The sequence below is a fragment of the Tenebrio molitor genome, chromosome 5 (genome assembly GCF_963966145.1).
Source record: "Tenebrio molitor chromosome 5, icTenMoli1.1, whole genome shotgun sequence".
Classification (NCBI taxonomy): Eukaryota; Metazoa; Arthropoda; class Insecta; order Coleoptera; family Tenebrionidae; genus Tenebrio; species Tenebrio molitor.
Genome location: NC_091050.1, coordinates 17409355 through 17523149, shown reverse-complemented (window position 1 = coordinate 17523149; position 113795 = coordinate 17409355). Strand labels below are relative to the sequence as shown.

General features: G+C 35.8%; 28 protein-coding genes, 2 long non-coding RNA genes and 1 pseudogene across 35 annotated transcripts in view; 2 read left to right on the top strand and 29 right to left on the bottom strand.

The window, feature by feature from the left end:
• Positions 1 to 5203: 5203 nt before the first annotated feature.
• LOC138130812 (brachyurin-like) lies at positions 5204 to 6392 on the bottom strand. Its single transcript, XM_069047486.1, has 6 exons — positions 6246 to 6392; positions 6045 to 6195; positions 5823 to 5989; positions 5681 to 5770; positions 5487 to 5626; positions 5204 to 5438 (listed from the first exon to the last, which is right to left on the bottom strand). Exons 1-6 carry the CDS (start codon positions 6319 to 6321, stop codon positions 5274 to 5276), a joined length of 789 nt encoding a protein of 262 aa, XP_068903587.1. The 5' UTR covers positions 6322 to 6392; the 3' UTR covers positions 5204 to 5273.
• A 1545-nt stretch (positions 6393 to 7937) lies between these two features.
• Positions 7938 to 9132, bottom strand: LOC138131177 (brachyurin-like). The gene is made up of 6 exons (XM_069048013.1): positions 8986 to 9132; positions 8784 to 8934; positions 8559 to 8728; positions 8413 to 8502; positions 8217 to 8356; positions 7938 to 8168 (listed from the first exon to the last, which is right to left on the bottom strand). Exons 1-6 carry the CDS (start codon positions 9062 to 9064, stop codon positions 8004 to 8006), a joined length of 795 nt encoding a protein of 264 aa, XP_068904114.1. The 5' UTR covers positions 9065 to 9132; the 3' UTR covers positions 7938 to 8003.
• Positions 9133 to 11738: 2606 nt separating this feature from the next.
• On the bottom strand, positions 11739 to 12962 carry LOC138130809 (brachyurin-like). The gene is made up of 6 exons (XM_069047483.1): positions 12803 to 12962; positions 12598 to 12748; positions 12376 to 12542; positions 12233 to 12322; positions 12039 to 12178; positions 11739 to 11990 (listed from the first exon to the last, which is right to left on the bottom strand). Exons 1-6 carry the CDS (start codon positions 12927 to 12929, stop codon positions 11826 to 11828), a joined length of 840 nt encoding a protein of 279 aa, XP_068903584.1. The 5' UTR covers positions 12930 to 12962; the 3' UTR covers positions 11739 to 11825.
• Positions 12963 to 14396: 1434 nt separating this feature from the next.
• Positions 14397 to 15575, bottom strand: LOC138130813 (brachyurin-like). The gene is made up of 6 exons (XM_069047487.1): positions 15443 to 15575; positions 15240 to 15390; positions 15019 to 15185; positions 14873 to 14962; positions 14679 to 14818; positions 14397 to 14630 (listed from the first exon to the last, which is right to left on the bottom strand). The coding sequence occupies exons 1-6, from the start codon at positions 15516 to 15518 to the stop codon at positions 14466 to 14468; spliced, it is 789 nt and encodes a 262-aa protein (XP_068903588.1). The 5' UTR covers positions 15519 to 15575; the 3' UTR covers positions 14397 to 14465.
• Positions 15576 to 23564: 7989 nt separating this feature from the next.
• On the bottom strand, positions 23565 to 24781 carry LOC138131578 (uncharacterized). 2 transcript variants are annotated; one of them, XR_011159851.1, is made up of 5 exons: positions 24483 to 24781; positions 24282 to 24422; positions 24080 to 24218; positions 23872 to 24016; positions 23565 to 23811 (listed from the first exon to the last, which is right to left on the bottom strand). It is a non-coding gene; the product is annotated as an uncharacterized lncRNA (long non-coding RNA). The 2 variants fall into 2 exon arrangements; XR_011159850.1 differs by having other exon boundaries at positions 23565 to 24016.
• A 212-nt stretch (positions 24782 to 24993) lies between these two features.
• On the bottom strand, positions 24994 to 26193 carry LOC138131577 (brachyurin-like). The gene is made up of 6 exons (XM_069048651.1): positions 26040 to 26193; positions 25837 to 25987; positions 25616 to 25782; positions 25470 to 25559; positions 25276 to 25415; positions 24994 to 25227 (listed from the first exon to the last, which is right to left on the bottom strand). Exons 1-6 carry the CDS (start codon positions 26113 to 26115, stop codon positions 25063 to 25065), a joined length of 789 nt encoding a protein of 262 aa, XP_068904752.1. The 5' UTR covers positions 26116 to 26193; the 3' UTR covers positions 24994 to 25062.
• A 5422-nt stretch (positions 26194 to 31615) lies between these two features.
• Positions 31616 to 32812, bottom strand: LOC138131071 (brachyurin-like). Its single transcript, XM_069047829.1, has 6 exons — positions 32658 to 32812; positions 32458 to 32608; positions 32236 to 32402; positions 32093 to 32182; positions 31899 to 32038; positions 31616 to 31849 (listed from the first exon to the last, which is right to left on the bottom strand). Exons 1-6 carry the CDS (start codon positions 32731 to 32733, stop codon positions 31685 to 31687), a joined length of 789 nt encoding a protein of 262 aa, XP_068903930.1. The 5' UTR covers positions 32734 to 32812; the 3' UTR covers positions 31616 to 31684.
• A 2426-nt stretch (positions 32813 to 35238) lies between these two features.
• On the bottom strand, positions 35239 to 37914 carry LOC138131070 (brachyurin-like). Of its 2 annotated transcripts, XM_069047828.1 has the most exons (8): positions 37758 to 37914; positions 37555 to 37705; positions 37334 to 37500; positions 37189 to 37278; positions 36995 to 37134; positions 36776 to 36946; positions 35548 to 35581; positions 35239 to 35502 (listed from the first exon to the last, which is right to left on the bottom strand). In XM_069047828.1, the coding sequence occupies exons 1-6, from the start codon at positions 37831 to 37833 to the stop codon at positions 36782 to 36784; spliced, it is 789 nt and encodes a 262-aa protein (XP_068903929.1). In that variant the 5' UTR covers positions 37834 to 37914; the 3' UTR covers positions 35239 to 35502; positions 35548 to 35581; positions 36776 to 36781. The 2 variants fall into 2 exon arrangements, with proteins under 2 accessions (XP_068903929.1, XP_068903928.1); XM_069047827.1 differs by having other exon boundaries at positions 35239 to 35581.
• Positions 37915 to 39269: 1355 nt separating this feature from the next.
• On the bottom strand, positions 39270 to 40480 carry LOC138131060 (brachyurin-like). The gene is made up of 6 exons (XM_069047811.1): positions 40322 to 40480; positions 40114 to 40264; positions 39884 to 40050; positions 39742 to 39831; positions 39552 to 39691; positions 39270 to 39501 (listed from the first exon to the last, which is right to left on the bottom strand). Exons 1-6 carry the CDS (start codon positions 40398 to 40400, stop codon positions 39334 to 39336), a joined length of 795 nt encoding a protein of 264 aa, XP_068903912.1. The 5' UTR covers positions 40401 to 40480; the 3' UTR covers positions 39270 to 39333.
• A 10239-nt stretch (positions 40481 to 50719) lies between these two features.
• On the top strand, positions 50720 to 52454 carry LOC138130392 (uncharacterized). The gene is made up of 3 exons (XM_069046835.1): positions 50720 to 51229; positions 51311 to 51695; positions 52411 to 52454. The coding sequence occupies exons 1-3, from the start codon at positions 50720 to 50722 to the stop codon at positions 52452 to 52454; spliced, it is 939 nt and encodes a 312-aa protein (XP_068902936.1).
• A 2122-nt stretch (positions 52455 to 54576) lies between these two features.
• LOC138130810 (brachyurin-like) lies at positions 54577 to 55902 on the bottom strand. Of its 2 annotated transcripts, none has more exons than XM_069047484.1 (5): positions 55446 to 55902; positions 55199 to 55365; positions 55060 to 55149; positions 54863 to 55002; positions 54577 to 54812 (listed from the first exon to the last, which is right to left on the bottom strand). In XM_069047484.1, exons 1-5 carry the CDS (start codon positions 55757 to 55759, stop codon positions 54648 to 54650), a joined length of 876 nt encoding a protein of 291 aa, XP_068903585.1. In that variant the 5' UTR covers positions 55760 to 55902; the 3' UTR covers positions 54577 to 54647. The 2 variants fall into 2 exon arrangements, with proteins under 2 accessions (XP_068903585.1, XP_068903586.1); XM_069047485.1 differs by having other exon boundaries at positions 54606 to 54823; positions 55446 to 55855.
• Positions 55903 to 56426: 524 nt separating this feature from the next.
• On the bottom strand, positions 56427 to 57619 carry LOC138130814 (brachyurin-like). The gene is made up of 6 exons (XM_069047488.1): positions 57466 to 57619; positions 57264 to 57414; positions 57037 to 57203; positions 56894 to 56983; positions 56695 to 56834; positions 56427 to 56645 (listed from the first exon to the last, which is right to left on the bottom strand). The coding sequence occupies exons 1-6, from the start codon at positions 57536 to 57538 to the stop codon at positions 56481 to 56483; spliced, it is 786 nt and encodes a 261-aa protein (XP_068903589.1). The 5' UTR covers positions 57539 to 57619; the 3' UTR covers positions 56427 to 56480.
• A 1100-nt stretch (positions 57620 to 58719) lies between these two features.
• On the bottom strand, positions 58720 to 60107 carry LOC138130807 (brachyurin-like). The gene is made up of 5 exons (XM_069047480.1): positions 59570 to 60107; positions 59339 to 59505; positions 59196 to 59285; positions 58999 to 59138; positions 58720 to 58944 (listed from the first exon to the last, which is right to left on the bottom strand). The coding sequence occupies exons 1-5, from the start codon at positions 59851 to 59853 to the stop codon at positions 58780 to 58782; spliced, it is 846 nt and encodes a 281-aa protein (XP_068903581.1). The 5' UTR covers positions 59854 to 60107; the 3' UTR covers positions 58720 to 58779.
• Positions 60108 to 60254: 147 nt separating this feature from the next.
• LOC138130808 (brachyurin-like) lies at positions 60255 to 61458 on the bottom strand. The gene is made up of 6 exons (XM_069047482.1): positions 61298 to 61458; positions 61101 to 61251; positions 60884 to 61044; positions 60739 to 60828; positions 60543 to 60682; positions 60255 to 60490 (listed from the first exon to the last, which is right to left on the bottom strand). Exons 1-6 carry the CDS (start codon positions 61374 to 61376, stop codon positions 60326 to 60328), a joined length of 786 nt encoding a protein of 261 aa, XP_068903583.1. The 5' UTR covers positions 61377 to 61458; the 3' UTR covers positions 60255 to 60325.
• Positions 61459 to 62259: 801 nt separating this feature from the next.
• On the bottom strand, positions 62260 to 63526 carry LOC138130806 (brachyurin-like). The gene is made up of 6 exons (XM_069047479.1): positions 63367 to 63526; positions 63166 to 63316; positions 62946 to 63109; positions 62803 to 62892; positions 62606 to 62745; positions 62260 to 62554 (listed from the first exon to the last, which is right to left on the bottom strand). The coding sequence occupies exons 1-6, from the start codon at positions 63443 to 63445 to the stop codon at positions 62384 to 62386; spliced, it is 795 nt and encodes a 264-aa protein (XP_068903580.1). The 5' UTR covers positions 63446 to 63526; the 3' UTR covers positions 62260 to 62383.
• A 1190-nt stretch (positions 63527 to 64716) lies between these two features.
• LOC138131343 (brachyurin-like) lies at positions 64717 to 66086 on the bottom strand. The gene is made up of 6 exons (XM_069048309.1): positions 65927 to 66086; positions 65568 to 65718; positions 65347 to 65513; positions 65207 to 65296; positions 65011 to 65150; positions 64717 to 64963 (listed from the first exon to the last, which is right to left on the bottom strand). The coding sequence occupies exons 1-6, from the start codon at positions 66000 to 66002 to the stop codon at positions 64796 to 64798; spliced, it is 792 nt and encodes a 263-aa protein (XP_068904410.1). The 5' UTR covers positions 66003 to 66086; the 3' UTR covers positions 64717 to 64795.
• A 3762-nt stretch (positions 66087 to 69848) lies between these two features.
• Positions 69849 to 71204, bottom strand: LOC138131255 (brachyurin-like). Its single transcript, XM_069048152.1, has 6 exons — positions 70976 to 71204; positions 70767 to 70927; positions 70548 to 70714; positions 70400 to 70492; positions 70211 to 70350; positions 69849 to 70159 (listed from the first exon to the last, which is right to left on the bottom strand). Exons 1-6 carry the CDS (start codon positions 71030 to 71032, stop codon positions 69992 to 69994), a joined length of 786 nt encoding a protein of 261 aa, XP_068904253.1. The 5' UTR covers positions 71033 to 71204; the 3' UTR covers positions 69849 to 69991.
• A 240-nt stretch (positions 71205 to 71444) lies between these two features.
• LOC138131254 (brachyurin-like) lies at positions 71445 to 72689 on the bottom strand. The gene is made up of 5 exons (XM_069048151.1): positions 72313 to 72689; positions 72099 to 72265; positions 71959 to 72051; positions 71764 to 71903; positions 71445 to 71703 (listed from the first exon to the last, which is right to left on the bottom strand). Exons 1-5 carry the CDS (start codon positions 72549 to 72551, stop codon positions 71536 to 71538), a joined length of 807 nt encoding a protein of 268 aa, XP_068904252.1. The 5' UTR covers positions 72552 to 72689; the 3' UTR covers positions 71445 to 71535.
• On the bottom strand, positions 72687 to 74065 carry LOC138131253 (brachyurin-like). The gene is made up of 7 exons (XM_069048150.1): positions 73936 to 74065; positions 73830 to 73860; positions 73628 to 73778; positions 73412 to 73578; positions 73270 to 73362; positions 73080 to 73219; positions 72687 to 73028 (listed from the first exon to the last, which is right to left on the bottom strand). The coding sequence occupies exons 1-7, from the start codon at positions 73996 to 73998 to the stop codon at positions 72858 to 72860; spliced, it is 816 nt and encodes a 271-aa protein (XP_068904251.1). The 5' UTR covers positions 73999 to 74065; the 3' UTR covers positions 72687 to 72857.
• Positions 74066 to 75060: 995 nt separating this feature from the next.
• LOC138130672 (brachyurin-like) lies at positions 75061 to 76290 on the bottom strand. Its single transcript, XM_069047278.1, has 6 exons — positions 76081 to 76290; positions 75874 to 76031; positions 75660 to 75826; positions 75516 to 75608; positions 75325 to 75464; positions 75061 to 75269 (listed from the first exon to the last, which is right to left on the bottom strand). The coding sequence occupies exons 1-6, from the start codon at positions 76144 to 76146 to the stop codon at positions 75102 to 75104; spliced, it is 792 nt and encodes a 263-aa protein (XP_068903379.1). The 5' UTR covers positions 76147 to 76290; the 3' UTR covers positions 75061 to 75101.
• Positions 76291 to 76304: 14 nt separating this feature from the next.
• LOC138130671 (brachyurin-like) lies at positions 76305 to 78121 on the bottom strand. The gene is made up of 8 exons (XM_069047277.1): positions 77866 to 78121; positions 77381 to 77813; positions 77301 to 77328; positions 77100 to 77250; positions 76884 to 77050; positions 76742 to 76834; positions 76551 to 76690; positions 76305 to 76499 (listed from the first exon to the last, which is right to left on the bottom strand). The coding sequence occupies exons 2-8, from the start codon at positions 77441 to 77443 to the stop codon at positions 76329 to 76331; spliced, it is 813 nt and encodes a 270-aa protein (XP_068903378.1). The 5' UTR covers positions 77444 to 77813; positions 77866 to 78121; the 3' UTR covers positions 76305 to 76328.
• A 548-nt stretch (positions 78122 to 78669) lies between these two features.
• On the bottom strand, positions 78670 to 79006 carry LOC138130676 (uncharacterized). Its single transcript, XR_011159620.1, has 2 exons — positions 78834 to 79006; positions 78670 to 78774 (listed from the first exon to the last, which is right to left on the bottom strand). It is a non-coding gene; the product is annotated as an uncharacterized lncRNA (long non-coding RNA).
• Positions 79007 to 81230: 2224 nt separating this feature from the next.
• On the bottom strand, positions 81231 to 82517 carry LOC138130670 (brachyurin-like). The gene is made up of 6 exons (XM_069047275.1): positions 82334 to 82517; positions 82139 to 82289; positions 81924 to 82090; positions 81782 to 81868; positions 81586 to 81725; positions 81231 to 81533 (listed from the first exon to the last, which is right to left on the bottom strand). The coding sequence occupies exons 1-6, from the start codon at positions 82389 to 82391 to the stop codon at positions 81312 to 81314; spliced, it is 825 nt and encodes a 274-aa protein (XP_068903376.1). The 5' UTR covers positions 82392 to 82517; the 3' UTR covers positions 81231 to 81311.
• Positions 82518 to 84057: 1540 nt separating this feature from the next.
• On the top strand, positions 84058 to 85320 carry LOC138130669 (brachyurin-like). Its single transcript, XM_069047274.1, has 6 exons — positions 84058 to 84238; positions 84288 to 84438; positions 84491 to 84657; positions 84707 to 84796; positions 84846 to 84985; positions 85036 to 85320. Exons 1-6 carry the CDS (start codon positions 84127 to 84129, stop codon positions 85201 to 85203), a joined length of 828 nt encoding a protein of 275 aa, XP_068903375.1. The 5' UTR covers positions 84058 to 84126; the 3' UTR covers positions 85204 to 85320.
• Positions 85321 to 87938: 2618 nt separating this feature from the next.
• Positions 87939 to 89139, bottom strand: LOC138130674 (brachyurin-like). The gene is made up of 6 exons (XM_069047280.1): positions 88982 to 89139; positions 88779 to 88929; positions 88562 to 88728; positions 88417 to 88503; positions 88217 to 88356; positions 87939 to 88163 (listed from the first exon to the last, which is right to left on the bottom strand). Exons 1-6 carry the CDS (start codon positions 89049 to 89051, stop codon positions 87999 to 88001), a joined length of 780 nt encoding a protein of 259 aa, XP_068903381.1. The 5' UTR covers positions 89052 to 89139; the 3' UTR covers positions 87939 to 87998.
• A 1133-nt stretch (positions 89140 to 90272) lies between these two features.
• Positions 90273 to 91224, bottom strand: LOC138130675 (chymotrypsin BI-like). The gene is made up of 5 exons (XM_069047281.1): positions 90973 to 91224; positions 90851 to 90919; positions 90710 to 90799; positions 90521 to 90660; positions 90273 to 90470 (listed from the first exon to the last, which is right to left on the bottom strand). The coding sequence occupies exons 2-5, from the start codon at positions 90867 to 90869 to the stop codon at positions 90294 to 90296; spliced, it is 426 nt and encodes a 141-aa protein (XP_068903382.1). The 5' UTR covers positions 90870 to 90919; positions 90973 to 91224; the 3' UTR covers positions 90273 to 90293.
• Positions 91225 to 93097: 1873 nt separating this feature from the next.
• LOC138130673 (brachyurin-like) lies at positions 93098 to 94288 on the bottom strand. Its single transcript, XM_069047279.1, has 6 exons — positions 94132 to 94288; positions 93929 to 94079; positions 93712 to 93878; positions 93579 to 93665; positions 93376 to 93515; positions 93098 to 93322 (listed from the first exon to the last, which is right to left on the bottom strand). The coding sequence occupies exons 1-6, from the start codon at positions 94199 to 94201 to the stop codon at positions 93158 to 93160; spliced, it is 780 nt and encodes a 259-aa protein (XP_068903380.1). The 5' UTR covers positions 94202 to 94288; the 3' UTR covers positions 93098 to 93157.
• Positions 94289 to 96768: 2480 nt separating this feature from the next.
• On the bottom strand, positions 96769 to 98419 carry LOC138131038 (brachyurin-like). 2 transcript variants are annotated; one of them, XM_069047794.1, is made up of 7 exons: positions 98252 to 98419; positions 98044 to 98194; positions 97828 to 97994; positions 97695 to 97781; positions 97492 to 97631; positions 97241 to 97439; positions 96769 to 97073 (listed from the first exon to the last, which is right to left on the bottom strand). In XM_069047794.1, exons 1-6 carry the CDS (start codon positions 98310 to 98312, stop codon positions 97275 to 97277), a joined length of 771 nt encoding a protein of 256 aa, XP_068903895.1. In that variant the 5' UTR covers positions 98313 to 98419; the 3' UTR covers positions 96769 to 97073; positions 97241 to 97274. The 2 variants fall into 2 exon arrangements, with proteins under 2 accessions (XP_068903895.1, XP_068903894.1); XM_069047793.1 differs by lacking the exon at positions 96769 to 97073 and having other exon boundaries at positions 97237 to 97439.
• Positions 98420 to 99873: 1454 nt separating this feature from the next.
• On the bottom strand, positions 99874 to 101034 carry LOC138131990 (brachyurin-like; annotated as a pseudogene).
• Positions 101035 to 109943: 8909 nt separating this feature from the next.
• On the bottom strand, positions 109944 to 111078 carry LOC138130740 (brachyurin-like). Its single transcript, XM_069047363.1, has 5 exons — positions 110743 to 111078; positions 110527 to 110693; positions 110384 to 110473; positions 110196 to 110335; positions 109944 to 110143 (listed from the first exon to the last, which is right to left on the bottom strand). Exons 1-5 carry the CDS (start codon positions 110958 to 110960, stop codon positions 109970 to 109972), a joined length of 789 nt encoding a protein of 262 aa, XP_068903464.1. The 5' UTR covers positions 110961 to 111078; the 3' UTR covers positions 109944 to 109969.
• A 590-nt stretch (positions 111079 to 111668) lies between these two features.
• The window catches only part of LOC138130734 (brachyurin-like), a 2238-nt gene continuing 111 nt past the window's right edge, over positions 111669 to 113795 (bottom strand). The window contains exons 1-7 of one of the 2 annotated variants that reach the window (XM_069047355.1): positions 113779 to 113795; positions 112776 to 113050; positions 112528 to 112727; positions 112309 to 112475; positions 112166 to 112255; positions 111974 to 112113; positions 111669 to 111923 (exon numbers count right to left, since the gene is read on the bottom strand). The exon at positions 113779 to 113795 is cut by the window's right edge and continues 111 nt beyond it. In XM_069047355.1, coding sequence (XP_068903456.1) covers positions 111750 to 111923; positions 111974 to 112113; positions 112166 to 112255; positions 112309 to 112475; positions 112528 to 112727; positions 112776 to 112838 — 834 coding nt within the window. In that variant the 5' untranslated portion in view covers positions 112839 to 113050; positions 113779 to 113795 and the 3' untranslated portion in view covers positions 111669 to 111749. The remainder of the gene's footprint in view (positions 111924 to 111973; positions 112114 to 112165; positions 112256 to 112308; positions 112476 to 112527; positions 112728 to 112775; positions 113051 to 113778) is intronic. The other variant, XM_069047356.1, reaches the window with a different exon arrangement.

Sequence of the window (113795 nt, the reverse complement as noted above, 5' to 3'; positions counted from 1 at the left end):
TCCCCGTTAATTTTGGATTCGTTACATGTGTGTTTTATTTTGCGGTACTCTTTCAACTGGAACCCCCATTGTTTGCATTCCGAACCTTTTCCGCCAAAAGAAAATCACAACATACTCGTAGGGCCCCTCCGCATCGATGACGATCACGACCACATTTATTTCAGTTTGAGCAGGTTCGAATATTTGGCTTCAAAAACGTTCATTTCGAAAAACGAATTATTTTTTAAACAAACACAGTAACCCTAACAACATCAAAATAGCCAACTTTCTACACAACACTAAAATTTGCATGGACACAACTTTAAGTTGATTTCCTTTAAGGAATACTAAATTAATATTTGTTTGAATCTTTTAGAAATTATAAAATAGAATAAAACGTTGTATATACCAAGGGCATAATTGTCGATTATGGCCCTCGGGAAATTAAAAGCCCTCGTTCCTCGGACTAACATTTCCTCGTGTCATAATCTCCTGATTATGCCCTTAATATATAAATAACTATTATTGTAAAATAGTATATTGTTATATAAGTGAGGAAAGGGATGCATTGCTAAACGAGAATGACAATTGGATCACGAGCGATAGCGAGTTGATCTAATCATTCAAGTTTAGCAATGGACCTTTCCTCACGTATATAACATACTATTTTTTCCAACGTCAAGAGCTTTCGGTTTATCTTGCATAGGTATTATCAATTTATTATTTTATACAAATCAACATAGAAGTAAAATTTGAAAATCACGTTTCCATGCTTACAGTAAACAATAAAATTTAATTAATGAATGTCAAGTCGTGTTTTTACCAAAACTTGAAAATTACTCAGAATTTACTAAACAAATAGTGATGGAAGTAGAAGATAGTGTTGTAAATTTACCAAATACAGAAATTAAAGAAGCAGCGAAGTAGGTATCTTTGGAATTATTACCTATAAAATCTCGAGCACGCTACGGAAAGGAATACAATGCGTTACTGAGATGGAGACAAGTAGTAAGAAGCGCTAGTTTGGCGTCAACGTCAAGCTCTGTACCGACACGTTATTTAGAAAAAAAAAATCAGGAACATTTGGAGTTTTAATTCGTGTAAAAAATTGTACATTTAATTTCTATAATACTGATAAAAAAGTTAAGTATCTTTGTAAGTGCTAATTGTTAATAAAGAATTCTGACAAATGTATATATATGTATATTTGAACGTTATTTTAAAGAAAGTATGTACATACCTAAATGGGGATCAATTTTTTTTTTTTTACTTTCCCCACTAGTGAGGGAAGTGATTTACTTTCCTCACATGTGATGCAAACGCCTACTTTCATCTCTAAATTGAGTGATGGAAATGTCATTTTCAGACTTGACGTTGGAAAAATGTATTTATTTAACTCCTTTCATCATGTTATCTTCACGTTTTTTCTAAACGTTTTAATTTAGTAGATATCCAGTCGAAATACGAATATGTCCTTGTGAATCCTGACGGATCCGAACTTTCACAACCATTTGAACTTAATTATAAAACATGATTTATCAACCATGGGACGTAAATATTCAATCAAAGGACTGCCAAGGTCTCCTTGAAACATCAGCGTTAAAAGTTGAATAGATTCATTCTAAAAACATACTGTACAAGTGCCCTCGTTATAATTTCCTGCGAAACAAAGCATGTCTTCGTTAACTTGACTGCCAAAAGCTACCAAGCATTCTTCATGACTAAGAGGTACTAAATTGGCGTAGCGAAGGTCATCAGATAATCCAGCGACTTCTAAACACAAAACACAAAACACAAATTAAATGTGAAAAATCAAATGTTTTAAATTGTTAACCATCAGATGTTTGTACCCAGCCAACGGTGAGAACGGAGGCACCGTCTTCGATGTGACCATTTTTCAAAACGCTCGTGGGCCCGATGTATTCTGGAATTTTGTTCCATAATTTGTTTTATTTTTAAATGTTCTTATACTACGAGTGTACCGGTGAAATATACTCTCATTCGTAATTTAATAAGACCACTATCATTGCTCAAAATAACCGGATCGTAGTCAGAATGTAAGATTTAAGTTTTCTTGGCCAATAGTAACATATTTGGATCGTCAGTACTCAACTTAGTATTTCCAAGACGAATGGTAAACAACAAAGCTCTGTCGCAGAAAAGACAAATGAAATAAGTATATTCGGTAATTTTGCAGTTATGTCAATCCATTTTTAGCCAGTTTGTGTATGGTACTGTCGTCATCGATAACACAAGCCTGCACTGATTTCGATGTTTGCATAAAATTGACAGTTTTTGAACAATTTCGACCCCCTGATTACGAAAATGATTTTGGTTTTGCGCTATCACGTCTAGTTTTTTCACAAATCGTTTTTTCTTAAAATTGAAATGTCCACCTAGAATGAATGAATTATTTCAAAATTTCGATATTGTAATATCGGACAACAATATGGATATTCGAAATTTCCTTGTTTTATTTGCGAGTGGGACTGCCGGGCACGAGACAAGCATTGGACTCAAAAGAAGTGGCCTTTAACAACTAGACTTGTACCGGGAAGCAATAATAAAAAATAATTTAGTTGTATCCTAAAAAAGTAGTATTAGGTACGACCAATGCATATCAAACTTTGTTGATGAAGCAATTTGTAAAGCCTCTTGATAAAAATGGACAATGTTTCAAATATTAATGTACAAAGTTACCAGATCTCTCCAATGCCAAATGAAAAGAGGTTAGGACCTCAAATAAGATCTTTGTACAAAGGTAATGATTTTCAAAATGCTATGAATGTTGTTGAAAGGAATGCCTGGACGGCATTTAAGAATGTCATAGAAAAATTGCTTGGAAATCACAAAGATGAAGACTACGAAAATATTGTAAGAATCATGGTTAAAAATTTTCACATCTTGGGATGTAATATGAGTTTGAAAGTGAATTTCCTCTTTTCGCACTTGAATCTTTTTCCTAAAAATCTTGGTGCTGTCAGCGAGGAACAAGGGGAACGTCTTGACCAAGATATAAAACAAATGGAGAGGTGATATCAAGGAAGATGGAGCGTATCAATGATGGTAGACTTTTGCTGAATGTTACAGCGCGATGTACCCAAAAAAAAATACAGCAGGCAATCAATTAAAAGAAGTTTCCTCACAAAGCGTTAAAGATGCCATTCTCATAAGGAATAAAAAATTTAGTTAGATTATTAACCAAGAATTATTATAAACATCTTATTTTCCTAAATAAATTGCTTAATTTTTTTTTGTTAATTGTGAAAAAACCTGACGTGATACAAAAAAATGAATTGTATTTTTGTAATCAGGGCTCCAATGTTATACAAAATCAGTTATCAAAATCAAAACATCGATTAAAAAGTTTTGTTTTGCAGGCCTGTGTAATCTGTTGAAGTTATGAAGAATGCGAAATTATCTGATAATAAAAATATATAGTGAGGTGAGATGTATAGAAGAGATAAGGTCCCATTTGTCGTTCAATGTTGTCAATTATTGTGAAGCTCTTGAATAATTAAAGTTCGTATTATACGAGGGCGGGTTGATTAATTCGCGCGATCATGCAGAAAGAAAGGAATAATTTAAATAAACAAACTTTATTTTTCAACTTAATCCCCTTTTAATTAAATACATTTTGTCCATCTGTGTTCAAGCTTCTTTATTCCGTCTCAGAAGTGATTTTCTTCTAACCCAAAATAATCGTCCACTGTTGAAATTAGCTCTTCATTTGTGCAAAATTTTTTGCCACCGAGTAAAATTTTTAATTTAGGAAATACGAGTAGATGGAAGACAGATAGTGCCAAGTCTGGTGAATACGGGGGGTGCGGTAGTAATTCGAACCCCAATTCTTCAATTTTTTTTGCAGGAACAGTACAAGAATTAACTTGGTGAAAGAGTACTTTCCTCTTATTCATTCCTGGATGTTTTTCAGCGATAGCTGTCTTTAAACGTTTTAGAAGATTTGCATAATATTCGTCGTTCATGGTCTTGCCTTTTTGAAGATAGTCTATCAACAATATTCCTTTCGCATCCCAAAAAACGGATACCATTACTTTTCCCGCCGATAAAACTGTCTTGGCCTTCTTTGGAGTTGGTTCTCCACGTTTGGTCCACATCTTCGACTGTTGTTTGGATTCGGGCGTATAGTAATGAACCCAGGTTTCGACAAGTAACAAATCGCAGCAAAAAATATCTTATGTTGCGTTTAAAATTTGTTTAATTTTTCATCGACATTTGACTGCGAACACGTTTTTGCTCCATCGTCAGTAAGCACGGCACCTACCTTGCCGAGAGCTTTCGCATAATATCTAGTTCTTCGTGCAGAATATAAAGCACCCGTTCCTTTGAAATGCCCACTGCCTCTGCTATTTCTGATGCTTTCAATCGTCGGTCGTTTCTGGAGTCGTAGCCGTTTTCGGCCGCCCACTGCGAGGATCATCTTCTAAGCTGGTCCTGCCAAGCTTAAATTAATTTCCCGATTTTCTGATGGTTGTATACGAAGGACAAGCTTCACCCAGTGTATTTAGCATATCATCATAGATTTCCTTAAAAGACATGCCTGTCTTTAAAGGATACTTAATCACTGCACGATGTTCCAAATTAACAATTTCCACTGAATTAGTAGCAAGGGAAAATTCAAATAATTGCCAACGAAATACGCTTTGTCACAACTTTATCAAACTTTCACGGTAAACTGACAAAGCATCGGTTGTCGAGGTGTGATGTGCATTTTTTTTATTTCACTCGTATTATTCAAAATGTAATAAATTACGTATTTTTGCAAACCGCTAAATAATACAACAATAGTTAATTATGCGATATACATGCAAAGCACAACTTTTTGTTAGAAGCGGGAAGTTTAGATGCACGAGCCTAGCTAAGCTAACTCGATTACTCATTTTCTCGTTCACGCGATATATCCCGTAAAGGTTCTTTACTTCTTGAATTAGCACCAAAGAATGTCAGACAAATCCGTCAAATACAAATCAAAAGGTTTTGTAAAAACGTTGAGGTACATAAAAAAAATCTCTGAATAAAATGAATTAACGAATAATCTTTTGTTCTATAATTATAGATTTGTCTCACCTAAGCAAATTAATTTCCTCCTCGATTTAGTGTACATTATGACTATAAAGAGAATTTATTCAAAACGACCATCTAAGGGTTTTAAATCGAATGCATTGAAATTAAGAAGTGGTATTAATGATTTAAAAGTGAGTACTTAATGTTCAAAATCTATGTATTTAGCAGTTTAACTATGTCAAATTTAAGTGTATTGCAATTTCCTTTCTTTAACTGTAACGTGTAGTGTTGATTAACCAATCATAATATGGACGTGTCCTTGTAAATCCTGACGGATCTGAGCTTTCACAACCGTTTGAGCTTATAAAACTCGAAACTCCGACGACGAAAACCATGGGACCTAAATATTCAATCAAAGGACTGCCAAGATCTCCCTGAAATTTTACCATTAAAAGTTGAATAGGTTCAGTCTAGAAACATACTCTACAAGTGCCCTCGTTATAATTTCCCGCGACACAAAGCATTTCTTCGATTATTTGACTGCCATAAGCTGCCAAGCATTCTTCATGAGTAAGAGTGATTACATTGGCGTAGTGAAGGTCATCAGATAATCCAGCGACCTCTAAACACAAAACACAAATTAAATTTGAAAAGTCTAATGTTTTAAATTATTAACCATCAGATGTTTGTCCCCAACCAAAGGTAATAACGCTGGAACCGTCTGGGATGTGACCACCTTTTGAAATGCTCGCGGCATAGATGTATACTAAAATTGTTTTTGATTGTTTGTTATATTTTTAGCTGTTGTAATATTATACCGGTGGATTGTATGCTCATCCGCAATTTGATAAGACCAATATCGTGGCTCAAAGTGACTGGATCGTAGTCAGGATGCAAGAAATAAGTTTCCGTGGCCAATAGTAACATATTTGGATCGTCAGTACTCAACTTATTATTTCCAAGACGAATGGTAAACAACAAAGCTCTGTCGCAGAAAAAACAAATCAAATAAATTAATTCAATCTTTAAGAAATTATTACCCATCAACACACTGACCAGCAGTTAGGACCCATTGCATGTTTATAAGAGTACCTCCACAGAAATATGTGCTATCGGCAGTAACAATGTAAATAGCTGCAGCAAAAGGGAATTGACCCGCGTTTGCTACCTCTCCACCCACGATTCGTCCTCCTGTAATTTTTCTGTCTATTATATGTTTCCAAATTACATTCGCGTTTTACCATTCTTTCTTGATTTGAGTTGAGCAGCTTGGACCCAAATCAAAGAGGCGCACAACACGAGTATAACAGCTTTCATCGTTTTTTGTTACTAACTGGTTTATTCGCAAGATTTTCAGTTATATCCATCATTTGTAAGGCACCTTGAGCTTTTTATTGTCGTTATCATTAATAAGTTAAGTTCTTAGGAATGCGAAATCTTCTGATAAAATTCGGCACTGACATGGTTTACATGGCAAAGATAAGGTAACTTTTTTCAAATATTTTTAAAATTTTATTGGTTTGAATTATGTTTGTTTGAAGATTTTGTTCAAGTCAATGAATATACTCGTATTTGTACGCCGTAATTTTTTGAGTAGAATTTTAATTTTACCTTGATTATGTAGGTAGTTTTTATTTTTTCTTATTTAAATAAATCTTAGTGTTAAGTTGTAGATAGAGTATCAAGAAGCAAGACTTGTTGTACTCCGTAGTGAGTTATTTAACTTCTATTATACAGGATGGACCATCGTATAGTATAATCTCAATAAATCATGTTTCTAATCATCCTAGAAATTTGAATTTTGCGGTCAATAATCCAGATTGAAAGTACTACAATATGAATTTTTATTTTTTCAAACAGATGCTCCAAATGGCGTTAAGACATTAAAAAATGAAAAAATTATAATTACTTAATTTTTTTTATCGACTCCCTGGATTGAAAATACCACAGAGAACTCATTTCTGATATTAAAAGTTATGAAGGAGTCATTGAGTTCAAATTAATTGACATAATAATTTTTAGTAGCAAAATGTAAGTAATTTATGACGACGACTCTCGACGGGTCATAATTCCTGATTGTGATTGATAGTCGCTTACCGCAAACAACCAGGTTTAAATCATAACTGGCGGTACGCTACTGGTTTTGTATGGAATTGGAGACTTTGGCACCGTTTGATGATTTCCGTCATTTTCAAATACTACCATAAATATGCTACTAATTTGTTCGTAGATGTTAAATGTCGATTTATTCAGTTACTATCCTGATTTAAATACTAACTTTTGTATACCCATAATCGACGTTGTCCTGTGGGTGAGATCGTAGGAAAAAAGTCCGGATTACGTCATTACTTTGATAATAAAACACTATCAAAGTCAAATTTCACATATTTTATTTTATAAAAAATGATTCGGCCATTTCGTACATCGGAAATTGAAGATTGTGCCTTCTAAATTTCCATTTTTTTGACAATTAAAAAATGGTTTTATCGCAAATATGCTATACGATGGTCCACCCTGTACAATCAAATATGTATTGTTGTTGCAGTCGTTGAAGATAAAGCATATGTAGGTGCCTTTGTATATTTATTTAGAATATGGTTTTCTTTGAATAACAAACTTAATGCATAAAAATTTTCTTTTTGTGATTTATGTTTTCTTGTATGATAATATTTCTTTTATTATAGCCACTGTAAATTTGTAAACATTCCTTTTATTACATCTGCTTATAAACAAATCTTGTTACCTAGTAATTTTTTTTATAACACTTTGTGTCAGTCAGTCATGCAATCACATTTAACAAATCTATTAGGTGTCCTTTTTAAGAGATTATTTACTGGCCAGATATAGTGAGTATGCATGAAGTTGTCCAACCACTATATTCATCAGCGATTGGTGTGAAACTTTAAAGTTTGTAATAAATAATAAACACTTCTATTCAAAATTTATTTATTTAACAGTTTAAATTCAAATGTCCTTATCATTTTCGTAACCTTCTTTATTTAATTGTTACTTGTAACGTTCATTATCCAATCGAAATATGGAAAGGTCCTGGTAAATCCTGACGGATCCGAGCTTTCACATCCGTTTGAGCTTATAAAACTCGAAACTCCGATGTGATAAACTATTGGACCTAAAAATTCAACTAAGGGGCTGCCAAGGTCACCCTGAAACCTCAGTATTAAATGTTGAGTGCATCCACTCTATAAACGTACCCTACAAGTGCCCTCGTTATTATTCCCAGCAACGCAAAGCATGTTTTCGTTAACTTGATCTCCAAAGGCCAATCTGCACTCTTCATGGCTAAGAGTGACTAAAGTGACGTAGCGGAGATCATCAACTAGTCCGGCAGTCTCTGAGTGCAAAACAAGAACCTCATTTTATAAAAATTAATTGTTTTAAAATGCTTACCGTCAGAGGTTTGTCCCCAACCAAGAGTTAAAACGGAAGCGCCATCGTAAATTGCATTTGTTTTCATAACACTGGCAGCCCAGATGTAGTCTAAAATTTTTGGTTAGGCATTTGTTTTATCTTTACATAATATTGTAATATGATACCCGTGAATGATATTTGCATTCGTAGTTTAATGAGACCGATATCGTTGGTCAAAGTAACCGGATCGTAGTCAGGATGCAAAAAATAAGTCTCCGTGGACAATAGTAACATATTTGGATTATTATTAGAATTCAAATTTGTCGATCCAAGACGAATAGTAAACAACACAGCACTGTCATATAAAATACAAAAAATATAGCAATTCGAATTTACTAAAACATTGTTACCCATCAACACATTGACCAGCTGTTAAAATCCATTGATCGTCTATGAGGGCACCACCACAGAAATATGTGCCTTCGGAAGTACTCTTGTAAATGGCTGCAGCAAAAGGGAATTGACCTGCGTTTGCTAGTTGTCCACCGATGATTCGTCCTCCTACAATTTTTCTATTTACTATTTGTTGTGAAGTTGTAGTTTACTCTTTACCGATTTCTCTTGATTTGATTTGAACTGCTTGAGCCCAAATCAAAAAGGTGTATAACACGAATGTAACAGTTTTAGTCATTTTCTGTCAGCGATTGCTATTAAAAAAAAAACAGTTATATCCACCTATATTAAAGCAGTTTAAGTATGTTATTGTCGTTATCGTTAATCTGATTAAATGCTTAGGAATGCGAAATGTTCTGATAATAAATGTCAACACTGAGAACATTTACATGGCTAACTTAAGATACTTCTTGCCATTCTTTGGTGTAATTAAGTAAATCATTACTATATCTTAATTTTTATACAAAATGTACTGCTATAATTAGAAGCCTTACAATTCTGAAAATTATTTTTTCATCATAATATCCAAGAACAATGTTTAGTTTAATTTCTTTATCAGTAAATTTGTATGTTTCCGTTTTTTAACTAATGTCTAATTTTAGAGGGATTCTTCAGTTTAAAATTGTTCTATTCAGCAAAGAAACCCAAAGATGTGTTTTTGTTGTTCGTTGTCGTTGTTGTTAACGTAAATTGCGTCTAAAGACAATGGGGCGAAGTCAGTAAGTTAATTACACAGAGCATTATTCCCCGCAGAATGAAGGAATTCAAACAATGAATGAATGATAATTGCAATTGCTAAATAGATAAGCCACAAGGGAAGAAAATTTTCCGAACGTAGAAATTGGTTTATAAGCAAGTCTAGGACGTAACTACATGTTACGAATATGCAAAATTATATTACAATAAATGTGCAAAAATAACAATAAAATGGTGGCTCGGTGGCCGCATGGCTGTCCGAGAAAGTACTCCGAGGTCGCGGTCCCGATGCTAGTGGGTTCGAATCCCACCGAAGGGGGAGGATTTTTTCAAAGGAAGGAACCTCCGCCCGGCCATGGATGTGTGTGTATGTCTATCAGGGGCTGACGGTAGGGTGGTGGAAGGAAGAATCAACACTCTTTCGGCCACCACCGCGAGGTCAGCACGGGTTCGAGTCCCGTCGGGAAGGGTGCCCATGGGTGTATAAATGTTGTTGTGTATGTCTGTGAATGTGAGGTGGAATGGGCGTGGGTGGCCGGGGAAAGTGCCCCGGAGCCCCGTCGCATCACCGATAGGCAAAGGAACAAGGAACATGAATTGGAAAAACGGCCGACCGAAAGGTACCGTAAAAGCCGTATGGCAAAAAACGGGAATGGCAATTTAAAAAAAAAAAAAATAAAAAAAAAAAAAATAAAATAAAATAAAATTACAAATACAGTGTAATTAAAAAAAAATTATGAATTATAAATAAACAAATAATTATGATCGTACGATCGTACTACTGACATGCATTGGCGAGATAAAAGTATTACATATGATAAAGCTTTATGATAAGAACGTAGTGTTACACTTAATCACAAATTGGAGGTTAAATTTGACAATAGTGACAGCTCAAGGTCTCATAAAGCTCCATACGTAACAAAGTACTCTTGGCCATATTTTAATTTGCCACCCAGTACTTCCGATCACTTCTGCCTATCTGAAAGTACAGTGTTATTTATTATAAATGATTGTAGTCGAAGCAGGCCATGCCCATAACATGAAATTTTTGCCGCTTTTTGTGACCTGTCAATTTTTATACATCGCTGTCACTGTAATTTTTTTTTAATTAACGATTGAATCCAAAAATATTGAGTTGTTTTGCACCCAATTTAACTCCAGCGTGTGAACGGTGTATATTCACTTATTCATTTAAATGTTTTATATGAAGCGGTAACCATAAATTTTACATTCAGTTTTTACACCTAGGTACTTGGATTACAATAATTTATAATAACCCTGTACTACTGAACCAACTATCAATCACTAGGTTAATAGTTTAGGCCCGGTTGTACCGTGAGATCATTTAAATTTATAATTAAAGTTGGCGATGACTTTAAAATTAAATTGGCAACACCATTGACGTCTTGATTTGTTTTGTCAAAGTGGCGCTTCAAAATTCAATACAGAATATGAAACTGCGAGTTAACAATTGTATCAAACACCTGGCATGGATACAATTGTTAACTCGCCATTTCATATTTTGTATTGAATTTTAAAGCGCCATTTTAACAACTCAAATCCAGGTGTCAGCGGTGTTGCCAATATAATTTTAAAGTCACAGCCTCCTTTAATTATAAATTTAAATGTACTCACGGTACAAAGCTTAGTTAACATCGTTTCAGCTACCCACGCGTTAAATCGGAAATCTGCCCATTTGATTGGCGGATTCAAATCCAATGTCAAATATCCCCCAATCAGATCGCTTGGCATTATGTTAACTTTAATAACGAATTTGACATCGCTTTATATCGTGCGATCCATTGAATTTGTTATTAGAGTTGGCGCTGGAACTGTCAACGCATGTCTAATTTTGAACTATCGTAGCAAACGTCACATTTAATGACAATTGTAAACCAGAATATGGCAATGTTTATTTTATTAAACAATGTTACAACAGATGCTGAAAGTGTTCACCATTTTGTTCTAAGCACAAACGGGCCTTTCGTTTGACTTCACTGATAGCATTTTGTAACATTAATTTATACAAAAATAAGTGTATCGATCCAAAAAGACCTACGGCTTCAAATTCAATGGATCGCTCGATACAACCGGGCCTTATTGTACTCGTAACGTATCATATCAATGTCTTCCAGTCTAGTTTAATCTGATATAAGGATGCCATTCTCTAGTTAATACAATATAGACTGGTGCTAAGATTTTGAAAAGATTGGAAATCGATTTAAATAACTATTTATTGTAAATATGTATTTATTTAACTCCTTTAATCATGTTATCTTGACGTTTTTTCTAAATGTTTTAATTTAATTGTTAGTTGTAGTATTATATATCCAGTCGAAATACGAATATGTCCTTGTGAATCCTGACGGATCTGAACTTTCACAACCATTTGAACTTATAAAACTCGAAACTCCGATGTGATAAACCATGGGACCTAAATATTCAATTAAAGGACTGCCAAGGTCCCCCTGAAACATCAGCATTAAAAGTTGAATAGATTCAGTCTAGAAACATACTCTACAAGTGCCCTCGTTATAATTTCCTGCGACACAAAGCATTTGTTCGTTAACTTGAGTGCCAAAAGCGGCCAAACATTCTTCATGACTAAGAGTTACCAAATTGGCGTAGCGAAGGTCATCAGATAATCCAGCGACTTCTAAACACAAAACACAAATTAAATGTGAAAAATCAAATGTATTAAATTGTTAACCATCGGATGTCTGTCCCCAACCAACGGTAAGAACGGAGGAACCGTCTGGAATGTGACCATTCTTCAAAATGGTCGTGGACCAAATGTATTCTAGAATTGTTTTTGATAATTTTGTTTTATTTTTAGATGTTCGAACATTATACCAGTGAAATTTATTTGCATCCGCAATCTAATGAGACCGATATCGTTACTCAAAGTGACCGGATCGTAGTCAGGATGCAAGAAATAAGTCTCCGTCGACAGTAGTAACATATTGTCATCGTTAGTACTCAACTTATTATTTCCAAGACGAATAGTAAACAGCAAAGCTCTGTCGCAGAAAAAGCAAATAAAACATATAAATTCAATTTTTAAGAAATTATTACCCATTAACACATTGACCAGCAGTTAAGATCCATTGCATGTTTATAAGAGCACCCCCACAGAAATATGTGCTATCGGCAGTAGCAATGTAAATGGCTGCAGCAAAAGGGAATTGACCTGCGTTTGCAACCTCTCCACCCACGATTCGTCCTCCTGAAATTTTTCTGTCTAGTATTATTATGTTTACAAATTACATTCGCGTTTTACCATTTTTCCTTGATTTGATTTGAGTTGCTTGGACCCAAATCAAAGAGGCGCACAACACGAGTACCTGAGCTTTCATCGTTTTTTTGTTACTAACTGGTTTATTCGAAAGTTTTTCAGTTATATCCATTTTTTTAAGGCATCTTGAGTTTTTTATTGTCGTTATCATTAATAAGCTAAGTTCTTAAGAATGAGAAATCTTCTGATAATAACATGATACTGACCTGATGAGGCACCTTGAAGTAGTAGATAGTTTTTAGATTTTTATTATTTCGGCTACTTGAGTTTCTCAATAATTACATGAACATCATGATTTATTTCAGACAATAAATTAAGCTGCTGGTGCGATAAAATTTATTCTGGATTAAGATTGGTGGACCTAGCAAAAATAAGATACCTTTAGGTAGTTGATAGTTTTTTTTTGTTGTTTTATTTCAGCCACTTGACTTTCTCAATATAGCTACTGGTGCGATAAAATTTATTTTGGATTAATTCCCACGTACATCAAACGTACGTATTCAGCCAATCAGAGCGCTTGCTTCCATCCAATCTAAAATGGTTATCGCAATAAAAACGCGCTACTACTCTGTCATCTGTCAAAATTGCTAGTCCTGTCAGATTCTCAAATTGCTTTTATTAAGTGTGCTTTTAATAACTGTATTATAAGTAAATAATTACCTAACGTTAAAGTTTTTATTCTGGAATTAATCTTGCCAAAAATAACACGACCTAATTTTTTATATCTGATAAATTTCCTAAATTTCACTTAAACATTTTTGCTTTAGACAATTCTACTCGTTGATATTTGGGCATTTTTATTCAAAGGTTATATCCTCGAGCAAAAGCTCTCGAGCCTAACCACAACTGGTAAAATTGTCAAAGCAAAAAGTTTTCGTAAAATTTAAAATTTTATCGGATAAAAAAATTAGGTCTTGTTATTTTACCTTTGATTAAATTAGATGGACTTATTGATGGATTGTTTTCTAGCTGAAAGCTGCAAGCATTTCTCTAAATATTTTTCAAAAATTATAACTGCTAATTGTTGCTTGTTTTATTAAATGATTAGTTGTGAATAAAATAGTATACAAACCTCGGCAAAAGTACCATTCCTGTGTCTCGAGAACTATAGATCTCTCGACAGGAATGGAATACTTTCCGCCTCGCTTTGTAATACTCGTATACTATATGGAGGCCAATTTAATGCATTCGGGTCTTCAGAATTCAATTTGTTTGATCTAACACAACAGATCACTGTCGCAGATGCCTCAAAGTAAGACAGATGAATTCAGGCTTTAGGAAGTTTTTACCCATCAACACATTGTAACTACAATTTTGGATTAAGGATGTTATAAAAATCTTTCCAAAACAAATCAAAAGATTATGAAAAGACCTTAGACAAATAAAAATGAATTATGAATAATGCTTTCTCCAATAACAACATACAGAATTGTCTAATCTCAGCAAATTAACACCTTCGTCGACTTAGAACATCGAAATAAAAAAATTAATTCAAAACGACCATCTAAAGCTTAAACTGCATGCATTGAAATTAAGGAGTGGTATTAATGATTTAAAAGCGAGTAATGAAAATAAAAACTTTTGTTCAAAATCCATGTATTTAGCAGTTTAATCACACCAAATGTATGTGTCTTATTATTTCCTTTCTTTAATTGTTACGTGTAGTGTTCATTATCCATTCAAAATATGGACGTGTCCTTGTATATCCTGACGGATCTGTGCTTTCACAACCGTTTGAGCTGATAAAACTCGAAACTCCGACGGCGAAAGTCGCGGGACCCACATATTCAACCAAAGGGCTGCCAAGGTCACCCTGAAATATCAGCATTAAAAGTTGAATAGATTCAGTTTAGAAACATACCCTACACGTGCCCTCGTTATAATTTCCCGCGACACAAACCATGTCTTCGTTAACTTGAGTGCCAAAAGCTGCCAAACATTCTTCATGACTAAGAGTGACTAAATTGGCGTAGCGAAGGTCATCAGATAATCCAGCGACTTCTAAACACAAAACACAAATTAAATGTAAAAAATCAAATGTTTTAAATTGTTAACCATCGGATGTTTGTCCCCAGCCAACCGTAAGAACGGAGGCACCGTCTTCGATGTGACCATTTTTCAAAACGCTCGCGGGCCAGATGTAATCTAGAATTTTTTTGGATAATTTGTTTTACTTTTAGATGTTCTAATATTTAGTATACCGGTGAAAAATACTTGCATCCGCAATTTAATGAGACCAATATCATTCCTCAAAGTAAGCGGATCGTAGTCAGGATGCAAGAAATAAGTTTCCGTGGCCAATAGTAACATGTTTGGATCGTCAGTACTCAACTTGGTATTTCCAAGACGAATGTTAAACAACAAAGCTCTGTCGCAGAAAAGACAAATAAGATAAGTATATAAATTTTTTTTAAATTATTACCCATCAACACACTGACCAGCAGTTAGGATCCATTGCATCATTATAAAAGAACCCGCACAGAAATATGTGCTATCGGCAGTAACAATGTAGATGGCTGCAGCAAAACGGAATTGACCTGGCCTTGCTACCTCTCCACCCACGATTCGTCCTCCTGCAATTTTTCTGTCTATTATATGATGATTTCAAATTACACTCACGTTTACCATTTCTTCTTGATTTGATTTGAGCAGCTTGGACCCAAATCAAAGAAGCGCACAACACGAGTATAACAGCTTTCATCGTTTTTTATTACTAACTGGTTTCTTCCGTAGATTTTCAGTTATATCCATCATTTTGAAGGCACCTTGAGCTTTTTATTGTCGTTATCATTAATAACTTAAGTTCTTAGGAATGCGAAATAAAATGGCACTGACATGGTTTACATGACAAAGATAAAGTACATTCAAGTGATAGGTAGTTTTTATTTCGGCTTTCTTTCTCAATAATACATGAACATCATTATTTATTTCACATTTTAGATTAAGCTACTGGTGCGACAAATTTATTCTGGATTAAGATAACTGGGCCTATTAATAGATTGTTTTCTGGCTGAAAGCTGCAAACATTTTTCTAAATACATATTTTTCAAAAATGATAACTAGTAGCAAGGTTCAATAAAAACCAATTTTTTGAAGTAAAAGACATAATTTACTCGAGTCCAATATGCTACTGAAATTATAAAAAAGAACATATACTTGAATTAAATTCTATTAATATACAAGAGAAATACTTTTAGAATTGATATTGTGAAAATTAGTTGAGTAAGTGTAATAGTCCAGTCCACGACCTTCTAAATAGTCGAGACGCAAACGCTCTCTCCGGCCTGTTCATTTGAGCCACCGCCGTCTTGATGATTGACATATTTCACTATACATCTGCCTGGGCGAAGCTTTAGTGCCTGTGATCTCCACGGCGCCACTTTAGGGGGAATGTCACTAAATAATCATAACCTCACAAACAAATGTAATGAATTCAGTAAAGTTGTCAAAGTGCAATGTCAAGAGTCTAACAGTTTAAAAGTAACTTTAATAACAAAAATTTTATTAATTTAGTTGATGCTACTTCTGTTTGGTGTTCCTGGTTTTTAGTATTTTGCTGTTAGTGTTTATGAACTGGCTTTTTTATCATATTAGAACTGATATTGCGGTAAATGCAGCAACAACAAGTTCCGTTAGTTGTAAAACTATTTCTGGAATAATATTAAAATTGTAATCTCAATCTTGGATTTGCAGTGGGTACATTATTTCCTAAGCGGGTCATTTCAGATGAAGATGGGTCCATAACAAAACAATTATATTTGCTTAATTAATCCGTGCCATTCTTGGTGGAAATGAGTGGAAAGTATACTTTAAGTTTTGTACTTACAGTTTTGAATGTAATTATATAATTTTGGATAATTATTATTCTAGGAATTTGCACTCGCCACTGACCAAGATATTTTCAAAAAACGCGGCCCCGAAACTTTGTCCCTCCGCAAAACCAAACCAGTAGACCAGTGCGCAACATCTTGCTTCTGCCAATTTAGAATATCCAAAATGTAATTACAATTAAAGTAAAGTATCATTTATCACGGGACAACTACGTATGACTGCATGCATCATGCAGATACATGAGTGTGGAGTGTGGACTGCATGTCTAAATTGTCACGATGCACATGACGTTGTCACACACTTGATAGCATGACAGTTAGTTGCTAACAGCAACCCCCGAAAACAACCCCAAATGTCAGAATCATGAGAACAATAGGATTTTTCGCTCTACGCCCAGGCCGCTATAGACACTCTGACTATCTAGCAGGTCGTGATTTGAGCAAAATACCATTATGCACTTGTAAGCCGTTTGGTGCTAGTGAACGGGGGATTTGAGTTCGGAACCACGCGATTTGAAACTTGGCTTTCTGTCATTGTGTTGTCACTTTGTCGGATAAAGACATTTTAATCGAAATTTTCGGTTAGTTAAGCATATTAATTGCATAGATAATCGTTCCTAATATACATATTCTTAAATACAACGAAATTTATGGAGATGTGAGTATGAATTTAATTATTTCACGGAATTCAGTACTTGCTATAATACCCACAACATTGGAAGTAGATGAAGGAAAAGAATATGAAGATTTAAGCAGGCAAAGGAGTGTTTGCGGTGACAGAGAATGTTTCAGTCGGGATCGGTACTTTAGCAGTACTATTGGAAAGGCTTGGCTACAACATTATGTTAGTGAAGAATATTTTTCAAATACATTTTAAATTATTGCAAGTCCATTACTGATTAAAAGATTTTTGAAATCCCTACCTGGGCAAATATTTAAACTTTCTGAAGCCAATTCATTAAATGTTTTTGTCTTTTTATAATCCTTACACGTCTCCAAATAGCATTTTACATGTCATCTTTTTGACATTTAACGTTTCGCGCCAATTTCGGCGCCGGCAAAGTAGCGCCAAACGGCGAACGCCGAAAACTGGCAAATGAACAGGCCGGAGAGAGTCAAGCGTCAAGCATCTCGACTATTTAGAAGGTCGTGGTCCAGTCAATAGAGACATAAAAATGGCTCCACCTTGCAAAAGGTACAGAAAAGTTTATACTTGGCAGGTATTTTCTATTAGGCATATTATTAATATTGCCGAGTTTGCGACCTTGGGGGGTTGCCGCTCGCCCCGTCATACTGGAGAATAGGGATGGAAAATCACATTTCTGCGATTATTTCATTATCCGTGCGAGATATGTCTATCTAAGTTCTTATAGAAAATGTAGAGCGTATAATTCTCTACATTTTTTGTTTTTTATGGTTTTTTGTCAGATCAATAGTTTCGTAGTTACAGCTTGTAAAAATCGAGAATTTCTTTTATTTTTGTACTTTTTATTCTTTTCCACACCACCACAGAGGTCGAGCAATAGGGTGCGTTTTTTTTTACGTAGTGGCCCCGGTAGGCATAGTCCACGATGCAGTAGAAATTTACTGTTTTACTCTTTTTGAACTCTTTGTAACGTAGACGGATGCAAATGATCTGGATCGATCGGTATAGATGAACTGAATTCATCAGAGTTTATGAATTCGGGAATTCCTCTTGAGAATTTTCCTCTTGTTCCTCGGGGACATCATCATCATCATCATCAGGATCATTTGGCGTTTACCTGTTTCATTAGAATACACGTTGGAGTCCGATATGCCCGTAGAGGGACAAACAATAAATGCTCGATTTCGAAAGGCTGTAACTACGAAACTATTGATCACACAAAAAAACGTAAGAACAAAAATTGTAGATAATTGTATGTTCTACATTTTTTGTAATGAGTTAGATATACATATCTCGCACGGATAACGAAATAATCACAGACGTTCCAGAATCTGAAGATCAAGACGAACAAATATCTGAAATCAATGAATTTTTATTTTGACAGACGCCAGATGATCTTGATGATGATGATGATGACCCTGAGGAACAAGAGGAATTCCCGAATTCATAAACTCTGATGAATTCAGCTCATTTATACCGTTCGATCCAGATGATTCGGGTCCGTCTACGTTACAAAGAGATCAAAAAGAGTAAAACAGTAAACTTCTACTGCATCGTGGACTATGCCCACTGGGGACACCACGTCAAAAAAAAACGCACCCTATTGCTCTACCTCTGTGGTGGTGTGGAAAAGAATAAAAACTACAAAAATAAAAGAAATTATCGATTTCTACACGCTGTAACTACGAAACCATTGATCTGACAAAAAAATATAAAGAACAAAAAATGTAGAGAATTGCATGATCTACATTTTCAGATAGAGGTATCTCGCACGGATAATGAAATAATCGCAAAAATGTGATTTTGCACCCCTATTCTCTAATATGGCGGGGCGAGCGGCAACCCCCCAAGGTCGCTAACTCAACAATATTAATAATATGCCTGATAGAAGATAGAAGCCAAGTATAAACTTTTCTGTACCTTTTGCAAGGTAAAACTCCCTATTGATTGGACTATAATGCATTTGTACTAAAACGAATACAAAAGGAATTTCTTTTCTGTTCCCAACATTTGTTTTCAGGTGATCGATGTTTTTATTATAAGTTATAACTGTAAACAATGGTATCATTAGCGAATAGTATCAACTGATTGCAAGGAGCACGTTTCTAAAATCGACTTCCCGCGTCGAACAACAGCTGTAAAAATATGCGAGAAGAAATTATTTGTGGTGTCCTTGTTGTGATATGAATTTTTTGCACAGAAGACAGAGTACGCGAAATCCAGTGGATTTCATTTCCCCTCACACAAATTGTAAAACCTTGGAAATTGAAAGCGCAAGAAACCGCGTATTATAACTGGTCATATGAAGATTAGGCTCTGGTACTCAGTAGAGATCAGTTCAGATGTGACACATAATATGTATAATAATAAACATACCTACTTTAATAGAGAGTAGAAAAAGTGATGGTACTCCTATTTATACATATCTACATATTTTTACTTCATTACTTCATGCATATTGAATAGAGAGCGGATTTTATAGAAAATGCATATCGCTCATTTTCAATAGTTAAGCAGTTTGTATATTTTGCATATTTAATGAAATAATGCATACTTTGATTTTTCATGCATATTTCGCCTTTTTTAGTACATTTCATTTTTTTCCACGGGATCTGTTTTAGTAAAAAGCAAACGTGCGTTTTTCATCTTGTTGCAAATCTGAGTCATAAGTAAAAACCTGTTTAGAACCCCAATATCTGGCGACCGCACGGAAATGACGACACAAACCCTGCAATAAACAATTTATGCATCTGCATTTTTTTATCATCCACTTCCACTTTTAATTTCAGAAAATTTTTTTCGCAATTAATGAATAAATTGTTCTTGCGCAAGATTTAAGCTTTCATTCGAAAAAATCATCTGAACAAGAAGTCTACATTAGAAGTTTTTCTAACGTTAAGCTGCCGAAAGTGAAAAACAATTTGGTTGCGGTGTGGATCAAAGATATAGCTAGTGCGCGGTGGGAGGAGTTTAGCAGAGAGAACGAGAATTATCGGTAAAGATCAGTTCAGCAGCAGTTGAACAATATCGTCCTAAAAACATTGTAGACTACTGTCACAGCGATAAATAGATAAAATATGAAATGTAATTCTTGACAACTGTATAAGCAGTAACGTCATGTACGTTATATTCTTTGAAGAACTAATTAAATTTAACAAAAATACATAAAAACTGGAAAAAATTAGAACGCTTCAACAAACAATACGATGGATGTAAGGAAGGAAAGTGATGATGTTTTTAAGTTCCGTAGTAGGGCGATTTTGTAGAATGGGTGGGAGTCGTTCGTAACCAGTCGTCTGAATTTGGTCTTCTGCGCAACTTTAACTCGCGTGTCAGGAGATAACGCACCAGATCTACATATAAACGAGCTCCCTATGGACGACAAAAGGGTGTTTTGTACAGCATGTGGAAAAATGGTAAGTTACCTACGTTACGTTATTGTTTAAAATTTTAATTTAAATTCCCGGTGCCGCCACCAGAGCGCGCCAAATGTGAAGATACTAGCGGCTAGGTTGGGAACTAAGGGATGGGGTTGGAAATGCTAGGGAGAGCGTAAATAGAGCGAGGGTGAAGCGTAGCTCGCGCGCGTGGGTGAAGAGGGTAGTGGAGTTTTGTTTTGGTTTTTTCTTCGGAAAGAACCTGGAGTGCTGCGAGCGATCATTTTTTTAAACCGTGCTTTGAACAGTTAATTTATCTCACTACCGTTCCGTCTAGACATTTGTGCCCGTATGAGAATCAGACTCCTTAATCGCGACAAAGTAAATTATCCCGCTTTCGTTGCCTTTGTTTTCGTACCAAGACCACGTGGTAGAGGGTACACTATGTTGGTAGATGTTGTTTTGTTGCAGGTGGTTTCTCTCGAGAAGCGTCCAGTGTTTAATTTTAAGTCAGCGCCACTAAGTTTCTCTCAGAAGATGTAATTTTCAGGCGATCAATTAATCCCGCAAATTAGTAGCTCTCATCTGACGCACGTGCGCCCATTTTTGTCACCATTTCCTAGCGGTACTTTACCCGTAATTTTTAGTTCAGTCCAGCTAACGATTATCATATTCGCTTCTTAGGTGGTTACTTATATTTATGATGTTGTAATTTTTGTTTGTTGTGTCAAAAATCGGTTTTCAATGTGTCGTTAGGTTTCGGGGTGCGTGTTAGAATATTGTAGATGCGACACTATGGGAGTTAGGTGACATTCAGGAAGTCGTGGGGTTGTCTAGTAAATTTCTGTGGGGGCCACGGTTAGTTAGGGCCGTTAGCGAAGGCGGACCTAAGTCTTGCTCGATGCGGCTCTGAGATGTTGACGTGAACCTCCATCTCGGTTCTAGGGACCTCGTGGTTTGTTGGTAAACGTTTGGTTGGGGAAGGCGGACCTAAGTCTTGCTCGATGCGGCTCTGGGATGCTCATCGTACAGCTCCGAACGCTTCTATCACTCTTTCTTGGTCGGTAAAATAGTCCGACCCGAGTATCTAAAAACGTCGCTGGTCTCAAGCCGATTCAGATTATTCTACATTTTTATGATAACTTAGATAGACGTATCTCGCACTGATAATGAAATAATCGCGGACGTTCCAGAAATACTCTCTGACTCTGAAGATGAAGACGAGCAAATACTTGAAATCAATGAATTTATATTCTGGCAAATGCAAGATGATCCTGATGATGATGATGACCATCCAGAAGAACAAGAGGAAAATTGTCAAGAGGAATTCATAAACACTGACGAATTCAGCTCATCTATACCGATCGATCCAAATCAATCGGGTCGGTTTAGGCTCACAAAGAGATCGAAAAGATTAAAGAGTAAACTTCCACTGCATCGTGGACTATCCTTACTGGGGACACCACGTTAAAAAAAAAAACGCGCCCTATTGCTCTTCCCCTGTGGTGATGTGCAAAAGAGTAAAAAGTACAAAAATAATAAAAATGCTCGATTTCAACACGCTGTAACTACGAAACTATGAATCTGACAAAAAAAACATAAAGACCAAAAACTATAGACAATTACATGCTCTACATTTTTTATAATAACTTAGATAGACGTATCTCGCACGGATAATGAAATCATCGCCAAAATGTGATTTTCCACTCCTGTTCACCAATATGGTGGGGCAAGCGGCAACCCCCCAAGGTCGCACACTCAGCAATATTAATAATATGCCTAATAGAAGATATCTGCCAAGTATAAACTTTTCTGTACCTTTGGGAAGGTAAAGCCATTTTTATGTCTCTATTGACTGGATTATGTGTGTTTTATTTTGCGGTACTCTTCCAACCAGAACCCTCATCGTTTGCATTCCGAGCCTTTACCGCCAAAAGAAAATCACAACGTAGGGCCCCTCCGCATCGATGACGATCACCACCACTCTTGTATCAGTTTTGCGCAGGTTCGAATATTTTGCGGAAAGAAGTAATGTAGGTAGATCATTACAAGTCATATTATTTCAATTAGTGTTAATTATTATTTTGTGTTTGAATATTTTATTTTAAGCTTTTACAAAATATCATCTGAAAAGTTCTAAATGTAATACATACTCGTTAATTTGATTTAGAATTTTAATTTTTTGAATGTTTAAATTCTTTTAGATCAATTAAGATCATAATACGAGTATGTGAACGAAAATTTCAAATCACGCAGCACATAATGAAAATTAGGATCCTTGAAGAAGACCAAACTTTCTCAAATATTGTTACGAGAATCGTTACTTGGGGAAACCTTTAGTCTAGAAAAAATTAACAAGAAGAATTCAATATTTCATTATGTAATCCTGTTGTCAAAGTCAATATTCCGCTAAAAAAAGTTCAAAATCCTAGTTTTAAGTTATTCGATATACTTGCATATTTTGGATTAATAGTGCATATTGCTGCATATTTCAAAGATCGAGTGCATATTTCAAAGGATTTGACTGCATATTTATGCGCATGTTTTGACATTTTATACTGCATAAAATCCGCTCTCTAAATGAATAAAGATTCATTGAAGGTCCAAAGATAGCACGATGATGGTACAAACTTCATAATTTAAGAGAAGACCCAAAACCACACTTAAAAAGTTAAAAGTATTAGGAAATTTGACTTTTGTTAAATTTCGTGCAGATAAAATCATATTTCCTAAGTTTAGTGGTAAGACATTTGTGGTTCAACAAAATCAATGATGCTTTGGACATCTGTGCTATGTTATATGATATAGGCAGTGTTTTGATTGCAGCTGTAAATTGTACTATCAACAGCAAATAGTACAAGTATAGTCCTCCAAACTAACAAAGAGCTCATAAAATTTTTTGCGCGATTGTACTCTATTTGGTTGTTTACCACGTCTGTTTCCAAGATGGTAAGCTCTGTTTACTCGTTGCTAACGATAAACTCGATGGTAAGTAATTTTTGGTGTTCTAGAACGGTAAGTAAAGTTTATTCAAAATTAATCGATTATTATAATAATTTTTATGTAGACAGAAGTTGAAGACAAGATGTGGGGGCACTTTCTGGAAACTCATAAAGCTCTTGTAGTTGGCTTTCCTTGGCGCTGCAATGAAATAGCATTAGCAAACTTGCCGCGACATTGGCATTGTCAAAATTTTCATACCCCGCATTTTCCTTGTCTTCTTGATTAGGTACACATTGAGGTTGTTGGTTTCAAAAATAATTCTTCATTTATGTAGACAGAAGTTGAAGACAAGATGTTAGCACTTTCTGGAAACTCACACGGCTCTTATAGTCAGCTTTCCTTGCTGCTGCAACGAAATAGCATTAGCAAACTTGCCGCGACATTGGCATTGTCAAAATTTTCATACCCCGCGTTTTCCTTGTCTTCTTGATTACAAATTGAGATCGTTGGTTTCGAAAATTCTTCATTTATGTAGACGGAAGTTGAAGACAAGATGTTAGCACTTTCCGGAAACACACGGCTCTTGTAGTCGGCCTACCTTGCCACTGCAACGAAACAATTTTAGTAACAGACTTGCCGTGACATTAGAATTGTCAAAATGTTCATACTCCGGATTTTCCTTGTCTTCTTGATTACATATTGAGTTCGCTGGTTTCGAAAATTCTTGATTTATGTAGACAGAAGTTGAAGACAAGATATTAGCACTTTCTGGAAACTCACACGGCTCTTGTGGTCGGCATTCCTTGCCGCTGTAATGAAATAATATTAGCGAACTTGCCGCGACATTAGTATTATCAAAATTTTCATACCCCAAATATTCCTTGTCTTCATAATTACACGTTGAGGTCGTTAGTTTCAAAAATTCTTTATTTGTGACGCACCCCACATTCAAAGTTTCTTCTACAACATCCACTTCGTTTTCGGAATCACTAATATCACTCATTTTACTGCTTGTTTTTCAACACAACTGGCGATATTTGCGCACAAAAACTGCAATGGCGGTAGTTGTTTGCAGATTGCCTTAGAAACGCGATACAAAAATCGACATTGTGGCAACACGATGTGAAGGGCGTCGTATCGCATTGCATTCTAGTTAGGAATGTTTTGTAATAATAATAAATATTCAATCGCGCAAAAATCTCATAAGCATGACGAACGTTAATGACAATGTACGGATCTCAGACAATATTGGAGTCGTCGCAAGCTCCTCCTCCAAACAATTGTCTTCGATCCGTACATTGTCATTACCGTTCTTTATACTTAATATACTATTAGGGTTGTAAGGATGAATGATTTTAAAGCGAGTAATAAAAATAACACTTTTGTTCAAAATCCATGTATTTAGCAGTTTAACCACACCAAATGTATGTGTCTTATTATTTCCTTTCTTTAATTGCTACGTGTAGTGTTCATTATCCATTCAAAATATGGACGTGTCCTTGTATATCCTGACGGATCTGGGCTTTCACAACCGTTTGAGCTTATAAAACTCGAAACTCCGACGGCGAAAATCAAGGGACCCACATATTCAACCAAAGGGCTGCCAAGGTCACCCTGAAATATCAGCATTAAAAGTTGAATAGATTCAATCTAGAAACATACCCTACACGTGCCCTCGTTATAATTTCCCGCGACACAAAGCATGTCTTCGTTAACTTGAGTGCCAAAAGCAGCCAAGCATTCTTCATGAGTAAGAGTGACTAAATTGGCGTAGCGAAGGTCATCAGATAATCCAGCGACTTCTAAACACAAAACACAAATTAAATGTGAAAAATCAAATGTTTTAAATTGTTAACCATCGGATGTTTGTCCCCAGCCAACGGTAAGAACGGAGGCACCGTCTTCGATGTGACCATTTTTCAAAACGCTCGTGGGCCCGATGTAATCTAGAATTTTTTTGGATTATTTGTTTTATTTTTAGATGTTCTAATATTTAGTATACCGGTGAAAAATACTTGCATGCGTAATTTAATGAGACCAATATCATTCCTCAAAGTAAGCGGATCGTAGTCAGGATGCAAGAAATAAGTTTCCGTGGCCAATAGTAACATGTTTGGATCGTCAGTACTCAACTTGGTATTTCCAAGACGAATGTTAAACAACAAAGCTCTGTCGCAAAAAAGACAAATAAGATAAGTTTATTAATTTTTTAAAAATTATTACCCATCAACACACTGACCAGCAGTTAGGATCCATTGCAGCATTATAAGAGAACCCGCACAGAAATATGTGCTATCGGCAGTAACAATGTAGATGGCTGCAGCAAAACGGAATTGACCTGGCATTGCAACCTCTCCACCCACGATTCGTCCTCCTGTAATTTTTCTGTCTATTATATGATGTTTTCAAATTACACTCACGTTTACCATTTCTTCTTGATTTGATTTGAGCAGCTTGGACCCAAATCAAAGAGGCGCACAACACGAGTATAACAGCTTTCATCGTTCTTTATTACTAACTGGTTTCTTCCGTAGATTTTCAGTTATATCCATCATTTTTAAGGCACCTTGAGCTTTTTATTGTCGTTATCATTAATAACTTAAGTTCTTAAGAATGCGAAATAAAATGGCACTGACATGGTTTACATGACAAAGATAAAGTACATTCAAGTGATAGGTAGTTTTTATTTCGGCTTTCTTTCTCAATAATACATGAACATAATTATTTATTTCACATTTTAGATTAAGCTACTGGTGCGACAAATTTATTCTGGATTAAGATAACTGGGCCTATTAATAGATTGTTTTCTGGCTGAAAGCTGTAAACATTTTTCTAAATACCTACATATTTTTCAAAAATGATAACTAGTAGCAAGGTTCAATAAAAACCAATTTTTTGAAGTAAAAGACATAATTTACTCGAGTCCAATATTCTACTGAAATTATAAAAAAGAACATATACTTGATTTAAATTCTATTAATATACAAGAAACAAGAGAAATACTTTAGAATTGATATTGTGAAAATTAGTTGAGTAAGTGCATTTGTACTAAAACGAATACAAAAGGAATTCCTTTCCTGTTCCCAACATTTGTTTTCAGGTGATCAATGTTTTCATTATAAGTTATAACTGTAAACAACGGTATCATTAGCGAATAGTATCAATTGATTGCAAGGAGAACGTTTCTAAAATCGACTTCCCGCGTCGAACAACAGCTGTAAAGAGATGCGAGAGGAAATTATTTGTGGTGTCCTTGTTGCGATATGAATTTTTTGCACAGAAGACAGAGTTCGCGAAATCCAGTGGATTTCATTGCCCCTCACACAAATTGTAAAACCTTGGAAATTGAAAGCGCAAGAAACCGCGAATATTATAATTGGTCATATGAAGACTAGGCCCTGGTACTCAGTAGAGATCAGTTCAGATGTGACACATAGTATAATAATAAACGTACTATTCCGGACACGGAATCTTGGGCAACATTTTTTTGACATTCCTAAAAAAAATGATGTAAACCAATCATTAATATCATTAATAAATGAAAATTTAAAAATCACTTTGAAGTTTCTTGTTGTGACATCAAAAAAGCAGGGAAATGGCATTATCGAGTCAAAAGTTCGGTTATATTCAATAAAGGCCAGTTCACACATTTTTGTCAGTTAAATGTCAGTTGTGGCCAAGATTCCATGTCCGGAATAGTACTATGGCGGACAATAAATTTAGGCCGGCCTGTCATTGAGTTGACATCAAAATGTGAAGCTGGCATTATGTTCAACTAACCCCATTTTCGATTTTTGTCATTCTTGTCATCGTGACAGCGATAATCAAAATTAAAATTGGGAAAAGAAGCGTGCACCAGAGAGAAGTGCTACTACAAATCAGTTATGCTAGTGCGTCATGATCTGTAAGTTACGAAAAAGGCGAAGGGAACGCCAAACAGCTTGAAAACCTTCAGTTTGACAAACTGACAAATCAGTCATAATGACAATAAAGGGTCGCTTGCATTGACTTTTTTGAAATGTCAGAAATTTGCCGGCCTAAATATAAATTTAGGCCGGCAATAGTACCTATAATGCATTGATTTTTGTAATGACGAACTAACTGGAACTTTTTTTTTTGTTAGATTTTTTTACAAAATAAATGAAAATTCGACAGTTGGCAATGATTTAAATTGTCATATTGTCTTATTGTCACTGCCAAAATGAATGAATTTCCAAAACGGAGTAAAGCATCAATAAGCAAGCAGACGCACCAGCACATTCTAAAGACTTTCAACAAAATAAAAGAAATTACTCATGGAGATAATGGAAACGTAAATACGTAAAGTGCAAAATTGTAGAAGCAGTGGCGGATGTTTTTTCGGTAAATCCTAATCTAAAATAAAATTCTCCTTAAGTGCTGTACAGGCTTCAGTCCCAGAAAGTATGTACAAAATTTTAAATGAAGAACAAGAACAAGGCTTATGGGAAACTTTAATATCCATGACATATCCCCAATTATTGTTAATTTGGTCGAAGATTCCGATTCGGACTTAGAAAACAGCGACATTGACGAGGATGAGTAGCAAAATGCAAAATTATTTCATTGTTACGTTCAACTGCCTTTTCGTATTTGTTTAGTGCAACTTTGCTTTTGTTTTGACAGAACAAATGACGTGACCCATAACCTAACTTTTTAAAAGCCCTAATTCGCGGTAAAAAGATGTGTTCACAAGACAAAAGTTACTAAATTTAGTAACTCTAGTTAGTCATTACAAAAGTGAATTGATTATACTTTAATAGAGAGTAGAAAAAGTGATGGTACTCCTATTTATACATATCTACATATCATTACTTCATTACTTCATGCATAATGAATAGAGAGCGGATTTTATGCAAAATGCATATCGCTCATTTTCAATAGTTAAGCAGTTTCCTTCATTTTTCACACGAATGGCAATAAAAGTGATCATTTGGAGTTAATTAATTTTTGTATATTTTGCATATTTAATGAATTAATGCTTACTTTGATTTTTCATGCATATTTCGCCTTTTTATGCATATTCTAGCATATTTTAGTACATTTCATTTTTTTTCCACGGGATCTGTTTGCTGTAAGTACATGTAAACGAGCTCCCTATGGACGACGAAAGGCTGTTTTGTACAGCAAGTGGAAAAATGGTAAGTTACCTACTTTACGTTATTATTTAAAATTTTAATTTAAATTCCCGGTGCCGCCACCAGAGCGCGACAAATGTGAAGGTACTAACGGCTAGGCTGGGAACTAAGGGATGGGGTTGGCAATGCTGGGGAGAGCGGAAATAGAGCGGGGGTGAAGCGTAGGTCGCGCGCGTGGGTGAAGAGGGTAGTGGAGTTTTGTTTTGGTGTTTTCTTCTGAAAGAACCTGGAGTGCTGCGAGCGATCATTATTTTTAAACCGTGCTTTGAACAGTTAATTTATCTCACTACCGTTCCGTCTAGATATTTGTGCCCGTTTAAGAATCAGACTCCTTAATCGCGACAAAGTAAATTATCCCGCGTTCGTTGCCTTTGTTTTCGTACCAGGACCACGTGGTAGAGGGTATGTTGGTAGATGTTGTTTGGTTGCAGGTGGTTTCTCTCGAGTAGCGTCCAGTGTTTAATTTTAAGTCTGCGCCACTAAGTTTCTCTCAGAAGATGTAATTTTCAGGCGATCAATTAATCCCGCAAATTAGTAGCTCTGATCTGACGCACGTGCGCCCATTTTTGGCACCATTTCCTAGCGCTACTTTACCCGTAATTTTTAGTTCAGTCCAGCCAACGATTATCGTATTCGCTTCTTAGGTGGTTACTTATATTTATGATGTTGTAATTTTTGTTTGTTGTATCAAAAATCGGTTTTCAATGTGTCGTTAGGTTTCGGGGTGCGTGTTAGAATATTGTAGATGCGACACTATGGGAGTTAAGTGACATTCAGGAAGTCGTGGGGTTGTCTAGTAAATTTCTGTGGAGGCCACGGTTAGTTAGGGCCGTTAGCGAAGGCGGACCTAAGTCTTGCTCGATGCGGCTCTGAGATGTTGACGTGAACCTCCATCTCGGTTCTAGGGACCTCGTGGTTTGTTGGTAAACGGTTGGTTGGGGAAGGCGGACCTAAGTCTTGCTCGATGCGGCTCTGGGATGCTCATCGTACAGCTCCGAACGCTTCTATCACTCTTTCTTGGTCGGTAAAATAGTCCGACCTGAGTATATAAAAACGTCGCTGGTCTCAAGCCGATTCAGATTATTCTACATTTTTATGATAACTTAGATAGACGTATCTCGCACTGATAATGAAATAATCGCGGACGTTCCAGAAATACTCTCTGACTCTGAAGATGAAGACGAGCAAATACTTGAAATCAATGAATTTATATTCTGGCAAATGCAAGATGATCCTAATGATGATGATGATCATCCAGAAGAACAAGAGGAATTCATAAACTCTGACGAATTCAGCTCATCTATACCGATCGATCCAAATCAATTGGGTCCGTTTAGGCTCACAAAGAGATCGAAAAGATTAAACTTCCACTGCATCGTGGACTATCCCTACTGGGGACACCACGTTAAAAAAACGCACCCTATTGCTCTTCCCCTGTGGTGATGTGGAAAAGAGTAAAAGGTACAAAAATAATAAAAATGCTCTATTTCAACACGCTATAACTACGAAACTATGAATATGACAAAAAAACATAAACACCAAAAACTATAGAGAATTGCATGCTCTACATTTTTTATAATAACTTAGATAGATGTATCTCGCACAGATAATGAAATCATCGCCAAAATGTGATTTTCCACTTCTATTCACCAATATGACGGGGCAAGCGGCAACCCCCCAAGGTCGCACACTCAGGAATATTAATAATATGCCTAATAGAAGATATCTGCCAAGTATAAACATTTCTGTACCTTTGGCAAGGTAAAGCCATTTTTATGTCTCTATTGACTGGATTGTGTGTTTTATTTTGCGGTACTCTTCCAACTAGAACCCTCATCGTTTGCATTCCGAGCCTTTACCGCCAAAAGAAAAACACAACGTAGGGCCCCTCCGCTTCGATCAGTTTTGCGCAGGTTCGAATATTTGGCGGAAAGAAGTAATGTAGGTGGATCATTACAAGTCGTATTATTTCAATTAGTGTTAATTATTATTTTGTGTTTGAATATTTTATTTTAAGCTTTTACAAAATATCATCTGAAAAGTTCTAAATGTAATACATACTCGTGTTACGAAATTAATTTGATTTAGAATTTTAATTTTTTGAATGTTTAAATTCTTTTAGATCATAATATGTAAACGAAAATTTCAAATCACGCAGCACATAATGAAAATTAGGATCCTTGAAGAAGACCAAACTTTCTCAAATATTGTTACGAGAATCGTTACTTGGGGAAACCTCTAGTCTAGAAAAAATGAACAAGAAGAATTCAATATTTCATTATGTAATCCTGTTGTCAAAGCCAATATTCCGCTAAAAAAAGTTCAAAATCCTAGTTTTAGGTTATTCGATATACTTGCATATTTTGGATTAATAGTGCATATTGCTGCATATTTGAAAGATCGGGTGCATATTTCAAAGGATTTGACTGCATATTTATGCGCATGTTTTGACATTTTATACTGCATAAAATCCGCTCTCTAAATGAATAAAGATTCATTGAAGGTCCAAAGATAGCACGATGATGGTACAAACTTCATAATTTAAGAGAAGACCCAAAACCACACTTAAAAAGTTAAAAGTATTAGAAAATTAGATTTTTGTTAAATTCCGTGCAGATAAAATCATATTTCCTAAGTTTAGTGGTAAGACATTTGTGGTTCAACAAAATCAATGATGCTTTGGACATCTGTGTTATGTTATATGATATAGGCAGTGTTTTGATTGCAGCTGTAAATTGTACTATCAACAGCAAATAGTACAAGTATAGTCCTCCAAACTAGCAAAGAGCTCATAGAATTTTAGTTGTAAGGATGAATGATTTTAAAGCGAGTAATAAAAATAACACTTTTGTTCAAAATCCATGTATTTAGCAGTTTAAACACACCAAATTTATGTGTGTTGTTATTTCCTTTCTTCAATTGCCACGTGTAGTGTTCAATATCCATTCAAAATATGGACGTGTCCTTGTATATCCTGACGGATCTGAGCTTTCACAACCGTTTGAACTTATAAAACTCGAAACTCCGACGGCGAAAATTCTGGGACCCACATATTCAACCAAAGGGCTGCCAAGGTCACCCTGAAATATCAGCATTAAAAGTTGAAAAAGATTCAGTCTAGAAACATACCCTACACGTGCCCTCGTTATAATTTCCAGCGACACAAAGCATGTCTTCGTTAACTTGAGTGCCAAAAGCAGCCAAGCATTCTTCATGACTAAGAGTGACTAAATTGGCGTAGCGAAGGTCATCAGATAATCCAGCGACCTCTAAACACAAAACACAATTTAAATTTGAAAAATCAAATGTTTTAAATTGTCAACCGTCAGATGTTTGTCCCCAGCCAACGGTAAGAACGGAGGCACCGTCTTCGATGTGACCATTTTTCAAAACGCTCGTGGGCCCGATGTATTCTAGATTTTTTTTTTGATAATTTGTTTTATTTTTAAATGTTCTAATACTATACCGGTGAAATATACTCTCATCCGCAATTTAATAAGACCAATATCATTGCTCAAAGTAACCGGATCATAGTCAGGATGCAAGAAATAAGTTTCCGTGGCCAACAGTAACATATTTGGATCGTCAGTACTCAACTTAGTATTTCCAAGACGAATGGTAAACAACAAAGCTCTGTCGCAGAAGAAGCAAATGAAACATATGAATTCAATTTATAAGAAATTATTACCCATTAACACACTGACCAGCAGTTAGGATCCATTGCAGCATTATAAGAGTACCCGCACAGAAATATGTGTTATCGGCAGTAACAATGTAAATAGCTGCCGCAAAAGGGAATTGACCTGGGGTTGCTACTTCTCCACCAACGATTCGTCCTCCTGTAATTTTTCTGTCTATAATATGTTTTCAAATTACACTCACGTTTACCATTTCTTCTTGATTTAATTTGAGCAGCTTGGACCCAAATCAAAGAGGCGCACAACACGAGTATAACAGCTTTCATCGTTTTTTGTTACTAATTGGTGTATTCGGTACATTTTCACTTGTATCCATCATTTTTAAAGCACCTTGAGCTTTTTATTGTCGTTATCATTAATAATTTAAGTTCTTAAGAATGCGAAATAAAATGGCACTGACATGGCTTACATGACAAAGATAAAGTACTGTAACAGTCCGAACAGGTTCGATAAATTAAGAATTTTAATTTTCAAATAATTTAGAGGAAATATTTTAAATAACGTTCATCTGCGATGGAAATGCTGGTCAGTTGTAAATTTTGTTGATGCCTTTGTCGGCAAGAGTGCTACCACATTCCTTAAGTGAAATCTGCCAAACTTTCTTTGAAAATGCAGGTACGCGTCCTGTCCGGACACAACACAAAGATAACAGTTTTCATGGAAAAAGAAACATTGCAAAATTTACTCGTTCGACAATTTGGGGAGACCAGTTAAAATCAGGGGATAATTGAATTAATGAATTTGATGTTAACAGGTTTCAAATTGAGACAACCACCAAATCAATGTTCATTGGGTTAATTTACTTTTTTTAGCATTCTCAAATTTGTGGCATATTTGTAATTAAAGGGCGAGAATTACAAATTAGAAACAGAGGGCTTTATCGTATAAAATAACTAGAATCGTTTGCACTTTTAGTTCGAAAATTAACAAAGCACAGTAGAAAGGGAGTCGGTAGAAAACAAAGACAACAGGGTAACGGTAAAGCCAGGTAGTCGTAGAAATCTGGGGTGTGAGAGAGAGAGAGAGAGAAAGAAAATTACGAATTAATTATTAATTAGAACAGTTTTGGGGAGTCAAACCAATGTAGAACAATTTTTAGAACCAGCAGATCAACGGAATTTAGTTGCATGGCATGGCACTTGCGTAACAGCGTTTCAAGTCCAATTGAGGTTTCAAAATAATGTTAATTTGTTTCATTTTAATTCTGTTTGTGTCATTTTAATTCTGTTTGTTCCATTTTAATTCTGTTTGTTTCATTTTAATTCTGTTTGTTTCATTTTAATTCTGTTTAATTCTTGGTGCTGATTTTTATTATTGTATAGTCAGTAATTCAGTGTTCCTGTTTAATTCTGTTTGTTCCGTTTTTAATTGTGTTTGTTTCTTGATGTTGAGGTTTATTATTGTATGTAGGTATAGAGTCAGTAATTTAGTGTTCTTTTTCAGAGTTCTAATTCAACAACAAATTATGTACATTCATTCTGGTCCTGACAAAAGTCTAAATTTAAAGATTTAAAATAATGGTGGAAAACGGAAACTGTAATTTAAAAAGTTTTAGAGATATCGAAAAGGTGTCACCATCGACGTAAAGTAGAACCGAGCTGATTGGCCACTTTGGTCAAGTAGGGGTTGCGAAAGTGGAGTGCGCCAGAAATGATAAATCCGAATGCGGAACGGGAAACAAGGCTTTTTTTATTCACTCGGGGTTTGATCTCCAAAGTAGCCGGAGGTACGTTCGGTACCTCCAGCAGCCATTTTTTGGCCACGTGCTTTTCCTTTACAAGGTAACTTATTTCTCTAATTCTTGTACATTATTTGTAGTCGTGATTTAATTAGTCAAACAGCATTTAGTTCTTCATCGTTCTAAAGTAAAGATTATATTATATTCTTTGAGCATTTGGTGACCACGTGATTTTAGAATTTTGAATTAAATTCTTTATCGCGAAGTATGTGATCTTCTTGCATTTACCGATTGGGGAAACGTGTTCTTGCCAAGGCGATCTATTACGAACTTATTATAACATAGCTTCATTAATTATTCATTACTTTGGAGCTTTCTCCGTCGGGGAAGCTACCGCCAGTGTCCGTCGCACTCAATTGGTTGTGGTCTGGCGTATGTGCACAAACAGCCGCGTCACCCGTAAACGGGACAGTGACCAAACTAGGCCAGCTGACACGTGAAGAGAGGTACCCTATAAGTCTGTTAGAACATCTTTCCCTTTTATTTTCAACCACCGGAGTAGACCAGACTTTGACTGAAGGTTTCCAGAGCATCGCGTCGGGTTCAATTTAATTGGGGAAATAATTCAAATCTAAATCAGATCACATAGTTCGCATCTCAAACTCGTATAATGCTGTTCGCGCCAGAAAATTCTGTATTTGCCCAGCTTAGTAATTTATTCATGAGTCATATCTAAATTCACGGGACGAAAGCCAAATCTCATTGAGTCAAATATCCACCAACGTCTTTATTAAATTCACTGATTTATTCACACTCTTTGTTGGGACCAAACACCACCCACTCGATTATTTGTTTAATAAAATTTAAGTGAAGTGTGTTCAATCGTTTTAATTCAATTTTTTGAAAAAACCTTTCGAAGGTGCGGCCTCTCGTTAAAACCTAATTAAACAAAATGAAAAATAAAACACAACGTGGGATCCATAAATATTTCTTTTCTCATTATTTTTTTTCGTATTGTTCCGCAAAAATTTCATCCGAGGGAATGCGGCAACCAAACCATCGAGGAAAAGTCAAGGAAGTCGAAACGGTTCAGTACCTTCAAGTAGTAGGTAGTTTTTATTTCGGGTTTCTTTCTCAATAGTTACATGAACATATGCTGCTGAAATAATTATGAAAACGAACACATACCTACTTGATTTAATTCTATTAATATACAAAAGAAATACTTTAGAATCGACATTGTGAAAATTAGTTGAGTAAGTGTAACGTATTTGTGCTTAAACGAGTACAAAAGGGTTTTCTTTCCTGCTCCCAACATTTGTTATCAGGTGATCGATGTTTTCATTATAACTGTAAACTATGGTATCATTAACGAATAGTGTCAATTGATTGTAAAGAGAACCATTCTAAATTCGACTTCCCGCGTGGAACATCAGCTGTAAAAAGATGCGAGAGGAAATTAATTATTTGTGGTGTCCTTGTTGCGACACGAATTTGTTGCACGGAAGACAGATTTCGCGAAATCCAATGGATTTCGCAAATGATAAAACCTTGGAAATTGAAAGCGCAAGAAACTGTGTATATTGTAACTGGCCACATAAGACTAGGCTCTGGTTCTCCGTTCAGATGTGATACATAATATAATAATTAACGTACCTACTTTAATAGAGAGTAGAAAAAGTGATGGTACTCTTATTTATACATATCTACATATCGTTACTTCATGCATAATGAATATTGAAGGCCCAAAGATACCAGGATGGTTTTACAAACTTCATAATTTAAGAGAACACCCAAAACCACACTTAAAAATTTAAAAGTATTAGGATTTTTCAACTATCCCACCTCCACCCGGTGGCACGGCAATTTTGCCGGAGTACATACACTATTACGGATAATACTATCAAGTAATAGTGCAGTGCTTATCAACATAATTACCGGCGTCTTGCCTCCGCATTTTGACTTTGTTGTGTATTATGTTCTGTGTCAATGTTAAGGAACTTCCTCACGATGTGACATGAGTATAATAATATACCTTTTTGAATTTCAACTACCAATGTGTTATCTAAATCCAGAATTTTTAAATTTTTAAAAAGAGATTGCGGTACTATTCCCGTTGCTGAAATTACAAGTGGTAAAATCGAATTTTTTTCTAAACACCAAAGATTTCTCATAGCAACGGACAGCTCTAAATATTTATTAATTTTTGTGTTATATGTCTGTGTTATATTATGTGAATTTGGAACAGCTATATCTAAAAGATATGCTTGCTTTTGTTGTTTATTTAAAATTATTTTATTTTTGTTAAATCTTGTTACAGATAAAATCATATTGTATGTTGTTACTAAGTTTAGTGGTAAGACATTTTTGTGCTTCACCAAAACGACGATGTATTTTCTGTTTTGGACATCTGTGTTATATTATATGACATGTGTTTTGTTTGCAGCTAAAAATTGTATTATCAACAGCAAATAGTACAAGTATAGCCCTCCAAACTAGCAAAGAGCTCATAAAATTTTAGGGTTGTAAGGATGAATGATTTTAAAGCGAGTAATAAATATAACACTTTTGTTCAAAATCCATGTATTTAGCAGTTTAAACATACCAAATACATGTGCTGTTGTTATTACCTTTCTTTAATTGTTACGTGTAGTGTTCATTAACCATTCAAAATATGGACGTGTTCTTGTATATCCTGACGGATCTGAGCTTTCACAACCGTTTGAGCTTATAAAACTCGAAACTCCGACGGCGAAAATCATGGGACCCACATATTCAACCAAAGGGCTGCCAAGGTCACCCTGAAATATCAGCATTAAAAGTTGAATAGATTCAGTTTAGAAACATACCCTACACGTGCCCTCGTTATAATTTCCAGCGACACAAAGCATGTCTTCGTTAACTTGAGTGCCAAAAGCAGCCAAGCATTCTTCATGACTAAGAGTGACTAAATTGGCGTAGCGAAGATCATCAGATAATCCAGCGACTTCTAAACACAAAACACAAATTAAATGTGAAAAATCAAATATTTTAAATTGTTAACCATCAGATGTTTGTCCCCAGCCAACGGTAAGAACGGAGGCACCGTCTTCGATGTGACCATTTTTCAGAATGCTCGTGGGCCCGATGTATTCTAGAATTATTATTTTTGATAATTTATTTTATTTTTAAATGTTCTAATACTATACCGGTAAAATATACTCTCATCCGCAATTTAATAAGACCAATATCATTGCTCAAAGTAAGCGGATCGTAGTCAGGATGCAAGAAATAAGTTTCCGTGGCCAATAGTAACATGTTTGGATCGTCAGTACTCAACTTGGTATTTCCAAGACGAATGTTAAACAACAAAGCTCTGTCGCACAAAAGACAAATAAGATAAGTATATAAATTTTTAAAAAATTATTACCCATCAACACACTGACCAGCAGTTAGGATCCATTGCAGCATTATAAGAGAACCCGCACAGAAATATGTGCTATCGGCAGTAACAACGTAAATAGCTGCAGCAAAAGGGAATTGACCTGGGTTTGCTACTTCTCCACCCACGATTCGTCCTCCTGTAATTTTTCTGTCTATTATATGATGTTTTCAAATTACACTCACGTTTACCATTTCTTTTTGATTTGATTTGAGCAGCTTGGACCCAAATCAAAGAAACACACAACACGAGTATAACAGCTTTCATCGTTTTTTACTAACTGGTTTATTTGGTAGATTTACTTTTTATTGTCGTTATCATTAATAAGTTAAGTTCTTAAGAATGCGAAATTTTCTGATAATAAAATAACACTGACATGATTTACGTGACAAAGATAAGATACCTTTAGGTAGTAGGTAGATTTTAGATTTTTTTATTTCGGCTACTTGACATTCTCAATAATTACATGAACATCATGATTTATTTCAGATATTAAATGAAGCTGCTGGTGCGATAAAATTTATTCTGGATTACGAAAGGTGGATTGTTTGTTTTTTAGCAGAAAGCTGCAAACATTTTTCAACATTTTTTTCAATACATAATTATAACTAGCACCGATCAAGATTCAATAAAGGCAATTTTTTGAAGTAGAAAACACGACATCATTTACTATAATCTAATATGCTACGGATATTATGAAAAACTACACATACTTTACATTTAAATTTTATTGGAGGAAAAATACTTTAAAATCCACATTATGAGAATTACTTGAAGTTTTTTTCTGCTTCGAACATGTCTTATCAGATGGTGTATAACTTTAGTTGAAATTCTTCAAAAACTCGAGATGTCGAATAAGACCATTCGTCGTTCTCAAGTCTTTCTCCATTTGTGAAATAATACTGCACAATGAAAATGTTTTGCTCTAAAGTGAACATATTGTAATAGCAAATTTTAATAGTCAATAATTAATAATGACACTTACTATTGTAATGATATCTGATTACATTTAAATTAAATTTTTACGTGTTGCCAACTGAAGCTTATTAATCATGGCCCTCTCGATTTTTTTAATTTTCGATCGCACTGTATAACAGTCTTCATCATTATTAGTTACAAACTGGTATATTCGGGAATTTTTCAGTTATATATCAAACTTTTAAGCAGTTTGTTGTTTTGCCTTATCGTTAATCTGTTAAAGTTATAAAGAATTCGCAATTATCTGTTAGTAAAAATCGACACTGAGATTAATCACTAGGGAAAGATTATTATGTAGCTCTTGTCATCGTATGTTGTAACTTATAGCTATAGTTCTTACATATCATATAACATAAGAATTAAGATTACTTAATTTTTTCTTCATAATTTTTTTTTTATTTGTTTTAGTGCAGTCAGTCAAAAATTTATAGGTATTAACTTTAAAACCGAGAACCAAGAATCGAGGCTGGGGTACCCCATTACTAATGGTTGCTACGGCAAACATTTTTCCATTATAGCATAACTTCTATCAACCTGAAAGCACTACGATGACAAACACAAAATACATTCATTGCGTTTATAATCCCGTTGCTTTGTAGCTTTTTTCCTTATTCTAATTGCTGCCGACTACTCATTTAGTAGTTTTTCGATGTGTGGGTTCTTTAAATAATATCACAACAATCTCATTTATTATTGGAGAGTTTGGAGAGTTTAAAAATAAAAAATAAATATTTATCTTTATTTAACACTTTCCCATGTTACAATCATGTATCTTGCACACTTATTCACTTAAGTGTTGTTACTTGTAACGTTATGTATCCAGTCAAAATACGAATATGTCCTTGTGAATCCTGACGGATCCGAGCTTTCACAACCGTTTGAGCTTATAAAGCTCGCAACCCCCACGTTGAAAACCATGGGACCTACGTATTGGATCAAAGGACTGCCAAGATCTCCCTGAAAATTCAGTAGTAAAAGTTGAGTGATTATTGCCGTCTCAAATTTACTCTGCAAGTGCCCTCGTTGTTATTTCCCGCAACACAGACCATGTTGTCGTTAACTTGATTCCCAAAAACCATTCTGCACTCCTCGTTACTAAGGGTGACCAAATTGACATAGCGGAGGTCATCAACTAGTCCGGCAGTCTCTGAACACAAAATTACAGTATCATTTTATAAAATGCTTCAAACTATTTACCGTCAGATGTTTGTCCCCAACCTACAGTAAGGACTTCGGCACCTGCTGGAAGTGGATTAGCTGATAAGAAACTTGCAGCCCAAATGTACTCTAAAATTTTTTATTACTTCTTGAATGTTTTGATGAAGTTTTAATATTATACCGGTGAATGTTATGGGCATCCGGAGTCTAATGAGACCATAATCGTTGCTCAAAGTGAGTGGATCGTAATCAGGGTGCAAGAAATAAGTTTCCGTGGACAAAAGTAAGACATTCGGATCGTCAGCATTCAAATTATTTGATCCAAGACGAATTGTAAACAACAAAGCACTGGAGTGGAAACAAGAAAGTGAAATGTATTTATTGTACTGTCAAGAATTGATTAATGATTACCCGTCAACACATTGACCTGCTGTTATGATCCATTGGGGCTGTGCAACGGCACCACCACAGAAAAATCTTCCATCGGCAGTGCTTTTGTAAATGGCTGCAGCAAAAGGAAATTGACCTGCGTTCGCTTCTTCTCCACCAATGATTCGTCCTCCTGTAATTTTTCTCTTTGTCATATTGTACATATTTTGAAACTACACATTATTTTTACCCAATTTTCTTGACTTGATTTGAGCTGCTTCAATCCAAAACAGAGAGATGCACAACACAAATGTAGTAGCTTTCATCATTATCAGTTACTAACTGTTACATTTGGAAATTTTTCATTTGTATCGACCTATTTTTAGGCAGCTTGTTTGTCGTATTGACGTTATCGTTAATCTGCTTGAGTTCTTAGGAATTACAAATCTTCTGATGATAAAATTCTTTCTGCCTTCATTAATTTTTTTAACAAAAAATAACATAATGAGTTTATTTTGATTTTTTCCTAAGTTTTCCTCACTATCAAATTTGCATGTTGTTTATTTATTTGCTTTTTCCAACGTCAAGTCTGAAAATGACATTTCCATCACTCAATTTAGAGATGAAAGTAGGCGTTTGCATCACATGTGAGGAAAGTAAATCACTTCCCTCACTAGTGGGGAAAGTAAAAAAAAAATTGATCCCCATTTAGGTATGTACATACTTTCTTTAAAATAACGTTCAAATATACATATATATATACATTTGTAAGAATTCTTTATTAACAATTAGCACTTACAAAGATACTTAACTTTTTTATCAGTATTATAGAAATTAAATGTACAATTTTTTACACGAATTAAAACTCCAAATGTTCCTGATTTTTTTTTCTAAATAACGTGTCGGTACAGAGCTTGACGTTGACGCCAAACTAGCGCTTCTTACTACTTGTCTCCATCTCAGTAACGCATTGTATTCCTTTCCGTAGCGTGCTCGAGATTTTATAGGTAATAATTCCAAAGATACCTACAGGTCGACCAGAACAGCTTGGCGAGTGACGCAGTGGACTCAAATCCCTCCCATTAGCGGAGCGCACTTGTCTGTTGGGTCTGGAAGTGTTTAGATCGTGTACTAACGGGCGAAAATCAGCGCTTCAAGCTTCAAAACTGTAGGGGAAAGAGTTAAGAATATTTATTAAGAAAAGCGGGTACGTCTTGTAGCTTCAAGGGAACAGCATGTCCGGGCTGTTTTGAGCAGATTTGCTTCATTGAGTGTACCGTACCTACAACCATAGCCATATCCTTGTCTTACAGAGGCTCGCTCGTTTCCTCTTGTGCGCATCTCATACGCCAAGCTATTCTGGTCAAGCTGTACTTCGCTGCTTCTTTAATTTCTGGATTTGGTAAATTTACAACACTATCTTCTACTTCCATCACTATTTGTTTAGTAAATTCTGAGTAATTTTCAAGTTTTGGTAAAAACACGACTTGACATTCATTAATTAAATTTTATTGTTTACTGTGAGCATGGAAACGTGATTTTCAAATTTTACTTCTATGTTGATTTGTATAAAATAATAAACTGATAATACCTATGCAAGATAAACCGAAAGCTCTTGACGTTGGAAAAAATAGTATGTTATATACGTGAGGAAAGGTCCATTGCTAAACTTGAATGATTAGATCAACTCGCTATCGCTCGTGATCCAATTGTCATTCTCGTTTAGCAATGCATCCCTTTCCTCACTTATATAACAATATACTATTATTCTGGTTCTTCCTTCAACTTTCATGCATCACTTTTTCAATTTGAATTTTATTTTAACATTACATCTATTTTTCGTTACATTCCTTTTCCTTCCCAGCCCTCAACATTTTGTTGTCAAAAATCAAACAAACTGTTTCAAAATAGAAAAATCTACATTTTTTTAACACACTGCAAGTCAGAAGTAGTTTTCTAAAAACAAATAAATCATGATAAAAACCGTAAATCAAATTAAAAATTGTGGGGTTTAAAATGATCGCTGTTTATTTAACAAAGGAACTAAATACAAGTCACAAAAAGTAAGCAGTGTATCTAGGAGAGAGGTTAGAGAAGTTGAGTCCCCACGGAAGCAAAACTTCTTGTAAATTCTGGCTGGGTGTCGATCTTTTGACGTTTTGACGACGGTTGGCGTCGCCTCGATGATGTGGCATCTAAGGTACTAATCGTACTATATCACGAAGGCATCGCCAACGGTGTAGACATATATCTCCCTCTCTTTTAATTGTGAGGCAGCCGCGAAATGTCATTACTCATTAGTGTAAATGTAATGTAAATATTTTGATTTTTGTGGATGTTTTTATTAAAGTTCTTGATTATAAAAGGTAACGACAACGGTTACCACCAATATTTCCATCTTACTTAATTTGGAGTAATGTTAAGTTAATGTGTTTGACACGTAAAATTTTAAGACACAAAAATCCCTAAAAATAGAGATTCCTGTATTACCGACGGAGCGAGCTACACGTGGTAAAAAGCGAGCTAAGAGAGTGAAGGGGAAAAGGAGATAAAGGTATAGAAAAATAAGAGAGAACAACGACAAAGGAGAGGAGAGTTTAGCGAAGCAAGGTAGGAAGAGGCTGAGCGGTGTGGGGAGGAAGAAAACACCCAAAAGAAGAGAAGTGTTAAACAAACGGAAAACAGCGACATCTAGGAAGTAAAGAGCAAGCCTATGAACGAGGGAAGCAGAAACCGTTCTTTTAGCCAAGGAAGAGTGGAGGCGTCCCAGGAAGACAAGAAAAAAAGGAAAAGAACGGGAAAAGGAAAGACAGGAAGACAAGAAGAGGAGGAGGAGGAAGAGGTATTTGGGACAAGTAAAAAAACCGCAAGGTCACCGGAAGTGGAGAAGAAATCAGGTAGGGAAATGGAAAAGATATTGGAAAAGCTGGAGGAAGTGAAATGAAGCAGAAAGGAAAATTGAGAGGAAATAGGGCAACAGAGAAAATATTTATTGACAACGACCTCACAAAGAAGGAAAGGGAAATACAGAAAAAAATACGAGCCATCGCCAGAGAAGAAAAAAGCCAAGGGAAAGATCTAAAAGTTGGGTACATGAAAATAACCATAGAGGGGGTGCAGATGAGATGGAATGAAGAAAAGGGGAGACTGGAGGTTTTTCAGTAGAGGTAGGAAGAGGGGATGGAGGAAAGGGAGACAACGGAAATGGATAAAGGATAAAGAAAAAGGTAGATGGACAAAAAAAAGGGAAAACGGAAGGAAAGCACAAAGGGGAACAAGAGAAACAAGGTACGAAAGGGAGGAAACGAGCAAAAGTATTATATTGGAACGTAGCGGGATTAAGAAAAAGAGGGGATGAATTTTGGGACTATGTACGACAATTCGAGGTAGTGGGACTGGTGGAGACTTGGGTGGAGGAACAGAGCTGGGAAAAAGTAGAAAGGACGCTACCGAAAGAATACAAATCTGAAGGACAATGAGCAAAAAGAGAAAGAAAAAGAGGAAGAGCTGCAGGGGGAATAATAACAGGGGTGAAGTTGGGAATTGAAGAGAAACGAAAAGGAAAGGGGGTAGAAGAAGGATACATGGAAAGAAACGTTCATATAGATAACGAATGGTGGAAAATAGTAACAGTATATAGCAAGGAGATGAGGAAAACAACAAGACGGGTCGAGAACACAATGAAGATGGACAGGAAAGAATGCATGCTGTTAGGGGGTGATTTTAACGGGAGAATTGGAGAGAGAGGAGCCAGAAATTGGGAAGAAGAGAAAGGGGATGGGAAAATAAAAACGAAAGACAAAGTGGAAAATGCAGAGGGAAAGAGGCTGATAGAGTGGATAGTGTTTCCAGGAAGCGGGACGCTAGGCACCAACGATTATTTAAAAAAAAAACAAAAAAATTAATAATATGTAACTGTCAATAAGAAAAACAGCAATTTTTAGGTTTTGTACCACAAGTTAATTTTCTTTTATATAAATAAATGTAAAAAGTTCGTTGTACTTCTTTTTAGTTATTTTTAATTTGTACTTCGGTATATTTGAATTTGGCGCGCGCGACATGTGACGACAAAGATGGCGGCGTGTCGTTGTTAGCCTGTAACAAGAGAGGGGACCAACCTTCGAGATTGTTCGAAACGAAAGAAAGCGAGTAATAGCTTTAATGCCGTTTCTCTTGTTACAAGTGTAAGACTTGCTTTTTGCCCAAGGGCGTTATCCCTCAATATTTGATAATTAATCGATCAGACTCATCGGTACACATTAAATTAGACAATCTCAGCTACAGTCATACGATAATCTACAATCGGACTCACCTCCACCTCATTCAGTCATTCAAAAGGTAAAGCACAGGTCCGGACTCGGGTTTGCTCAATGGGACGGTACAAACATGTAAATGATAAACACCTGACACATCTGTCGCGAATCAAGGTCATACAGTGACTCACCCGGGGGATTCCTCCCCCTAGCTTCTATCATGATGAGGGGCTCGAACCACGGGCGTCGTCTTCAGAGCGCTACGTTCCGGGATTGCGTTGGATGTTCTAGCAGCACCTGTAATAGCCCCGTGTGCAGTTTGGGGTGCACAGCCCGCCCGCAGTCTCCACAGAGGAAGACCGCCACGGCCAGCGTGTGAGCCTACAACCCACTTCCATACGATACTGTGCTCCCTCAGTACAGGAGAGCCGGGGTTACCTCCCAACCGTTAATCAAGCACGTATGATCTGTTACATGTGGTTGTCACCACTGGCCGTCTCGACAAGACGCGCCCAGTCAACGGCCGAGCCGTGTCATGAGCCAAAGATGCCTCACCCAGACATCCGGTGCTCAGGAATTATACCATGGTATCTGCCAGAGGTTTCAGCGCATTGGTGGTACTGACATCATAGCCCAGGTTGCCCAAACCTGCTATCACCCAGTTACCGACACACCTGGTAACTGTATCACCGGCTAGCACAAGCCTAATTCACTGCACCACTCCCGGGTCACAGACTATTCACCTGCCGTCACTCTCGTACTCGTACCTTGGACAGCCCGTCGGTTCCAGCTGCCAAAGCTACACTGTCCCCGTCTCGCCTGTGGGACCGTAAAAATCACCCCCGAGTCAAGGACCTTTCAGAACATAATTTATGAGCCACATGTTTGGGTGGAAGAGGTAGTTTTTCTGTTGCGTTTTTAAAATTCTCTTACACAAGTAAGATTGTTTTATATTGTAAATAAATTTGGTGATGGGTAGATTAAGAAAAATTGTTAGGTATCAATAAAAAACTCTTGTTACAGGAGAAACACAATATAGTTTTTATTCGCACTTCACGAAGACCCAGAAAACATTATATAAATATATATTCCTATCGTGCGTGTGTTCGACTGAATTGGAGAGCAATGGGACGAAGGAAAACCCGGCAAGTCCATTCTGTTACCGTAAGTCGGCGGAAAACTCCTTCAAATACGGAAAGCGTGTGTTCCGGTGACAATTTTGGCGCGGCCCAACGCGGGGCCCGAAGAAAAACTTCAGAAGAAGTAACCCGCCAGCCCGACCCTGAGATGGTTGTCACCAGGAACACTTGTCAAGCTGGAAATTAGCGGGCCGACGGGGAACCATCGGCCCAACCTCAAGTTGAAGCACGCAGTTACCTACAGGTCCGCTCGTCGACATGGAGGCTCTTGTCCAGGTACTGTCCCGTCTGGTGGCCCCAAGATCGATAGAACCTCCAATTTTGCCAGAGTTCTCTGGTCTAGAACACGAGGACCCGGAGCGCTTCTTAGAGAAATGCCGAGAACGCCTCGCCGCGACGCACCCAGAGTCATGGCGAGACCGAGTTGCCACTCGGCTGCGCGGTAACGCCGAATCCTGGTGGTCAATCAACCGGGCCATCCTTCCCACATTCCCAGACCTGGAGCGGGGCCTGATTGAAAAATACGGAGGCCTCGATAAAGTAGTACGCCTCCATGCCGAGTTCTATGGCACTCGCCAAGCGAAGGAGGAGCCGACGGAGACGTTCCTCCAGAAGAAGAAATTCCTGGCCGCAAGAATCCTTCCCACAATGACGGAGAAAGTGCTCGTCGCTACTTGTCGCACTCTTCTGAGGGACGAGTTAGTGATGTACTCGGCCTTCGCATCACCTCAGACGCTGGAAGAACTGTCTCGTGGGGCCGGTACCATCGAGAGGCTCCTTAACCAGAAGAAGGCGGTACCACCTGCGACAACTTCCACAAAGTCGCTACCCAGGTGCCGCTACTGTCCTGGGACTCATTTCCACGCGGACTGTCCAGAACTCCGGAGGAATCCGGGAAACGGCCAGGGGGCCACGACCGCAGCGGGACCCAGCCGTCGCACCGTGGGCCCCGTGGAGAACCAGCAATAAACGCCGTAAACCATGGAGACGCGAATCTTCCACGCGTCTCCATCAACATCGAGGGAAAGGAAGTCGTTGCCCTGATCGATACCGGAGCCACGCACAACATGATTCGTCGGGGAGCCGTGGTCGGACAGGTAAAACTTTTGTACCAGCCGGCCCAACTTCAGACCGCCACCGTTCACAGCCAAGCGCGCATCGAAGGCACTCAGGAACTTAGATGTACCTTAGGTAAGGTTCACTTCCAATCTAAGTTCCTCGTGGTGGAACGCCTCGTTGAAACCGTCGTCCTAGGCTACGAGTTCATGCAGCAGCACCAGGTCTGCATTGATATACGCCGACAATGCATGTATTTCGGTACAGACGATCGGTCCACGGTCTTCTTTAAAACCGGCTCCTCCAGTACCACAGGGGACAACCGACTCCAGTCCCTACGGAAGGGATTGACCTCCATCACTGCGCCCCATGGAGATGGGGACCAACGGAAGAGGAAGCCTTTAGAAGCGTGAGAAAGGTCCTCGCCCAAACGCTGATGCTCCACCGGCCGAATCCCAAACTCCCGTACGTTCTACAAACTGACGCCAGCGGCACCGGCATGGCCGCCGTCTTATATCAAGAAGATGGGGGCAGGCGGAGAATCATTTCGTACAGCAGTGCCAGGTTCAACCCGACGGAGATGAAGTACCACTCAAATGAGCAGGAGTGTTTGGCCGTGGTATGGGCCATCCGGCGGTACCGACCTTACATTGAAGACAAGCCGTTCCTTTTACGGACGGATAATAAGGCTCTCACCTGGCTGCAGACCACCAAGAACGAGCGAGCCAAGCTGCTGAGGTGGGCCCTGGAGCTACAATCCTATCAGTTTACTATTGAACACTGTCCGGGAAAAGAAAATCAGCTACCTGACATGCTCTCAAGGGACCCCAACGCCAGGGAGAGCCATGAGGAAGATGTCGAGGATGTAGAACGGCTGCTGCCCCGGGCCTGTTCGGCCGCCCTGCACACCCTCGCGGAGGAAGTCAGGCGAGCCCAAGTGGAAGACGGTGAAGTCACCGCGAAGGTGGTCGAAGCACTACGGGATCCCGCCAAATCTGCAGAGTCGTGGGTGCAAAGGTTTCGCTACGGGTATTTCGAGGAGGACGGTCAGCTTTTCTACGGCCCCGAGAGGAAGCTGTTTGTGCCTACCGACGTGCGTCAACGAGTTTTATTTTCGTACCACGACGAGGCACTCGCCGGCCACCCGGGAGCCGAAGAGACGGAGCGATCAATCACCCAGCACTTCCACTGGCCGAAGCTGCAAGAAAGCGTTCGGAGGTACGTGCGTCGCTGCCTCCTCTGCGCACAGTACAAGTGTGGGTCCTCCCAACCAGGCGCGCCCCAGAAGCCGCGACAGCCGAAGAGACCATTTGAAGCGATAGCGTGCGACTTGATGGGGCCATACCCGCGAACCCCCAGCGGGAACAGATTCATTCTAGTAGTTACAGATTTATTCTCTAGGTGGGTGGAAGGGTTTGCCATACCCACGAGCACGACGTCTGTGATTGTGCGCCTACTGGAAGAAGAGGTCTTCACCAGGCAGGGTTACCCTGGAGCCATCATCACAGACAACGGCTCCCAATTCACGTCCCGGCGTTGGACGAGGGCCTGTCGACACTGGCAAACACGAACGTGAACGACGGCCCCATATACGCCCCGGGAGAACCCTACGGAGCGCCGCAACCAGGAGCTAAAGAAAGCTCTCCGATTCCGCTTAGTTGGACGGGGACAGAACACGTGGGACAGCGAACTCTCCACGGCTCTGTTCAGTGTGCGCCGCCGTCGCAACGCCGCTACGGGCATGTCCCCTAGCCAGCTGCTTTATGGGCGAGACCTCGCCTATCCTGGAGCATGGGATGCCCCCGGAGACAACGAACCACTGACTCCAGCCTCAAAGCGATTAATAGAAGCCCAACGACACCAGGAGCTCTATATCCAACGACGCTTCCGAGATGAAGACGCTGCCGTCGTGAGCTTCCGTGGTGATGCTCCGAGTCCCGGCAGTGACTCCCTTCCGGCCGTTCAACTGCAAGTGGACGGGACCCCATCAGGTGATACGCCGGATCGGGCAGTCACACGTCTACGTGGTCAAAATAGGCGAAGCTAGGGCGAAACACCACGTCGACCGACTCCGAGCTGCGCCTCCATCTGTTTAAAATTCACCACCCTACTGGGGGAGGGTACAGGACAATAATACCCCCCAGTGGCGCCCAACAGCAATGGTTATAGACAGGGGCTGTAACCAAATACAGAAGTGCGAATTCAGGGAGTCTGGGTTTCCCTCATCGCCGCGACGCGCAACAGACAATTTCCAGAGCGGAGAGTGCGCTACTTTTATGTTAATTCTTTTTCTTATGTGCATTTAAAAAAAATGTATTTGTAATTAATTCATCTTTACAACATTAGGTGTCTAGCGTCCTTGTGGGTAGGGGAGTTTGTTGCCAGGAAGCGGGACGCTAGGCACCGACGATTATTTAAAAAAAAACAAAAAAATTAATAATATGTAACTGTCAATAAGAAAAACAGCAATTTTTTGGTTTTGTACCACAAGTTAATTTTCTTTTATATAAATAAATATATATTCCTATCGTGCGTGTGTTCGACTGAATTGGGGAGCAATGGGACGAAGGTAAACCCGGCAAGTCCATTCTGTTACCGTAAGTCGGCGGCAAACTCCTTCAAATACGGAAAGCGTGTGTTCCGGTGACAATAGAAGAAAATGGATGGAAAGTGCTGAACGGGAATAAACGAGGGGATGAGGAAGGGGAAGTGACATACGTAGGCAGCAGGGGGGAAACAGTCATAGACTACGCAATAGTAAATGAGGCAGGATGGGAGAGAGTGAAAGAGTTCAAAGTGGGAGAAAGAGTGGACTCCGACCATCTCCCTCTAGAAATTACCATAGAGGGAACGAACCAAGAAGAAAAGGAAAAGGGAGGAACGAGAGAGGAGGAGAAGAAGGTGATAGTAAAAGTGTGGAGTGAACATGGAGTGAAAGAGTACAGGAGGAGACTGGAGGAAGCAACATTCAAGGAGCAGGAAATAGAGAAGATGGTGACACAGCTAAAGGAAGTGATCGAGGAAGCGACGAAGAAAAAGGAGGTGATAGTAAGGGGATCAAAAGGGGCAGGAAAGAAAAGTGGATGGTGGGACAGAGAATGTGAGCAATCAAAGAGGGAAGTGGTAAAGGCGTTGAGAGGATGGAGGAGGAGCAAAATTGACAGAAGCAGATTCCTAGAAGCGAAAAGAAGATACAGAGAGAGATGTAGAGAGAAGAAGAAGCAGAAGAGGGAAAGGGAGGAGAAAGAGATAAAAGAAATAAGAACAGAAAGGGAGGTGTGGAAATACACAAACAGAGAGAGGAAGAAAAAGGAACCAGTGAGCGAGAAAATAACAATACAAGAATGGGAAGAGTACTTCATGAAACTGCTGGAAGGGAGGAAAGAAGAAGGAAAGGTGGGAACACAAAGGAAAGAGAAGCAGACGGTGATGGAGGAAACAGAAATCACAGCGGAAGAGGTGGAAAGACACATAAGACACTTGAAAAAGAGAAAGGCACCGGGATGGGACGGGGTGCAAAATGAAGCGTGGATGTATGGGACTGAAAGAGTGGTAGAGAGAATGGTTGAACTGATGAATGGGGTATGGAGAGGAGAGGGATTCCCGGCGGACTGGAGAGAAGGCGTAATCTGCCCAATTTTTAAAAAAGGCGAGAAAAATAGAGCGGAAAACTACCGAGGAATACCTCTCTCCTGAACACGGGGTATAAGTTGTATGCGTCTGTTTTGAGCGAAAGGATGAAGAGGATAATCGAGGAAAAGGGAGTGTAGCCGGATAGTTAGGCAGGGTTCAGAAAGGGAAGGGGTACTGTGGACAATGTGTACATCCTGGACCATTTAGCAAGGAACGAATTGAGGAAGAAAGGGGGGAGGATGTACGCATTGTCCATAGACTTCAAGGCGGCGTTCGACAAGGTTGACAGAGTGAAAATGTTTGAATGTATGAGAGAAAGAGGAATAAGTGAATGGCTGGTGCGGAAGGTCGAGGAGATATATGCGAGAACGAGAAACAAGGTGAAGGTGGGAGAGAAAGAGGGCGAATGGTTTGAGACGACAAAGGGAGTGAGACAGGGCTGCCCGCTCAGTCCCCTGCTGTTCACGATATACGTAGCGGACGTGGACGAAATGTTGAGGAAAGCGCAGGCGGGGAGGGGTCGTAGTGGGTAGGGAGAAAGTTTGGAGCCTGGCGTTTGCGGACGACATGGTGATTGTGGCAAAGAGTGAGAGAGAGATGAAAGAAATGATGAGGAACCTGGAAAAGTATGTGAGGAAGAAAAAGCTGGAAGTGAATGTAGAGAAGACGAAAATGATGGTGTTCAGCAAGAGAAAGAGGAAGAATGAGGAGAGCGAGTGGAAGTGGGAAGAAAGCAAGATAGAAAGAGTGAACGAGTTTAAGTACTTGGGCTACACCTTCAACGAGAGAGCCACAGTCAGGGCGCAAGTGAGAGAGGTAGTGAGGAAGGCGAACAAGGTAGTTGGATGTGTGTGGGGAATAGGAGAGAGAATGTGGGGAGGTGAGTTCGGGAGGAGAATAATGATGTTCGAGAGCATGGTGGAGAGCGTGCTGATGTACGGAGCAGAGATATGGGGATGGAAGGAACAGGAGGAGGTGGAGAGAGTGCAAGAGAAATATTTGAGATGGGTGCTAGGAGTGGACAGAGAAACACCAGGGTACATAGTGAGGGAAGACTGCAAGGGGAGCAAGCTGAGAGTAAAAGCGGGAAAGAGAGCGGCAAAGTTCGAGGACAGAATGGGCGGAAGGGAAGAATGCAGGATACTGACTGAGTGCTAGAGAGAAAAGAAAAAGAACGCGGATGAGAAGGAGAGAGAGAAGTACTGTAGGAGGAACGGGTATGCCAGCGAGGAAGTGGAAAGAGTGAGAGCGGAAGGAAGATGGATGTGTGCGGAGCTGAGCGAGAGGGACAGAGATACGGACAAGCAAGAGAGAAGGGAGAGAATCAGAGAATCGAGGTACAACAGGGAGTGTGAGAGGTGCGTGACAGAGGATGTTCCGGTGTATCTGGGGAGAGAGAGCACGAAAGAAAGGAAAATGATGGCGAGATTTAGATGTGGGAACGAAGAGAGAGAGAACAAGTACTGGATGGAGGAGGAGGAAAGGATGTGCAGGATGTGCCGTGAGGAGAAAGAGACGATCGAGCGCATGTGGAGAGGATGCGGTGAAATGAGAGAGAGGGAGGAAAAGGAACGGGGAGAAATACTGAACGAAGACGGAAGAGAGATAGGATGGATGAAAGAGGTATGGAAGAGGAGGGAAAGGATAGAGAAGGAGAGGGGTGGGGAATAAAAGAAAATGTATGTTAATTTAAAAAAAAAGAATTATTTTTGGAATTGTAAGTTTATTTAGAACTGTGTAAGGTATAGGAATCCTTTAAAGCCCGTAGGGCAAAATAAAGTAAAGTAGTAGTAGTAGTCCCTAAAAATAGTGTGTTCCTATCTTTGTCACACTCACCAGATTTATGGATCATGTCCTCTCTTTTCATTTTGAGGACAAAAATTGTGGAGCGAAATGGCGCTACCTTCTAAAGATATAGTACCTTAGTGGCGTCGGCGGGAACGTTTGACCAATGGGGGCTGTGAGGGATGGTAGTGTCATTGCCATCTAGAACACCAGGTATAAGTCAGACAGCGTGTGACGTCACAAGGAAGGCCAAACTTCAAAATTTGTTTACATTTTCAGAAAGTATCAAATACAGTGTTTTAATCATTCTTATGGAAGATTGAAAATTGTGAGATAAGCAAAAACTTGGTGGCAAGTGTATTTAATAATTTCAGTTGATACCAGGGTATTTACTGTTCATCGAACGTCGCAATAGTTATTTGGATAACTAGTCCAGTAAATGATATTTTGCGAGTGTGCGTGGTATTGCGTAGCCAAGGCGCCTAGCCGCGGCGGGCAACACGAGCTGGACGGGTAATCCACAAAATTTTTCATGCCGACAAATTTAAATCATTTTTAAAAAGTTAAAAAATTATTATTAATTAGTTCAACCAAAGTAACTTCTATGTCAAACTTTGTTGACATTTAAGAATCAATGCTGCCAGCCCATTATCTAGCGAATTTTTAACCAAGGTCACTTTTGTAAGTACTAGGCCGGGAATTTAACGTTCCCGGCGGATTTTGAATCATGCAAAACCGTCGATAACGGCCGGCGGCATGAAAAAGACGTTGAAACCTGGGAAGTATTTTTATACCCTATCAACATTTTCGTATTGTAAGTCGTTCTAAGTACAATTTAGTTGAAAAAATATTTGCTACACATACTCGTATAATTAAGATGTAAGAAGCATTTGTTTCGATTTGGTGTTATTTAAATGATTCACAAAGTAAAAATTACGCAAAAACAATAAATAGACAAACTTAACCTCACTTGTAAATGACAATTTTCGCGACATTAATGAAATGGCATTTTACTCCACGAGGCAGTAATTGTAAAGCCTAAACTACTAAAAAAAAGAGTGCTAACCAAAAATGTACTGTTTTTATTAAATTCTGGAGACCTTTACTCTGATGTCACGATCAAAAACAATTGCTGCCTTAAGGCTTTGTGTTCTAGATGGTAATGGTAGTGTCGCAAGGTACTACTAGCGTCACCACGAGGGTAGTAGCGGAACGCATTTGTACTATCAATTCGGCGTAACGGGTAGTATTTGAATATCCCTACAAAATGTAATTAACATTTAATAGGTCAATAAAATTAATGTTGTCCGTACAGATAGAAAAGGTTTGCAGCCAAATGCTATTCTAAAACATTCTTCGGTGACAAAGGAAAAAACTGATACCATTTTGTAACATTAATTTATACACAAATAAGTGTATCGATTCAAAAAGACCTACGGCTTCAGTTCCAGCGCCCACTTTAATAACAAATTTAATGGATCGCTCGATACATTTGGTCTGGTCCTAACAAAAGTCTAAATTTAAACAGTTAAAAACGGAGTTATTTGAAAAGTTCTAGAGATATCGAAAGGTGTCGTGATTGGCGTAAGTAACAAGTAAAGTAGAACCGAGCTGATTGGTCACTTTGGTCAAGTAGGGGTTGTGAAAGTTGGGTGCGCCAAAAATGATAAAACCGAATGCGGGACGGGAAAAGAGGCTTTTTGATTCACTCGGAGTTTGATCTCCAAAGTAGCCGGAGGTACGTTCAGTACTTCCAGCAGTTATTTCTGTGGCCACGTGTTTCACAATTATAAGGTAAATTATTGTAGTAGCGATCTAATTAGTCAAACGACTTTAGTTCTTTATCGTTTCAAAATAATGGATTAAATTCTTTATCGCGAAGTATGTGATCTTCTCATTTACCGTTGGGGAAAACACGTTCTCGCCAAGGGGATCTATTTTAAATTACTATATTAAAAACATCTTAATTCATTATCCGTCTCTTTGGGACTTTCTCTTCGTCGGGGGAAGCTACCGCCAGTGTCCATCATTCTCAATTAGCTGTTGGTCCAGCGTAGAGCATAAAGAGCCATCGCCAAATTTAGATGGATAGTAACCCTTTACGTACCGCTGACACGTGAAGAGAGGTACCCTTGTAAGTCTGTTAGAACCTTTACCCCTTTTATTTTACTCTTTATTAGACCAGGCTATACTGAGAGGTTCCAGGGGATCGCGTCGGGTTCAATTTAATTGGGGAAACACATAGTTCGCATCTCAAACTCGTCTAATGCTGTTCTGTATTTGCCCAGTTTAGTCATTTATTCAAGTGTCCGATCTCAATTCGCGGGCCGCGAGTCAAATCTGCTTGAGTCAAATGTCCACTAACTTCTGTTATTAAATTCATTTATTTATTTCTACTGTTTGTTGGAACCAAGCACCAGCAGAAACAATTTCTTGTTCAATAAAATGTAAGTGAAGTGTGTTCAATAGTTTTAATTCCATTTTCTGAAAACCTTCCGAAGGTATGGCCTCTCGTTGAACCAAATTAAATTCTTTTCTCATTGTTTTTGTTTCGTTTTTTTTTACGCAAAATATCCTCCGAGGGAAGCGGCAACCAACAATTATATATTAATAATATTAACATTAAAACAAACAATAAATATCTTTGGAAAAGGTATTTGTTCCTAACTTTAATCATGTAATTGTTTATGTTTCTTGTCAACATGGTCATTTAATTGTAATAAGTTGTGTTGATTATCCACATAGCATATGGCCATGTTCTTGTAAATCCAGATGGATCGTTGCTTTCACAACCATTCGAGCTTATGAAAGTTGCAACCCCGACGTGGTACGTCAAAAGATCTACACGTTGAATTAAAGGACTGCCAAGGTCACCCTGAAAAGCCGCTAATGGTAAAAATGAAGTAATTTCAATTTCAAGTTTACTTTGCAAATTCCCTCGTTAGTATCTCCCGCAACACAGACCATGTTCTCATTGACTTGATCACCAAAAGCTAATTTGCATTCTTCGTTACTAAGTGTAACCAAATCGACATAATTAAGGTCATCAACCAGTCCAGTGGCTTCTGAAAACAAAACACAAAATATATTGTATTAAAATTAATTGTTTTTAAAATTCCTACCATCAGATGTTTGTCCCCAACCGTAAGTGAGAACGGAAGTAGAATCGGGAAGTTCGGACCCTGCCAAAAGATCGACAGACCAGACGTGATCTAAAATTTTTGATTATATCTCTTTTTCGATAATATTTGAATTTTATACCGTTGTATGATAGAGGCATCCGCAGTTTAATGAGACCAATATCATTCGCAAAAGTGGCTGGATTGTAGTCAGGATGCAGGAAATAAGTCTGCGTGGTCAATGTTATGGCATTCGGGTCATCAGAATTCAATTTATTGGATCCAACACGAATGGTAAACGACAAAGCACTGTTGCAAAGAAAACAAATTAAGACACATATACCTATGTATACCCATATGTTTGAATTTAGCTGTTAAGACATTATTACCCATCAACACATTGACCAGCAGTTATGATCCATCGAGGGTTGGTGAGAGCACCGGTACAGAAAAGTGTGCTATTATTGGAAGTTGTGTATATTGCTGTAGCGTAAGGAAATTGACCTGGGTCTGCTACTGCTCCACCGATGATTCGTCCTCCGGCAACTTTTCTTTGCATCATATGATTTGATTCCTCAATTCCTTGTATATCATGTTGTCTTGATTTAATTTGGACTGCTTGGACCAGGATTATAAAGATACACAACACGAGTGTAACGGTATTCATCATTGTTAGCAACTGATACATTGAACAATGTTCCATTTATATCTGCACATTTTGTTGTAGTTTGAGTGTTTTATCTACGTTATCATTAATAGTAGTTAATTCAACGAGTTGTAATTTGGGCTTTTTTTGGCACCTTTAAAACTCTCGTTTCACTCGAGTTGTAAACTGGCCCACTCATGCCAAAAAAATCCCAAATTACACAAGAACGAGTTGAATATAACGTTTTTTTCTTCGACGAGCCCCCCAAAGGCTCCAAATCGCTGAAAATCTTTAAAATTACCTTGACGTTTCGTTTTGACAAGTTGTCAAATTTATCAAAATCCGTTCACACAGGAGAAAATTCTCAAATTCTGACAGTGTCGAACAAAAAATCTTTTTAATTTAAAAAAAATTATAGATCATTTTTGGCAAATTGTACATTTTTGGTAATTTGTCTACGATCACTTTCACCTTGAGGAATATGATTCTCCTCAACTCTAATTAGTAATTATATATTTATTTTGAACTTTTCAACTAAATAACAGGTCAAAAATTGACGGAAGGAATGGTAAAGAATAAATGTAAATATTTATTTATAAACGAAGCTTCTTGCTTAGCAGCTTTAGTTTTAAGCACGTTAGTCGAGTGTCGTTTTCAGTGCTTTCGATCGAAATTAACGACTGAACATTTTTAAAACGTACAATAAAAATCTTTTAAAAATTAATTTGTTTCAAGACTTTAATCGTGTCATCTTTATGTTTCTTGTCAACTACATTATTTAATTGTAATAAGTAGTATTGATTATCCATCTGGCATATGGCCATGTTCTTGTAAATCCTGACGGATCCGTGCTTTCACAACCATTCGAGCTTATGAAACTCGCCACTCCGACGTGATACGTCAAATAACCAGAGTATTGAATCAAAGGACTACCAAGGTCACCCTGAAAGAATGGTGGTAAAAACTGCTTAAAATACCGTCTACAAGCTTACTCTACAAATGCCCTGATTATTATTTCCCGCGACACAAACCATATTCTCATTCACTTGATTCCCAAAAGCTAATGTGCATTCTTCGTTACTAAGAGTAACCAAGTCGACGTAGTTAAGGTCATCCACTAGTCCAGCAGTTTCTTAAAACGAAACACAACTTATGGTTTATAAAATTCAATCATTTTTTTTAAATTCCTACCATCAGATGTTTGCCCCCAACCGAAAGTGACAATGGGGGCAGCATCGGGAAGTTCAGAACCTGCCAAAAGACTGACAGAAAAGATGTAATCTAAAATTGTTGATTATTTTTCATTTTTGATGATACCTATATTGTTTTTATACCATTGTATGATAGACGCATCCGCAGTTTAATGAGACCAATATCGTTACTCAAAGTAGTTGGATCGTAGTCAGGATGCAGAAAATAAGTGTCCGTGGCTAATGTTAAGGCATTCGGATCATCAGAATTTAATTTGTTAGATCCAACACGAATGGTAAACAACAAAGCTCTGTTGTTGAAGACTCAAGGTAAGATAAGTATATAAAATCACCTTTTAGGAAATTATTACCCATCGACACACTGACCAGCAGTTATGATCCATTGAGAATAAAGAATTGTACCGGTACAGAAAAATGTACCATCTGAAGTTCTTTTGTAGATGGATGCAGCAAAAGGGAATTGACCTGCGTTTGCTACTTCTCCACCGATGATTCTTCCTTCTGCAATTATTCTTTTTGTCATGTTTTTCAAATCTTCGATTTATACTTTACCGATTTGTTTGATTTGTGCGGCTTGGACACAAGTTAGAAAGATACACAACACGAGAGTAACTGCTTTCATCATTGTTAGTGACTGATATAATTGGAGATTTTTCAATTAAGTCTAGTCATCCTATAAGTTTTTTTATCGTCGTTATCGTTAATCATTTTAAGTTTTGAAAAGTGAGACAGTTTCGGATAATTATCAGAGAAGACTGTAATTCTGAGTAGCAATGGGAATTTTTAAGAATTTGAATGATACGTCGAATCCACTTAAATACATTTACTTTAAAAGCAATGAATGATAATAAAAAAATTAAATAAAACCATATTAAAATCATTTAAATTTAACAGCTGAATTAAATGAGTATTGATTTACTGCCTAGATGGGAAAGTTTTACAGCCGTTATAAATACATTATGACATTAATTAATAGCATGCGATGAATACAGAATTAAATTGTGTAATGACACAGACATAACAAAAATAAAATTTAAACGATTTAAAAGACAAAACAAAATTGAGAACCTGAGTATAATAAATTTAATCAAATTAGAATGAAATTGAAAAAACAAAATTAAATAATAATAGTACCATTGAAATTAAAAAAAAGATTGCAAAAAAAACTGTAAACTTGAATCGATTTCTCTTGCTACATTATGTTAATAACTAAATTCTCGTAGTCTTATTTTTGATTATCTTAATAGCTGTCATTCACTAAATCAGTAAGTTTTAGCAAATCACTCAAATGTTGTTTCCAGGCGCGTTTTAATTGGTTCTGATTTGTCCTTTAAATCATGCAATAATTATAAGATTAATTATTATCTACGACGGTGTGGTACATCCTCTTTATCCTACCCATTTCAGTCCTATAATAATTTAATTTACAGCTACAGTGCAGAAAATAAATGTTTCACCGTATGCCGTAGGATAAAATAAATAATGAATTGCAATAATTGTTGACGCTCCTAGTTACATGCGTGATTACAAATCTTTATTAAAGAATCTCATTGTTTATGGCAAACTTTTCTAAAAACGATTATAATTTGAGATTGTTGAATTATTATTCCAATGAGATAGTGCCGGTTACTAAAATTCGGGCTACAACTTCATTGTCAAACTTCATACATTAGTGTTAATAATGTCTCTATCACACTCGTTACGTAAAGAACTATTATCGACCACAATGTTATAGTTTTAATTATACATAGTTAAAAAAAGAGTATTGAAGTTAATGATTGGTGTTAAGATTTTTAAAACACGTGATAAATTATTGTACAAAAAATTAATTTATTTTACCACTTCAACCATTGTCATCACTATTAATTAATTGTAAAATGTAGTATTGATTATCCACATAGCATATGGCCATGTTCTTGTAAATCCCGACGGATCCGTGCTTTCACAACCATTCGAGCTTATGAAAGTCGCAACCCCGACGTGGTACGTCAAAGACTCTCCATATTGGATCAAAGGACTGCCTAGGTCACCCTGAAAAGCCACGAATGGTAAAAATGAAGTACCTAAATTCAATTCCAAGTTTACTTTGCAAATGCCCTCGTTAGTATCTCCCGCAACACAGACCATGTTCTCATTGACTTGATCACCATAAGCTAATTTGCATTCGTCGTTACTAAGAGTAACCAAATTGACGTAATTAAGCTCATCAACCAGTCCTGTGGCTTCTGAAAACAAAACACAAAATATATTGTATAAAAATTAATTATTTTTAAAATTCCTACCATCAGATGTTTGTCCCCAACCGTAAGTGAGAACGGAAGTAGAATCGGGAAGTTCGGACCCTGCCAAAAGAGTGACAGGCCAGATGTAGTCTAAAATTTTGAATTATTTATTTTTATGTGTAAATAATATTTTAATATTGTACTGTTGTATGATAGAGGCATCCGCAGTTTAATAAGACCAATATCATTGGCTAAAGTGGCTGCATCGTAGTCAGGATGCAGAAAATAAGTCTGCGTGGTCAATGTTATGGCATTCGGATCATCAGAATTCAATTTATTGGATCCAACACGAATGGTAAACGACAAAGCACTGTTGCAGAGAAAACAAATTACGTTATACATATGTGTGAATTAAGCTGTTAAGAAATTATTACCCATCAACACATTGACCAGCAGTTATGATCCATCGAGGGTTGGTGATAGCACCGGTACAGAACAGGGTGCTATTATCGGCAGTTGTTTTGTATATGGCTGTAGCGAAAGGTAATTGACCTGGGTCTGCTACTGCTCCACCGATGATTCGTCCTCCTGGAACTTTTCTTTGCATCATACGATTTGATTCTTCAATTCCTTGTCTATCATTTTGTCTTGATTTAATTTGGACTGCTTGGACCAGGATTATAAAGATACACAACCCGAATGTAACGGTGTTCATCATTGTTAGTGACTGATAGGTATATTGAACAATTTTTCATTCATATCTGCACGTTTTGTTGTAGTTTGAGTGCTTTATCTGCGTTATCATTAATCTTTTTTGTTTTAAAAAATGAGAGATACTCTGATAACAATCAATAAAGTAAAGCAAACTTTTTTTGAAAAACTTTCAGCCCCTTTTTCTCAAAAAATATTAATATTTGTATAAGACATTATTGACTTAATTGTTACCTTTTATGAGGTTCTATCACAGGTTAAAATATCTGCACAACCTTCAAAATCACCTTGTATACATCCTAAGCCTATTATTCTCTCATACAGGATAAACTCTGGCTATTCCAATCATATAAGCAATTCTCATCAGTCCCATCGCAATACTACTGCACATACTGCACTACTGCAATATTTATCTATTTAATTATTTTATTAACTTTTTTATGGTGGCACCAAAAATATATTTAATGTACAATTTTTGCTCACGATAACCAAGTAACATTTTTTATCCAATCAGCATATGGGTATGTCCTTGTAAATCCTGAAGGATCCGAACTTTCACAACCATTTGAGCTGATGAAGGTGGAAACCCCGACGAGGTAACCGAAATAATTATCGTATCGCATCAAGGGACTACCAAGATCACCCTAAAATCTCCTTAATAAAAACTGAATCATTTAATGTAAAGTGATATCTTACTTTACAAGTACCCCCGTTAGAATTTCCTTTGACACAAACCATGTTCTCGTTGACTTGATTTCCAAATGCCAATTTACATTCGTCGTTACTAAGAGTGATCAAATCGACGTAATTGAGGTCATTGACTAGTCCAGTGCCATCTGAAGCCGAAATAAACTTACATTTAATAAAAGCAAATTGTTTTCAAAATGCTCACCGTCAGATGTTTGTCCCCAACCAAGTGTAACAACGGAGGAATTATCAGGAAGCGGAGAGTAAGCCATAAAATCGATAGGCCAGACTTTTTCTAGAATTTGTTTGATTATTTGGATTAATTTTTTGATAATATACTAACATAATACCATTGTATGCTACCGAAGTCGATAGTCTTATGAGACCGACATCGTTGCTCAATGTAGTTGGGTCGTAGTCTGGATGCAAGAAATAAGTGTCCGCAGATACGGTTACGGCATTCGTATCATTCAGAGCATTCGCTCCAAGACGAATGTTAAACAATAAGCCACTGTCGCAGAGAAAACAAAATAAAAAAGATGAAATTAACTATTAAATAATTATTACCCATCAACACATTGACCAGCAGTTACGATCCAGCGAGTGCCCATAAGAGCGCCGCCACAGAAGAAAGTACCATCTGAAGTACTTTTGTAGATGGCAGCAGCAAAACGGAACTGTCCTGTGTATGCTAATTCTCCACCGATAATTCGTCCTTCTGAAATTTTCCTTTATATTCTTTGAATTTACATTGTGTTCTTTACCGTTCTGTCTTGGTCTAATCTGAGCTGCTTGGACCCAAACGAGAGAAATGTACAATACGAGGATAACGCCTTTCATCATTTTCTGCTAGCGAATGTTCTATTTAGCACTTTTAGAATTAAATTCCCCCAATTTTAAGCAGTTTCCGAATTTTATCGTCGTTATCGTTAATCCGTGGAAGTTTTGAAAAATGTGGCACTTTCTGATAACAAAAGACACAGACATGATGAATCCGCAGAAAATGTAAGCTACATTTTGTCATCTTATGTCGTAAATCATTGTAAAACTGTATTATCCCATTGTCAAATTTGGTTGCTTTGTTAGGAATATCATAAATTATGAATTTATTGTAAAGCAAGCATAAAAAATCAATCAGTTGCTTTAGGTATAACGATAACGGTACAAATGTCTCTCTACATCTAGTAAAAAAAATATATTTTTTTTGGTATACATTGGTTGATTGGAATTATTATTAGTAACCTAAGCTGTCGTAATTTCAACAATGCAGGCAACTCTATTTATATCTATTTAGTTTTAACCTTCATACAAAATGAGCGTCTTTTTTGCACTAGACATGACACTCGTGGTCCAACATGTCGTGTGCAAAAAAATAGCCATTTTGCTACGTGTTTCATCCAATTTTTTTTTTAATTTAGTTACGAAAAGTACACATTCTGATTAAAATCCTGTTTAAATCTGCTATTTCAATAGTTTTCCGGAATAATGCTAAGTACTAATATCACTAATGTCACTTTTTAACACTAGTAATAATATAATGTCACTTTTTTTCACTACTTATTAAATGAAGCACGTTTGACAACTAAAATGACATATCACAATGGTTGCTTTTCTGAATTAGAAAATAAATCTTTGTGTAACAAAAAAGGTTGGGAAGAAGGACGCAGAACAACTGCTGTGATTGTCATGAGCGCAAATATGCTATAATGAATCTGCATTTAACCAATCATTCTCAATTATTATTTAATCAATGTGATGGGTACATAAATTACATTGTCATAATTAATCAATATTTATCTATTCTACACCTTTAATTATGCCAATTTCATCTTCGTTCTCGACATCGTTATTTAATTGGTAAGGGTGGTGTTGATTATCCACATAGCATATGGCCATGTTCTTGTAAATCCAGACGGATCTGAGCTTTCACAACCATTTGAGCTTATGAAAGTTGAAATCCCAACATGATATGTCAAGAAACCGTTGTCGCTGTATTGAATCAAAGGACTGCCAAGGTCACCCTAAAATCCCAACAATGGTAAAAGTTGAGTAAATACAATTTACAACCTTACTCTGCAAGTGCCTCCGTTATCATTTCCCGCAAGACAGACCATGTTCTCGTTGACTTGATTACCAAAAGCCAATTTGCATTCGTCGTCGCTAAGAGCAACCAAGTTGATGTAACGGAGGTCATCGACGAGTCCAGTGCCATCTTCACACAGAAAGAATATTATTTTTGATTTGAATCAAATGTTTGTGAAATGATTACCGTCAGATGTTTGGCCCCAACCAGCAGTAAGAACGGAAGCACCTTCAGGAAGCGGATAAGCTGCCAAAAGGGTGATAGGCCAGATGTAGTCTAAAATTAATTATGATTTATTTATATCCGCAGATGATATTCTACGATAATACTTTCATACAACTGTACCGCCGTTTGCAACTTAATGAGACCAACGTCATTGCTCAAAGTGGCTGGATCGTAGTCAGGATGCAAGAAATAAGTATCAGTGGAGACCGTTAGGGCATTACGATCATTTAAATTATTCGCTCCAAGACGAATGCTAAACATCAGACCTCTGTCGCAGAAGAAACAAAGTGAAACGTATTACTTCAACTGTTAAGAATTCATTACCCATCAACACATTGACCTGCAGTTATGATCCATTGAGTGCCCTTAAGAGCACCGCTACAGAAAAACGTACCATCGGCAGTATTTTTGTAAATTGCTGCTACAAAAGGGAGTTGACCTGGGGTTACCAAATCTCCACCGATGATTCGTCCTCCTGCAATTTTTTTTTCATTATGTTTTTTAAATTTATTGTTGATTGTTTACCGATATCTGCTGATTTAAGGTGAGCTGCCTGGGCCCAAATTAAACAGGTGCACCACACGAGTATCACAGCTTTCGTCATTTTCTGTTAAATACTATATTCGGCGCTTATTTTACATTTTACTTTATATCCAACTAATTTTATTGTCGTTATCGTTAATTAAATGGAAAAGATAAGATACCTTTTGCCAGCCAATATTGTAAATAGGACTTTATACCCTGCGAACAGCAATTATTTAGATCAAAGAAGCCTTTGAGATTTTGGACGTACTCGTATGTCCACAGATACTCTGGAATGTATGGAAGTATTTTTGGTTGCATATACCTGCTTCAATTTAAATTTGGAAATTTTTGCCGAATCCGGCCAAACAGGCAACAACGCTGTATGTCCATTCTCCGTTGTTGAAAACACAATTGCGAAAGTAAGATTCAGTGATGAATCTTTTATGTTCTGAAGTAAAAACCAATTTTGCGTTAAAATTTGATTCATTGTGACAGTTGGTTGACATTTGTTAGCTGAGTTAGCAAAGATACGAAAAATCTGACACTGTTAAAGTCATAGCCGCCGGCTTATCTAAGTAATTGTTAATCGCATGGTATTAGGTATTATAAATTATATGGTTTTTATTCTTCTTAAATGGGTAGGTATCAATTAATAAAGTTTTTTGATAATAATAATTACAATACGTCAGACAATGATAATGATATTTTCTGTCTGGAATAATAGTTATTTGTATCACAAGACTAGAAAATGCCATTTTGCAAGTGCAAGCACGGTTTGTGAAGCGTCAGCCGAGGCGCCACAAGTGCGAGCTCTGACAAAACATTTTCCACCCGTGTAATAGGTACACAAAATTTTTCGGTTGACAATTTGTTAACAGCAAAATATAATAATTTTTGTTAAAATATTACCGGATAGGAAATTAATTTTTTTCCATTGGCAACAGAAAGGACTGGCACGACAAAAAACAAAAGTCAACCAATTTCACAAATATTCAAAACAGGCTCGTCACGTGAATAATCCTGTATAGTGCCTCTAAATGATTAAGTTGGCACAACTGAAACCATAGTTTAATATTCAATTTCAAAAATATTGAAATTCCTTATATTGCCAACAAATGTGTTTAAGAAAAAGTAAAAAATCGTCTTAATGTGAAGAAAACACAACCCAACTCTTCATTTTCCCTTAGATAAAAATTCAACAGCGTTGTCACATGTAATTACGGTGTTGCTAGATTTTAGATATGTGAACAGGGCATAATTAACTGAGTAGGCTTTGTCCCAACCTGTCAAAAGTCAATTTGTAAAGGTGCAAATTGTTGCAGGTAAAAAAAGAAATAAAACCACTTTCCGTTTTGGGAAACTTTGTCAAAATATGTTTATTTTACAGTTTCAACCATGTCAACCTCACTTTTCTTATTAATATCGTTATTTAATTGTTGGTAGTAACGTTGTTTAGCCATTCAATGTATGGGGCAGTTCTTGTAAATCCTGATGGATCGGTACTCTCACACCCATTTGAGCTGATGAAACTCGAAACACCGACGTGGTATATCAAGGAACTACCTCCATATTGAATCAGAGGACTGCCGAGGTCACCCTGAAATCTCCTTAGTAAAAATTGAACAGAAACAATTTAATTCTTACTCTGCAAGTGCCCTGGTTATAATTTCCATCAACACAGACCATGTTGTCATTGACTTGATCTCCAAAAGCTAGTCTACATTCCTCATTGCTAAGAGTGACCAAATAGACGTAGTTGAGAGCGTCAACAAGTCCAGCAGTCTCTAAATAATACAAAATACAAATTATATATTTAAAAAAATATTGTTGAAATGCTTGCCATCATCTATTTGTCCCCAACCAATTGTAAGAACTGAAGAAGAATCTGGAAGTGTAGAACCTGCCAGAAGACTAATGGGTCTAATGTAATCTAAAATTGTTGGTTATTTATTTTAATTTTAAGATGATCTGATATTATACCGGTTAATGTTATGGCGATTCTCAGTTTAATAAGACCAATATCGTTAATCAAAGTGAGTGGATCGTACTCAGGATGCACAAAGTAAGTGTCCGTGGACAGTCTCAAGGCATTTGGATCATTAGAATTCAAACTATTCGATCCAAGACGAATGGTGAACAACGTACCTCTATTGCAGAAAGACAAAATAGAACAGATGAATTGAATTTAAGAAATATATTACCCCTCTACACACTGACCAGCAGTTATGATCCATTGTGTGTTCATAAGAGCACCGGTACAGAAATATGTGCCATCAGCAGTACTTTTATAAATGGCTGCAGCAAAAGGGAATTGACCGGCGTTCGCTTCTTCTCCACCGATGATTCGTCCCCCTGCAATTTTCTTGTTATACATAGGGCCAATTTACAGAAGCGAAATTAAGTTGAACGTAATCAAATTAACTGAACACGTGATCAGATTGAACCAATCGAAGTTTCAGATTCACGAGTTAATGGTGCATTAAAATGTAATTTTAATTCAACATTTAATTCTCATTCTATAAACTGGCTGTTAATGTTTAGAATTTTCTTCATTACTTACCGATTTGTCTTGACTTAATTTGGGCAGCTTGAGCCCAGATTAAAGACGCGCACAACACGAGTGTTACAGCTTTCATGATTTTTTTTAATGACTGGTACAATCGATGATTCTTCCGTTATATTAACCTAGTTTTGGCTTGGTTTAAGTGTTTTATCGTCATTATCGTTAATCTTGTTGTTGTGGAGGATGTCGCATTTTCAGATTATAAAAATAGACGTTGAGATGAGTTAGAAGTAAGTCTGATAAGCTTCCTGTTGTCCGTAAACAATTTCAAGACTCTTAAAATATGTATTACACACATCCGCAAAATAGTAGATTATGCACCGAGGGAGTGAAGTGCATGATTTTTACCCGTGAAGTTTGTAGGCCGAGGGTTCTACAAAATACTGAGGTAAAAATCATGCACTCCCGAGGCGCATAATACTATTTTCTGCGCGACCCAACGATTTTAACTGAAAAAAGACCAAGATTTCTAAATTATTTTTAACTGTTAGGTTAAGTTTAAGTGTCATGTTGACAGTTAAAAATAATTTTAAAACTTTCGGTTTTTTTCACTTAAAATCTTTGGGTCGTGCAAAGATTAGTATACGCACCTCTGGAGTGCATGATTGTTACCCTAACAATTCTTTCAAAATATTTCAACAAAAAAATTTGTTTTTCTATTTTTCGTTTGTTCTTATTAATAGATTAAAATGAGAGCTTATAGAATTTAAATAACACAAATAGGAATTAAAACACTTTTTTGTGCAACCGTACGCGAAACGAGCACTTTGCGTACAAAAAACAGGCCGCGAAATGCAATTTCACAGCCGTTCATCTTAACGACGGCCGTTAAAGTAAACGTCACTTTAATATTTGATACAAATCACAGTTTCCATGTAAGACTGGTGTTTAGATTTTTCGGGTATCAAATTAGAAATCGCAGAATTTATAATATAACTTATTCAGAAAACTCCCGTAACATTTGCTGTCATTTGCAATTCTATATGTAATTTTTTTAGTTTATTTTATAAGTACTAGCCACCTAATATTTTAATTGGCTGTACATAAGACCTAATCATCCTATTATCGACCCAAATTTTAAAAGATTATCATCATCATTTTGACTAACCCGAAATGTCAAAAATGACGGGAGTTTGTTAAATAGCTTATACGTACTTGTTAACTCTAGAGGAATACCTGCTGAAACATCACTGCAATTTTCTTCAGACATTTTTAGGATTATTTACAAAATAAATTGTTTTATTTATGTTATTTATATAGCAACATGTAAGCCGAATTTAATATGTATTTATTGACAGTAAAGTAAATTTTACTTTTTTTATTTTATAATAATTATCTACTAATTTTCTTTTGCACAAAAAATGTTGTGTATACCTAGGCCGCGAAGTCCTTTAACATCTTCGACACAATTTTTCTCTCGGTACGTTAAAAAATGATTTCGCGGCCTTGATATACAAATAACTATTACTAATAATTGATCTAATTTCAGCTCCCCTTGAGTAGTAAATAACATATCTTGAATAAATGATTACTACGGTGAATTGGAATAAATTTCCATATGAATTATTAGTTTCTAAATAGATGATGTAAGAATTTATTATTTTTCGTAGATATAGGTCGAGGATTTATTTATTTACAGTGGTTTTACTCAATTGTTTTAGATTAATTGTTTTAGATTATTCTTATCTAAAAGATCCTCAAAATCCACACAATATATCGAAATATCTATTACCATAAAAAAGCATTAAGCTGTAGTTGTGTAAATACTACAATTAAGGTCATAATGTTGTTTTATCGACTGCTGCTTTGGCCATAAATACCTTCTTATGTAGTCCTTATACAGGGTTATTATAAATGATTGTAGTTCAAGTAGGCGTAAAGAATGAATGTAAAATTTATGGTTGCCGCCCCATAAAAAAGCATCAAAAAATGGGAATAAGTGAGTAGACACCGTTTACACACAGAAGTTAAATTGTGTGCAAAACAACTCAATATTTTTGGATTCAACCATTAATCTAAAAAATAAATAAATAAAACTCTCATCACCGCACTTTTCACCTAAAAAATGACAGTGACAGTGACAAAAATTGACAGTTCACATAAAAGAGGCAAAAATTTCATAACATGGGCATGGCCTGCTTCGACTACAATCATTTATAGTAACCCTGTCGTACAATTGTGAATTATAAAATGAGCATGGAATTGAACACACAAGAGTGTAGCTAGTGTTGTAATCCCACTCATTTTCATTCCGTTTAGGATTTTAAAGTGATCTAATTTACTTAAAAGGTCAATTCAAATTTTTCCGGGTGTATAAAATGAAAAATTTTGGTTCATTTTCAAATTTGCAATTCAACAACCAATTATGTAAATTCGGGTCTGCTCTTAACAAAAATTCTTATTTGAAAAATTCTTAATATAAAAAGTTTATAAAAAGTCAATTAAATATTTAATTCGAATTAAATTTTAATGCGCGATTAGCTCATGAATCCGAAACTTTGATTGGTTCAATCTGATCATGTGTTCAGTTAATCTTGCATTTGATTACAATTAAGTTATTTCGCTTCCGTAAATCCTGGTAAAAGTCTTGAACATACAAAGTTCTAGAAACATCAAGAAGCAAACGAGGCTTTAAATTCTATTGGCATTCTTTCTTTCTTCTAAAGAAGAAGATTGCTGATGAGTTTTTATTTAGTTTCATGTTTTAGAAAATGTTAACTTAAGAGATAAGTTTATTGCAGTCTTTATATTTATAAGTATTCAAATCCTTTTACAATTACTACCTGTTTGATTACTTCTTACTTAATTTTTATGACCGTATTTATCGATTATAATCTAAATTACTGAAGGAGGTTAAATGTTATTCATAAATAATAACGAGCTTAACTGATATAAATTGAAATAGACAGCAGGACAACTGTTAAAGGCCTAAAAGCTTTTTTGTTAACAATTGAAATCCCATTAACTACGTAATATTAGGTAACATACATATAGTAGAACACAAAAGGTATAACAAAAACAAATAATACAATTTATATTTCTAAATGGCCATGGTCTGGCATGCAATATACTTTCTCTACTTTGATATCATAAGTGAATCTGTGTGATTCTGAATCTAAAAGTACCTAGTGTCACACAGGAACTTTTTGTGAAACTATTTTTGGGTTTTCTTTTATACGTATACGTTGGTATTGCTGTAATAACACGCTCGTCCGGCATCTCTAGTTAACTTCTATTAACAATTAAAACATTTGACATAAATTTCAGAAATACCACCATAACTCATGCCACACCAGAGTCCCTAGATTATTTCATAATCATAAGATTTTTGAGATTTTATCAAATTAAAGCGACCAAAGTAGAAAAAATAGTATATTACATTCGTTTTATAAGACGCACTGTGACACTCGTGTCACCATCAAACGTCTTATAAAACTCGTATAATAATATACTATTTCGATATTGCCCGGGTTCGATTCCCGGTTAAATCATCAGGTTTTGTCAAATCACTACCATCTTTCGGAGGAGATGTAAAGCTGTCGGTCCCGGCTACTTACTTAGTAGTGGTCGTTAGGTCATGTTAGAGGCGCTTGAGCGACCTGAAAACTTCTAGCACTTGGCCTTAGCCAGAAGGTATAGGATTTTTTTTTCACCCAGTAGTGGCGTAAAAAGAAGTAACTCAAAAAATCCGTAATGACAAATTCTTCCGGTCTGAATGCCGTACCAACGGGTGTTTGGTTGGTGGAGTTAACCAACGTGAGGCAGTATTTGAAAAAATTTTGAATGGGTGGCCTTAGCGTTCCGTTGTAACTAAATCCGGTCTCGATGCCGTGCCCTTTTTTGTATGGTAGTTTACTACTTCATTCACATAAAAGATCCTTACAGTGGTCAATTATAAAGGAGAAAGAAACAGAAAGTATTTAGTTATAGACAATTAATGATTATTTATTTTAGAAACTCTTCAAAACATTTGAAGTACGCATAAATGGATAACAAATATTTGTATGAAGCAGTTATTTTGTATTTACTGTTTCGATAAATGAGTGAAAATTTTCATCGTCATTAGAGTATATCCGTTACATTTCTTATCCAATCGACGTAATGGTAAGTTCTTGTATACCCAGACGGTTCCGGAGTATCGCAACCATTTGCACTGATAAAACTAGCAATTCCCATATGGGTTGTGCGAGGTCCATTAGTATACCGCACCAAAGGACTACCATTGTCACCCTTAAATAACACTCGCTAGAGTAATAAATTAATAAGTTCATACATTCAGACCTGACAAAACCCTTCATTAAAATTTCCACCAACACAAACCATACTGTCCTTGATCTGATTCCCATAGGTCAGTCTACATTCCTCATTAGAAATGGGTATGAGATAAACGAAATTAAGTTCCTCTTCGAGTCCAGCAGTTTCTTGAAAACAAGAGTCAGATGGAAACGTACAGATTGTAATTTTTATTACCATCGCTGGTTTGTCCCCAACCCATCGACATTAGACCACCAGTGTTGGGCAGAAGCTCGTAACTTGGAAGGTTATCGACTGGTTTGATGTAGTCTACAAAAATAATTAAAGCAATTCAGAAAAAAAAAGATTTTATATTTTTCCTTACCGGTAAATGTTATAGGGATGCGAAGCTTAATTAGTCCGATGTCATTTTCCAAAGTGTCTGGATTGAAATCTGGATGCAAAATATAAGTATCAGTGGCTAATTGGATACCAGTAGAATCCAGTTTCTGTATGTTAGTAGTACCTAAATAGATTGTAAATAAAACAGCTCTGAAATCGAAAGAGAGTTGTAAAATAAAAGGATTTCAAATCTTGAACCTACTCGTATACACAATGTCCAGAAGTCAAAATCCACTGGTCATTCATGAGAGCCCCACCACAGAAAAATGTTCCTTCATTTGTTCTTTTGTAAATGGCAGCGATGTAAGGAATTTGACCCGCAAACGCCACATCACCACCAATAATACGTTGTTCTTGACTGTTCTAAAATATGGGAGTAATAATTTTTAAATTTATCAAAGTTGTACTTACCTGTGCAGCTATGGTACACGTTGCCAACGTCAATATGCATAAAATCGAAATCTTCATGTTTTTGCTTATATTTATATTTGTGGTGTTGAGGTGAAACTATTCTAACCAAAAAATTTGACGTTTGAATCGTGATAGATTAAGGCTCTTCACTTTACGACTGATTAGAGAATAATTTAAATTTATTGACGTGATAAAAAATATAGGTCTTTTAATGCAAGGTAGAAGAAGAAGAGGTTCAGTGTGAAGAGCCCAGAAAAATTTCTGGTGAACCCAATGGGCATTTTTACAAGTATCCTATATTGATTGATGTCACATTATATTTTATAACTCATATTTCTTGTACTGGTACAGCAATAGTTGTTAAACAAATAAAAATATAACAGTTTGCCTAAATTATTTTATTTTTCCGTTCCCGTGACATTTATGCAGAATCAGAAAAAGGAGAGAATGTATTAAACATATTTCAAAATATTGCTTTTGTTTGTTTATTTTTCACTGGATCTCGCCAAAATCATTTAATTTCAAAGTCAAATAGATTATGTTAATAAATTGTGACGGACTTAAACTGCAGCTGTAACATTATTAATCCAATCAATATAAGAAAAAGTTCTTGTATATCCAGATGGTTCAGGCGTCTCGCAACCATTATTGCTAATAAAACTTGCAACGCCCACATGAGTGCTGTAACGTCCATTTTTATACCATATCAAGGGAGCACCAGTATCACCCTAGAATAAATCAATAAATCATAAGTAAGCTTACAAAAAAGAAAATTTTGTATAGCAAACCCTGCAAAATCCTTCATTATAATTTCCACCCACGCAAACCATGCTGTCTACAATCTGATTACCAAAAGATAGTCTACATTCTTCATTCGAAAGAGGCACTAGGTTAACATATCGCAGTTCGTCGACAATCCCCGCAGTTTCTAAAAATTATTACTTGGTGGGACCGGAACAACAATATTTTTTTACACTATTTACCGTCATTGATTTGACCCCATCCCATGGTCATTATGCCATCCATATTTGGGGTAACTTCAGTTGATGGTAAAAGATCGACAGGTCTAATGTAAGCTAGAAATCAAGATATCGGTTTAGTACCAAGAGACTTAAGGACTTACTGGTGAATCCAATTGGCATTCGGAGTTGGATTAATCCAATATCATTTTCCAACGTAGTAGGGTTGTAATCTGGATGTGCGACGTAAATATCCGTGGCAAATCTCTGCCTGTTGGGTTCGTTAGCTTTAAGATTTAGGGCCCCCAAGTCGATAGAAAATAAAACGGCTCTAAAGTTTAAAATGAGGAAGGGAAGAAGATAGTTGTGGGGACTTACTCGTCTACGCAATAGGCAGATGTGAGGATCCATTGGTTGTTGATGAGAGCTCCACTACAAAAAAATGTTCCATCGCTGGTACTTTTGTAAATGGCAGCCATATAAGGGAACTGTCCAGCATATGCTTCTTGTCCTCCGATGATACGTTGATTTATGCCATCTTCTTTGGCTTGATAACGTACCTGGATTCCTAGGATTGGCACTATTATTGCAAAAAGAACGACCATATAAACATTCATGGTAAATGATTGATGAAAATATCAAAATTTAAAAATGTTTATCAAATTTATTACACCCACTTCACCCAAAATATTATCTACCTACCTAATTGCTACCAGGATCATCACTTTACAATTAATAACAAGCAATAAAAATTAAGATAACTGGACCAAGTTTAATCAAAGTACAACTGTTGATTGCTACATACTTTCGTTTTATGTTTTTACAAGTATTTCATATTGATTGACGTCATATAACATTTTTATGACTGATATTTCCTGTATTGCTACTGCAGCAAGATACTTTTAATACTTTTGAAAATTGTTTTATTTTTCCATTCCCGTGACGTTGCGTATCCAATCGACAAAATTTAGTGTTCTGGTATACCCTGAAGGATCGCTGTTGTCACAACCCTTTCTACTAATGAAACTCGCCACTCCCACAACTGTAGACGTTGGACCTTGTCTAAGCCGTACCAACGGAGTACCGCTATCACCCTGTAACACAGTACAATTTAATCAACTTCTCTTCCTAGTACTCTCCCAAACCATGCAAAATCCTTCGTTGTAGTTTCCACCGGCACAAACTATCTGGTCTGTTACAATATTTCCGTAAAACAGTTCACACTCTTCATTCGACAGTGGAGTCAAGTAGACGTAATGCAGGTCATTCATAAGATCAGGATTTTCTGAAACGTGAAAATTCAGATTTTGTAGATGTTGATGGTAGTTTTCATACTGTCACTGGTTTGTCCCCATCCCATCGCTACCACTCCAGGTGTGCCAGGCAATAGTTCAAAATCTGGTAAATAATTAACTGGTCTGATATACTCTACAAAATTATGTTATTAATGATATTGATGTGTTTTGGTATTGTTTACGTGTAAAGGTTATGGGCATTCGAAATTTGATAAGTCCTATATCATTATCTAGAGTCATTGGATTGAAACCTGGATGCAACACATATTCATCCGTAGCTAATTTAAGACTGTTGGGAGTTTCTTCTTTCAAAGTGTTTGTACCAAGGGTAATTACCAATGAAATTGCGCTAAAAGTGTCATAGGACTAGATATTTTGGTTAAAGTAGATAGTCTTACCTTTCTACGCAAATGCCAGCTGTTAAAACCCACTCATTATTTAGCAGAGTCCCACCACAGAAGTACGAACCATCACTTGTGACCTTGTGAACTGCAGCTACGTAGGGAAACTGTCCCACAGATGCAACTTGTCCTCCTACTATTCTGCTTGCTAAAATCTCCCTAATTAATTTGTGTGACAATTTTTATTGACTATTTGTACCGATGGATCTCTCAGCTTCCGGAAATGCATCCTATAAAAATAGACTGTTTCATTTTGACGAATCTAGAAATATGCAGCAATAATGTAGTAATTTGCAGTAATTTACCTTGCTGGTTGCAGTGGACGTGAATATAGCCAAAAATAGTAAAAATAAAGTGGAAATCTTCATCCTGATCTTCAACAGTTTTGATTTGATTAAACAAACTTAATTATTTTCTACTTAAGTAGTTATAACGTATCTCCTAAAAGATTTAATTTATTGGTCGTGGATTAGCCTCAATTGGAGTGATAAAATACGAAATGTAAGTTACCTACGTCATTTATTAAAATAATTATTTCATTGTAATTTTTGTAATACTATTAAATACACGAAGAAACAGGTTTCAAATTTTGAGAGAATACAGTTAATATGTACTTAAAAGTACATTAATTAATACAGTTCTTCTAATTATTCTCAAAATTTCTGCTGCAACTTTATCTAATCTAATCTGCATATCGTAGTGTTTTGTGGAAACCATCTTTTTTTTAAATTTGTTTGGTTGATACATGTGTATGCAGCAAAATCCAAGTAGAATGAAAAATTGCAAAAACCTTTAACCTATGAGGTGATGTTAAGTAAACAAGAAAATCGACATTCCAACAAAGTCATCTTTGATTGGATCTAAAGCAGTCAGTACCTGGTCTTTCAAATTTCTGATAGAAACTAAAACAAAAAGAATTTTTGTGGTTGCATTTTTGATTTCTTGTATTTATCACCGATTCCAAAAATACTACCTACAACTAAAAAAAATGTTTCGCATTGTTTTCTTTTTGCTCAGGTACTACATTCTAGATTTAGCTTTGCAATCTAATAATTAATGAGCGGTAGTCTTTCAGAGATATATTGGATCTTGAAACACTACTATTGTACTGTTTCCTCAATTTTATTGTAGGTCGTAAAATTTTATGGTATTTTATGTTAAATATCTTGCCGGGCTTATAAATCCTAGTTTACCATTAGCAGCTAATATTTTAAGAAGGGTTGTATTGTACATTTTATATATTTGAATTGCACCGCAAATGGCACGCGCCGCTTCCCAACTTTTTCAAACCCAGCCATTGTGTAATAACCATAAGCTCATAATAGGGAATACAATTTTACGATCTACAATGAAATTGAGAAAACAGTAGATATATTGCAAAAAAATGTCTATTCCAGTTGCTGTTTCTGTGATATAAAAGTGCTTGCAAGAATATTTAATAAAATTTATTGTGAACAAGTCTATGTTTATATTATGCTATATCTGTCACATTTCTTATCCAGTCCACATAAGGGTAAGTTCTTGTGTACCCCGAAGGTTCTGGAGTGTCGCATCCATTCTTGCTGATAAAACTAGCAATACCCATATGAGTGGTAACGGGGCCATTTGAAAATCGTACCAATGGAGTACCAGTGTCACCCTAAATACAATTTCTAGTAATCAAAGTCATTACAATTGGTATTTTAACAACAAACCCTACAAAATCCCTCGTTGAAATTTCCTCCAGCGCACACCATGGTGTCTACAATCTGACTACCAAAAGAAAGTTTGCATTCTTCATTTGAAATAGGAATCAAATGTACGTAATGGAGTTCATCGACAATTCCAGGAGTATCTAAAAAATGTCTTATAAATGATAATGTACTATTGGTACTTCTGTCGGTACCGTCACTGGTTTGGCCCCAACCCATTGTCATAATACCCGCGGTATTAGGTTCAAGATGATAATAGGGCAAGTAATTGATCGGTTTAATGTAAGCTGCAACGCGATTGTAAATTATCTTGTGCAGTTCTTGATGTGAGAACTTACTTGTGAACGTTACTGGCATTCTTAGTTGAATTAAACCAATGTCATTCTCTAGAGTGAGCGGGTTATATTCTGGGTGCAAGATGTAGAAATCGGTGGCCAATCTCACTCTGCTGGGTTCATCTTCGTTCAGGTAATGCGCCCCCAAATAAATTGTAAACAAGACTGCCCTACATTGAAAGATGAATCAAGTGGTACATATCTTGTTGGTACTTACCCATCGACGCAATAACCAGATGTTAGTATCCATTGGTCGTTCATAAGTGCGCCTCCACAAAAGAAAATTCCATCGTTGGTGTTCTTGTAAATAGCTGCGATAAAAGGGAATTGACCGGCAAATGCTTTGTCTCCTCCAATGATACGCTCTCCGATACTCTGTTCTTATAGTTATCACGAAAATTTAACAATTCTTTAACTTACTTACCTCATGACTTGTGACAGCTAAAGCTGGCAGTATCATGGACAAGAATAATACAAGAACAAGACTCATTTTATCTATCTGCTTGTTCACTGGTTCTGAATGTACTACAATTCTTTTGAGTTAATGATCCCGATATCGATGATTGTCAGACTAAGACAAGTCATAAAACAATAAATCTTTATGGTTTTGTGGGGACATCTAAACCGGGAGAAATTCAAATTTGCGAATTATATTAAGAAGTAAAAAGTATTTTATTTTTCCAGACCCGTTACATTTCTTATCCATTCAACATAATCTAGAGTTCTGGTATATCCAGAGGGATCAGTACTCTCGCACCCATTTTGACTAATGAAGCTTGCGACTCCCATATGGGTGTACGTTGGGCCATTTCTTACTCGCACAAGAGGCGTACCGCTATCACCCTGTAACATGACCAAAAATAAAATATGTTTTATTCTTTTTTATCTTCCAACCAGACAAAATCCTTCGTTGTAATTTCCGCTGGCACAAACCATATGTTCTGATAACTGAGATCCATAAAGGAATTTGCAGTCTTCATTAGACCAAGGAGTCAGATACACAAACTGGAGCTCATCGGAAAGATCAGCCGTCTCTACAATGTCGATATAGTATGAAGAGAAAAATTAAGTGACAAGATTTTTACCATCACTGGTTTGTCCCCATCCCATTGCTATGACACCGGGAGTACCTGGGAGGAGCTCGAAATTTGGTAAATAGTTAATTGGTCTGATGTAATCTACAATTTGGTGATTTATAATTAAATGTAATTCTAATTTTGTAAGTACCTGTGAATGTTATAGGCATTCGAAACTTGATGAGACCGATGTCATTTTCTAAAGTATTTGGGTTAAATTCCGGATGTAAAAAGTACTCGTCTGTAGCTAGTGTGAGAGTACTAGGTTCATTAGCCTTCAAGTTGCTTAATCCTAACTGAATAGTAAATAAAGTGGCACTAGAATTAGAAAGAAAGTAGAAATGTGAGGTGTATTGTGTAAGAGTACCTATCGACACATGTACCAGCTGTCAAGACCCACTGACTATCCAAAAGAGTACCTCCACAGAAGTAGTTCCCTTCGTTTGTACTTTTGTGAATGGCGGCAATAAACGGGTACTGCCCAGCATACGCCACTTGTCCTCCTATAATGCGACCTCCTAAAAAAATTCTCTTTATCAGATGGTTGGAGTGTTGTACTAGATCAAACCTTCAGCCTTCCTGGGTGTCAGAACAAGCTGTAAAAACAGTGTTAACTTAGCTTTGTTCTTGTTGTGTTGTTAAATGTACCTGATTTGCCGGTAGTGACCAAACCAAGGACAAGTACAGCGAAATAAAAACAAAAATCTTCATTTTGACCAATCAGCACCGAAGGTGAAGAAGCGTTAATTTTTAGTCGCTCATTCTATCTATTTTTCTTTGAAAGTCATTTTATGATCATAAGATTAGATTGATAATATCTGCTGATAATTTTGTTCAGTTGATAAAGAGATAAGAAGCTAATTTTTGGAGGACTTCAAGCTTGCGTTATTTGAGAAGATCCGAATAACAAAACTCTAGTTTTTTATCTTTATTTTAAACCTGATTGAATGTAGGGATATGTTCTTGTGTACCCAGATGGATCTGTAGTTTCGCACCCGTTTGAACTAACAAAACTCGAAATACCACCATGGATAGTGTAGTATCGTCGAACGTACTGTATCAATGGACTTCCACTGTCACCCTTTAGCAGAACAAAATCAAATTTAATTTTTCCTTCAAAGAAACAGACTTACTGTGCAACCCCCTTCATTGAAGCGTCCGATAGCGTAAACCATTTTTTCGTTAATCTGATTCCCATAGAATATTCTAGATTCTTCGTTTGATAACGTGGTAAGCTCCGCCCATTGGAGTTCATCAACAAGTCCAGGTGTTTCTAAAAAAAAAGTAAACTACATTTTGTGCCGTTACTTTTATTTGCCATCCGTAATTTTTCCACATCCAATTGATTTAAGTGATCCAGAGTTTGATGAAAGATTACTTGATGCTAAACCATAGATGGCTGCAGTATACCGGGACATTTTTTTAACATTGAACATAGCCCATACTTATTCCCTATGTTCAGTTTTAAAAAACACAGGTCAATGCATGTATGTAATCACGTAACCAAGGTAACGAAAATAAGTACTTGACAGTTTAACAAAATGGTCAAGTTGTTCGAAGAAGAAATACACATAATGCAGTTATTCTGTGCCAATCAGAGCATTAGAAATGTGCGTGACATTTCCAATGCAACACATGATAGACCAATTCCATCAATCGGAACAATTTTTAACATTATTTCAAAATCTCTGGTGTTCGGTATAGTTGGTTCCATAGCAACTCACAACGCATTGATCTGTGTTTTTTAAAATTGAACATAGGGAATAAGTATGGACTATGTTCAGAGTTAAAAAAATGTCCCGGTATATTCATCTGTTGCCAGTCTAAGACCTGTTGGGTCATTTGTCTTCAAATTATTTGTTCCTAGGTAAATGGTAAATAAGAGTGCTCTGAAATAATTAAATTGAAGAGTAGTAAAAATCTAACTAGGTGGGTGCCCATTAACACATTGTCCAGCACTTATAATCCATTGGTGTTGAGGTAAATAGCGGCGGAGAAAGGAAACTGACCAGCTGTTGCTGTTTGACCACCAATAATGCCCTCTAAATTGATTAAAATTAAATAGAACTTTGTAAAAAAATTCAAGAAATATTAAACTTACCCAAACAATTAGCAAGTGAGAATGTTGAGAGAATGTACCTGACCAGATACAAGAAATATTTCATTGTAAACGAAAAATATGTTTTCAATTGTGTTATGTATCTTTTTTGATATTTAATGAGTAGAAAGAATGTGTGCCATCATCAATTTTTAATGATACTGATAGCGGTTCAATATCACAAGAAGGTATGCCATAAACTAAAGCAATAAATGTTTGAGCTTTAGGGGACATCTGAGCTGAGAGACATTTTAATTTGGTAGAGGTGTTGGATTTTCTCATGGGCTATAATTCATATCTGCGCCAACGACGAATATTGATCTCAAGTAGGTGCTACAAACCACCGGAAAACATCGTCATGCGTTGCGGTAGTGTCGTCTCTCTCTCGTTTATTTGCATGTAAAGTAGTCGACGTTTTCAGTTTTAATTTACAGATTTTTCACTGGGTTATTGCTTCGCCTTCGTGCAGATATTTCCAAGGTCGCAACCCATGAGAGAATCCAACACCTCTAAGTATATTTTTCTCAATTCGGCCCTACCATAGTTTCGAAATAAGGAATAAAATAAAATATTTGTACAGAAACTGGTTTTTATTATTTTTGTAACACTTACAACTTACAAAATATATATTTTAAATTTTTATTAGAAACTTGTGATTTTAAAATTATATCTATTTTCATGTCTCGTTTAACACTATAGTGATACATATAATTATATTTTTGATATAAAAATATTTTTTTAAATTTGAGAGATATGTAACTGACAATTTTCCTGAAATGACGGAAAACGCCCAGATGGGATGACTTTAGTACCGTGGATTAAAGGTCAACCTTTGGTTTGGGACGTTACTGTTGTAGATACACTTGCAGACAGTTACGTATTGAAATCATCTGAAGTCTCAGGTTTTGCCGCTGAAATGGCTTGCAAACGCAAACATAGCAAATATCGTTCAATCATTTCGTCAAACTACGTGTTTAAAGGTTTAGCATTTGAAACCTTAGGCCCTTGGTGCAAAGAAGCCATCGATTTCATTAATGTCATTGGAAACCGACTTATCGCGGAATCAGGCGATTCAAAATCAAAGAAATTCCTTTTCGAGAGGATTTCCCTTGCCATTCAACGTGGAAACGCTGCATGCATTCGGGGCACTTTTCCAGATTCCGCAATATTATCGGAAATTTTTGTATTATAAAACAAAAATGTTTATGTAATTATGTTATTATTTTCCTGAACATTTCATTTCTGTGTAATATTAATTTGTATAATTTTATTTACCATTTTCATATTTATTTGTTATCTTTGGTCGTCTTATAAAATGCAAATTACAACAATTTAGACTGATGGCGCGGTTTAAATTTTAAATGTAGAAAAAATAGGCTAATTAAATTTCTTTAGAATGATATCATTTTGATTAAAAAAATGCTCATAAAATCCAATATCATTTTAGCGTTTGATTCAACAATGATTGTTGTAATAAAAAATAATTTCCAATGAACTGTTTTACTTGTTTTTCTTTATAATCGCAGTTTCAACAGTTAGGTGTTGAATTATTTGATTGTTGTAGTAAAATATTAATAGTACATTCTTCAACGAGCGTATAATGATGGCTATTAATGCTATTATTCAAGAGGATGAAAATTCCAACACGAGTCGTAGGCGAGTGGTGAAATCGTCCGAGTGAATTATAGCCATCATACGCGCCTTGAAGACTATACTTTCTCCACGACTATACCAAGAAAAAACAATCTAACAACTGGCTCGTATTATTGAGCAATTTCTTCAGTTCCATCTACAGGCAAGTTAGGGTAACTAAAATACAGGGTGTTTGGGGTATAAGGTAACAAACTTCTCTCGTGTAAAGAAATAGACAAAATAAGACTTTTATTCCAATAACATTTTTTAATATGTGTTATACTTTTCTAGTAATCATTTTTTCAATTTGAGGAACCACTGTTTGAGGTTCACCGAAATTCTAAATTATAAAGGCGGCAGTTAAGGCATTTTCCTTTATTACCTGTATTAGCTTGGTATTAATAATTACGTGTTTACAGACACGAACAGTGGCTCTCAAACAGTGGAAACAGAGTTTAGTTCAGCGTAATAAAAAAAAGCAAATTGAAAAAAATGTCACTAAGAAAAGTTGTTCATTTAACCTAGCTGTGCATCTCAGAAAAGTTTGTTACCTTAAACACCAAACACCCTGTACAGTACGACCCTGTATGCTACTTTCTCCAAAAAATTCTTACTTGGTCATGTTAAAAGAACCGATAATTCTTTCGACAAAACCTTTTCTACAATTCCTTCTAAAATTTTTGTATTTCTAAGATTGCAATTTCCTGCTTTATTTTAAGACAAAAATTGCATTGATTGTTTGCTATCACGAAAAAATAATTAAACAAATTTAAAAAACATTATAATTTATTCCTAGCAAAATTCTTTACGGACTGAAGTCGATGTTTACATCACTTCTTTGATACGTTTTTAAATGAAAAAATTCGTGCAGGTAATAATCAATATAGGTAAGAACAATTGTACAATTGATGCTGCAGATGCTTCCTTGATCCAAGCGGAATATTCGTACGTTCTTGTGAATCCTGAAGGATCATTCGTGTCGCAACCATATCCACTAAAGAAGCTCGCTACACCAACAAGGATGTCCTTGCCTTCGCTATTTTTCTGTACTAGCGGTCCACCACTGTCACCCTTCAATAGATTTTGTTTTATTGTAGACCTACTAAATAATTCAGCAACTCACACGACAGATTCCTTCACTGCCGTAGCCATTGGCGCAGACCATCGTGTCTTTGATTTGAGTTCCATAAACCCGTTGACAGGCCGCATTGGACAACGTTACTAACGAGACGTGATACAGGACATCAGACGGCAAAGTGTCCTCTGGTGGTACATTTTTCATTAAAAATTAATCTTAACAGAGATAATTTGAAACGTACCGTTTCTGGTAGTACCCCATCCCACAGCGATGGTTTCTTCATAGGTAGCAAGTGTTTCTGTAGCTAGTTCTATCGACTTGATATTATCTAGATCAAAAAAACCGAAATGATTTGTTGTCAATTCTAATTTGAAATGTCAAACCATTAAATGTAATCGGAGAGGATAATAATATGATTCCAATATCATTTTCCAAATTCTGGGAATTATACTGGGGATGTGCCACATAAGTGGTACTATTTACAATTACGGCATTTGAATTTTCTTGTCCTATATTGTTCGTACCCAAATAAATCACAAAACCTGTAGAACTAGAAATACAAATAAAAATATGCTTTGGATTAATATCTTTGACATACTCTTTTAAACAATGTGCTGCTGTCAAAATGGCTTTCTCCCCCACAATGGTCCCTCCACAGAAACGTATTTCGTCATTTACATTATAGTAGAAAGCGACAGCATAGGGGTATTGGCCATTACTCGCAACAACTCCACCAATTATACGGTGGTCTGCAAAAAAGAGACAATTTTAGAAGAAACTATCAATTTCGTACCTTTCGAAGCCCAAATTTGAGAAACACACAGCAACAGAACAATCAGAACGGAATTCATGATGAATACTTTTTAAATTTTATTACATCCTTCATTTATAGTTCTTTATTGTTTAGTCTATCTATTAAATTTTATTATTGCGATTAACAATTACTTTGTTGCTCTGATGGGATTACTTGAAAAGTCGTAATATTGAGAAAATATTTTTGAATATTGATTTACTGCCACACGCTGCCTTATAGAAAGTCAGAAGTTATAAGAGAAATTACGGAGAAAACCGAGGGTTAAATTATTAATTATTTAATTCCAATGATTTATGATCCATAATTGTTAATCCTTTTAATTGTCATAATTATTTGGCTTTAGGAAATTGATGCATCTCTGTCGAGATTAAGTCTGTAGCTTAACTGGTATTGTGTGGAATTGTAACAAAAATACAATTAAAGAAATTCAGTGTCTATTATAATAATAAATCAAATTTATAGTTCAATAAAATGGCGGATATAGTGGAGTAGGAAACTTTAAGCCGTTTTGTAGTAAATAGATTTTCTGGAAATTATAAGTTTTTAAATTGCTTTTCATTTTATGGTTTTAGATAATGTGTCCTCTAAACAGGTAGGCAGAGTAGATATACGTCAAGAGGATTTGCGTATAATTGCAGAAAAAATTATCGAACTCGTTAAGCCTAATGGAAGTAATTCCTTGTGGAACTTAACGTAAGAATAATTCTTTACTATTAAATTATTTAAATTATTAGACGTTCTAATTTGGTTTTTAGTGTTTTAATCTTAGTTGGCTTTTTGTTTAAATAAATGAGTGGTTGGTTGGTTCATATATTTCAAAAAAATATCCTATACCTGTCAATTTATGTTAAGGTAACTGGGATTTACTGACGGATGCTGTAAATATCTGGAGGAGTGCGGTAGCAGGCACAGTTAATTTAGTGTAAAAAAATACATTTACATGCATTATTTTTCCGATAAAATAAATTTTATTAAATAATATTTTTAATTTACAATGCGATAATAATGCGGAATCTGGAAAAGTGCCCCGAATGCTTGCAGCGTTTCCACGTTGAATGGTAAGGGAAATCCTCTCAAAAAGGAATTTCTTAGATTTTGATTTTTTTCCGAAAAATGTTTTTTTTATTTTTTTATTTACTAATAAATTGCTAATAATTGTAATGTATGTCAAAAAGTTTTACATTTGTTATTTCTTAAAAATCGGCAAAAGCGCAAAATAAAACCTTTGGTCAGCCGAAAAATCTAATACAAAAGTCTTGCGGTAGGTATTTTACATCGTTGCAAATAATCATTTGAAACCTAGTTGCCGCGCTGTAAAATACACCTACCGCACTCTAATGTAAATAACTATTTTAATTGATTAATGATAATTATAGATAAGAACATACCTAACAAAAGACTTTTGTTGTTTACTTAAAACTCTCGTGAATGATGTGCTTATCCCTATTTTATATTTTCACATTCTCATTCGCAAATCTCTTCAGAGAGACTTTGTTAAGTACTTGGAATAATTACGCGATTAAGGCAATTAAGATCTCAAATTCCCATTTATTGTTTCAATTTATATTGTTTCATCATTGTATTTCCTCCTTCATTATCACGATCAGATAGTGTCCACCTGTCGTAAAACAAGTGTTTATCTGTTTTTGAATAATTAATTTCTTCAATTTAATACAATAAAAATTTGTCTAATAAAGATAAACGATAAGATTAGAAATATCGTTGTCAATAAACATTCGAGAACACATCGACACATCTAAGAACCGGGTAAAATGATAAAACATTATTTTACCACAATGAAATTATTTATTCTAATTTTGAGTGTGGTTTCGGTTTTGGCTCTTCCTGGTGCTAAACAACCAATTCATCTGAAGAACAGCATTGGTAAATTTTCAACCAATTTTAAATTGTTCTATAGTTTTTATTCTTGCAGGTGGACGAATAATCGGGGGAGACATTGCAAGAAGCGGACAATTTCCCTTTGCAGCGGCCATCTATACAACCACCGTTGATGGAAATTTTTTCTGTGGTGGGACTCTCGTTACCGACCAATGGATTTTGACAGCCGGACAATGTGTTGATGGGTATACTTTATACAAACATTTTGATATGCTTTTAATATCCAATGAATTGTAGCGTTCGCATATTTACCATCCATCTGGGTTCGAATAGTCTGCAGGGAAGTGACCCTTATGCTGTTAAGGTCTCTGCAGATACTTACGTCTTACATCCAGACTATAATATTGCGACCCTGGACAATGATATCGGTCTTATATGGCTTCGCGAACCTGTCCCATTTTCCGGTAAAATTGCAAACACCAGATTTACAAAGCTGTTAATGATCCCTTACAGATTATCTGAAACCTGTAGACTTCTTGCCATTTGCTGAAATTTCTCCGTCTTCTTCCGCCATGGCCATTGGATGGGGTCAAGTCGGAGATGGTGAGTGAGATCAAAAGCAAAACTAGTTAGACTAAATGTTATGTTGTAGAGGATCCGGGCATAGTAGATGAACTTCAATGGGTTTATGTGACATCCTTGTCCAATCCTGAGTGTCGGATCGTTTATGGTAGTCAAATTACCGACAGTATGGTTTGTGTTGATGGTAACTACAATGAAGGAACTTGTAAAGTGCGTACTAAACGAAGAACAACAATTTTTTTAAAGATGTTTTTGTTTAGGGAGATAGTGGTAGTCCCTTGGTACAGATAATAAGTCGAGGACACACTGTGGTGGTTGGTGTGTCAAGCTTTATAAGTCAAAATGGATGCGAGAGCACCGACCCATCTGGGTTTACGAGAGTTTACCCCTATAACGACTGGATTAAGAATGTTACAGGGAAAACATAAAATGTCGACACTGGATGCAGTGGTGAAGAATAATTCTTCAAAATTCATTGAAAAAATTCTGTAAAAGATCCAAATCCGTTTGTCAAATTTGCAAAATAAATTCTTTGAGCACGTCAAGCCAGTAATTAATTGACAATAACCGCTAATAAATGTACCCAAATGTTGAGAAAACTTAGAAAAATTTACATTAAAAACAAATTCAAAATAAAGCAACAGGAAACAAATACATAAATTACATAAAGATTCGCACAACGGCATAACATTCTTTTATTTAACACTTTTAGATTACATATTAAGTCAGATTAAATCTAATTAATGATTATCGATACACCCATATAAAATTGCAATCGGCTTAAATATAGCTTAACTCCACCTGACAATGAGATAAAACGTAAAACATTAACGCAAATGTAAATGAGGGGATTAATTTAAAAACAGTAATTTTTACATTTCAGTTACAAACAAATTCGTCTCAATGGAAATATGGACTAGTTTTTCTAATTCTATAATTAATTCCTAAGTTCGATTAAATTAATTAAATTACTTAGGGGTAGATTCACGAAACACAGATAATTTGCAAATTGTTAACGAAACAGCAAAAACAATGCTTCATCAATATCAGTTGTCATGGTTTTGAATTTGCAATGTCTTATCAAGCCTTACCGGATTTCGTGAATGACCCCCTTAGATTTTATTGGTGCTGGTTCCCACATTTCCAAAATGGTGTTTAGATTTAAGTGATATTTTAAGATAAAAACCTGAAAACTATCATGGATGATTTAATTAGTTTATTATGGTATATTGTATACAGTAAAGTTATCGTTAAGAATTTAAGATTAAACGTACCTACTACACTTTGATCTTAGCCATAAGGCCGGAAAGCGATAGATTAAGCGTACTGCGTATCAGGTGATTATATTGTTTATTTATTTACTTATCTATAGTCTGTTTTTTCCTGCAAGGCCCAAGCCAATCCAATAGGATTAGTAAAAATCGGTAATTTTTCAATAAATTAGTCCTGCTAGCAGGGGATGTATCTGTCAAATACATATAGTAAAACTGACAACAATGCACTAGATTAGACACTGACGCTATTTATAACCTTAATTTATAAACTTAGTAAAATATAACCTAATTCAACAAACAGCTTTTCTACCAAATTGAAATAAAAATTTCCTGGTCTCCCATTATGTCAAATAAACGTGAATGCATTTTGAGTTACTATTTTTTATCTGACACTTTTCTGCTTCAACAAAAGATTGCCTAAAAATTTGACGGTAAAAACTGTCAGGTTGACAATTTTTCATTACAAACTTTTACGAGATAGCAGTGCTTGAACTTCTACGAGTACCATTCTATTCTATCTGGAATAAATTATGTTCGACATAATTTTGTGTCAGGATTAAAAATACAAAACAAATTCATTTGAATAGAGGAAATTCAATACAATTCTCTTCAAGATTTGCACACATTATTCAACATTGCCATAACAACACTCTCATGATATTTGAATGATATGATATTTTGAAAAACATTGTTCTACTGTTACAATTATTTCCTTGTTTGTACAAAATTTGCTTAGAGTTGGATCTTTCCACTATAGTGTATAAAGAAATTGGATCACATAAGAGAAATGGATTGTGACTGTATAGGTTTTTTGGTACTTATAAGGATGAAGGTGTGGTTACTGATTTTATTACACAAACTCCTCCGTGGCCTCGTTGTGTACACTTCACATGCACCTATACAGGGTGTCCCAGAACTCGGTGATCAAACTTAGAGTGCGTTTTCCTTGATGATAATGAAGGTAAAAAACGTTTAAAAAAATGTTCAGGGTGCAACAGCTTTTTAGTTATGAATTAATCAAATTGACCAATAGAGCTCGATCTAATTTTCCCTTTACGAGAAAGTTGAGTACTTTTCCTCAATTGCCAAGCAACGTGTAAGTCGTATAAATAATAAAATTATTTTCAATATTTATCTGGTCGGAATAGACGTCAAAAGTGACAGTTACTTTTGACATAACCAAAACTGGGATAATTTTGCCAAAGGCAGTGCTAATCAACATAATTACCGGCGTCTCGCCTCCACATTTTGACTTTGTTGTGTTTTATTATGTTCTGTGTCAATGTTAAGCAACTTCCTTACGATGTGACATGAGTATAATAATATACCTTTTTGAATTTCAACTACCAATGTGTCATCTAAATCCAGAATTTTTAAATTTTTAAAAAGAGATTGCGGTACTATTCCCGTTGCTGAAATTATAAGTGGTAAAATCGAATTTTTTTCTAAACACCAAAGATTTCTCATAGCAACGGAGAGCTCTAAATATGTATTAACTTTTGTGTTATATGTTTGTGTTATATTATGTGAATTTGGAACAGCTATATCTAAAAGATATGCTTGCTTTTGTTGTTTATTTAAAATAACAATGTCTGGTCTGTTATGCTTAATATGAATATCAGTTAAAACTGTTCGATTAAAATATAATTTGTACCTAATTATCATTTTCCAAACAACTTTCTGGTGTATAACTATATTGTGGTTGTGTATTCTTTAATAAATTGAATTTAACAGCTAAATTCATGCGTATAATTTTAGGGAATATATCATGACGTTTCTTATATTCGCATTGAGCCAAAACGGTGCAAGAAGAAATGATGTGTTCAATTGTTTCCCCTTCAGTTCCGCAAATCCTACAGCTAATAATATTACTATTATTGCAACAGTAATTAATATAAACATTTATTTAAATTTCATTTAAATCTTTTGTTGTCATTAGTGCCTAACGACTAACTTTTAGTGACATTATTAATCCAGTCTTTGTAGGGAAACACTTTGGTGTATCCCGATGGATCGGTACTTTCACATCCATTGGCACTAAAGAAACTTGCTATAGCAAGCACTACAGTATATCCCCGCATGGGAGGCATAATGATAGGACTACCACCATCACCCTAAAGAAAAACCACTTTTACAATTACAAATTCTAAGAAGCAACAGAACTTACAAAACAGGTACCCTCATTGTAATTTCCTTCGAAACAAACCATGTTCGGACGTATTTGACTTCCATAAGTTAGTTTGCATTCAGCATCCGCCACTGTGCTTAGAGTTACATAATTCAAAGTATCAGCAAGCTCTGAATCACCTGTTAAATAAAAGAATTTGACATAATTAATTTTCATTTTGTAGGAGCTCAATAACTTACTGTCACTAGTTTGGCCCCATCCATAAGCTATTCCCTTAGCGATATCCGCCAAATCACCGTACGGCAAGTGCAGTGGCTTGATGTATGCTACCAAAAAAAAAAAAAAAAAATGTACAAATGCAAATTATAATTATTATTAACTTACTTGTAAGTATCACTGGCATGCGAAGCTTGATGAGGCCTATGTCATTTTCATACGTGTCTGGGTTATAGTCTGGATGCAAGACGTAAATGTCAGTTGCCAGTTTTTCAACAGTGGATTGATCACCATCTAACTTGTGTGTTCCCAAAAGAATCGTGAATGAAGTGGCCCTGAAAAAGTTATAAATGAAATGGATGGCCTAATGGAATTGCAATTATACCCGTCGACACATTGTCCAGCTGTTATGATCCACTCTGAAGTCAGAAGAGATCCAGTGCAGAAGTAGTTACCATTTGCGGTAGCTTTGTAAATGGCGGCAGCGTAAGGGAATTCTCCTGCATAGGACACTTGACCTCCGATTATACGAGCACCTAAAAGTGATTAAATAGTTTTGGAAAATTTTCTAATGATTTGGATAAGAACCAGCAGGTTTTCGTGGGTTAGCCATGGCCCAGATTTGTGATGCACACAAAATTAGCACAAATACTTTCATGGTGACGACATAAGAATGGTATTCCCTTGTTGTTCTTGTATTCTGTTTTGATACTTAATTATCTTCGATTGTAATTGTCAGTTTAGGGTTAGTGTTATCTAAATTGGACTCCCTAGAATAAAAGATCATAAATTACACATGCTAATGATAAGTAATTCAATCTAATAATTAGTAACAATAATAAATTAATAAAGCTGTAAATATACAGTGTGAGTCAGGAGGAACGGCCGAAAACTCCATGACTGAAAATAATGTTAAAGAAACTCGTATGTTCTTATCCGATTTTCATTTGTTTTCAAGTTACAAGTAAACAAAATTGCAAACATTAGAATTGTCTTAATAAGCGCGTTCTTTTATTAAATCTTCAAAAATACCGCCGTTGACCTCTAAACATTTTCTGCTTCGTCTACAAAGGACGCTTATTGCTCTTTTAATTGCTTCATGCCTTTCTTGGCTGCAGCATTTCTAATCCCTCGAATTAGTGCTTCCAGAGTGTTCACTTCTACTTTGTACACTTCATTTTTCAACCAGCCAAATATTTTTTAACCTCCATCATGGCATGCTCTGATTACAAAATGCTTTGAAAGTGAAAACAAGCGAAATTTTGGATATAAGTAGAACGCTAAATAAAAATTTTAGTTACGCTATTTTCTTGTATAAAATATACAGGGTGTTTTGCGTAACTTTACGACCCTGACGAACTTTAAATACAACCAGTAATACTTTCATTTATAACTATAACTTTCATTAACGATAATAATTAATTAATAATTTATGATTTTTAAATTGTATATTTTGGTAACTAACATTTTGTGACTACTGACTATTGAGTTGCATAAAGTCGGCGAAAATCTCGGAAAGCTACGTAAAACACCTTGTATATTTTGAAATCAGCACATACTTATAATCCAAAATATAAATGTTTTTAAAATTTGTTAGTCTATTAATTTTGTCATATTTATTCAAGAAATAAACAAAACCTTGTTCCATTGATATTAAAAATATTTAATTTATTTTTTCCTGTGGTGATATTTATAACCTGCGAGAATGGCACAGATAGTACCACTTTTTCTGGTTGATCTAGAAGCAGCAATCTTAAATTCTTTCTTGTCAAGGTCATTTCACAATTTGTATGAAATTTTGACCTGACCTGAAATTAAAGTTTAGGTACCATTTTGCATACGTTCTTATAGGGATAGAGACTAAATAAATTACAAAATATAGGTTTTGAGAAGAATTTATTTAACTGTAAGGAGGCATCCCAGTCACATTGAAAATCCAGTCAACATAAGGAAATATTTTCGTGTACCCAGAAGGATCGGTACTTTCACACCCATTGGAGCTTATGAATGATGCTATACCAACTTGCATCACATACCCTTTACCTAAATCTTGTACCAGCGGTCCTCCACTATCCCCCTACAATACAATTTAACTTGTGGCTATAATTCACAACATTAGTGTAGTACCTTGCAAGTTCCCTCATTGTAATTCCCATCGACACAAACCATATTCTCCAAGATTTGCTGCCCGTATATCATCTGACACTCTTCATTAGGGATAACAGTCAATTTAACCCATCGCAAAGAGTCCACGAGTCCAGGCGTCGCTAAACAAATTATCCTAAATGATACTATTTAAAAAAAAGATTTACTTACAATCATCAACTTGACCCCAACCTATACCTGTGGTACCCGTGTAGGGTGCCAAATCTCCAACTGGTAAGTAGTGAATGGGACGAATGTAGGCTACAAGAATAAACAAGTACTGATCCAGTAGAAATTTGTAATGGTACTCACATGTGAATTCAATGGGCATGCGAAGTTTAATCAGACCAACGTCATTTTCAAGAGTGAGTGTGTTAAAGTCTGGATGCAAGACGTAATATCGAGGAGAAGGATGGAAATAATTTATAACTTACCCGTCGACGCACTGGCCAGCTGTTACAATCCATTCATTGTTTAATAAGCAACCTCCACAGAAGAAAGTTGCGTCGGTGGTACTTTTATAAATACTATACGATTTGTTACTGTGGACTGCGTACTGCGGGCGGAACATATTGGTACTAACACCAAGAGAAAAATGGAAAAGAAAATCATTATTGTGAAAGCTTGAAATGAGGTGTTTAGACGTTTGTACTATGTAAAAATGATTTTATTGATAAAAGTTGTTTATCATTTAGAATTATAAAAATTTTATAGGTTCTTCGGCAGCTTAAAATCCAGCTTAAGTGTAAACTCAAATTCTTATCGATAAATAACATAAATTTAATTATACCTACTGACAAGTAAAATTCCTAACATGAAAAATTTACACGCTTTTACAGAGATAATATTTCGACAATGCCACTTCTGATCGGATCATCAGTAAAAGACAATATTCTCGTGTCAAAAATGGATTACTCCCTAGAATTCGAACTTTTAGGGAAATAACGTTTTTCATGTTGTGTGTAACTAGAATTTTCAAAAGATATTTTGAATGCCTAAGGTTGGTTACTTTGAATTGAGAGATTAAATCCAAATAAATATGCCGCCAGTAACCAAAATTTATCGTGAAATGAAAAATCATCTATCACTTAGCGAGAAATTAGTCATTTGCAACTGTTACAATTAATTTGCTGTCTTACATTTTTGGGATGTATTTTGTTTGTCACCAGAAACCACATAGCCTCCAACCTAACCAAATTTATAGCAACCTAGTAACGAATATCCCTAAATCCTAGGGAGTAATCCATTTTTGACACGAGAATAGCATTCAATTAACCATAGAAACGTGTAGGTATCTTTCATTTACAATCTTTTGAACAACTATGTTCATAAAATAATTCTCACTTGAAATTTTTTAATGAAGTTGATTCTTCATGTAAAATTCTCCATACCATTGACTGTGATCAATGCTGTTGAATGGCGCGCCTCCTCGTGCTTATTCCTGAAATTTGTGCTACAGCATCTAACACATCTTCCTCTGCTGAAGCAGGCTAGATAGCCTATGATCACTTTGTGTTGGCCCCATATCCGCCGTGTACACATTAAAAAAGCCATAATCTTGAAGATATTAAAACACGGCGGGAAACATTCCCGCGTCAGGAACCTGCCGATCTGGAAACCGCTACCGATGAAGAGCTACCGCCTGGGTTACGTTACCGGCAGGTGCACCATAGATGTACATCATGTCCGCTTTGTCAATAAATGAATAATTTGGCAATTTTCCCAAATACTCGCTGCCGCATACGAATACAAACTAAATATTAATTACATTTAAAAAGTTAGAGAAGTTGCCTTAAAAAATTAAATGTGCCGAAATTTTACCTACGAGGTTGTTTGACAACGTAGAAGACTAAAAGCAATTAAAAAAATTGTAGCTCAAAAAATAAATGTCATTTTATTTTTTGACATAGAATTTTTTTGATATTTTTTCCGAGTTCTACATGAACCCAGTAGCTCGTGGTTAAAATATTTGCACAACTTTCAATAACACCCTGTATAGTGTATTATTGCAGTAGTGTAAAAAAATAGACTATGACTGTATAGGTTTTTGGAATTACGATGAAGGTGTGATTACTGATTATACAGGGTGTATCTGAAATACGTGTGTTAATTTTAGCCAGAGAAAGAACTCGCTAATTCATTAAACTTTTTTACGAAAAAGCACTACAAATTGATTTAAAATTCGAAACAAATTAGTCATCAAAGTGTATACCCACTTCTGTGAATAAGGGCGAAAATTTTCTGTTGTGATAGAAACGGAGCTTTGTCAAAAAGTTACGTTGTTATAGAAAAAAATAAATAATTAAAATTAGAATCATGGTTACAAAAAATTGAGCCTAGTTAATCACACAAAACGACTCGTTTGGTAAAAATTGGGAGGTAAAACATTTTGGAATACTTTTGCGAATTTTACAAAATGTTATAGAGAAAAGATTAATAAATTGGAGAGTTCTTTCGCTGGTTGAAATTAACACACGTATTTCAGATACACCCTGTATATCTCAGTAGATTCATAAATATCTAGTAGTTAATGATTACTATTATTGCAATAGCAATTAATATATGTAAACGTTTATTTAAATTTTATTTAAATTTTTTATTGTTATTAGTGCCTAACGCCTAACTTTTAGTGACATTATTAATCCAGTCATTGTAGGGAAACACTTTGATGTATCCCGATGGATCGGTACTTTCACATCCATTGGCACTAAAGAAACTTGCTATAGCAAGCACTACAGTATATCCTCGACTGGCATGCATAATGACAGGACTACCAGCATCTCCCTAAGGAAAAACCACTTTTGAAACTACAAATTCTAAAATGCTCCAGAACTTACAAAACAGGTACCCTCATTGTAGTTTCCTTCGAAACAAACCATGTTTGGACGTATTTGACTTCCATAAGTTAGTCTGCATTCAGCATCCGACACTGCGCTTAGAGTTACATAATTCAAAGTATCAGCTAGCTCTGAATCACCTGTTAAATAAAAGAATTGTTTGACATAATTCATTTTCATTTTGTACGAGCTTAATAACTTACTGTCACTAGTTTGGCCCCATCCATAAGCTATCCCCTTAGCGGTATCCGCCAGTTCAGCGTACGGTAAGTGCAGTCGTTTGATATAAGCTACAAAAAAAAATGTACAAGTGTAAAATTATAATTATTAACTTACTTGTAAGTGTCACTGGCATGCGAAGCTTGATGAGGCCAATGTCATTTTCATACGTGTCTGGATTGTACTCTGGATGCAAGACGTAAGTGTCAGTTGCTAGTTTTTCAACAGTGGATTGATCACCATCCAACTTGTGTGTTCCCAAAAGAATCGTGAATAAAGTGGCCCTGAAAAAGTTAAAAATAAAATGGATGGCCGAGTAGAAATGCAATTATACCCGTCGACACATTGTCCAGCTGTTATGATCCACTCTGAATTCAGAAGCGATCCAGTGCAGAAGAAGTTACCATTTGCGGTAGTTTTGTAAATGGCGGCTGCGTAAGGGAATTCTCCTGCGTAGGACAACTGACCTCCGATTATACGAGCACCTGAAAATGATTAAATAATTTTGGAGAATTTTCAAGTGATTGGGATAAAAACCAGTAGGTTTTCGTGGGTTAGGTATGGCCCAGATTTGTGATGCACACAAAAGTAGCAGAAATACTTTCATGGTGGCGAAATAAGAATTGTATTACTTTGTTGTTTTTATATTCTACTTTGATACTTTGATCTTCGATTTCAATTATCATTTTAGGGTCAGTGTTATCTAAATTGGACTCCCTAGAATGAAAGATCATAAATTACAGATGCTGCTGATAAGGAATTGAATCTAACAATTAGTAATAATAATAAATTAATAAAGCTGTGAACATATAGCAGTAGCTCATCAATTATGTTAAATGTTTTTTAGAAGCGCAATTTTCCTCCAAATTTTTAAAAATTTATTATTCTATGTGGGACTAGGTAGGTACATATTTAAAATCAGAAGATACTACAGTAAAATGTTACTTTAAATATATTTAAGAGAAGGATTGTGACTATAAGCCTTAATTAGCTGTGATTCCACGAGTTTCGGTTGTTTTCTCTGTTCTATTATTCTCTCATACCAGGTGTAGAATTGGTTTACGAGACATAGGATTTTACATGTAAAAATAAAGAGTTTCAATTATTGGCTCCCCTAACAATTTTATGGCAAAATAGTTAAAATGAAAGTTAGAGAGAATTAAAAGTACTGTCTAGTTCCACTCTTTGTTTTTTCATCTTGTGGAACTGAAAGAAAGGCAAGAAAAAAGTTAACACAAAAATACTAAAAAATACTACTAGGTATGAAATTTTATTTCTTTCTTTAAATGGTATTATGGAGGATCTTCTTTAAGAAACTTCCAAGCAACATTTGCTTCAGATTTCCCAGACCGACCAATTTCAGCCATAGAAACAATTCGAAGAATTGGAACATTTAATGGAAGATACCTTTTCATTCGTCAACTAGTACTGTACGAGTTCATTTGAAGGGCAGATCAAAAGAAAATTAAATAATAGTGAAACCACCCGACAAATAGTTTTAGAAGTCAAATTTCACTGCTAGTATGTACTGCTTTTTAGTATTTTTGTCTTAACTCCTTTCTTGCTTTTCTTTCAGTACCACAAGATGTTAGAAAAAAACAAAGAGTGGAATTAGACAGTACTTTTAATTCTCTCTAACTTTCATTTTAACCATTTTGCCATAAAATTATTAGGGGAGCCAATAATTGGATCTCCTTATTTTTACATGTAAAATCCTATGTCTCGTAAACCAATTCTACACCCGTTATATTCTTTTATAAAATATACATACTTACATCCTAAAATCAGCACACATAATCCAAGGTATAAAAGTTTTTAAAATTTGTTAGGCCCGGTTTATTCACCTTCAAGTAAATTTATCTGGCCAGTAGTTGCTATGATTTAGAATTATGTTTGTCATCTTTATTCAAGCAATAAACGAAACCTTGTTCAATTGATATTAAAAATATTTAATTTATTATTTTCTGCGGTGATATTTATAACCTGCGCGACTGGCACAAATAGTACCACTTTTTCTGGTTGGTTTAGAAGCAGCAAACTAAAATTATTAAAGTTCATGTACCACCCTGCATACGTTCTTAGAGGGATAGTGACTAAATAAATTACAAAATATAAGTTATGAAAAGAATGTATTTAACATAAGGAAATATTTTCGTGTACCCAGAAGGATCGGTACTTTCACACCCATTGGAGCTTATGAATGATACTATACCAACTTGCATCACGTATCCTTTACCTAAATCTTGTACCAGCGGCCCTCCTCTATCACCCTACAATACAATTTAACTTGTAGCTAGAATTCACAACATTCGTGTAGTACCTTGGAAGTTCCCTCATTGTAATTCCCATCGACACAAACCATATTCTCCAAGAGAAAATTGAAAAGAAAATCATTATTGTAAAAGCTTGAAATAAGGTGTTTAGACGTTTGTATTATGTAAAAATGCTTTTATCTTTAATGGTTGTTTATAATTTATGATTATAAAATTTTTATAGGTTCTTCAGCAGCTTAAAATCCAACTTAAGAGTAAATTCAAATTCTTATCGATATAAATATAAATTTAATTACACTGACAAATAAAATTCCTCACTTGAAAAATGTACGTGCTCTTACAGAAATAATATTTCGACAATGCCACTTGTGATAAACCACTCGGATCATTAGTAAATGACAATAGCGTTCAATTAACCATAGAAACATGTATCTTTCATTTACAATCTTTTGTACAACTATGCTCATAAAATAATCTAATCAAATACTATTCGCACTTGAAATTTTTTAATGATTATTTTACTCAAATGTCTCGCATAACGACTTTAAAACATTTAACAATGCAGTTGATGTAGGCCTTCTTCATGTAAAATTCTCCATACCACTGACTTTGATAAACCCTGTGAAATGGCGACGCTTCTGGTGCTTATTCCTGGAATTTGTGCGACAGGAAACTGACGATCTGGAAACCGTTCCCGATAAAGAGCTACCGCCTGGGATGTGTTACCGCCAGGTGCACCATAGATCTACATCATGTCCGCTGTTTCAACAAACGAATAATCTGGCACTTTTACCAAGTGCTCGGTGCCGTGTACGAATGTAAACTATTAATTTTGTAAAGAGTTAGTGAAACTGCATGAAATAATACGAGTAGAAGCAGAAAAACCTTCTTCTTTGACGAGTGCTCATGATAAGGTTTATTTCCAATTCAGTTTCTATTACAGCAGTTATTAAACCGTTTTGAAGGAATTTTGAAAATAAAAATAATTACGTCAATTTTCCATTTAGACTCGTGATTTTTTTTTACGTAATCTGTGCATGCGGACACATCGCCAATTGAAATTTCTACAAAATTTCATGCATCAATCAAACATATTTTTTTCAATGATACATTTCTTGCACGCTGTAGTAGATCGTTTGTCCCTGCAAGAAGTGCCATGTCACTTTTTTATCGTGGTATAACTCCTCATTTCACTTGTAGTAACTTCTGTAATAAGTCATTTCAAAATATTTTACATTTGTTGTTAATTGCTTTGAAGTGGAATATTTTTTGATAGGTTGTAACTATTTATGACAATTTGAAATTTTATACAGCTGATTATAATTTTAAAAAGGAAAGAGTAATATAAATCAAATATTAACAAATATAATTACTTCTTTAAACTATATTTAAAACGCCTCCTCATAACTAACTTGCAGTAACATTTCTAATCCAATCATTGTAAGGAAACACTTTTGTAAATCCCGATGGATCGGTACTTTCACATCCATTTGAACTAAAGAAACTTGCTATAGCAATCGCCACATCATAACCTCGACTGACGCGGACAACGACAGGACTACCACTATCACCCTGTATAAAAATCGCTTTTAGGAACAAAATTGCAACAAACTCTACAACTTACAAAGCATGTACCCTCATTGTAATTTCCCTCAAAACAAACCATATTCTGAGCTAGTTGATTTCCGTAAGTTATTCTACATTCAGCATCTGACACTGCTCTAAGAGTCACATAGTTGAGGGTATCAGCCAGCTCTGAATCACCTGTCAAATAATACAATTAGTTGAGATTATTTACCTTCATTTGTTATTAGCTCGATCACTTACTGTCACTGGTTTGTCCCCATCCAAAAGCTGTACCCACAGACACATCTGTCACATCAACGTATGGCAAGTATAGCTGATTGATGTTACCTACATAAACATGTATTACAATGGAAAATGACAAAGATTCGTTTACCTGTAATTGTCACTGGCATGCGAAGCTTTATGAGGCCAATATCATTTTCCAACGTGTCTGGATTGTAATCCGGATGCAAGAAGTAAGTCTCGGTTGCAAGTTTTTGAACGGTAGAATCATCTCCACTCAGCTTGTGCGTTCCCAAAAGAATTGTGAATAAAGTTGCGCTGAAAAGTTAATATTAACATTGACTGTTGAGTAGAATTATTATTATACCCGTCGACACATTGTCCAGCTGTTAGTATCCATTGGTAATTCATAAACGATCCAGTACAGAAGTAGTTACCACTTGGAGTTGATTTGTAAATGGCGGCTGCATAGGGGAATCTGCTCGCAGTAGCCTCCTGGCCACCAATTATACGCACACCTAAAAATAATCATTAAATAGTTTTGGGAAACCTGCAAGTAATTAGGTAATTAGGACCGTCAGGTTTGGGTAGTGCCCAAGTTTGGGCTGCACATAGAATTACCAAAAGTACTTTCATGGTGACCAACCGGGAGACCTATTCATGCTTCAAGTTTTTTTAATCTACTTTCATTTTCGTGATCAACATCATAATGGAATGTCATAAATTCCTAACATTGCCAAAAAAGTTATTAGAAGTGCTATTTAACTGTATTTACGTCGTCTGATAGGAATAATTGAAAATGTTTATAATAATAGCAGTAAATGAATTAAACCGTAAAAACATATCAGCAGCTGTTATCAATTAAGCGCTTTGTAAAATTTTCCTACGAATTTTAATTTTTTAGAGCGGATGATTTTATCAAGAAGATGAAAGTTTACTATGACTTTCAGGATTTTAGTTGTTTTTTATACATTATTGTTTTACCAATTTGTAGCATAAATCACGGATGTAGTACCAAAGCGCCCCGTACTAACTCTTTCGAAGCGCTACCGTCGCCAGCGAGAATCTAATCGCTGGGCCCCTACCATCATCATCAGCTGTGCGCCGTCGGAGCGTGCCGCATCATCCCCAGCCAGGCTATAAAAGGGATGCACGCATGGACAAATGAATCATTATTCATATGATCATCCGAACTCCCTCAAGAGTCTCACTACAAACCTTTATTAACTTTGTTTACTTTTATGTAAATAAATAATTTACAACACAAACACTGTTAAAATTTTCTTTTGTTTTACAAACAAATAAAAAATAAATCTTGGGAAACAGAATTTAAAAAAATGATATTTCCAAATTTTACCAATTTTTATTTCTAATAAAATTATTCCAATAATAAATAAAGCTTTGTTACATTGATTCCCAAAAGTTTTTACTTTTAGTATTTTCGAAGAGCGACAAAGGAGCAAGTGCCTTTAATTAATGCGCGAATGAGCGGAAGATGTCTTTACGCAAGTGGCTCGTACAATATTTTTTGTATGAACGTAAAATCATGTAGGCCGTGACCTTTGGTTATTAGAAACAATTGCTTCACTTGACATTTAAATTTTTGCAGTAATTTGTGAGTTTTGTTCGAAGATATTTGTGCAATATCCACCTATGAGTGATATTAGTGATATTTCTTGTACTCCTCCCGAGATTAGGGAAGCCGCAAATGTGGCCATACAAAATTTACTGAGGTTGTTACGAGGTCATTTATGAAAAATTTAATAATAATAAAATCTGGTTTACAAAACGTCATTTCTGCAATTTGGATGTTGAAATTTATACTGAAAATTGTTTGTTGGCATATTTTCAAGGATTTTCTAGCAAAAGGTCATTATGAAAATCCAGGGAAGTTGTATTTTATGAACTAAATTTTATTATTATCAAGACCAATTTTTTTTAATGCCTTAAAGGTCCAGTGTTTTTTGCAATTTTTACATTCGAGTCGATCGGGAAAAACTCGTTGCTGATTGAGCGTTGGATGTTGGAAGCGTCACTTCCAAAGCTGTGAGTACAAAAAAGATATTTGATCGCAAAGAGCAATCCTTGTTATTCATATAAATCCATATAAAATCTGGATTTCAGTTCACGTTTATACATAATATTGCTTCTACGTCTTATATCATCATTATTAATTAAATTAATTAAATATTGTGTAAATGTGATATTCAAATTATTTTGTACCACATGGGAAGAACAATTACATAAATAAAATAAAAACAGGTATTAAAAATAGAATTGTTAATGCGCTATTACGAAGTTGAAGTAACATTTCTAATCCAATCGTTGTAAGGCAACAATTTTGTATATCCCGATGGATCGGTACTTTCACATCCGTTTCCACTAAAAAAACTCGCTATAGCAATCGCCACATCATAGCCACGACTGACGTGGATAAAGACAGGGCTACCAGAAGGAAAATCACTTTCAGAAACAAAAATTGCAAAGAATTCCATAACTTACAAAACATGTACCCTCGTTGTAGTTTCCTTCAAAACATATCATATTCTGACCTATTTGGCTTCCATAAGTTAGTCTGCATTCAGCATCCGACACTGCGCTTAGAGTTACATAATTCTAAGTATCAGATAACTCTGGATCACCTGTCAAATAACGTAACTTGTTGTTACGTTTATTTTAATTTCTGTAAACTTAAGAACTCACTGTCACTAGTTTGGCCCCATCCATAAGCTATACCCGAATCAGAATCCGCAATTTCCGCGTATGGCAAGTAGATCTGATTGATGTAACCTACACAGATATATTACACAAGTGATAAATTACGATTATTAACAAACTCACCTGTAAGGGATACCGGCATGCGAAGTTTTATGAGGCCAATATCATTTTCTAACGTGTCTGGATTGTATTCCGGATGCAAGAAGTAAGTCTCGGTTGCAAAGTCTTTGAACGGTAGAATCATCTCCACTCAACTTGTGTGTTCCCAAAAGAATCGTGAATAAAGTGGCACTAAAAAGTTAATATGTAGTAAAGTTGACTGTTGAGTAGAATTATCACTATACCCGTCGACACATTGTCCAGCTGTTAGTATCCATTGGTAGTTCATAAGCGATCCGGTACAGAAGAAGTTACCGCTTGGGGTTGATTTGTAAACGGCAGCAGCGTAGGGGAATTGTCCGGCGTGAGCTTCCTGACCACCTATTATACGTGCCCCTAAAAATACAAAGTAATTTTGGAAAATCTTCGAGTGATTTGATTAAGAACCAGCATTTCTTCGTGGATTGGGTACGGCCCAGATTTGGGTTGCACACAGAATTATCAGAAACACTTTCATGATTCTGTGGAGGAGTTCTGTTCGTTTATTGTTTTTATATTCTACATTAAGTCTTAATTATCGTTTTACAAGTATTAATGATAATGACAATAATAGAGTGCCGTGACAACTGTCTAAATGTCAATAAATTCGCTCTCTAATAAAAACGCGCCAAATGTTGTTGCAAGTGCTTCACTGCAATCCAATGGTGCTACAGAAGTTAGAAAACGCAAAAAATGGACTATGGAAATGAATATTTTCATTATACGGGAATATTTTCGGATCACGAAACTACAGGATGTTGTGAGTACTTACAGGCTTGATTTATTTAAAGCATTCCAAAGTAAGTACCCCCAGTTTCCTGTTACTATTCAAAATTTAGCTGACCAGAGGAGAGCCATTATGAAGAAAAACTATATCCCTTCGGCAATTTTAGAAAAGATCAAAAATGATGTAAAGTTAGAATTGTCAATTAATTATTCTGACAATAATGAAGTTTCTAATAATTTAGTTGAAAATTCTGTTGAACCGCAAAGTTTACAAAGTTTACCAAATCATAATGACTCTTTCTGTTATCAAAGTAATTCAACACCAAACAACACGATACAAAACAACATAAATAATTTAGACTTGAGTTATAATGATATACATGTTATTAATCAAAATTTTTACTACCATCAAAATTTTAAAGAACAAATTGAAGATGAATTTAATAGAACTCTGGACGAATTTGAACATATAGAACCATTTAATAGACCACTATTACCTAAACAACAAAGCTCCAAAAAATTCTTTGCAATGATTGAAATTTTAAATCAATTCATTTTACCTAAATTTGTAAATAACACGACAAGTTTTAGAAAATTACACAGTATCATATATAGTGGAGCTTTAACAATTATCAGATTAAATGGTTCAAAAGAAATTGACCAGACAAATAACATAAAAGCCAAAGAATTACCAAAATGGGAACGAAGACTAAATAAACGCATTAATAATATCAGACGAGATTTAGGTAGAATAACTCAATATTTAAAGGGTATAAATTCTAATCATCTAAATAACTGTATTAAATCGATTTTAAATAAAAACAGAATACATTGTTTAAAATATAACGAATATAATGAAACATTAATAGAAATTAAAGACACTTTATTACAAAAATTGAATATTTATTCTAAACGATTAAAAAGATATAAAAATAATAAACAACGGAAATTTGAAAACAAACTATTTAGAAATAATGAGAAGTTGTTTTACAAAAATTTAGCAGATAATAAAAATCAAAATAATAATGGTCTACCAAATATAAATGAAATTAAAGAATTCTGGTCAAACATATGGTCAAATGCGGTATAGGACGATTGCGCCGGTATTACCTGAGTTGTTTTAAGCCGATGGTATGATTGCGCCGAGGCGACCCAAGTGGTTGTTAATTCCTGGGCACGATTGCGCCGCACCCTTGATCTGTAAGCCTTTCAATAAAATACAGGTACTAGTAGTAGGTAATGGTGGGCCCCAACAATGTTTAAAAGCAATTATGATAACCAAATAATATAAAAGATTCTCAACAAACCATTTATTTACAAAAAAAATATATACAACACCTTTCTCCGTGCTTCCACAATTACGGAATTTAAAATTTTCTAAAATTACAAGAATCTTGCCACGTTCACTAAGCATCTTCTCCATCGTAGCGTTTATTCCAGCGATCTCTTGAATATTGTTGGACGAAACTAATGATTTTAGTAAAACGCTGTCCGAATATTCCCAACTTTACTTGCAGGTACAGGTACCTTCCTAATTAGCCTTCCCGTTAAGGGATTAAATTTAGTACCGGCGCAATCGTACCTGTGGATTACAGGTAGTTTGACAGACCCCGGATTATAGCAGGTCATATCGGCGCAATCGTCCCCTGCCCGTCAAATGAAGTTCAATTTAATAATCAGGCAGAATGGATTCCTAATTTAGAAAATGAGATACCAGATAGTAATAATCCACATCATATTCAAATTAGCCTTGAACTTTTAGTTAAAAATATTAATAGTTCACATAATTGGAAATCCCCTGGAGGTGAACAAATTCATAACTTTTGGTTAAAAAAATTTACTTGTATTCATAAATGCTTACTTGATCACTTTAACGGATTTATTAGGGAACCTAACACATTTCCAGAGTTTTTGGTCCATGGTATAACATATCTGAAACCAAAAGATTCCGATACTAAAAATCCATCAAAATATAGGCCAATCACATGTCTGCCTACAATTTATAAAATTATGACATCTTGCATTAAAGTAATAATTTACGACCATTGTCAAAAATTAAATATACTTAATGAAGAACAAAAAGGTTGTGTTAAGGAGTGTTTTGGTTGTAAAGAACAACTCATAATAGATACGGTAATAATGGAACAAGCTAGAAAAAATAATAGAAATATTTATACCGCATTCATAGACTACAAAAAAGCCTATGATTCAGTACCACATTCATGGTTAATTAAAATTCTTAAAATTTATAAAATTAATTTGGATTTGATTAACTTTTTATCCCATGTTATGACATTTTGGAGAACTACTTTAAATTTATCAATAAACAATACTAAATTAAAATCCGAGCCTATTCAAATTAAACGGGGAATTTATCAAGGAGATTCTTTAAGTCCTTTATGGTTTTGTCTAGCCATTAATCCTTTGACAAATCTATTAAATAGCACTGGATATGGTTTCAATATTAGACTTAATAATACCACACTATCCAAATTAAATCACCTTCTTTATATGGATGACATAAAACTTTATGCATCTAAAAAGAATCACATTTTATCTTTACTAACAATAACTGAAAATTTCTCAAATGATATTGGCATGAGTTTTGGTATTGATAAGTGTAAAACGCAATCAATATGTCGCGGTCATTACGAAAATTTAGAATACCTATATAACGAAAGAAGGAGAAATCATTAAAAATGTAAATAAAGGAGAATTTTATAAATATTTAGGTATTAATCAATCAAATCATATTCAACATTCAATTATAAAAGAAAATTTAGAAAAACAATTTTATTTAAGAATTAAATCTATTTTAAAATCAAAATTAAACGGTAATAATTTAATTAAAGCAGTTAATACATATGCTGTTTCATTGTTGACCTATTCTTTTGGTGTTATAAAATGGTCAAAAACTAATTTACAGAATATAAATATTCAAACTAGATTTCTCTTTACAAAATTTTGTAAACATCACCCCAAATCTGCTATTGAAAGATTTAATTTACCACGCGAAAATGGTGGTAGGGGTTTTTCAAATCTAGAAATTCTACAACACAATCAAATTGCTTCACTAAAAAATTATTTTCTCAATAGAGCTCGTGATAACACTTTTTTTAATGCTTTGGTTTCAGCGGATAAAGGTTACACACCTTTAAATTTAAGTGATAATATAATTTCAGAGATTGTTGAGCCAAATATACCTGACACTATAGCAAATATAAAACAAAAGTCTTTACATAGGAGATATTTTAAAGAGCTAGAACAGCCAGAAATTAATATTCAAGCTTCTCATGCATGGCTTAAAAAATCAAATATTCATCCTGAGACTGAGGGTTTTATATTTGCAATACAAGATCGTGTTATAAATACAAGAAATTATAAAAAACACATATGCGATTTACAATCGAACATTGATAAATGTAGGATTTGCGGAACTGAAGGGGAAACCATTGAACACATCATTTCTTCTTGCACCGTTTTGGCTCAAAGCGAATATAAAAAACGTCATGATATATTCGCAAAAATTATACACATGAATTTAGCAGTTAAATTCAATTTATTAAAGGATACACAACCACATTACATTTATAAACCAGAAAGTTGTTTAGAAAATGACAATTACAAATTATATTTTGATCGCACAGTTTTAACTGACATTCACATTCAGCATAACAGACCAGACATTATTATTTTAAATAAACAACAAAAGCAAGCATATCTTTTAGATATAGCTGTTCCAAATTCACACAATATAACACAGACATAAAGTTGACTCAAGTTGCAAAAAACCATTTTGCATTTGCAACAGCGTTTTTATGGCATTAGTCATTTGAAATTACTTTAAAACTGTACTTATATGGAAAATATTCAATCCAAACTATGATTTTCTGGCCTTTTTGTGCCTTTATTTGGTTTAAAAATATTGAAAAAATGCTGTTACAAATGACAAGTGGTTTTTTGCAACTTGAGTCAACTATACAGGGTGTCCCAGAACTGGCTCCCCAGAGAAAAAAGGGAGCCTTAGGGCGAATATATTAACGTGTATTTTAAAGAAAAAAAGTCTTATCTCAAATGATAACCGAGAAAAGACATTCTGAAGTTGACCAATTAGAGTTGAGCATCATTAAGGTGGAATAATCGCAATTTTGCGTTGCCTAGGTTTCCTTTTTATCCGTAAACCTCTATAATTCTGTCCATTTGATTTGGTCTACTACATTTATTAGAATGATTGTTTACGTCAGTTTGACATTTGTTATAGAATTTCGCTGCGATATTTAATTCAAGTGTATCATTTAACATGTATTCTTCCTCTGAGTACGTAGATATGATTCTTACTTTTGCGCGATGTGGGAACAATGCACGTGAAGCAGTGAGGTTGTACCGTGACAATTTCCACAAAGACAAAATAATCCTGAAATTAATCGCTCGGGGTCGAGAAATGGGTCAGATGCAGCCAGTTCGAAGAAGAAGTTAGGGGTGCTCCAAGAAACGTAAGGACTGTCGAACACGAGGAAGCCGTACTGAATGTCTTTGAGGAAGACGGCACCCGGAGTATTCGAACAGTTTCTCGTGAAATGGTTTTATCCAAGAGTTCGGTGCAGAGAGTTCTAGTTGATAATAGGAGACATCCATACCACTATACACGAGTAGAACATCTTCTGCCAGAGGATTATCCAATTAGGCGAGACTTTTATCTATGGTTAATAAACCAAAACGATGCTTCACACTTCTTGTCACGGATACTGTTTTCTGATGAGTCGCTATTTTGCCGGTAAGGTTGTTCCAATTATCACAACCTTCATATCTGGGCAGAGGAAAATCCAAGAGAATAATTTCTCAGAGGTTTTCAACAAAGGTTTTCTGTTAATTTGTGGACTGGGCTATTGAGCGATCGTTTGGCAAGTATAAGCGTGGTGGATCCTTCCATTTGTTAAAGTTCCGAATCCCCGGCTCTAGATTGAGCCGTCTGAATTCCCCGCAAGATTAACGGGGGCAAGATATGCTCAGTTCATTGGAACGGAGCTACCTGATTTACTTGAAATTGTACCTCTTGCTTATCGCATAAATGACTGGTTCCAACATTTTAGCAGAATCGTTCGGGAAATTTTTGATAACCAATATCCACAGCGCTGGATCGGTCGAGGAGGACCGCATCATTGGCCTGCCAGGTCTCCAGATCTGAATCATTTATCGGCGGCCCATAAATTCAGAGGATGATCTGAGAGTTTGAATTCAGGAGGCTTTGTTTCAGTTACTGGAGAAATGATAACTAACGCTACTACAAGAAGTTTGTTACGTAGAGCACAATTGTGCATATAAATGAATGGTGGCCATTTCGAACATCTGCTTTAACATTGTTACCTATTTAAATAAATGGTTCTTTTTAGAATCGCCATTTTTATTGTTTTATTTCGAATTTTGCAATTGTCAAGTCTTGATGTTGATGACAGATAAACGTCAACGAATTTTTATATCGGAAAACGTCAAAATTCCAGTTGCCCAAACATTTTATTGATTTGTGCGATATCAGAGATTTTTTGTTGTTGTTTAGCAACCGATCGGATTTTTTAGTAATACCTGAGGACGAGCTTCCGGGATTGGTGAAATTAAAAACTTTGTAACTCGGTAATTTGAGCTAGCAGAAAATTTATTTTAGTCAATTTAGAGTCTTTTTTGTTGTCGGCACATGCCTGTTTTCTCTGGGGAGCCACTTCTGGGACACCCTGTATAATACAAAAATTAATAAATATTTAGAACTCTCCGTTGCTATGAGAAATCTTTGGTGTTTAGAAAAAATTTCGATTTTACCATTTATAATTTCAGCAACAGGAATAGTACCGCAATCTCTTTTTAAAAATTTAAAAATTTTAGACTTAGAGAACACATTGGTGGTTGAAATTCAAAAAGGTATATTATTATACTCATGTCACATCGTGAGGAAATTCCTTAACATTGACACAGAACATAAAACACAAAAAAGTCAAAATGTGGAGGCGAGACGCCGGTAATTATGTTGATAAGCACTGCACTATTACTTGATAGTATTATCCATAATAGTGTATGTACTCCGGCAAAATTGCCGTGCCGCCGGGTGGAGGTGGGATAGTAAAGTAAATTACTTATACCGTAAAACTGCATGAGTAGTTATTTTCAGTTAGTTAGACGCGGTAAAACCTGTAGCGCTATTCAAGGTTGTCGCAGGTCAAAATGCCACTATTCGTTTTGGCCGGGGTAGGAGGCCACGAGGTCCTACTTTTGCTCGCGGGACAATTAGATCGCTGCTCAAAGACCTGGAGTTAGCAAGATAACGCAAGGCACATGACGTCGCGACGCGCCCACCCTGCCGTAACCTTTTTCGGGACGCTCATTTTGAGATCATTTTGTTTGTGTCGTCAATCAATTCAATTTTTAGTTTATCGGTTCCTGGTTCATTTTTTCTTTATCGGTTCACTTTCAGTTTTCTTTCAGTTTCGCTTTCAGTTTCACTTTCGGTTTTCGTTTGTTTCTTTCGCGGTTTCATTTTTGAGAGTTTTCTTTGTAGAGTCTTGGTGCCAGCCATATCGTCGTTCTTCCAGTTTCGTACCGTCGTTCGCTTATGATCCCTTTTTTGTGAGGACACGTCAGGATCACGCTGTGATGCCTTCATCTAAGGAACCGTACCGCAAGCCGAAATCACGCACTTCGAGGACACAAGCATCCGGCATAAGATAAGTCGCCACACTTTTATTGCGGACAATTGAAAATTTAAGAACGCCTCGAATTTCCCGCTTCTCACGTTAATAATGTCACATGTTCAGAATTGTTTGTAGAATCATTGCAATGTCAAGAATTTTTTCTAAACACCTTTCCATTCATTTTCGTAAAGTCAATTTAGAGAATTTTAAAGATCAAATTTCAACGTTTCGGAACTCCACCGACTTTACACCTTCCTGTCGGGATCAATTTTTATTTATTGTCGAGGTGACACCCAAACCTTGACCATGGGCTTATTTCAATTTCATTTCATTATTCAATCAGACCAGGAGGAAGTTTAAAGCTCGGGAAGTTTTCCTTCAAGAATTTAAAACCATTTTATCTCGTTATAGAATATCATGTTAATTTAAGATTCGGTCACTTGTAAGAGAAAAGCTTTTCTGGTTAAGACCAAAATAGTTATAAGACCATCTAAAAGTACTGCTTCCGCATCTTTTTTCATTATTTGGTTACAAGCGAACCGTTGTCACATTCGTGTGAACCAGTGCTAAACCTACAAAAGTGTGTTGTGCGTAATTCTGCATTGAACCGAATAAACCGATTTTAATTTTAACGTCAACGAGCATTTGTTCATACTCCCAAGACGAGTAAAATCTGAGCACTTGTCCCGGCAGCTGGACAAGTTTAAGCAAGCTCAAAAAGAAGTTGCCTGGCGCCCATTTTCATTTTTTTCAACCCACACCCTATGCCCCGAAAATCCCCTGAGAGCCCGGTGCAGTCACTGGCCAACTTTTGGTCATAAGGTCATTTGCGACACCTAGTTTTTGAAGCAAGAATGATATAGCTAAAGCAGTGCTTTCAATTAATAAATAATACTTCCCAAAAAACTGGAAAAGTGAAATTTGAATTTTTCCAGAAGTAATACTATATTATTTAACGAGTTCGTATGTAAATTGGGCTCTTTATGGCATGAGTGGACCAGTTTAAAGGCACACGCGTGCCAAAAAGAGCCCAATTTACATACGAACGAGTTGAATATGACGTTTTTTTGTTCGACGTGCACCTTAAAGGCTCCAAATCGCTTAAAATCTTTAAAATTAGCTTGACGTTTCGTTTTGACAAGTCGTGACATTTATAAAAATCGGTTCACACAGGAGAAAATTCTCAAATTCTGACAATTGGCGAACAAAAAACATTATTGTTTGTTGATTTACGTAAATTTCTTTAAACAAATGTTTTTTTTCATACCCCTGGATTTTATTTTTGACAAAAATTACGTTTATAAATGTTACCTGGTTTTCCGAAATTAAAATTGTTAATCATTTGTCACATTGCAATGTTTTCCTCCTGAACTTTTATTTCCCTTGTTTTTGAAATAAATTTCATCTCAAGTACCATACTTTCGAATGAGGGGGACAAGTCTACCACCCTGGAGCAAAAGCGCATTCAAAAACAAACATCTTGTTCAAAATGATTTTGACATTTAGTCAAAAAGATTATTAGAGGTGTTACTAATAACCGATTAAACTGAATACTAATGGTAATAAAAAAGATAAATAATATTAAACCATAGAATATGTCTGTAAATCATTAATGTAATCAGCAATGCAAAAGAAATCTAAAAGTGCAAAAATTATACAGTATAATGTAATTTTGATGTTTTTATCAAGAATGAAGATGCTAAACATATACCGGGTGCCCCAAAATTCGCAGAACAACTCCATGGGGCAATGTCAACTCATGTTAGGATATTATGAGTAAAATTATAAAAAATTCTATATCTTCTAGATTTGAAAATATGGGGGCTCAAAAGGTGCAGTTCTGATCTCGATTATTTTAAATATTAAAAAGGATTTTGACTATTTGTCTTTTACTAGCCAGTGGAACAAAAATTTTGAATGATTGAGAGCATTTCCATGATGCTTTTTGGATTCTAAACGAGAAGAGAAATCTAGTGGAAGTGTAGTGATAAGTAAAAAAGAACTTGCATCGTATTAATTTATTTATTATAAATTTTAATGCATTCCAGTTGTGTTGTAAATCCAATCAATATAAGGAAAGACTCTTGTATACCCAGATGGGTCGGTACTCTCGCACCCATTTCCGCTGATGAACGAAGCTACACCAACAATCATCATGTATCCCCTCTGATTTCCTATTGTTTCTACCAAGGGTCCACCGCTATCTCCCTATCATAACAACAAATAATAAATTAAACAAAAACATCATAAAAAAACTTACTTTGCAAGTTCCCTCATTATAATTTCCATCAACACAAGCCATATTATCAGTGATTTGGTTCCCATATATCAATCTGCATTCTTCATTAGACAGGACAGTTAATCGGACCCAACGAAGATCATCGACGAGTCCAGCAGTAGCTAAACAATCACTTCAGTATGAATTAATTCGAATGATTTTATACCTACCGTCATCAATTTGACCCCAACCCAGCGCCATTGCTCCGGTATAAGATTTGAGATCGCTTGTTGGAAGAAAATCAATGGGACTAATGTATGCTACAATAGACAAATAGTAATGGTTCTATTTTACATCTCTGCGGGATACTTACTCGTGTAAGTAATAGGCATGCGAAGCTTGATAAGACCAAGATCGTTTTCAACAGTGTCCGGGTTGTAGTCTGGATGCAAAACGTAAGAATCTGTTGCTAGTCTCTGTCCATTGGGGTCGTTGGAATTCAGATTGTTCGAACCCAATCGAATCGTGAATAGAGTGGCACTAAAATTGCAACTGTGGTTTTCAAAATACATAGACAAGCTCAACTTACCCATCGACACACTGACCAGCTGTTAGAATCCATTCTTGGTTGAGCAAAGTACCACCACAGAAGAAAGTTCCGTCAGGGGTACTTTTGTAAATGGCGGCAGAAAAGGGGAACTGGCCGGCGTCTGCAAGGTCTCCTCCGATGATTCGACTTTGTCTGCTACAGTAAATTGGAGCTATGACAGCAGCTTGCAACACGAGAAGTACCACGAGAGGAGTCATCGTAGCAGATTGTTGAAATGGTGTCAAGTACGGAAAGTAATTATTGGCACCGTATAAGTACCTTCCAGGCGGTATAATTTTTCAGTTTTTATAGCAGAATTCAAGTGCACATCCGGATTAGGTTTTATGGACCATACTAACTAGGAAAGAAAATAGGTATATCAGTGTAGGCGCCTTAAGTAGCTAATTCTTTTATTACAAAACATCATGATAAGAGCTGTCGAAATGGCTTCTGTTATCTGGCTGGAAATGTTTAAACTAAATTTGGGATTATAAAAATTATCCCTAAAATATATTTCCGTCATAAAAGTGGACGATATCCTATGGAATCAGACTTAAATTACAAGAATTAGTTAACATTTTATTAAATGCATTTTGATAATTGTGTCAAGCAATAATGATTAATAATAATACGGTGGCCTAACTACAATAAAAGCAGAAATTATTGTTGGATCAGAGCGATAAGCAATGCTGGGTGCGGTCAATATTTGGATGGGTGGTTAGCTGGGCCTCCTCATTCTGTTGTCACTTCATTCCTTCACTTCAGTGGATGGACAGAAAAGTAAACAATAATACAATAGTATAGTGCTCCGGCCTAGATGCCGTGCCTTTTCTTTGTAATAAAAACAATACTAGTAATGATACTAATACTTACAAATTTTTCTTCTCTTTGTCAACAATCTACTTTAAAAAATTTAAGTAGGACAATTTGATACAAGACTTTAAACGATTTTTTATTAGACTTTTACGACAGAAGCTACAGGTCATGCAGATAATTTATGTGAAATTTTATCTTGGTTGGACTCCAGTAATGTTGGTTATCCAGTCAGCATATGCAAAAACTCTGGTATATCCTGAAGGATCGGTGCTTTCACATCCTCTCCCGCTTACAAAGCTAGAAACACCTTGCAACAGAGCATTGCCGAATTTTATAAGGTAGACCAAAGGACTTCCGGTGTCACCCTGAAAAACATCTTGAGCGGAGCAATTCAAAATTTTTGAAATTATTTTACAACACATGCTCCTTCGTTGTAATTTCCATCGACACACAACATGTTATCTGTGATTTGGTTTCCATAAGTCATTCTGCATTCTTCGTTGGTCAGTGTGGCCAAAGAGACCCAGTTAAGATCGTGGGACAGTTGACCATCATCTGCAAAATACTAAATAAGGAACAGATGAAGAAGAAACAGTGAAGATTTTACCATCGTTAATTTGTCCCCATCCGAGAGCCAGAACGTTCCATCCAGCTGGTGTATTAGATACTGGTACAGAGTAAACCGGTTTAATGTAATCTAAATTTGAAAGTGATTTAAACTGTTTATTAACGAATGTGATATTTATGTACCAGTGAACTCTATTGGCATTCTAAGTTTTATAAGTCCGATGTCGTTGTCGAGAGTCTCTGGATTATAACCCGGATGCAAGACATATGTGGATGTTGATAAAACTTGTCGATTTGGATCGTCTTCAACTAAACTGTTTGAACCCAACTGAATAGTGAAGGATATTGCTCTGGAAATTAAAAAAATAGTCAGATGTTGGTCTTTGTACCATGACAGCTTACTGGTCTACACATTGACCAGCTGTAACGATCCATTGGTCTCCCAAGAGCGCACCTCCACAAAATATTTTGCTGGTGGCAGTGGTAACATTGACAACAGCTACATAAGGGAATTGTCCTGCTTGTGCCTGTGTCCCACCAATAATACGCCCTCCAAATGTACTTTTCAAATTTATTTCATTAGTATTTCGCCACGTGGATACCTAAAAATATACTAAATAAGTACTGAGTGTTTCAATCTTGGTAAGTACCACTTTAGAAGTTGAAACCAAAGTTGCAGCTAAATATAGATAAAAAACAAGAAATTGCTTCATGTTTGCTGACGTTTTATATCACTTTAGATTTTGACTGAACTATGAATGGATTAACACTTTTTACTACTTGACATGTCAACTTTCTAAAATAGATCCACCCGAATTAATCCGCTTTATCTACGCTTTTAGTAAGCTGATTAAACTGGATAGTTACTGTTGTAGTTGTGACGCGTTTAGGAAAGCTGTTCACTGGATTTTGAAAATTTTCATTTCTGGAAAAAAAAAGATGGAGTGGGCAAATATTTGAGAAGAAATTCTTCACTTCTTATCAGTTTAATACGCTGAAAATATTTATTTGAATATATATTATCAAGACATGGAAGGAGAACAGTCAAATACACAATTTTGAAGAAAATATAAAAATCGTCAAGAAATCTAAAGAAGCTTCTCAAAATCAAAGATCATTTATGAATTTTCTTTTTTGCAAATTGACAATAATTTATTTCAATAAACAGAAATCTTCAGTTTAAATTTTATTTAACTCTTGTTCTTTATCTCGAGTTTAATTGTGTTTCTGATCTGATAATCACTTCTTGTCTGAGGATCTCTTTAAAGAATCCTAATAAGCTTTAGAGATCAAGTTTTCTCCAATGTATGTATTATCTTTTATGGACAATAAGAATTCTATTTTATGGGAGATATAATTTATCTAAGAGAGATACATAAGACAACAAATAAAAAAATGCATATCTAAATGTGTGTCATTAGATAAATAAACTGCAATATTTCATTACTCAGCAAAAATTTAAATTGTATTAGATTATTTATTTATGTGTTTATGGAGTAATATCTTGACTCCATTAGAGGAAATCTTCTATCTGATATTTTCCTCTTTTTTTTTAATTTTTCATAATAGTTTATCCCTAGCATAACTAGCTTTATTCAATACTAAGAGTGTTATCAGCAAATATTTTGATACTTGATAAGGAAAGTATATTACCTAATGTTTCTATAAAA

Bases quoted from the DNA above. Each gene is read 5' to 3' on its own strand.
- LOC138130674 (XM_069047280.1), bottom strand. From the start codon at position 89,051: ATGAAAGTATTTGTGCTAATTTTGTGTGCATCACAAATCTGGGCCATG. The intron at 88,930-88,981 runs GTTCTTATCCAA...AATCACTTTTAG, and splicing joins TAACCCACGAAAACCTGCTG to GTGCTCGTATAATCGGAGGT. The intron at 88,357-88,416 runs GTAAGTTATTGA...TTTATTTAACAG, and splicing joins ATGGGGCCAAACTAGTGACA to GTGATTCAGAGCTTGCTGAT.
- LOC138130392 (XM_069046835.1), top strand. From the start codon at position 50,720: ATGGTGATTGTGGCAAAGAGTGAGAGAGAGATGAAAGAAATGATGAGG. The intron at 51,230-51,310 runs GTAAAAGCGGGA...ACTGAGTGCTAG, and splicing joins GCAAGGGGAGCAAGCTGAGA to AGAGAAAAGAAAAAGAACGC. The intron at 51,696-52,410 runs GTGAAATGAGAG...GGTATTGCGTAG, and splicing joins GCGCATGTGGAGAGGATGCG to CCAAGGCGCCTAGCCGCGGC.
- LOC138131255 (XM_069048152.1), bottom strand. From the start codon at position 71,032: ATGAAGATTTCGATTTTATGCATATTGACGTTGGCAACGTGTACCATA. The intron at 70,715-70,766 runs GTAGGTTCAAGA...TTTCGATTTCAG, and splicing joins TCTGGACATTGTGTATACGA to AGCTGTTTTATTTACAATCT. The intron at 70,493-70,547 runs GTAAGGAAAAAT...TTATTTTTGTAG, and splicing joins CATCCCTATAACATTTACCG to ACTACATCAAACCAGTCGAT.
- LOC138131177 (XM_069048013.1), bottom strand. From the start codon at position 9,064: ATGACTAAAACTGTTACATTCGTGTTATACACCTTTTTGATTTGGGCT. The intron at 8,503-8,558 runs GTATCATATTAC...CAAAAATTTTAG, and splicing joins AATGCAAATATCATTCACGG to ACTACATCTGGGCTGCCAGT. The intron at 8,169-8,216 runs GTACGTTTATAG...CTGAGGTTTCAG, and splicing joins ATAACGAGGGCACTTGTAGG to GGTGACCTTGGCAGCCCCTT.
- LOC138130807 (XM_069047480.1), bottom strand. From the start codon at position 59,853: ATGATGAACACCGTTACATTCGGGTTGTGTATCTTTATAATCCTGGTC. The intron at 59,506-59,569 runs GTAATAATTTCT...TCTCTGCAACAG, and splicing joins GCTGGTCAATGTGTTGATGG to TGCTTTGTCGTTTACCATTC. The intron at 59,286-59,338 runs GTACAATATTAA...TCAAAATTTTAG, and splicing joins GATGCCTCTATCATACAACA to ACTACATCTGGCCTGTCACT.
- LOC138131577 (XM_069048651.1), bottom strand. From the start codon at position 26,115: ATGAAAGCTGTTATACTCGTGTTGTGCGCCTCTTTGATTTGGGTCCAA. The intron at 25,988-26,039 runs GTAAACGTGAGT...GAAAAATTACAG, and splicing joins AATCAAATCAAGAAGAAATG to GAGGACGAATCGTGGGTGGA. The intron at 25,783-25,836 runs GTAATAATTTTT...TTTTTGCGACAG, and splicing joins GCTGGTCAGTGTGTTGATGG to AGCTTTGTTGTTTAACATTC.
- LOC138130806 (XM_069047479.1), bottom strand. From the start codon at position 63,445: ATGACGAAAGCTGTGATACTCGTGTGGTGCACCTGTTTAATTTGGGCC. The intron at 63,110-63,165 runs GTAATGAATTCT...CTTCTGCGACAG, and splicing joins GCAGGTCAATGTGTTGATGG to AGGTCTGATGTTTAGCATTC. The intron at 62,893-62,945 runs GTATTATCGTAG...AATTAATTTTAG, and splicing joins GGCGGTACAGTTGTATGAAA to ACTACATCTGGCCTATCACC.
- LOC138130808 (XM_069047482.1), bottom strand. From the start codon at position 61,376: ATGATGAAAGGCGTTATCCTCGTATTGTACATTTCTCTCGTTTGGGTC. The intron at 61,045-61,100 runs GTAATAATTATT...TCTCTGCGACAG, and splicing joins GCTGGTCAATGTGTTGATGG to TGGCTTATTGTTTAACATTC. The intron at 60,491-60,542 runs GTAAGATATCAC...AGGAGATTTTAG, and splicing joins CTAACGGGGGTACTTGTAAA to GGTGATCTTGGTAGTCCCTT.
- LOC138130740 (XM_069047363.1), bottom strand. From the start codon at position 110,960: ATGACTCCTCTCGTGGTACTTCTCGTGTTGCAAGCTGCTGTCATAGCT. The intron at 110,336-110,383 runs GTAGGTATAAAA...GTGATTGTTTAG, and splicing joins TTGGGGTCAAATTGATGACG to CTACTGCTGGACTCGTCGAT. The intron at 110,144-110,195 runs GTAAGTTTTTTT...TTGTTATGATAG, and splicing joins ATAATGAGGGAACTTGCAAA to GGAGATAGCGGTGGACCCTT.
- LOC138130675 (XM_069047281.1), bottom strand. The intron at 90,661-90,709 runs GTAAGTAAATCT...TAATTTGTTTAG, and splicing joins TTGGGGTCAAGTTGATGATT to CGACGCCTGGACTCGTGGAC. The intron at 90,471-90,520 runs GTACTACACTAA...ATTGTATTGTAG, and splicing joins ACAATGAGGGAACTTGCAAG to GGGGATAGTGGAGGACCGCT.
- LOC138130810 (XM_069047484.1), bottom strand. From the start codon at position 55,759: ATGGAACATTGTTCAATGTATCAGTTGCTAACAATGATGAATACCGTT. The intron at 55,366-55,445 runs GTAATAATGTCT...TCTTTGCAACAG, and splicing joins GCTGGTCAATGTGTTGATGG to TGCTTTGTCGTTTACCATTC. The intron at 54,813-54,862 runs GTAAACTTGAAA...GCGGCTTTTCAG, and splicing joins CTAACGAGGGAATTTGCAAA to GGTGACCTTGGCAGTCCTTT.
- LOC138130809 (XM_069047483.1), bottom strand. From the start codon at position 12,929: ATGGATATAACTGAAAAACTTTCGAATAAACCAGTTAGTAACAAAAAA. The intron at 12,323-12,375 runs GTATAATGTTCG...AAACAATTCTAG, and splicing joins GATGCAAATAAATTTCACTG to AATACATTTGGTCCACGACC. The intron at 12,179-12,232 runs GTTAACAATTTA...TTTTGTGTTTAG, and splicing joins TTGGGGACAGACATCCGATG to AAGTCGCTGGATTATCTGAT.
- LOC138130673 (XM_069047279.1), bottom strand. From the start codon at position 94,201: ATGAAAGTATTTCTGCTACTTTTGTGTGCATCACAAATCTGGGCCATA. The intron at 93,879-93,928 runs GTATAATTGCAT...TAACTTTTTCAG, and splicing joins GCTGGACAATGTGTCGACGG to GGCCACTTTATTCACGATTC. The intron at 93,323-93,375 runs GTAAGTTCTGGA...GTTTTTCCTTAG, and splicing joins ACAATGAGGGTACCTGTTTT to GGAGATGCTGGTAGTCCTGT.
- LOC138130671 (XM_069047277.1), bottom strand. From the start codon at position 77,443: ATGAAGATTTTTGTTTTTATTTCGCTGTACTTGTCCTTGGTTTGGTCA. The intron at 77,051-77,099 runs GTACTCTTACAC...TTCTAATTCTAG, and splicing joins GCTGGTACATGTGTCGATAG to TGCCACTTTATTTACTATTC. The intron at 76,835-76,883 runs GTACTTACAAAA...ACCAAATTGTAG, and splicing joins AATGCCTATAACATTCACAG to ATTACATCAGACCAATTAAC.
- LOC138130670 (XM_069047275.1), bottom strand. From the start codon at position 82,391: ATGAATTCCGTTCTGATTGTTCTGTTGCTGTGTGTTTCTCAAATTTGG. The intron at 82,091-82,138 runs GTATGTCAAAGA...TTGTATTTCTAG, and splicing joins GCAGCACATTGTTTAAAAGA to TTCTACAGGTTTTGTGATTT. The intron at 81,869-81,923 runs GTTTGACATTTC...TTTTTGATCTAG, and splicing joins CTCTCCGATTACATTTAATG to ATAATATCAAGTCGATAGAA.
- LOC138131343 (XM_069048309.1), bottom strand. From the start codon at position 66,002: ATGAAAGCTGTAACACTCGTGTTGTGCGCGTCTTTAATCTGGGCTCAA. The intron at 65,297-65,346 runs GTATAATATCAG...CAACAATTTTAG, and splicing joins AATCGCCATAACATTAACCG to ATTACATTAGACCCATTAGT. The intron at 65,151-65,206 runs GCAAGCATTTCA...TGTATTATTTAG, and splicing joins TTGGGGACAAATAGATGATG to AGACTGCTGGACTTGTTGAC.
- LOC138130669 (XM_069047274.1), top strand. From the start codon at position 84,127: ATGATAAAACATTATTTTACCACAATGAAATTATTTATTCTAATTTTG. The intron at 84,439-84,490 runs GTATACTTTATA...AATGAATTGTAG, and splicing joins GCCGGACAATGTGTTGATGG to CGTTCGCATATTTACCATCC. The intron at 84,797-84,845 runs GTGAGTGAGATC...GTTATGTTGTAG, and splicing joins ATGGGGTCAAGTCGGAGATG to AGGATCCGGGCATAGTAGAT.
- LOC138130672 (XM_069047278.1), bottom strand. From the start codon at position 76,146: ATGAGTCTTGTTCTTGTATTATTCTTGTCCATGATACTGCCAGCTTTA. The intron at 75,827-75,873 runs GTAAGTACCAAC...CTTTCAATGTAG, and splicing joins TCTGGTTATTGCGTCGATGG to GGCAGTCTTGTTTACAATTT. The intron at 75,609-75,659 runs GTAAGTTCTCAC...ATCGCGTTGCAG, and splicing joins AATGCCAGTAACGTTCACAA to CTTACATTAAACCGATCAAT.
- LOC138131060 (XM_069047811.1), bottom strand. From the start codon at position 40,400: ATGATGAAAGCTACTACATTTGTGTTGTGCATCTCTCTGTTTTGGATT. The intron at 39,832-39,883 runs GTATAATATTAA...AAAAAATTTTAG, and splicing joins GATGCCCATAACATTCACCG to AGTACATTTGGGCTGCAAGT. The intron at 39,692-39,741 runs GTAAATAGTTTG...TTTTGTGTTCAG, and splicing joins TTGGGGACAAACATCTGACG to AGACTGCCGGACTAGTTGAT.
- LOC138130812 (XM_069047486.1), bottom strand. From the start codon at position 6,321: ATGAAAGCTGTTATACTCGTGTTGTGCGCCTCTTTGATTTGGGTCCAA. The intron at 6,196-6,245 runs GTAAAACGCGAA...GAAAAATTACAG, and splicing joins ACTCAAATCAAGAAAGAATG to GAGGACGAATCGTGGGTGGA. The intron at 5,771-5,822 runs GTATAATATTAC...AAACAATTTTAG, and splicing joins GATGAGCATACAATCCACCG to TATACATCTATGCCGCGAGC.
- LOC138131070 (XM_069047827.1), bottom strand. From the start codon at position 37,833: ATGAAAGCTGTTATACTCGTGTTGTGTGTTTCTTTGATTTGGGTCCAA. The intron at 37,501-37,554 runs GTAATAATTTTT...TTTGTGCGACAG, and splicing joins GCTGGTCAGTGTGTTGATGG to AGCTTTGTTGTTTAACATTC. The intron at 37,279-37,333 runs GTATAGTATTAG...TAATAATTCTAG, and splicing joins GATGAGAGTATATTTTACCG to AATACATCGGGCCCACGAGC.
- LOC138131253 (XM_069048150.1), bottom strand. From the start codon at position 73,998: ATGAAGATTTCCACTTTATTTTTACTATTTTTGGCTATATTCACGTCC. The intron at 73,579-73,627 runs GTAAGACTATCT...TGACACTTTTAG, and splicing joins GCTGGCATTTGCGTAGAAAG to CGCAATTTCATTGGTAATTA. The intron at 73,029-73,079 runs GTTTGGGAGAGT...ACTGTGTTACAG, and splicing joins ACAACGAAGGATTTTGCATG to GGTGATAGCGGTACTCCGTT.
- LOC138131038 (XM_069047794.1), bottom strand. From the start codon at position 98,312: ATGAAAGTACTTTTGGTAATTCTATGTGCAGCCCAAACTTGGGCACTA. The intron at 97,782-97,827 runs GTAAACGAATCT...ATGTTTATGTAG, and splicing joins CATGCCAGTGACAATTACAG to GTAACATCAATCAGCTATAC. The intron at 97,632-97,694 runs GTAAGTGATCGA...ATTATTTGACAG, and splicing joins ATGGGGACAAACCAGTGACA to GTGATTCAGAGCTGGCTGAT.
- LOC138131254 (XM_069048151.1), bottom strand. From the start codon at position 72,551: ATGAATGTTTATATGGTCGTTCTTTTTGCAATAATAGTGCCAATCCTA. The intron at 72,266-72,312 runs GTAAGTCCCCAC...TTTAAACTTTAG, and splicing joins TCTGCCTATTGCGTAGACGA to AGCCGTTTTATTTTCTATCG. The intron at 71,704-71,763 runs GTTTGCTATACA...GATTTATTCTAG, and splicing joins ATAATGAAGGATTTTGCAGG to GGTGATACTGGTGCTCCCTT.
- LOC138130814 (XM_069047488.1), bottom strand. From the start codon at position 57,538: ATGATGAAAGCAGTTACTCTCGTGTTGTGTATCTTTCTAACTTGTGTC. The intron at 57,204-57,263 runs GTAATAATTTCC...CTTCAACAACAG, and splicing joins GCTGGTCAGTGTGTCGATGG to AGCTTTGTTGTTTACCATTC. The intron at 56,984-57,036 runs GTATAAAAACAA...CAACAATTTTAG, and splicing joins GATGCGTCTATCATACAATG to ATTACATCTTTTCTGTCAGT.
- LOC138130813 (XM_069047487.1), bottom strand. From the start codon at position 15,518: ATGAAAGCTGTTATACTCGTGTTGTGCGCTTCTTTGATTTGGGTCCAA. The intron at 15,391-15,442 runs GTAAACGTGAGT...GAAAAATTGCAG, and splicing joins AATCAAATCAAGAAGAAATG to GAGGACGAATCGTGGGTGGA. The intron at 14,631-14,678 runs GTATGTTTCTAA...CTGATATTTCAG, and splicing joins ATAACGAGGGCACGTGTAGG to GGTGACCTTGGCAGCCCTTT.
- LOC138131071 (XM_069047829.1), bottom strand. From the start codon at position 32,733: ATGAAAGCTGTTATACTCGTGTTGTGCGCCTCTTTGATTTGGGTCCAA. The intron at 32,403-32,457 runs GTAATAATTTCT...CTTCTGCGACAG, and splicing joins GCTGGTCAGTGTGTTAATGG to AGCTTTGTTGTTTACCATTC. The intron at 32,183-32,235 runs GTATAGTATTAG...AAAAAAATCTAG, and splicing joins GATGAGAGTATATTTCACCG to AATACATCGGGCCCACGAGC.